A 144,179-nucleotide genomic window follows, 5' to 3' on the forward strand; every position below is an offset into this window, starting at 1 on the left:
GGTCAAAAAATTAAAGCTATGAATATCATCTTGCACATTTAATGAAGATTAGGCAACCCCTTCCAAGCGTTCGTTTTATTCCTCCAAATCTGGGCAACCACAAATAAATACTATCCTTCTTGAAACTGTATCTCTCCCAGAGACCACCCTGATGTTTGTCAAGGTCAGGACAGCAAATGGTTTAACGTGGTTCAGGTGCAAATTAACCCCATGTGATTGGTGGGAAACCTTTGTAAAACTGTCATTAAGCAGGTGTCCCACTATTAGAGCTCAAAGGATCTCCCTTCCGGCAGATATGGAAGAGATTCTGGCTTGCTAACTAAATGTCACCCTGGTGTTATATGTGTGTGGCAACGAAAACACGCAGAACTCTCTGGAATCAGCAACTCTGAGTGTGATCACTCTGAAGACAGAGAATGCCATCCTGGACAAAAAGCAACTGCCACAAGGTCACTCACATCATCATAGCCCAGAGAAAGCTTCAGATCTCTAACATCTGACTCCGTGTTGCATTAGGTCATCAACTGTGTTTCGGGTATGCATCTTTTATATTTCCTTAATGGCACATATTATACATGAATACAAACTGGAAAAATATACAGACGTTAACTACTGCCCCTTGCTTTTATAGATAAGAAAGCACTTTCAGGAATTTTCTCTGTAAAGTTTTGGCAAAGTCATATTCCCTTGATTTGGGGGATCACCAACTCCTCAGAGAAGAAAATGGATGTGTTTTGGTTATTTTCCCTGGAAAATGCTTACTGAAAAATTCATGGGAAGCACATAGCTTGCCTATTGGCTGATGTTGCAAAATTTAATTCACAAGTCAAAAAAATGAAGAGAACATATCTTAAATCTCAATTAACCCAGCCTCCTCCATAAGTCCCCTCCCTCTAGTTAGTGAAGAGAAGTAATTGACCAGTTTGTATCATCAATCAGAGTGAGTTTTAGCCAGTCCCAAGGATAGTCTTCAGCTCCACCTTACAGTAATATATCATCTCTCAGAGCACCCTCATCCATCCACCTCCAGCCTAGTTTCTCCCTAGGAGAGTACCAGGTGTAGGGTTAGGAAGACCACCCATGTTCTTCTTTTTTTCTAAGGGGGCATTCAGTGAACTGGAGAAGCCGTGTCACTTTCTACCTGTCACAGGGTGGGTGAGTCAGGCTCCTTGGGGACCATGTCCTGGTCTATTTGGCTACTTCTAGCCCTATTGATGTGCAGGGATAGCTTCATCCATTTGTGTCCCCTCAGGTTCTTACTCCCTCACCTTGGCTCCCTCAGAGGTCTAGCTGGGCTGCCACTGGGCCTGGGACTAGTCTTCTTGGCAGCCCTCTACCCCTTCATGCCAGCGATCCCCTATGGCAAGTTCTCAGCCACCATCTCACCTACTTCCGTGGGTGCATCTCTCAGGAAATCTCAGCCTTACAGGTGTGCACCCAGCTGTGGGCAGCCTGGGAGGTGCTGTTCTCCACCATCCTCTGCAGGTGAGCAGGTAGAAGTTTGTCTTTAATTCTTCTCCACTTGCCTATTCTAGAAAGTTCAACGGCTTTGGTCTCCATTTCTCATAGGCCAGAAAAAGGTTAGACTTTTCTTTAGTACCCCTGAGTCTGTTCGTTTAGCCTTTTTTCACTATTAATGCCAATGTTTAGCCATAGGTTCATTAGAATAAACAATATGCTTACAGGAATGGAGTGGGTAATATTTACTGTTTGCCATAGGCTGAGAAATGCATATAAATACTTAAAATAGTATCTCATAATACCCACAACTCACCTATAAGGGAGCTGTTGTTATTCCTCACTGGGGAGATGGAAGAACTGAAACACAACCAGACTGAGTGCCTTGCCCAAGGCTGCTCAGCCAGTAAATGGACAGACATGATTCAAGTGCAGGAATTCTGAGCTCCAGAACCCATGGTGTTAACTGGTACCCACCATATACCACCTCTAGCATGACTGAAACAGAGTCTCACTTTGAGAAGGATCTAAATGAAAGCTAGAAAGACGAGCAGATAGAAACTTCAAAGTCACAGTTACATGCAATATCACTGAAAATTAAAATTTCCAGTCCTTGGTAGGATGACATTTTTACATTCAGGACTTCATTTGCTTAAAATCCAATTTCATGTGCTATATTGGACACAACTTTGCAGACAGACTGAAATGTACTGAGCTTTTCCACGTGCATGTTAACCTGGGTGCTACTTTACTCACAAGGGTGAAGCCGTAGTTCACTGAGCCTGCTGAAGGGCATCCATCCAAAAACACTCCTTATTAGCCCCATTTTACAGATGAAGAAATAGAAGTTTAGCAAGTTCAGTCCTTCGTCCAAGGTCACGCAGCTGGTAAGTGAACCCTCACTGAACTGCATCTGTCAGACTCTGGAGGCTCCATCACCATCAAGCAGTACTGCACATGCCGTAGAAAAAACACCCACACAAACAACTGCCCGCCAGGAAAAGACAGAACAGAGACCCCTCTCTTTGGGATCTGGTGTAAGGCCAGATATTTCTCAGATCTCTGTGTTTTTCTGTTCAGCCAAGTTTTTCTACATCCTCTGGGGCCCCACATTTCAAGGCTACAGTCATTCAGAAAGATGGAAAAATCCCATTTCTCCACGGGGCTGCCCACGAAACACCAGCCCAGATCCTCAGAGAGCCTGAGACACGATCAGCGTGAAAGTGGGTCCCGAGGTTCCCAGAGCTCCCCTCCGGTAACTGGGAGAGACCAAGCTAAGGAACTGCAACACCAGCCGCGGCCAGGGGCTCGACAGGTGAGAAACACGCAGGGCGAGGCCCAGTATCAGCTGGGAGGAGAGAAGGGTCATCACAGCTTGCCTGGGACGGCCACGGTCAGCACCAGAGAGGCAGCTGCCAAGGACCAGCGCTGTGAGACTGCAGAGGAAGTATAACCGCTAAGGAATGAACAGTGTGCATCCATATGAAGACAAACAGAAGTAAACCCTAATTACTCCTAAGTTGCCTGAATTCTTTGCTATTTTCATCTAGTAACGCAGAGCTGTTATAAATGTAATTACTGTGCACTGCTGATCTCATGATAATACTGAAGGTGCTACACAAACATTTATTATTAAGTTCTCTTTCATGGCAATCCAGGAAGCTCTTTTGAGTTCAGATTCCTCTTTTTTTTTTTTTTTTTAATTTACATTCTTACTTGTGGTCTGAAGGTAATTTCTTTGAACAATCTGCCAAAATTCTCAACAATCCTCTTAATAACATGAAATGTTGGGAGGGAGGGTATAGCTCAAGTGGTAGAGCGTGTGCTTAGCATGCACAAGGTCCTGGGTTCAATCCCCAGTATCTCCTCTAAAAATAAATCAATAAAATAAATTACGTCCCCCCACCCCAGAAAAAATAAAGAAAAAAATAATATGAAACTTTTCTTATTTCAAGATCTCTTTTTATATCTTGGACCACATATTAAAAAATTAAACCCTCTAAAAATTAGAAGTTGTATCCTTATTCAAAATATGTGTATGTACACACATGTGCATATACATATATATAATAAGAGGTAACTAACTAAATACATTTGGAGAGGGGAGAAAGGGAGAGACACTACCCAAACACTAGTAGTAGATACAGAAAAAAATAAAATATTCTAAGCAAATGTTTCCTATGAAGATTTGAGAAGCACCAAAATTGTAAACTTGTACCATTGAACTTCATCAACATAAAAATTTCTTTGGAAATAGTCAAATTATGATTTGCTCCTGTTATTTCCTGATCTGATTTTCACCTCTTTAACAAACCTAAGATAATAAAAAAATGTAAGCATGGCAATCATCAGAGGTTGAAAAAAACATGGATTTTCCAAAAATCTTGATCTTTCTCTCCTGTTTTAATCCACCAATGAAAAACCAAGACTTTTTAAAATTCTCTTTTTAAAAAATATTATTTACTTATTTTAGCGGAGGTGCTGGGGATTGAACCCAGGATCTGGTGCATGCTACGCGTGTGTTCTACCACTGAGCTATTTCCCTCTCCACTCCACCAACACACACACACAAAAAAAACAGATTTGAATGCATGAAGTTAACTCTCTTTTAGTGAATTTCGACTGCCCCAGGAAGAATTAGTCAAAGGAAGCAAAACTACTAAAAAACGATGGTTTGTGTGATAGCACTCCCACCAGCAGTGAGCAGAAAGGAAGTAAAAACCAAGGAAAGAGAGGGAAGCTCCCAGGCTCCTGATGGGTGGGTTGGACTGTCTGCTCTCCCTCCTTGCCCTCAGCTGATCATCCCCTCTTCTATTTGCAAAATTCTCTGTAATTCTATTATCCAATTAGAGAAGGAAATACACAATCTTATCGAGAGGAAATCAGTCTGACAGTTGCTGTTTTCCCATTAAATAAGATCCAGGACTGTCAACTGTAAAGTGGGGTGAGCTTGCTAAAAATGTGCTAAAGAAGAAGGAAGCTGAACCAGAGGCCTGAGGCGAGGCTTCTGACCACACTCCTGCCATGGGATCCCTACGAGGCAGATTAAACCACATCTGCTGAAACAAGAATTCTGGCACCTGTCAGCTCTCCCAATCTACAATCCTGCTGTCATCTGTGCCCATGACCTACAAAATACCAGACCATTTTCTACCCTTCAATCAATAACCTTTCATTTCCATCATTATAAATAATACTACACTAGTATCAACTGAGCACTTAATATACACCAGGGATATCACAACTCCCAAATAATGTTCAGGTTGGATTCTATTACTTACTACCCTCATTGTACAGATAAAACACACACACACACACAGACGAGTGTTAAGCATTAGATTGCCAGCAGTAAAGTCCAACGTGGGCCGATCACAGAGCCTTAGCTTTTAACCCCTATGAGGATTGTTTATGTCTTTTTTTGTTAAAAGAAAAAAAAAAAAGGCTTGGGATTGCCTGGATTCACATTCCAGCCCCACCAATACCTGTGTAAGTTACTTTCCCTTTCTGGCCTCGTTTCTCACAGGGTTGTGGTGCGTGTTTGTCAAACCAAAACATAAGAAATACTCGCTTAGCATGTACCCTAGACTACCCAAGTGTTTGCTGTTACCCTTATCCTTGTTATTACTACCATGCTTTGAAAAAGAATTTCTTATCCTTATCTTTCAGGTTTCAGGATCTGTGGAAAGGGTCATATCTGACTATTCCAGTATTTCCACCCAACCAGGTGGAAACAGTTCTTATCTCCAAAATGAAGACCCACGGTAGGTTAGTCACTGAGTGTGATGGAATCATAACAGTATCCAACAAGTGCCTGTATACCACGGGCACTCAAACAATGCTGATGTGCCGGCCGATGACACAGTACCTCGGGGCCAAACTCCAGATAAAACCTGTTGGAGGTACCCTGCCTCACTCTCAACTGTTCTGCACCCACCCCAAGGTGGTCAACTTGCTCTTTCGGGGAAAGAGGGCTAGTAATGCTACAGTCAGTCCATTGCTGGCAGGGCCCAACCATGCCCGGCTGTACAAGTCAGTGATGTCCTCACAAGTGGCCAGCAGCAGGGGTCTGTCCCAGGGCAAAGACTGGAAAAAAAAAAAACATGTTGCCAACCCCAAGATTCACAATATAGAGTCAGTCCTTACCCTGAGCAGCGCTGCTAGAAGTAGCAGTGGTGCGAGTTGCTAGATTATTCCAGGATTATCCCACGATTATTCCAAGCAAGATTACGCCTTGCCTATCATATTCTTTCATTCCAGTAAGTGAAAATAATCTACTGTTCGGTTGCTGCAGTGTCTCCTAGTTAAGTGCCTACCAGCCATTTAAATAAATATTATACAGAAGCATAACCAAGACATCCCCTCCTAAAACAGTGCTAAACTTCAAAGAAGGTGCAGTTACTAATCTAACACTAAGGATGGAGGGAACTTAAAAGAAGTGAGCTCCAGCAGGCACGGTCATGAAGCACTGCTCAGCTAGTACACTACGGAGATGCTCTACAAGAGGTTGACCTCAGCCAAAACTTACTTTCCAATACATTACATGTATAAACCTTACTCTGAGATGACAGCCTGTAAGGAGATTTTTTTCATTGTATTAGAAGTGTACTTTTGTCTCTTTTTCCTTCCCTTAAAGTTTTTCCCCTACCTCATCTTCCCCTCATGCATACCAGTTCACAAATGGAATCCGACTCTAAATCCTTTTGCAATCCCTTTATGCACAGACTATTTTGTAATTGATGGTCCTTACCCAGGAAACCAGAACATGTAGGTGTTCACAATACACCAATTTTCATGCCTTGATGGTGTTAATCTGAAAAAGCAGGAATTAGAGAAACAGAGGTCTATGGTTCTTAGGTGAGGAAGACTGGAATACTTTTCAAGCTATTAATACTATATTTTATGTAAAATCTGAATCTCAAATATGAATGCATAACTATGAAATCAACTAGCTTATATGCAAAATTCCCAAAGGGAGAGAGAACATGTAAGAAGTAATTAGAAATCTCTTGTGAGTACACAGTCTATATATGATGTACATACACACAGGATAGCAGCCTAAAATAAATTTAACAAACAGGGTGTCTCCTTTCCGTTACTGCCTTTTACAGACATCTTTAACCTTTCTACATGGATCAGGCTGCCCTAATAGTAGCGGATTTCAGCTACAGATACTTTCACCTGGGAAGTCAAACATCATGAGGCTCCTGCAAGCCCCTCGTCTCAATTAAGGATCAGGTGAGCCCAGCTCAACTGAATTATGGTCCACAGTGTGTACCACGCTGACTGCAATGAGATGAGTGACTCAGTCCCTCCAGCAAGGGGTGTGCAGTCTAAATAGAGAAGCCAGATCTACACAAGTGACAAATGGAGGACAGTAAAGCCAGGGATATTTTGATGCTAAAATCTGCCTTGCAGAGAAGAAGTGACACCAGAGCTAAGACAGGGTTGCCCAGGCTTAGCCATGGCTCAAAGAGGCTTGAGCTGGAAGAAAAGGAGTTGTTGGCTAGATAACAGTCAGGTGTGCCCTAGCCTAGGGGTTCGAATCGAGGTCAGTAAATGAGGCTAAAATCACAAAACTAAGATCACCCTTGAAAATCCCCTAACTCTATAAAGTACAGTTTGGCATTTAAAATACAAATACAGAGGACAGTTCTATAGTACTACTTAATACATATCTATATAGCTCACATTGCTTAGATTAAATGCACAGATGATACTTCATTGAAGAGAAGTTCAGATGGGTTATTCGAAACAGCAGTCTGGCTTCTCAAAAGTCCAAGTGGAAGAGCTTCCTAGGGATTGCAGACCTTGCTTCAGAGAGAATGTTGCTTCATGTCCCAAGGTCTCCAATCTATGCCTTAATTCCGTGTCCTACCCAATTCTAGTTTAGTGGTCCTAATGCCAGGTCCTGCTACCCAAAATTACAATCCTGAGATTTCTGCCCAGCTCATTTTTGACCCAAACTGAGGTCCATTCTGATGTTGTGATTTAGACCTACCCTAAGCCATGCTAGCCTGTACTCATTCCAGAATTCAGTTCTATGCCTGGATCTTAAAACAACTTGCATTAGAATGCACAGCTCTCCATGGGACTTCATTTACAATTTAGAGCCACAGATGCTCAAGGTTTGCAACAACATCAAGTTCATACAGTCCAACCATAATTCTGATCTTCAAATCCCCACTAAAGTGAACTTGTTACATGGCCTCACAAATCTCATTTGAGCAACTTCAGTTGATCAACTGTCAATTCCCAAAGGCAGGCATTCATATCATACTCAGTGTGACACACACACACACCAGTTCCTTACAAATGCCTTCCTCACCTAGCAATCCAATGTCTGCCTGTCTCTCTCTTATGTAGCTACTTGAATCCTTTGAGGCCAGCAGTCAAACTCTTCTTTTTTAAAATTAAGGTGATGGGGGGTAGTGTATAGCTCAGTGGTAGAGCACGTGCTTGGCATTTAAAGGTCATGGGTTCAATCCCCAGTGTCTCTGTTAAGGGGGAAAAAGAGGGTAAATAAATAAATAAATAAAATTAGGATGACCACACAACCTGTTTTCCCAGTGCAGTCCTTGTGCATGAAGGCTTCCACCTAATCATTAATACTACCTCTCTTTTATTCTCAAAGTTGCCCCCTTTGGAAAATTAATTATATGGTCATCCTAATATAATAGATCTTAACCAGCTGGTAGATTCCCTGAGTCTGAGCCATCTCTACTCCCAGCTAAACTTTCCTGTATCCTTCAAACAGTCCACCTGGTATAATTTAAATCCTGTAACCATTCCATTTTCCTCTTTTGAATACAGAGCAGCCGGTCTCTGTGTGGGTCTGGGGAAAAGAAGACAGATCCTAAGTTCCCCTTACTCTGTAAGTCTGCTGTTTACATTGACAGTCGCTTCACATCTTGTATTCAGCTTGTAATATTTTCTTTCTTGTGAGTAATAGCTTCTATTTCTAATTTTGCAGTGGCCCTTGGGATTTCATCTGCTCTTCAAAATGGGGTTCCTACAAAGAGTTAGTTAGCCCGTCACTGAGGTCAAAGACTACATTAGATCCCACTCAGTTGTGTTTAACCACTGACATCAGTCCAAACTATGTGAATAACTTGACAAGGGAGTTTTGTAAAGAAACACAGAAATAAAAATGCAAACACAAAAGACTAAGAGTCAGAATGCAAGCAGCCATACCATGTGAGGAAACAGCACTGAAACAGGAAAATCAAGCCCAAATCTACTGTCACTATGTTGCTGCTATTTTAGCTTTAGAGACCAGCACTAGAAAAAAAAAAATTGTGCTCTTTAACTCTGAGAATTTGGGGGATGCTCTTTTGAAAGTTGTGCCCTCGGTATTTCTACCCTTGTCCCATGTATGACTTAAAAAAATTTACGTACTTTCCCTCAAACTAGCCCTTCACAAAATATACAATGAGTAGAGCCCCTGACGGCTTCCATATTTCAGTCTGATGGAGAGCATGGCTTCGCCCTTCCAACCTCCTTTCCTGGAGAATCAACACAGTCTCACAGACACATTTTCCTTTCAAACAGACCCCTTATGTGACATTCACAGGACACTGGTATTAACATTTAATAGAGTTTGTGGGCATAAAGCACTTTTATGGACACCTGCTAGAGAGCTTTATTTTCCTTAAAAGTTTTATTGGAGCTGTTACATTTTTCTGCAGTGTTTTATGTGACTTGCTGTAAATGATTATTGTACTGCATTAAACACAACAAAATCACTGGTGGCAGGCAACTAAAAAACGACATGACCAGATGCTTGTCACCTATTTAGAAGAAGGGAGAAACAAATCTAATGTCACATAAAACTACCCGGTTTTGCTGGTGAGGAAAATAAAAATTAAATAACCACATAGGGCCTTAAATGAGAAATTTGATAAAAAGATACATAGATACAAACGAAATGTAAAAATACTAGCAACTTACACAAAAATCATTGATTTTTCCCCCTCTGATTACTATTTCAGTGATCAGAGTATATTAGGTACTCGCTTGCCTGTGATGTGTTTTATTAATGCTCTGTATCTGACACCCAATTTGGAAATCAATGCTTATTTCATCATTTTTCTCTGAGGGGTTCTATTATTTACAATTGATTTAACAGGAATGAAAGGCTTACCATTAACAAGACCCAGTGGCTGACACTTCGCAGATGAAATATTGGAATTCAAAAACTGAATTAACTTAACCATCGCCAAGACTGATGGTTTGATAATTTTTTTGCACCAGGTTTAATGTATTTATAATTAGATGTCAAAACAATGGTGCTCTTGCTTTGCTATCCTTCAGGATTTCTCCACTTTATAATATTTAAAAATGTGTCTGCATCATAGACCATCATTCCTTTGAGTCTAAAAATATTCCTTTAGTGGCCTAAAATACTGCCACATTATGACTGTTGAAAGTTTGGCTCCAAACATGTCCAAGTAAACAGGTATCTTTCACCCCAAGTTGATATCAAAGGAATAAAGCACATAAAAGCATATAATTACTAGAGGTCAACATCACTATCAAATGAAACTTACTTTTGGAAAAATAGCAATTAAAATGACTTCATTTGCAAGTTTTTAAAAATTTAGATTAAATTGACTAACTTACAGAGACTTATAAAATCTAAGTTAAAAAAAATGGGGTTAATTCCCAGGGTTGGTTAATTTAGTTCCATGTGTCATAAGGACCCATATTTTACTCTGCATCCTCAAATTCAGGTCCCCTCAGTGCTGCATGCAGTTCCAAGAAACACAGCTTCCATCAACACCATCCATCAGATGAGAACCATCCTGTGTCTTTATAAGGCAACCTCTTCCAGATACTATCACTGGTGAAGTCTCTCCCCCAGGTCTAATTGGTCAGAATTCTGTCCATATGCGTTTGCCAGCTCAACACTGGTCAGAAGAATGGAATTGCCAATGCTGGTTAAACAGAAATCCATGGGGAGGAAGGTGGAGTTCTAAACACAGTGGGCATTCTGCCAGAGAGGATGTGGAGAATGAGAAACAAAATATTTTCAACCAGGTCTTTATCTTACAGGCAGAAGATAGTAAGTTTCCCCCTGTCCCAGGGAAATCTTATCAGTTCAAGAGGAACCACAAGAATTCTGACACCAGAGGCTCCTCAATATATGGTACATACAGATCATTATTTACAGTAGTGGTTCTCAACCAGATTGATATGAACCCTGCCTCCATTCCAGGGAACACTTGGCAATGTCTGGAGGTATTTTAGGCTGTCACTATTAGGGAGTGCTAATGGCATTTGATGGGCAGGGTCAAGGATGCTGCTCAACATCCTACAAAACACAGGATAGCTCCTGACAACAAAGAATTATATGGCCCCAAATGTTAACAGTGCTGGCATTGAGAATTTCTGACTTAAAGCAATCCTCACCATTGATATGCCCCAGCTACCCTTTCAGATCCTCCAGTCAGCTTGTTTCCCATTCTAAACCATAGTCAAGCAAGGCTTCTATCATGTATCTGAGGACAGCATTTAAAGTGGAAGATAGAGGACTATGCAAAGGGAGAGATGAAACAAAAAAAGCAACATGAAGGAAATATGTCAAGTAGGAAGAAGAAAATTAAAACTCAACTGTGTGCTATTTATGAGGGACACACATAAAGCACAGAAACATTTTTTAACTGATGGGAAATGACATACCAGGAAACTATCAACAAAAAGAAAATTAGTATAGCTATATTAATACAGACAAAGGAGACTTTAGGACAAAAGTTTGACTTGAGGAGTTATTATGTAATGATAAGACTTCATTCACCAGGACAGAATAACAGTTCTAAACAGGTATGCAGCTAACAACATAGCCTCAAAACACTCATTCTGTGCTTTTCTTTACTGTTCTCATTTTGAAACCTTACACATACACTACTTTTATTTTTCCTTTATGTCAGTAGGGGGCCATCTGGGTGGTAAATGGGCCATTTTTCCTCTCTTTCTGAATGCATGCCTGTGTTGTAAAAATACCTAGTATTCAATATATTTTGAAAATTAAACAAATAAAAAGAAAATCTGATAATATCTTTCAAAGCTGATTAGAGAGTTCACAAGCATCTTGGAGGCTGGTAGACAGGATGATTTCCCCTCAATCATCACTACCTCTAAGTTGTTTTTTGTTGTTGTTGTTTTCAGCCCTAGCTGTACTCAGTATCTTGGCTGCAGTATTGTGGTTTTGTTGGATCAACATCTTTACAAGTGAAATTTTAGGATTTTGCAGAGGAGGTTAAAGTCATTGTAATTGTTTCTATTACAGACTTTCAACAAATCCTCCTATTTTCAGCCAAACGTGCACTCCACTTTTTAAAGTTTCCTGGGACTTGCTATTCCTAAGTCTCTAAAGAATTTTAGAAAGATTATATGAATTTATATATTAAAAAAACGAAGTTACTTTCTTTGAAAAAACTGACTAAATCATATAAAATTTAGTATGACTAATTTCAGATGTTGCAAGGAAATGCATCAAACCTTTTCAGGTTAATGTATTTATATCCTTTTTGACATAAACGATGAAAAGGGGGTGCTTAAGAATCACTGTGCAGCTAAGAAATGTTTCCATTTAAATTGAAACAAACAGCTTTCAAAAAAATTGTACAGGTGTTACTTTTACATAGTACATCCAACCATTAAATTAAATATTTTTCCAATGCAGGGCACTGCTAATAAAAATTTGAGAAAATGCACAGGATAGAACAAACGCGTTTGCATTTAGTAGAGACATATATTGCCATTCCAATTTGTACTAGTAGCTCTCAGTCCTAAATATTCTTATTAATATTCTAAGGTAGCCTCAGGGTTAATAAAATTATATTTCTCTTGCTACTTATTCCTTTATGATAAATTTATGTAAATTCTGCTTCTGAATATGCTTATGCCTGGGAATGAGATTATATATTGTAATTCTTACATCAATCCATAGTAATAAATACTTGATAAATAAAATACCACTATCTAAATTTCATTTTCCTAATTGGCACTAGGTTTTAGTATAATATAACACAGCTAGTTTTTGTTTCCCAGAGCTAAACATTTCCAGCAATGAATATATTGTGGGATTCTTAAAGATACACATTTTAAAAATGCAATAGAATTAAGAAATTAAGACTTTGGTTTACACTACATGAAATTAATGAGAAATAAGACTTGGGTAGTTCATAAGATTTACAGTTCCTTTGTATTATGGGTTAAAAAAATAAATATTAAATTTATTTGCTTGCTAAATAATATGTTCACATACATTTCACATTTCAGATTTAATTAATCCTGGATATACTTATGATTCTGAGCTACCTGTATGTGGTTCTCTCCTTCACACCCTTTCACATTATTACTATAATTTATTTTTATTATAATATTACCCATAATAATTGAATTAAATAATAGAAAAAGGGACAGGTCTCCCATATAGGAAAACATCTGAGTTACTAAACACAGAATAGATGTGGGAAATAGAAAATCTCCATTAAGCAAACACTCTAATAATGAGAGTTGCAGTCAAGATCCATCAACGGATGCTAAAATTAGTGGTTGAAAGTTTGAGAAGAAACAGGATATTTGCATCGTCCCAACGTTATCTTCTCTAAGATATTCATTAATCACAAATGGAAAAGTGTAACCTTATAGTGAAGAAACACAGCAGGCACCACCTAACTAAGTGACCCAAGTTAACATCATCATCATCAGTAATAAGACATGTTGACATCATGTACCCCTGATATGATGCACTGAAAAGGGCTCATCACTTCTGTGATATTCTCGTCAAAGCGTGTAACCTCCATCCAAGCTTATGTCATCAGAGAGCTCTGAATCAAAGGATGTTCTAAAAAATAACTGACAAATACTCTTGAAAAGTGTCAAGGGAAGACTGAAGAACTGTCACAGACAGGAGGAGACAAGAACATGGGCCAGCTGAACTGCAGTGTGGGATCCTGAGTTGTGCTCTGGAATAGGAAAAGGACAACTGGGGAACTCTGAGCAAGGTCTGGAATTTAGTTAATACTATTGTATTAGTGTTACTTCCTTGGTTTTGGTAATTGTACTATGGTTATATAAGATATTAATATCAGGACAAGTTTTGTAAAGATATATGAGTACTCCCTGAAATACCTTTGTAACCTTCCTGAAAACAAACACTTCCAAGGTTTTGGTCTGATTGTTTCAAGGAACAAAGTCACCAATAGCAGAAATTGAGAAGCCTTGCATGAAACAGGTCTGGTGAATGCAGGGAAGAGAATCAAAATTTAGTTTTAGACCTGTTAGATTTGAGATGTCTGCTGGGCATCCAAGTAGAGGTGCTAAGTTGCAGTTGGATATCTAAGTCTGGTCTTTTGGAGAGGGGACTAGGCAGAAAATATACAGTTGAAAACATAGCCATAAACACCTAGAGATTACTAAGAAAATAAATGTTGAAAAGAACTGTGTCCTGGGACACTCAGACATGTAGAGATCAAAGAGAAGAACCAGAAAGGTACCTGAAAAGGAGCAAGGAAGAAACCAAGGAGACAGGCGATAGTGGTTGGAGGTTCCTAAAAGCCCAATGAGAGAAGTGTATCAAGAAAGAGGGCCTAGAGGTCAACAGGTAAAATAAGATGAAGGGTGAAAATTGACCATTCAGTTCAACATCAAAAGACTTAAAAAGAAAACTGTATTACTGTCTTAATAAATGTTAAAAAAAGAGAAACATTAAATAAAAATTAGCTAACATAATAAGAAGTCCTAGAAAATTAAGAATACAAGCAAATTTCCTTAACCTAGTAAGGGGTTGCTATACAAAAACTTTTAACTCATTGATTAAAAATATTCCCCTAAAAATTAGGAACAAGACAAGGTTGGCCACTTTCACAAGTTCTATTAAAAATGGTACTAGAGGTCTTAATCTGTGCAATAAGATGCATTCATCCACCCTTCTCCACCTCCTCCAACATCCAGAGCAAAATGATTGAAGAAAAACAAGAATCACATATAATACAATTCCAAAGAAGCTACAAATTATTAAAATTAACATGAGTTTGTAAACTTCTCTGGATATAAAAATCAATTATATTTATATGCTATGAACAAGCAGAAAATATTATTTTTAAAAAGTTATCATTAAAATACTAACAAAAATAATGTATCTACAATAAGCTAAGCAGAATTTATGCCACTTCCATGAGGAAGAATATAGAAGTCTTTTGGTTTTTTTTTTATTTTTTTCCCTTTATTTTCTTAAATTTTTTTTAATTCAAGTATAGCTGATTTATAATGTTGTATTAGTTTTAGGCATACAGCAAAGTGATTCAGATAGATAGAAAGATAGATAGATATTCTTTTTCAGATTCTTTTCCACTATAGGTTATTACAAGATATTGAATATAGTTCCATGTGATACACAGTAAATCCTTGTTTGTCTATTTTATATATAGTAGTGTGTATATGTTTTGAAATACATCAAGAAGTCAAATAAATGAGAGTAATACCCATATTTAAGAATTGTGTCTGCCTAATTTGCATATAGGCAAAACTATTTCAATCAAAATCTCTACGGTTTTTTTTTACAAAACTTGATGAGTGATTTCAGAAAATTATTAGGAAAAGCAAAGAAAGAGAAAGCAAAATATTCCTAAAGACGTACAAGGTAGGAAAAGAAAAGAAAAAAAGTATAAGGCTTAACCTTTCAGAAATCAAGACTCAGTGTACATACACATTATATTGCCTGTAAATACATATAAACAGTATACTGCACTTTTTTTAGCTTTCATATATGTACCAACTATTGTTCCTAAGATAATTCTACATAATAAAACTGGAAAAAATAATAAAATTAAAAAAAAAATTTTTAAAAAGCAAATTCATTACAAAAACAAACAAAAAGACTCAGTGAAAAAAAAGTAATTAAAGCAGTATTGATATAGAGTAAACCTATGAACAATGAGTCAGAAGTAAGGGGTCAGAAATACACACACACACATGAATTTTATTTATATCAGGAAAGATATTTATCATTGAGATAAGGATGGACTATAAAACAGAGTTTTGGAGCAAGAAGTTTCCACATTAGGAAAAAAACAGATCCCTACCTCACACCAGTTACAGAAATCAATTCCAAATGAATGATGTAAAAGGCAAAATAAGATGTTTAAAAGAAAAAAATACTTTTATTTTCTTGAGATAGAGCATAAAAGAAAAGAAAATTGGAATGCATTAAAATTAATAAGCTGTGCTTATCAAAAGACACCACAAAGATAGTAAGATATGCTTCAAGCTGGGAGTGTCTATTTACAAAGCATATCATTAACAAGGAATTACTCTACAGGACATATAAAGAACTTTGAGAAATCAATAGAAAATATCACAGGCATTTCATAAAAGGTAAAGCACATATGTTTATTGAACATGAAAAGACACACAGCCTCATTAGTAAATTAGGTAAATGCTAACTAAAACTATGATATATTTTTCTATACCAAGCAAGTGCAGTAAAATAAAGAAGTTTAGCAACACAAAGTGCTGGTGAATATATAAAACAACTGGAATACTCATATACACAATATATTATTTTGACATACACACAAATGACAGACCCATAAATAGGGAAATTATTAACACAAAACTCAGGGAGCACTAAGGCTCTGTTCGAAAGATGCAGAGATAGTAAAAAGGTACACCAGTGGGTAATGACAACATTCTGTTTCTTAAACTAGGTGTGGAATAATGGGGTTTTATTTTGCATATTATTACATATTTTGCTTCTTGTTTATTATTGATTATTTTATTTTAGAATTTTATTTTCATTTTATTGCTCTTATTTCACTATATTATTTATTTCATTATTTTGTCATTGATTATATTTATTTATATTTCTACAGTAAAGAAATATTTGCATTTGTTATTTTGTCTATTATTTTCAAGTATTTTAGTCATTATTTTATTATCTTTTATACACATTCTTCCATGTATATTAAGTTTCATGACTATAAATTACCCTGAAAAAACAAACAATGGAAATTAAGCCACAAAGCCAAATGAAAATCTCAGACAAAACTCATTATCTCAAAGCAATTCAGGAACAAGTGACCTCTGAAACAAGAATACAGAGATGGGATGGAAGATTTAAAAAAAAAATAAGGTAACAGAAAGAGATGAAGAGTTAGCTAGCCTAGCTCAGAAAAAATTGGAAATGAAAGACAAAACTATTACTGAAACAAAATCACACTAAATCAATCAGACAGGCATAGTAAAAAATAGTCAGCAACTTGAAAAACAGGCTGGGAGAAACTGAGCAAAATGAAATTAAGGCATTAAAATGGAGAAAAAGATTATTGATGTCTAAGTCAGACCAAGGTTATACAAGGAATGCATGAATTATATCCTTACTAAAATGAGGAATATTCAAAGGATCTTTTTTTCTAAAATAAAGGAAGTTCTGCACCAACGAATGAGAAGTGTATAGAGAATGGGGAGAGGGGAATAAATAATCAACACTAAGGCATATCTTGGTAAAGCCGCCATGTATTAAACACAAAACAAAAATTAGAGAGTCAACCACAGGGATGAATAAAAAGACAAATATATTCTGGGTTGGAAATTAAAGAATGCAATGATGACTTCTCTCTGAACTGTAACTGTAATTCAAATTTGATTCACATCTTCAAATGAGGAGAAAGTAGGCAAGTGTGAATAGCCAGGAAAAGGCTAAAATCAGCAAAAAGAGTAATAAGAGAGACTGACACTCTCAATTATTAAAGTTTGTCATAAAGTTGTAGTAATTAACAAATCAACAGCTACATCTATGGAACCAAACAGAGAAACCAGAAATGGACACAGATGAGAGTATCTCACAGCAGTAGGCAAAAGATGGCTTGGCAAATGAAGAGTTTTAAAAATAAGATTTTATACTGGTAAAGAAGAAGTAAAATAAGTACTTCCAGACACCACTGATAGCAATGTAAGTTTTTCTACCTTATCTGAAAAATATTTTGTCAATATGAAGAAAGCTCCACTTTTGACTTGGTGATCCAGTAGTTCCATTTCTAGGAAGCCATCCTAAAGTCATCACCAGTATAAACACAGCTATGAAGATGTCTGTTGTTTATTTATAAAATATAAAAGTTAGCAATACTTTTAGGTCTGCATAAAGGAATGCTTAATATGGGCCACCATACTTCTATATGATGGAATATTATGCAGGTATTTAAAGAACATTCAATGATAGGAAATGTTCTTGCTTAGAGAACAGTCAACTTACAGTAAGATTCTAATTCTGAGGAAGGAATACATTGACAACTGTGTTGTACATTTTAGGAAACCGGAATATATTGTGAGTGATTCATCTTCTCCTTTATACTTTTTTCTCTATCCTCCAATTTTTTAACATTGGACACGTTATAATTACTTAATCAAAAGAAGATAAGTATTAAACTCAATGTTCTAAGCATGATTTTAGTCAGTTTAAGTAAATTTCTTAGAATGTACAGCAAAAGCCATATATTCTAAACTCTAAATGTGTACTTTGAACCTCCTAATAAGATCTTTTATCAACATATCAAAATGTTGCACACAAATGACAGTTGATCAGATTTATAAAATAACCTAGGAAACAATATTGTTAAAAACCTCACATATGCAAATAATTGCAAATAATTATACTTTTAATTGTACACTTTCTGTAAGATATTGAAAACATCATCTATGTAAGTGAATAAGGAGCCATACCTTACTAAGAATCATTCAGTTTCTTGGACAAAAAGGAAATATAACATGAAGTGTTGATGTCTTGCTTCACAGAAATAGAAATGGAAAAGTAGCCACACAAGGAGTTAACACAGGAAGTATTTTGACAGTGATTCACTTTCAGAAGTCTTATCAGTCTTCAAAATGGATTGAACTAAATTTAGCATCGTTTGTTATAGATGTGTTTCTGAACTGTCTTCTGTCCTTGTTGTGTATTAAATTAATTCTTTTGATCTCAAAAACATCGATTTTCTACCACTAAACAGTATCATCGGGATATATCTTAAAAGATGCTAACACCCAGGTGTAACACATGCATTTTACAGCGTTTTAGTGGATCAGTGTTGAAGAGATTGGAATTTGAGTGCTAACACGGCCCAGCAAAATTATAATTTGATAGTTCTTACAATACAGATCACTAGCCTCACTTCCTCTATAACCCATCCTGAGACATGGAACTGTATTTTCCTCAGGAGGGATGATTTGTCTCAAACACTGATCCCTTTAATAGGCACTTGTATATAATCTCACAGTGAATACTTTTATCTCAGTGAGGTTCCTTACGTGACACTTGACTTGGAAATCCGCCCAGTGGTAGAGGTGACCGCAATGGCAGTCAATGGAAATGTCCCAAGCCTCTACTCATTTCCTTGTTATGTTTGTAGATTATTCTTGAGAGAATTTCCAAGGTTGATTTTTCAACTTAGTGAACCACTAAAAACATGGTATGACCTGAACACAGTGAGTGTGGAGGAACAAGCAACACATCTGAAAAAGACCCCAAGGTCCAGTTCTGAGTTGCCTGGACATGAGTCACCTCCTCTCTTGTGCTAGGAAGGGCACTGCACCCCAAATCAGCTTCCAAGGGGACTTCTGTCCTCACTTCATCAGGCTCCCTTCCCCACATGGAAGGAATAACCCTCTTCCCCTGGGATTTAAGGTTTCGGGGTGCTGGGCAGCTGGCTCTCCAAGACAATGCTGAATAGTTGATAGTCCCAAATCCTGTCTGCCTAGAGCTCAGCTCATCCAATTATTTCCCACCCAGAAGGCTGCTCCTCATGCTTCCCCCAGAAAAGGAAGCAGAATGTGGGAGAACATTCTGCATTTGGAACAGAACTGTGACCCACCACGCATCTTGGTGGGTGAGGGAGCTGGGGATCCCACGCACCCCCTTCTCTTGCTGATCCTAACTGTAACTTCTCCCTTTCCCCACAAAGTCTATTTCTGAAGCCATGCCGGGGAACAATATGGAATTCACCTGGAAGCAACGGTGCAGAAGAGGACGCAGCACAAGAGGGCCTTGTCCTGTATTACAGTCAGCCATGAGCTAGCTTCCCTATGCACACATCAGTTTGATGGTTTACCAGATGGCTGTGCTGATGCAGGTCTCAAAAGGTGAACAGGAGTTGGGAGTTGAGTGGATGTGAGGGGTGGACCTGAGGATCAAAAAAGTGAGTCGTGCAGAGGAAAATTTCATACAAAGGCCTAAGGAACAAAATAGTTCACTGAGTACCTGGACTTACAGGCAGTTTAGTATGGATGACATGGGAAGTGTGAGAAAGTAGCAGGAGAGGAAAAGAGGAGAGGAGGGAAACAAGCGGGTGTGATGGCCTTGACCACCAGCACAGAAGTCAGACTTCACCCTGGAGGACTGGTCCCCAGATTGGCAACTGCTAGCCACCTGAAAATTCCGAGTCCCTGTGGAATTCAGGACCACTGTTTTTCTTTTCTTTCTCTTTTTTTTTAATTGAAGTATAGTTGATTTACAATGTTAGTTTCAGGTGTACAGCAAAGTGATTCAGTTATACACATACATACACATTTTTTTTTCTTTTCAGATTCTTTTCTGTTATATGTTATTACAAGAAATTGAGTATAATTCCTTGTGCTATACAGTAGGACCTTGTTGTTTATCTCTTTTATATGTAGTAATGTGTGTACAAACTACTACATGTAAAACAGACAAACAACAAGATCCTACTGTATAGCACATGAACTATATTTAATATCCTGTAATGAACCATAATGGAGAAGAATCTGAAAAAGAATATATATGTAAAACTCTTCAAAAGGACAGCAGTCAAAGGAGAAGGGAGCAGAAGCAGATGAAACGTTTCTCCCTAAGAGAGGGCAAAAAATCCAAGAGCAGAGACAGATGGGAGAGGACAGGGGAGGAGTACTTGAAGGATCCAGGGGTCCCTGAAGAAGGAGAATGAAAGCAAAAGGGTAGCACCAAGAGCCCCAGGGAAGGGACCTGCCCGACACAGGAGGACGCACGCCCCTCCTGCACACACCTGCAGGAAGGACAGAGATAGAAGTTCCAGGATGTGCAAGAAGTTCAGCTTCTTTATTTTCGATAACTTCAATTTTATCAACCAAATAGAAAGTAAGGCTACCAAGTAAGGTTAGAAAGGTGTTCGACTGGGGACAGGCAGGAAGTGGGGAAGATAACAGAGCTGCAGTTCTTTAAAAAGAAATCAAACTTTTCACCAGTTCAGAATATATTTCCCCTGATCGGTGGGAATTAGTGGTCTTCTCTAATTACACTGGATTTATGAACAGGCTCGGCACACAGGAGATTCCATTCCCTACTCTATTTCAGCTTTCACTGCTTGACGCTTTCTTTCCGCTAACCCAAGTTACACTGACATGATCTTTGCCTTCCCACCAAGAAGTGTTCATTTTAACTGGCAGGCAAATGATATTACACTCGGAAGGCCCATCACGCTCAATGACCATTAAACCATTACACTTAAGAACTGCCTCGCAAGACAGAGACTCCAAGTGCTTCACACAGTATCACTGTTTAACGCTCAGCATTTTATAAACAGGGAAATGTCATCACCAAACTCACGTGAATTCCTTCAGTTTTACACAGAACATCTGTGGCTGGTTAGCTGGGTTGGTTCATCCGTGAAGTTAAATGACCAAAGTCTTGGGTGGAACCCTTGTAGAGCTCTGTTAGCACGGCTCTATTTATAAGCCACTTATCCGCAGCCCGTTAGATGAGACATCTCACAGAGGGGGCTCAGATTTAAAGAGGGGGGTGGCCATCACCTCATCAACCAGCCTCCTGTCTCCTTATTCAGCATGGACCCTTCATATTTACAAGGCTCTTCTCCTTTCTGGCCACGGTGTCTCTGTGCCTTTCCCCAAATTCTTCCTCCCACTGATTTATTCTGTTCCCGGACGATCCCTCTCTGCGCTTCAAAGTGTGCCTCAATTTTACTCCAGTCCCACTTTTTTTCTCAGCGGATTCCAGCTATGCTAAGTCTCCCCTAAGCTGAACTACAGGAATCTATACTCTATAATTTAGTTCACAATTATACTCAGTTTGAGACTGTAAGCTGCCAAGGGCAGGTAACACAGGTATAGCACAATATAATATTAAGAGGAGATTTTTTTTTTCTATTTCAAGGGCAGTACTTCCTATATAGGTAACCCTGGGTAATGCATCTAATCTCTCTGCACGTTCACTTTCTCATTTGAAAGATGAAACCCCCACGATTATCATTTTCTGCCTCACACTTTTTAATCACTTCGGTCTTCAGTAGCACTCAGGCAACACCTGATGACTGCAGAAGTCTGGTCTGTGAATAGATAAAGAAAACTCAGTTCATACTTATGATGATATTTGGGATAGCAAATATCTTCATTTAGCAGTCCAGAGCAGCACAGGGCAGAAAAAGAAATGAAATGTGATTATTCAGAGTTTTTCCCTGCTTCTTCACAACACGTCCTTTCCATGATGTGGATGTTTATCCTTCTCACTAGGAAGAGGAACCAACAAACTCCTTTGCTAAACCTTAAACCAACCTGAAACCCCTCCACTGAAGCTGTGACCATCAAGAGGAAGGAAACAGAGTGATGGGGTCAGGCCTTTTGTGCTAAGCTTTCTATGAACTGGGCTTTAAAAGATCAACAAGATATGAGCTGCACAAAAGATCTACCACTAGGACGGACCTTGGACCCAAGAGCAAAGTGAAAGGAGACTGGATAGAAGTTCTGCTAAAATCCAGAACCATAAAGATTTAAAGGAAGAAAAGGATACATGTTGCCATCTTTTTGGTTTCCTCATATGATCAAAAAATCCTAGAGTCTACAGAGAAATACCTGTAATTACCTCCTCGCTATCTTGGGGAAACATGACAGTGGCTTCTAATTCTAGCTTTTCCTCAAAAAAAAAAAAAAAAAAAAAAAAAAAGAAAGAAAAAGAAAAAGGTCCTAGGTTCTAGATTGTCTTTTATACAAAGAATATAATTCAGTTTTCTTAATTTTCTTCTGGTTAAAAAAAGCCAACAACTTTGAGATACTTTTTTTTTTAAACATGCGTTTTTTTTTTTTTTTTTTTCAGATTCTTTTCCATTACAGCTCATTACAAGAAATTGAATATAGTTCCCTGTGCTATACAGCAGGTCCTTGTTGTTTATCTATTTTATATATAGTAATGTGTATCTATTAATCCCAAATTCCTAATCTATCCCTCCCACCCCCTAAAAAAATACAAATTGTATTTACAAACCAGAGATACTCTTAGACTGAAGTTTAATGACCACAACTGGACATTCTGGAAGTCCAATGGCATTAGTCCAAAGAGAACCAACTGCCAGATTTAACAAATAAAAACACAGGTCACCTAATTAAATTTCAATTTCTGATAAACAACAAATATATTTTTAGCCTAAATATGTCCCAAGTATAAATATACCCCAAATGATGCCTGGAATATACAGACACTAAAAATGTTATTTGTTGATTATCTGAAATTCAAATTTAACTGGGCAGTCCATATTTTTTCTGACAATCCTAGAAGTAACTTTAATTCAAAGTGCTTCTTGGTGGACAAGTAGTGGGGAAAGCTTGGTGACTATGTTGTGTCTACTCCTGAAGGTGACCGGCTTTGGTTTGGAACAGACCTAGACACTTTTATCCTCATTTCCTCATTTCTCCAATCTGTGAAGTGTGAGGTAGGATATTGCAATGTTTCCTGGGCCTGCCCTGGGAAGTAAATGTAATGATAGTCCCGTTATAAGATAAACGTCCTTCATTTTTTGACTCCCTTAAATTGCTTATGTATGTATCTTATTGATCAGAGTAATTAATTTATAAGACTTACATGTAAGTGAAATAAGAACAAAACTATTTGGGTTTCAATTCCACTCTTGGGCATCACCATGAACTTGCAGGCATAGCTCAGTCACTCAGTGATGGGAAGGCATTTTCTCCTCAGCTTTGATGCATTCTCTCAACCAAATAAATCAATTTAAAACTCATCTTGACACTCACTCACCCCATCATTTCAATGTAGGGAAAAGAAAAAAAAGGAAAGAGATTGAAACCAACTAACCCAATTACTTTCTCGAGATACAGTCTCCTTAAGTGTTGCCTCAGACCATGTCTGACCTCTTGAACTCACAGCGGGGAAATTAAGGCAGAAAAATCTAGCAGTTTAAACCACTACAGCTTCAAGACTTGGTAAGATTTAATCTCTGAGGCTCCCTAAGGCAAGTAAAGTTGAGCAAAATAACCAAAGAGTAACATGTTGAAGAATGGTTTATTTTTTTATATTTACTTTTTTTATTAATAGACTTTATTTTTTAGAGCAGTTTCAGGTTCACAGCAGAATTGAACAGAAAATACAGAGAGTTCGCACACAGCCCTCCCCAATCATACATATATAATCCCCTCCCCTCAACATCCCTCATCAGTGTGGCATATTTGGTACAATCGATGAACCAACATGGCCACATTATTATCAACCAAAGTCCACAGTTTACATTAGGATTCACACTTGATGTTGTACATTCTATGGGTTTTGACAAATGCATAATGACATGTAGCCACCACTATAGTATCATACAGAACAACTGCTTTGCCCTAAAAATCCCTCTTTGAATGGTTTCTTTTTAAGGACCAAAAATGACCCTAAACGCTGAACATTTAGGAGGGAAGAAGTTACAGAAGTTCAAGGTTATCATATTAAGTTACCAAAGCACAATGACACAGGTAATGCATCAGGGAGAGGTGGGTTGAATGCAAAAACAAATAAAAACACAAACAAGCCTTAGATAACTGGGTACAAGAAATCAAGGAATATTTTGCCTTGGATGACTTTAACCAACTTCAAGGACATCATGGCAGACATAATACCTTATTTACCTCAGAGTTCCTTTCATCACAGAGTGGACCAAGAAGCATTTCTATTTCTTAATATTATTGATTGGCTTGAGCAAACCAAAAAAGGAAAAGAACTAGTTCCCCCTAAGTAGTCTCCTGAATGTTCAACCCAGGAAACCTCACCAGGATGTTAAAAACCCCTCAGGATGACTCCCTGAGCATGCCATAGTAGGTCTACAACCTGGCCTCTCCTTGGGAAGGCCTTTGGAACCTCATGTGTTAATTTTCACACCTGGAAAATTCCACTACTAGGGCATTTCAAATAATTAAATGGGGACCAAGATACAAACATATGAGAAGAATAAAGATTATCAAAATATTGTACCTATTCAAGAATCATTTTGGGGAAACTTGCTATAAATGCAGATTACCAGTCTCCAGCACAGGGATTCTGACACGGTAGGTCTAAATTTTCCTGTTTTTTGTTTATTTGCTTGTTTTATTTACAGTGTGTGTGATATATATTGATCATGTACTTTGAGCAATGTAACGTGCCAAGCACTGGAATTTCAGAAATATGAATGTACACAATCTCTTCTCAAAAGTTTACCTTCATTCAAAGATTTTATTTTTCAGAGCAGACCTACAGAGGGCAAGTATTAGTCCTGCTTTACAGAAGAGAAAGCAGAAATCCAAAAAGACCACAGAATATACTCAAAAAAATATAGCTAGTATGGGCAGAAGCCAAATCCAGAAACAGGTAAGTTCATTCATTCATTCATTCATTTATTATTACTCACACCTTTTCCCTAACAACTTTCCTCACTGTCCCCTCTAAAGTGAAGAGGACTTTCCTCAATGTCCCCTCACTCTGGGTACTTACTGTCCTCTGAACCTACTAGACACATGGCTGCCGCAGGACCTTTGTTTTTCTTCTCTATGCCTGAAGGGTTCTTCCCCATCACCCTTCACTTCCTTCAGTCTTTGATGAAGTTTCACCTCCTCAGTGAGAACTTCCATGAACATATTATTTAAAATTATAACCTTCGCCTCCCCTAGAACACCCTGTTCTCCTTCCCTATCTCCCCTATCCTTCCAAAGCATGGCATTTAATGGATGAAGTGAAGACACTCCATCTTACAAATTTTACATGTAGCACACCAATCACTCCAAGTGATTTATGCATGTGTACGTATTTGTTTCTTGCCTGTCCTTCCAGGTGTTTCTCAAACCCGGGCTGCATAAGAATCACCAGAAAGACTTACTAAAACACAGATTTCTCATTCCTGCCCCAGAAATTTGATTGAAGTGATGGTAATGGTGGTCAGCAAGCCATTTGAATAGCCATGTCCTAAGGCACTAGTTCTCATCCGGGATGCTCCTGCCCCCCCCCCCCCCCCGGAAACCACTTCTATTATCTGGATACATTGTTTTATTGTCAGAACTGAGGCAAGGGAGCTACTTGGCATTTCATGTTTTCAAGATCCTGCCATGCACTCCTAGGATGGCCCACCATAACACACAATTATCCAGCCACAAATGTCAGTATTGCCGAGGTTGTGAAACCCTGCCTGAGAAGAATGCATCTCAAACTCTAGCATGCATCAACACCTGCAGGGATTGTTAAAAATTATATTGTCGGACTGTACCCCCCAAACTTTCTGACTTGTTAAGTAGGTGCAGTGTGGGGCATGACAATTTACATGCTACTGGGTACTCAAGTAACGGAGACGCTGTTGGCCCATCACCCACTCTTAGAGAACAGGTTAGTAGAAGGAACACTCCACAAGGCAGGGATCTTGGTCCCTTTCACTCACTGTTGTTTCCCCAGCAACAGAGTGTGGCACACATAGTCACTTAAGTGTCTAATTTTTCAGTAAGAGTCCCCCTATCCTAGCCCCAACAAGGTGATTCTTATATACCAATGATCCTTGTAACAGGCACTGAGAAACAAGAATTTTTTTTGTTTGTTGAACGTTGTTCTGGAAGCAACTGTGAGACCTCTTCTCTTCCCACTGACTCCTCAGCTCTTAAGGAGGTCTGGTGGGAACCATGAGTGGGCCCAGGCACACGTCACTGTCTGCCCGCAGGTGCTCAAGTTACGCCTCCACAGCGAGATCCTCCCAAAAAACCAGCCAAATGCAAGTCCCTGCATTTTTCATTTATTTATTTATGATGCAACTGCATGGTCTGACAAGCACCTGTCAAGCAATTCCCATTGTGAAAAAGTAAGGCCAGAGAATTCACACACACACCTACAGACACACATAAACACATATACACTTAGTTCTTAAATCTGATGCTTCAGTGAGTTCCCTGGCATTTTTAACACCTGGGACTTGGGGTATCTTCTCGAATACACCTGTGCTTCTATAACCTCATCTGTGGCAGTGGTTCCTTCTCTTTAAGATGGTATCCAATTACCTCTCCTTCTATCATTTTCCAGGGGAATATTAAATTCAGTTCCTTTTAACCTGTGCCCAAGGCCAGCAATGGGCAGTTGATCTCCATAATTCAAACCTGCCTGATATCTCAGATTCAATTGCCCTGCTTAAGACAGGTGCTTAATGAAGAACTGGTGAGTGAGAAGTTTAATGGCTAAAGTGAAGATACTCCATCTTACAAATCCCATTCTACTCGTGTAGTATCATCAGCCAGTGTTATTGATTTGCATTTACTGACTGGACTTTCTATCGTTTTCAGATATTAGTATCCTCGGCCAGTGCCTGCGGGCTATTAGTTTCAGGGTTAAGCTTGCCTACTGAATTGAGAAAGCTGAAGCATTCACGATCTCTGGGAGACTCCAACACATTTCAGGAAGTGAAAAGGTATTTCACTGATTGTCTTCATCTTACAACAATGAGAACATATGTGGAAATCATCAAAATCTTAAAAAGCAGCATTACTGAGTTACAATTTACATGCTGTGAAATTCATGGTCAAACCCAAGTTCATGTGCCTGACGCATGGTGAAGCCAAACTGATACTTCTGAGTTTGGTGCAGAGAAGGGTTTATTGCAGGGTCAAGCAAGGAGGACAGGTGGCTCATGTTCAAAAGACCCAAACTCCCTGATGGTATTCAGGGAAGAGTTTTTAAGGCAAATTTTGGGGGAAGGGTGGCAGGGTGTGTGAGCATCCTCTGACTGGTTGGTGGGGAGGTAACCGGGTGGTGTTTCAGGAATCTCAACCATCAGCCTTCTGGTTTTAACCAGTCTGGAGTCTATGTGCTTGTGCTCAGCCTGAAGTTACCACCCTCCACCTGGGTGGAAGCTTACGTCCTGCAGAAGAACTCGAAGATATGTATTATATTGTTATTTATCTCCCATGAGTTGGAACCAGGATTCTGCTTTATCGCCGCACTATTGTTTCTTGACTGCTCTCCCTTTGTTTTCATATTCCTTCACTTCTCTAATTAGTAACTGTTTGAATCTGCCCTTTGGAACTCAGGGAAGGCGTACAAACAAGAAATGGGGGACACAGAAACACTTTTTTACCCAGCAGGGCTCCACAGGGTCCTGCACCATTTCAGTCCCCTCTTTGTCTGATACTCCTCAATCTTGATAGGGAATAGGTGAAGGACAAGAAAGGGGAAAAGGGTTTGGATAGAGAGTTTCATCATAAACTCAGCAGAGAAACTCAGCTGCAGGGAGACTTGGTTTCAAATTCACCCATTTGAGTGTACAATGTAATGATGTTTGGTAAATTTGCAGAGCCGTGTAGCTATCACCACTGTTGAATTTTAGACCATTTCCATCATCCCAAAGAGAAACCTCAAGCCCATCTGCAGTTACCTGCCACCAGCCCCAGTCAACTCCTAATTCACTTGCTGTCTCTAGATTTGCCTTCTACAGAAATTCCATATAAATGGAATCACACAATGTGCGGTCTTTTGTGCCTGGCCCTCTTCACCTAGCATACTGTTTTTGAGGTTCATGCATGCTGTAGCCTTTATCAGAATTTCATTCCTTTTTATTGCCAAATGGTATTCATTGTCTAGAGGCATGGCAATTTGTTTATCCACTCACCAGTTGATGGACTTTTGTTTTGTTTTGGTTATCAGGAAGAATGCTGCTGTGAACATCTGTGTACCAGCCTTTATGGGGCCACATTTTCATTTCCCTCGGGTAGATTCCTAGAAGTAGAATTTCTGGGTCATATGGTAAATCTATCTTTTACATTTTAAGAAAACACTAAACTGTTTTCCAAAGTGGCTGTGTCATATTACAGTCCCACCAGCAACGTAAGGGGGTCCCAGCTTCTCCACATCCTCTCCGACACTTGTAATTGCCGGTCTTTGGTTCACTCTAAATGTTCAAATAAGAGTGATTTCAAATTTATACCACAAATATAAAAATACACCTTACATAAGAGTAGTCCCTCAATAAATGTTATGTTCTTTAAATATATAACTGTTAACCAATCATTAACACAATGAGATATTATCTATAGGGAATATAGATATTATCAATATTTACAAATGAAGAAATAAGGCTCAGAAAAATTAAACCGTTGCCCGTGGAACCCCAGCAAGCAGATGGCAGGATCTGAATTCAATGCCAGATGTGCATAACAGAGAACTCAAAGAGTTATTCATGCAGAAGTTAAGACATATTTGAAATATAAGCACAGGTTTCTTCTTACAAGTATGGCCAAGACACTTCTGCTAATGTCATTAAAGAGAGGAGTTCAGAAACAATAAATTCAACTCTTTCTAATAACTACAGATTTCCTTTTGAAGAAATTAAACTGAAGTTCTAGAGAACAATTTCATCTCGAAATCTTCTCTTCAGATGTTAAATCCCATAGTTGCAGTTTTGATTCAGGATTTAACTAGCAAGATATTTATGACAATCAAAACTCAAATGGAACATACTTCATAGCAATGAAATTGCTGAATGGTTTTTATTAACTGTACTGAATCACTTGCTACCGTCTACAGATGTGAATTCTGACAACTGCTGTTCATGTCTGAGTGCTCAAAACACATTTATTGCAGTTTCTGAAGTCCTGTCTATGATCAAAGAGTACTGACGTTTCATCCGGCACACCTGCCATTACAAACTGGCTGCTGGCAGAAGGTGATGGCCGAAGTCCTTGGTTGGAACTGCTCCAGCTCAAAATCATTAACTCACTTTTCTCTGGCTTACACTTCTTGATCTACCCACTCTCCTACCACCAATCATGAATCCATCTGCTCTGTTCACTGTCATTTAAAAGGTCATTCTACTGTCTCAAAGCCTAGTTTTCCTCTGTCTTGGAGATGCTCTGAACACTGATTAGAAATCCCCAACATTTCAGAATAGACAGCTTTATTCCTTTCAGAGTCATTTTTGGCCTATTGGACCCACGTGGTTAGCTAATGAACACTTGTTTCCCTCTTCTGTTTTAGAATACCTGGTGATATAGATCGTTGCTACTCAAAGTATAAATATCCCATGGAAATTTGTCAAGCAGAGTTTGCAAAACTGATCTAAGTAAGGCACAGCTCAAATACTTCCATGTCTATTCAAAAGATACTTTTTCAGTCCCCATTATATGCTAGCCACTGGGACACCATGGTAAAAAGACAAACGTGGAATTTGCAGTCTATTGGGAAAGAAAACCTAATCAACCCTGGGTGGGCCTGAAATTCTCTAACACCTATTGTCTGTACTGCCTGTTAGGCACTTAATGTTTACCATGTTGTATCCGAGCCTCCTTTCGCATGGAGACTGCAAGCTCCTTAAAATACAGGGATTCGTGTATTGGCCTTAGGGCCTTGAATATGGTACCCAACGAAAGCCTGCTGCCATGTTTGTTCATAAATGAGGGCTCTGGATACTGGTATATGAGAAGGTGTTGTCAGAGTGATGGTGTATCTTCATTCACATGAAAGGCAGACCTCAACCACCACATTTCCAGCAGTTGTTCAACAGCTGAAGCAAAGGTCTTTACCCTGCCACGGGACAGCAGAGTCAATGAGTTCTTGTCCTTTCATAGACTAACCAGACCCAGCAACCCAGAATATGGTCATATAACAATATCTAGGTAGTCTTCATTATTTGTAGAGTCCCTATTTGTGAAATTTGTCTACTCAGTAAAATTTATCTGTAATCCTAAAATCAGTACCTATGGTATGTTCACTGTCATTTGTGAATATGCCCAAAGCCATAAAAAATTTGAGTCATACTATGGACACATCAGCAGAGGTGGACAAGGCAACATTCTGCCTTCTCCTTTCCCTTCTCACACAGTGAATAAGTGTCCTTTTCCAGGTCTTTTTAATGTCACAATTTTCACATTTTTTTAGTGCTTTTTGTTGATGTTGCTATTTAAACTGGCCCCTAAGCATAGTGTCACAGTGCGATCTAGTGGTCCTAAAGGCAGGAAGGCTGCAATGAGCCTCATAGAGCAAATGGACGTATTAGATAAGCTACATTCAGGCAGGAGTTGCAGTTGAGGCCAGTCTTAATGAGTCAACAATGTATATTAAAAAAGGTGTCTTGACCTAAATAGACATTTCTTCAAAGGAGACATCCAGAAGGCCAACAGGCACATGAAAGGACACTCAATATTGCTAATTATTAGAGGAATGTAAATCCAAACTACAATGAGGTATCACCTCACACCAGTCAGGCCATCATTAAAAAGTCTACAAAAAATAAATGCTGGAGAGGGTGTGGAGAAAAAGGAACCCTCCTACACTGTTGGTGGGAATGTAGCCACTATGGAGGACAGTATGCATGTTCCTCAGAAAACTAAAAATAAGACTTACCATATGATCCAGCAATCCCACTTCTGGGCATATATCCGGAGAAAACTATAATTTGAAAAGACACATGCTACTCAGTGTTCACAGCAGCACTATTTACAATATAATTTGAAAAGACACATGCTACTCAGTGTTCACAGCAGCACTATTTACAATACTATTTACAAGAGATGTCTGGATAAAGAATATGTGGTATATTTATACAATGGAATATTGCTCCACCATAAAAAAGAATGAAATTATTCCATTTACAACATGGATGGACCTAGAGATCATCATATTGAGTGAAATAAAGTCAGACAAAGAAAGAAAAATATCATATGATATCACTTATATATGGAAACCAAAAAAAAAAATGATACAAATTCTATTTACAAACCAAAAACAGACTCACAGACATAGAAAACAAACTATGGTTACCACAGAGGAAAGGGTGGGGAGGGATAAATTAGGGGTTGGGGATTAACAGACACACATCTCTATATATAAAATAGATAAACAACAAGGACTTACTGTATAGCACAGGGAACTATATTCAATTTCTTGTAATAACATATAATGAAAAAGAATCTGAAAAGAAAATATATATATGTATGTATATGTATAACTGAATCACTTTGCTGTACACCTGAAACTACTACTGTAAATCAACTTCACTTTAATAAAAAATTTTAAATAAACAAGGTGTCTTAAAACAGAAACACACATAACACAAGGTTATACATGGATCAGTTGACAAAAAATGTCGTGACTATATGACCAGGAACCCAACCCCGTCTATCCCCTAGGGACAATTGTCGAGTATTCATTAACTTAGGGTTTGTGGTCCTTTAGAGACAATAACTACAGTGAATAATGAGGATTAACCAAGAAACTGAGCAGGACCCTGTGTGGCCTTCCCGGGATAGACCCCTCCCCTGTATCTTCTCCTGTAGCTCCTCTCTGAAGCACTCAGATAATAGTATCACGCATATTTCCTCAGTTTTCCAGATGCTAAAAGCCACGACCAAATGGAAGAAATTAACTACTTGATTGAGAGCACGTGGCCCCCAGATCCACTGGCACCTAGAGGTTGGTAGTGTTGATGACCCCGTTACCTCAACATCAACCAGAGAATTGTGCACAAGCTGATCACGTACCTGTGAGCCCCACCCCAACCTGCTCACCTGGCCTTTAAATATGCTTTGCTGAAACCCTTCAAGGAGTTCAGGGTTTTCTTGGGCACGAGCCACCCCATCCTCCTTGCTCAGCCTTGCAATAAACCTTTCTCTACTCCAAACTCTGTTTCAGTTTGGCTTCATGGACTTGCATTTGGTAACAACTCTCCATCCAGACAACTTGATACATCATCAGAAATTCCTATGACCAGCAGCTTCTTGAAAGCGATTACCAAGCTCTGCCACAGGCATAGCCACATCGCCCTCTGTCCATGAGCAGGTAAGGTACAGAGACAAGAAGACTGACCATGGGTATGTAAGCAGAATGCAGTAGGCATCACAAGGCAATAAATTCAATGCATGCCCCTCCCAAGTGGGGAGTAAGGAGAAATCACATAATCAACATCAAATAAATTATTTCTTGTGCTTTGGGTGGTCACAACGTGTAAACACAATTTATGATGATCTTAAAGGTCACACTAAAGCTGGATTTTTTTTTTTAAAGTAACTCTCTAGGACATCCTGAAGTAAAATTTGGACAATCAATCATGGAAACAGATGGGATACAGAATGCTGCTGTGTTGCAATTAGTAAAGGAGGTTATGGATAAAGCAAAACTCATTATGCTGAAAAGCAGAAACGCTGCAGAAAGCAAAGGGCCCCGTGGTCGACCACAGCTGTAAACCCAAGGACAAATGTGCCATTTGTGAGGCAAAGACAAGACCAAAAATGAGACATACACCATCCCAGGGCATTTTCAGATGCTCAGCCCAAACAAGGAAAAATATTACATCATACTCAAAACACAAACTGAGAAATCAATAGGCTTCAGAACGTTCTATTCATGGGTCAACAGCAGTCACCTGCCCTTGTAGAGAACAATTCTTTTTAAAGAGTATTTGGATTTGATGAGTGAAAGGTCTACAACCCAGAAGGGTAGAGACTTGTTAATACTCTATATTTGTAGGCAAAACCCACAATCCTAAAGCCTTAGAGATGGCCCTGAAATTCTCTCTGAATTTGGTAGGGCCAAGTAGCCCATCTGCAGCGTAAGTGGCTCTGGGGAATCCTAACTTACCTCCACACAGGCCAGCTCAAGGGTGACAAACAGAATGGCTGGCTACCCGAGCATGGTCCACAGATCAGCAGAGGGATGTCACCTGCGGACTTGATGGAAATGCAGACTCTCCAGCTCCAACCTAGGAGCACTAAATCAGAGCTTGCATTTTAACAAGATCTCCAATGATTCCCACCTTACAGCTGGACAAGCAATAGCCACAATTAGGGTGACCGACTGTCCAGGGCCTGGGGGAAGCACTGCAAGTCCTGTGCTGTGGAAAACCTCTCAGGTGTAGGCACATCTGGACAGCTGATCAGCCTATTTATCCCAACATCACAACCAAAGGAAGTTCCCGACAGGAAGGCCTGACTCTCACAGCCACTTAAGAATCACTGCACCCTGAAACAATTTCCTAGGCTTTATTTGGAGATGCATTTGGTTTTGTAGTCCCCACATAAGGAAAGCAGTCTAAGCCTTTGAAGAACCATCTTTCTCCACACCCAAGCCTGACACACCAGGACATAACAGCCCAAGAAATCTAGTTTGAAACTGAGCAGAGAGACCAGGAGACGAGCTCCAGGAGCCCAGAGCCATCCTATGGGGTTGGCTGCATCATCACCAGAACTTTCAAAACCAGAGGTGGCTACTCAGAGTGCAACGGTTCTCAAACCTTCACTGCATGAGAATCACCTGCAGGGCTTGTGAACACAGACTTCAGGCCCCACCCTCCAAATCTGAGGTCGTCTCAGAAGGGACCCCTCTTGCACTCCTAACACATTCCCGGGTGATGCAGATGCTGACTCGCTGGGATCACACATGTTAAACCCCCTTTTGTTTGGGTTTTTTAACTTTTTTTTAAATTAAGCTTTTGGGGGGATTGGATTTATTTTTTATTTTATTTATTTATTTTTAATGGAAGTACTGGGGACTGAACCCAGGGCCTCGTGCATGCTAAGCACATGCTAAGCATGTGCTCTACCACTGAGCTATACCCTCCCCACTGAACCAGTGTTTTAAAGGGTCCCAGCTTCTCCATTCTGGGAGAACTGGCTGCCTTTATTCCATGACCTTGCCTCTTAAAAAAAACCAAAACAATAACAAACCCGAACAAAACAAAATCGCAGCAACGAAACAGTGCAGTACTTTGCTTCTCAAAGTGGGATCCCAGATCAGTAGCATCCAAATCACAGGGCAGCGTGTGAGAAATCCAGACTCTCGGGCTCCACCTCAGACCCGCTGAGCCAGGACCGCACTTTCCCAGGATCCCCTAGCGATTCACTTGCACAGCGAAGTCTGAGGCACACTGATACTGGGGCTGTTAAGTCTGCGTCCTGCGTGCACCTACAACCGCTTTATCTCCTCAGAACCAGCATTCTATGCCTTTCTCTTCCTTTTATTTATTTATTTCATTTTTACTGTAACCATAAACGAAGAAGAAAGTTTATTTTCTCACAGCTTCAGAGTCAGAATGGAGAAAACAACTTACCTCCAAACCCAAGGACATGAAGCTCTGTCGCTGCCGGTGAAGGAGCATTTGCACTGGCTCTGAGAACTTAAGGCCTCCTGGTCCCTCCGGGGAGGCAGTCGCGCAGGGGAAGCCCCCACAGCCCACGAAGGCCACCTGGACACAGCCACCGGCCGCCGCCAGACCTCGGAGTCCCTGCCCTTTGCCGACAGTTTCCGCACCTTCTGAACACAGGACAGCATTTATTGGCTGCAGCTGCTGGAAAAGTTTGACTCCTACCTATTTAACAGCTTAGGTAGTTAGGTAAGTGGGGGCACCAGGCAGATAAGGTGGAGGAGAGGGAGAAAGTTCTGGAAAATGGCGGTGTGCCCGCCTCCAGCATAAATGGGCGTTCCTTTCTCTAAATGAGCTCCGGCAAGAAACCGGTTAGAACCAGATGGCCGCACCTGCGCAGTAGCGAGGACCTAACCGGATATGACCCAGTGCTCATTATAATATAATTAGCATTTTGGCTTAGTCCACCCACCCACCCGCCGCCCCGCCCCACCCCACCCCACCTCGGGGTTTTCTGTATGCATCATGGGTAAGGACATGCGCAAAAGGAGACGAGCGTGACAGCCCTCCAGGGGCAAGAGCTGTCAGTCAGTCAAGAGTCCACCCCTAAGGGAGAGTATAAGAGTAGGGGCAAAGACCAAAGACCACTGCTTTTCCTCCCTTGGGTCAGCCTGTACCCCGATCTTGAAGCTGTACTTTCCCTTTGCTAAATAAATCCTCTAAAATATTTTGCTACACGACGCTTCCTCTCCCATCTGAATGTTACCAAAGGCAAGTCTGTGTGCTCGCCACGCCATGAGGCCAAATAAACTGAAACGTCGGAGTTTGGAGCAGAGCAAGGTTTACTGCAGGGCTGAGCAAGGAGGACAGGGTGGATCGTGCCCAAGAAAACCCCGAACTCCTCGGAGGGTTTCAGCAATGCTTATTTAAAGGCCAGGTGAGAGAGGGGGTTTGCAGGGTACGTGATCAGCTCATGCACAATTCTCTGACTGGTTGATGTGGAGGTAACAGGGTGGCCAACACTGTCAACCCCTAGGCACCAGAAGGTCTGGGGGCCACGTGCTCTCGATCGTCAAGTAGTTAATTTCTTCTGTTTGGTGGTTATTGGTTGTCTGGTGGTGGAAGACCACTTAATGATCAAGAGCACATGTCCCCCAGACTCACTGGCACCCAGGGGTTGACAATGTTGACCGCCCTGTTACCTCAACATTAACCAGAGAACTGCACATGAGCTGATCATGTACCTGTGACCTCTCTCCCTTTAAATAAGCTTTGCTGAAACCCTTCGAGGAGTTTGGGGTTTTTTTTGGGTGTGAGCCACCCCGTCCTCCTTGCTTGGCCCTCCAATAAACCTTTCTCTGCTCCAAACTCCAAAGTTTCAGTTTTTTTGGCTTCATGGTGCATCAGGCATGTAGATTTGCCTTCGGTAACCAGCCTAGGAAGTAGCTATTATGATTAGTCCCAATTTTAGGGAATTGAAGACACAGAGTGGCTAATTAACTTGCCCGAAGTCATTCAGCAGGTAGATTCCAGAGCCTGCACATTAATTTTTTTAAAATTATTGTATCATATCTTTTCATTCTAGCTTTTTAAAAATTGTAATAAAGGAAAGGGTGTTGCAAGCGGGACCCTGTTGTATTGGACAGAAAATGTCTTTTAACCTGTGTGTATCTCAGCTTCTTCTCATGATGGGTCAGATAATAAAAAGCACTCTGCCTCTCACCCAGCTGTATTAGTCTGTGCCTACACCATGTAAACTGTAAAGGCACAGGACAAAGACAATGATCAGAGGGATGATAATCACCTAAAATCATTTATCAATTCTCGAAACGTGCTTGTGAAATACAGGAAATCGAGACTGGCTTAATTGTTGGCGACCATCAAAATGAGGCATGTCAAGATTCTATTTTTGCTCTTCAGGTGGGTGGAGGAGAGCTTTTTGCTGCGCAGTTGACTCTCAAGAGAGGGAGGGAACGCTGAACCTCTCTGAGAAGTTGCAGAAGAAAGAGGAAAAAGGAACAGGGCAGTTTCTATGTGGATGGCAGCAATGATGAATCACCAAACCTGGCACCCAGCTAGGCTGCATTTCCCAGCTCCTTTGCAGTTAAGCTTGGCCACGTGTTGCAGCTTTTGACAGTGGAAGGTAAGCATAAAACATGCATACCTCCTCCAGCTTTACCCCATAAATACATCCCAGCCATGATCCTCTCTCTCTTCCAAACTGCCAACTGGTTGCCAATACCCAGGGCAGCCTAGGAAAGCACACATGGAAGACAGCAGACCTTTGTCCGCTTGGATCCCTGAATGCCTGGAGCCACCCTTCTCACCACGGTTTCTCCCAGCTGAGGTGTGTCATCATTACACTGTTACCTACATGTAACATAAAGTTTAACTTATTAAGCCATTGAAATGTGGGGATTTGTCTGCTATTGTAGCTGGTATTAGCCAAATTATTATACTGATCAATGTCCTCTTTACCCGAAAATTTGCTGTCTGCTACTTTAAATGTCACTCAGGTTGTTGCAAGTTCCCATGAATAAATATTCCATCCAGGTTAGAAAGAAAAAAAATAACCTTCAAATAATTAAGGGAGAGTCTACTCTTTTATGTGCATGAATCTGGTTGTTTCCCTCCTAACTCCCACCTGAGATCGGCCACACTGGGTAAATGAGAGCTTTGATTGTTGGAGAGAGGAACAGGAAGAGATTGTGTGGCAAGGTTGGAGCAGGAGTTTGCTGAAGATGAAGACGGTCATTACGAGCTCACCAGATTTCTAAGGTTAGAGCAGAGTCAGAAAGGGAGGTGGGGTGGTACCCAAAAGAAGTCTCCTGACTTGACAGTGTGGCCAAGACTGGCCTTGGGAGGAGGGGAAAGAGGAGCATTAGAGAATTAACCCTCTGGGAGCTGGGGAGAGGGGTTCCGGACCTCTAGGGTCCAGGGACCTTGGGGTGAACTTCACGGAACTATACCCTGGGTATAGCTGATAAAGTGATATTTATCACAATGTTACAGGAACATGACACATTTGATTTGCCCAAGATTATGCAATACAATCAATTTCCCAAACCTTTAGGAGCCTAGTTCCCTGTTCCTGCCTGCACACAAGACAGCAATCTCTCTCCTCAACTCCACCGCTGTCTGGGCAAAACCAGCTCCCCAGTTACCCTACTGCAACCATACCCTATGCCAGCCGGTGAACCAGCAACTTTGAAATTTGGAACCAATAGAGAAGTGTTGAGACCCAGGCCAGTCGGTCACAGACGGGGAACTGTAAGATGCCAGCGTATACTCCTCTGTCCCTTCTGAGCAAGAAAGACTATCATCAGAAGAAAACTGCTCCCAAAGCACAGAGGCGCCCCCCCCACCCCCGGTCGTGCAGGGCACTGGAAGAAGAACAGGCGCTCCCTTTGTTCCCACCACACACATCCAACAGATTCTCCCAAGCTCTGCAGATCTCCTGGCAGGAGCGGCAGTGAGCCAAGCCCTCCTCCCTGCCGGGCTTGGGTAATGCTCCTGGCAAGGACCGCAAGCACATCTGTCTCTCTCCAGGCCCTCCGAGGGCTGCTGTGCGTCTGCAGAACAGATGGGAGACTCTGCTTGTCTGCCTATTGGTGGCTTGATTTCACCCAATAAACATTTATTGAGGTTCTCCTTGTGCCAGACCCGATGCTGAGGGCTGTCCCCTGGATGTGTAGGGACCGGGAGCTCATCTGCCCCCCACGGACAGGTGCTGGGGGAATGCCTTGCATGTGCCTGTCCCCCCAGCATCACCAGACAACAGGTGAGTGGTGAGGAGACACGAATGACATAGATCACAACAGCTCAACATTGTTAGGAGGGAAATGCCAGCACTCCTCAAACTTGGCCACGTGCACAACCACCTGGGGACCTTGTTAAAACACAGCTTCTGACTCAGCAGGTCTGGGGTCAGGCCCGAGACTCTGCATTTCTCACCAGCTCTCAGGTGATGCTGATGCTGCTTCTCTAAGGACCAAACTCCAAGTGGTGAAAGGTTTACCTGGTCTTCATGCCGACTGGAAACATGAGTCTGCTGTTGTGCGGGCAGGTAGGAGGTAGGTCTGCAAGTCTACGTGTGCCTATAAGCCAATGAGCATATGCGATTCACCTTGTGTGATGAGTCTATGACACGCCAGGTACTTTGCCTATGTAAATTCCAGAAATCCACAAGGTAGGAGCTACGACATCTCTTTCCCAGGTGAGAAGGCTTAAATTCAGAGTAATGTGACTTGTCTGCAGCCCCAGAGCTAGTAAAGCTAAGATTTGAAATGAAGTCTCTAAATCTTTTAAAATCCACATTTTGCCTACCCCCCCACCACTGTTCCCTCATCCATTTAGACTGACTTCTGCCTGGAAATAGATTGTTTAAAAGTCCACAGATTTTAAAATGAGTTGCCTTTCACTTGGCCCCTGAAACCCAGTACAATCTAATATACGACTCTCTGCTCAGCAGCACTGCTCAATTAATCCAATTGTTGAAAACATAGCTATCATTAAAACCTCTAGACAGATGTTTAAAAACAGCAACCCAACACCGTATTAGTGGGTTTTCACCTTCTGGCAATGACCCGACAGCAATGAACAGGTATCAGTATCTGGAACGTGATGGATTTTTATTGTGCCAGAGCGAAACAGTAACAATAAAGGCCAAGGGTGAAACTCCTTCCAGCATAAAAAGAAATACTGTGAGGACAGTTTACCAGGAGGCCTCGGCCCCAGCCCAGCAGTCTCCAGAGAACCAGCGTATGACGATTGCCAGGGTAGCCCAGCCAAGTTTTCACAATATATTGGGTTTCACGCTTAAAGAATTATGTTTATTGTTTCCTCTAATCAATTTTATTTCACAAAATAAAGAGTGATATATCACTCGTGGAAGAAAGGAGTGTCAAAAACCTTGCAAATAAAGTATGTGTAAAGAAAATGGGTACAGAGTGGGTTCTTAACAGGAGAGGACGCAAATGGCCCGCTCTTTAAGCTCCCGGGGAATCATGACCTCAGAAAGCACCCACGATTTCTCAGGAGAACTATTACTTAGCAAAATCTCCACAATAACAATGAATTACGGCCTGCCAAAGAATATAAATAGAAAAGGATTTAATATATATCCCATAGTCATGAGATTATTAGCCAAGGGAGTCTGGTGCTAATGAGATCACTCTCTCAGCCTCCAAATCAAATTCCTCACAAAATAATATTCATATTACTAATGCTTATAAGGTAAGAAGATAATCCTCTATAATTTGCAGCCCAATTGGCACTTCTTCCATATGGGAAATAACTCAAAATGATAAAATAACTCCATTTTGAAGTTTGTTTTAATATGCAGATCTAACTATAGTGTTGAATTTATAATGGAATAGTTTCAGTGTTTTATATCTAAATACAATGAATCTCTGATAAGAACTAAAAATGAAAATGACCTGAATTATTTCTCATCATTTGCTTATTTCCATAACTGTAGCCAGACTTGGGCAGTTCTCAGTCTTTCCTCCCCCTGCTTCATCCTATTACTCTCAGGACTGTTGCTCAATAGAAAATCGAACCAACAAAAATGGGGCATTCTTAATGCATCATTAGGCCTTTGGAGCACGAAAATAGACCACATCAATTAAAAACAAAGGTCCGGGAATATATTTTCTGTCTTCTGATTATTAAAACTCGAAAAAAAAGCCATTTTCCAATAGGTTCATTTATGTTTAGCTTCATGTAATAATATAAAAGACAATAAATATAAAACTCACAAAATGTATACATTAATAAATACATTTTAAATAACAATTTATAAAATTTCTCTACTTTAATTGTTTCTAAACCTATTACAATCCATTAAAAACTCCTATTTATAGTTATAAAATACTTGCTAATGATTTTACTAATAGTAAGTTATTTTATTAGTTGTTATTTGTTAAATTATAAAGGATTATTAGTATTAGAATTATGTAATTCACTTGCATGCTGTCAGTCTACTTTTTCTACTCATCTAAAATGTGAGGACACAATAGCATTTAATTTTGATTTAAGGGGTTACTATAAATTTGGTTTAATTTTTTTTCTTTGAAATCTGGTTCTAAGCTTGACCTTGCTAAAATACTTTATGGTATTTCACAGTCATCAAAACTACAACACACCTTCTGGAACAGCCTTTCTGACTCATGACAGCATTTTGAGAAAGTTACCATAACTGTCATCTAGGCGGTAATTCTGACCAATTACAAGTTCATGGCCATGTGCCACGGCCAAAGAACAGGGTTTGCATATGTCTTTTTGTGTACAATCAATGTTGATGTTACCACTAGGGCTATGGCAGGTAAATTTCTTTTTGTCTAATTCTATTTTGAAATCTCATATAATATGACCTTAGAAATATATGACCTGAGGTGGAAGGACTGGGAAAATATCAATGAACTTGCTCAACTGAATAACTAAAGTTCAAGAAAGCAAGTTGGCAAACATTTCGTTTTGTTTGGTTGATTTTTTTTTTTTTTTTTTTTTGTCTTTTAGAGCATCTCCTGGATACCAATCTCCAGCTAGAAAATATTATCATGATATTTTACTTAAAATGTTTTCCTAGAGTCTCTCCCCACACTGCTGCCCCCACTGCTCTCCAAAACCCTTTGCAAGAGCCTGAGTCAGCATGTGTACTACAGTGCATTACGATGTTTATCTTCCCAGCTAGAACACATCCTCCAGGAGCACAGGCACCACGTCACTGGCTTGTGTGTGTCATTTTGTTTTTATCCCCAACACCCAGCATAGCTGAAACAGGATAGATGCTCAATAAATGTTTATTAAATGATTCTGTAGTGGCTGTGCTGGGTGTCATCTTCACACTTGTGCTCCATTTTCACATTTTTCTTTTCCTCTTACTCATGCCAGACCAAAGAAAATGGCCCAGTAGGTAAAGCAGCAAATGCTAGCCATTTAGACTTCAAATCCATATATAGTATTTATGTACATTGCCTCCAGCAATCCTTTTCAGCCCATCGTGAATAAGAAACCTTGGTTTTTCTATTTGATACAAAAGGAGTCTAAAGCCCAGATGATGTGTGTCTTTCCCATATTCCTCCAGCTGGGCTGGAATGCTGTAAAGGCAGTGCCTGGATCCAGGTCCTTGGACACAGAATCCAAAAGTGTTGCTACGAAACCACAGCAACACTCCATGCTGGGAATTTCTGGGAAAAAGGAAACCCTCCATCCACCTCAACAAAGGCAGCAAGTGGCCAAGAAGAGATGAAACTTCAACCCAGTGTTGGAATTCTAACTCTACCATGCCTTTACATGCTCACTTCATTTGCTACAGGGCAGGTAAACACTGCTGCTATGTGGGCAGTTACACATTCTGTCATTTTTAAATCCACAGCATGAATTGATGGTGGTGGATAAAATACTGGCTGCCCCAATCTAGAATCATGTAATAAGAACCCAAGTGCTTTAAATGCATCAGTCCATTTAATCTTTACCACCACCTCTGAGCTCCGTGTTGATGATCCCATTTTGCAGGTGAGGAAACCGAGTCTGAATTCAAAGTCTACTTAGTTTGACTCATATTGCTGTTTTCTCAACAATTACACCATCCTATCGCCTCTGTTCCTACCCAGCTGGAGATATTTATAAAAACCTTGTGAACCTCAAACTCAATCTGTAGAATAAAATGTCTGGGCCTCCTTTCGCCCTTTGATACATTGTAAATATAAATTTTTCTTTTAAATCAGTGTTTTAAAAGGATATTCTCCCTATCCCTGAAGACAAATGTAATTTTCTACAGAGTGGGATCTGTGCATGGATTATCCAAACTGTCCCTTCACACTCCTTCAAATTCAGGGAATAATTCATCACATTTTTCCTGATCCCTTTTGTTTGTGCAAACCTGAGGAGTATCAACTAAGAAAAAGTGGTATTCTAGACACTTGGGTAGGGTTAATCACTCTGGAAACACAATTATGGCATTAATTATCTCCCTGGGTTTTTTGGGGGGGAGGTAGGGGGTTTTTGTTTTGTTTTTTACTGTAGGTTAATAAAAGTAGATCATTAAGTCACACTGTCACATCTGGAAGCCCAAAATTTCCTAGCCTTAGTACCCTGGAACACTTTAACATCTTTCTCAATGCCAGTTCCTACGCGAGTATTTTCCACCATATTAAATACCTTTTTCACTCGCGCATGGACTTCACCCAGTATGAGTAAAACCGTAAATTGCTAACTGGCAGCCCATGTGCCAAATTTAGTCCCCCAATATATTAAGTTTGGGTGCTAAGATTATTTTTAAGTTTGCTTTAGTTGGCATTAAAAAAAAAAAATAACAACAACCCTGGAGATTTTACACAGATTTCCAGACCCACACAAAATTCCAGATTTCTAAACCATCATTTCAAGTCAGACATTTGTCAACAGGAGGCTGAAACTGCTTCGGAGCGAAGCCAGTACCTGGAACTGGGCCGCCTCTCTTCTTGACCCTGACCCCTGCAGGCCTTTGAATGTTCTACCACAGGACAAGAACATTTCCTTGTTTTCTCGAGCTTGCTTTTTGGAGGCCATGTCTCACAAAATTACATAATCGGGTTTTGTTTTGTTTTGTTTTAGTACTGTCTGTAATCTGCAGTGGCTCTTATACAAGACGTACTAAAACAACAGCACGTTCTCCTTCCCCAAAAGTGGAGAGGGTTCAAGCCAACCTCCTTGCCAGCTCATCTGGTCTGTCTCAGTTGACAAGGATATTCCCAAGGTAGACAAAGTTCTGGCCCCTGCTGTCTAATGTCACTCCTGTGAACATATTACCTGACTTGGGAAAGGGGACGTTGCAGATGTAATTAAGGTCACTCATCAGCTGACCCTGAAATGGGAGAATATCCTGGATTATCTGCGTGGGCTCAGTCTAAGCACATGAACCCTTATGAAGCAGAGAACTTTCTCTGGCTGGAGGCCGGAGAGATATGGGGAAAGAGAGTCAGAGAGATTAGATGCGTGAGGAGGACTGAGCCCACTCTTGCTGGTTTTGAAGATGGAAGGGTCCATGAGCCAAGAAATGCCTCCAGAAGTTGAGCCTGATTCCCAGTTGACAGCCCACAAGGAAGTGAGGACCTCAGTTCCACAACCACATGGAACTGAATTCTCCCAACCACATGAGTGAGCCTGGAAGCAAATTCTTTCCAGATAAAAGCCAGGCTGGCCACCCCTGGATTTTGGGCCTTGTGAGACCCTAAGCAGAATATCCAGCCAGGCCTGCCTGGACTTCTCACCTACAGAGGCTATACGATAATAAACTTGGGATGTTTTCAGCCACTAAGTTTGTGTTAATTTATTCAGGCAGTGATGGAAAACTAATAAAGGCCCCTTAGTCACCAGTGACCCTAGCAGGTGGCATTAGAAAGGCTCTGAATGCTTCGTCCATAGCGATCACCATTTCTCTGTTGTCAATCATTAACCTCATCCTTAATCATCTATGTTTCTAAGCCAAACTTATTGATTTGGAGCCTGCATTTGTTTTCTATCACTGCCGTAATGAATTCACACAAACCAGAAAATAAAGAGGCCAAAATTGGTACTGAGAAAATTAAGTAATGATAAATCACATGGAAATTGAGCCTCTTCAATTTAAGTTTTGTCAGAATGATCTCTTTTAACTATAACATTGAATGTACTGCTGTGTGAGGAATGCTCTCTACTCCATGTATGGCGTCTTCATTATGTCTTTTATCAAAAGAATCCTAGAATTATCATTGTATCAGTGAAACATTTGCTACAGGTTTAAAATGAAATGCAAAGTAGATTCACAGAAGCCACCAATCTGGGACCTTCTTTTGTTAAATCGTTTGTTTTTCAAAGAATATTTTAAAAGTAACCCTTATGCTAATAGTGAAAAAAATCTCCAGGAAGACAAGATCATGTATTCACACTATACACAACTATTTAAACTGTATGCTTCCTTGAGTATCATTTTCGGCACAGGAGAGGGGAGACAGAGGACCACATCACTCGGGGTTAAAAATCCAGAGGGTGTGGGATCTGTAATTAAACCTCCCCTCCCTCCAACTCTATGCTACATGTTTCTTTATAGAACGTTCTGTTATCTGAAATTATCGCTTCATTTGTCTACTTTACTGTAATCTATGTCTCCTAGTAGAATGTCAGCCACAAGAGGCCAGCAACTTTGCCTTCTTGTTCACTGATGGACAGCCAGCCTTTACATCAGTGCCTGGTACACAGTAGAGTCTCAATAAATACTTTATTAAATGAAGAATAAATAAATGATGGAAACTCTAGGTTAGCATCCAGCAGTTCTGATATACTACTTTTATTCTCATTCATCCACTCACTAAAATGTCCCTATGCCTTTCCTTTCAAACCTTAACTTTTCTAGTGTCTCCATTTAAACAGCAAGGGTTTCCTTCTTTATTTGTTCAAAAGACACCATTAAGCATCTTGAATCGTCCCTGGTTCGCTCAAGAGTCATTCATTTATTCAACAAAATAGGCCAGAGGATGAGGTCAGAAGGATAACAGGGGGCAGATCATGAAAAGCCTCCTGGGCCCCTGCAAGGTCTTGGGTTTTTAATAAGAGAGACAATTAGGATGCTATGGGAGGACCCTCACAAGGGAAGTGTGTTATTCTGATTAACATTTTGAATAAGGCCAATCTAGCAACTATGTGAGGCGAGGATAGAAACAAGGTCACCAGTCAGGAAGCTGTTGGAAGAATCCTGTTTTTGGACTGCCCTCTTTCTCATACAGTTCAAACTAGGTTGTGGAATGAGCTGCATCAGAATCCAGGCTTCAACTTGGAAGCCCGTGTAAGACACTCAACATCGATTGCCTCCTTCGTACTCAGTCCCTCCGCATGCATAGCATCCATAGCATCTGCAAAGAATCAGAGAGACCACCTCCGCTTTCAGAAGAGAAGGTCCTGTTGTGCTCATTCCTTGGTCAAGGCTCATTTCACCTCCACAATGCCATCATGTTTCTCTGCTGCTCAAACCTGGTGTTTTGTACCATTCAGTCTCCCTAAAGACAAATTATAGCATGTTTATTCCAAAATTTAAAAGTGAGTTGCCTTGGAAAGAAAGAAGAGGAAGAAGTCACTTATATCTCTTAAGGTTCTTCCAAAGCTATGACGCATAGGTCATCCCACCCTGAAAATCTCTCTGGTTTTCAGGCTTCCCCAGGAGCCACACTAGAGAGAGAGAGGAACATGGTCTGCTGTTACAATGCTTTCCTATGAAGGTCCTCACCCTAAGATTTACTCAGCTGACCTCCCATTACAGCTTGAGCCCACAGGACCAACAAATGCCATTCTTCCCACCCATATTTTCTTTGTGGTGTGTCCGTGTTAGAGCAGACACTATACTATGGCTTCCGGGAATTCCAGCTGCTACCTGTCACTATGAAGGTATTCACAGATGTAGCACCTGAGCATTGCTGCAGCACAGAGCACAGCAGCTAAGAAGAACTGAGTTGCTGCCCCCGTATTTTGAGCCCTGCAACCTTTGATCAAGTAACTTAACCTTATTTAGTCTGTTTCCTCATTTGTAATGTGGGCCTACTAGGAGCGAGGAATGCACAAAACAATATGTAACAAGCATTTAGCACAGTCTGGCACAGAGCAATCACCTCTGTACATATTAGTTACCATCATTTAAACCATTATTCTATTGTCATCATCACTGTGAAGATGGACATAAACACTACCCAAGCCCAGGAAGTAGGGATGCCACCTTTATATCACCTGGTGGTAAAGGCTCCTTCCTGGAAAGAGATCATTCTAGAGTACGGTACTATGGATCCACAAATCATTTCATTAATCCCTTTCTTCCACCTCTTATATGTCTATTTGTTGACAGAGGGAAAACTGAGGCAAGAATGTTAAGGTTCTTGAGATAAGTTCCAAAGGATGAATGCAAAGAGTACTAAATACAAAAGGCAGGGGGCATGTGGTAGATTAAATCCTCTAATGGTTGTAATGGCCAGGGCAAAAGCTCATGTAGATCTCTCTGTGTTGTCTGTTTTTGCTTATCTAAGGATGGTGAAGAAATGCAATAAAAAAGATGAGGGACAGGAGAAAAGGAGAAGGAAAGGAAAGAACTAAGAGAAACTGAAGAAGTAAAAAGGAAACCCTGAAGGGGGAGGAAGGAACAGTGGAAGAGAAGAAAGAGGATGAGAGAAGAAGACAAAGAGAAAGGAGAATTACTAACAGGCTTAGTTTACAGCCCACTGTAATCCAAAAAGAAAAGCCAAGGTCAGCAACATCAGACTTACAGAGAATATAATGAACACTTGCAATTGAACCTTCCTTGCATTCCTGTGCTACTTTTGGAAATGAAAATGCCTCTATCTTTAGAAAATGCTACCCTGTTGAAGTAAAACCTTATTACTCATAAATGCAGTGACTCCAAAGAGAAGTAGACTCAAGGATGCCCATTTTGCTAAGAATGTGGCCTTCTAGCCAAAAGAGGGGGAGACTAGAAAACAAACAGTTCTAGAGCTGGCACCAATGGTACACCTCACTCCAGTTATTTTGCTTTCATTTTCTGTTTTTTGTCAAAAAAAAAAAAATCTGTGTACCAACACTTAATATGCTTGATGCTCAGTCTCTTAATTGTATTTCTAGATTAACCTTTGATTAACTGCACTCTGTTGGCCAAAAGAAAGAATAGATTGTTCAAAATTATGATTACTTAAACTTACTTTTTAAACTTTCTTTATCGATAGAACTTCCTCTGGGTGTGGGACGGAGATATAAGAAGAGGGCCCAGGCTGGAGCCACAAGGTTGGACAAATGTCCAACCTCCATTCAGAGACAAGTAATGAAGGAGGAGCCGACTGAGAAATAATTAAAGCTTAATAAGGGAAACTGCAAATATATAGTGTCATAGAAGCCACCAAAGGCACTGGTGCCAAGAGAAACTAGCTTATGAACTAAAAGGGATGAATCAACTCTTTCAAATGCTCCAAGGCATTGAGGAAAAATGTAGTTCACAGGGTCTGACCACACAGGGGTCACTGCTGATCTCAACAGATGTTTCCATAAGTGGTAGAGGGGGAAGCCATGTGGGTGTGGGATGGACGGTAAAGGGGAGAGGAAGTGAAGTAAGCTCACATAGACTAGCATCACCAGAAACTTGATGGCAGCAAGGAGCAGAGAAACGATGTAAGGGATGCTGAGAAGTATCAGATCCAGGGTTTGTTTTGAAAACGGAAAGCATTAAAGCATGTTAACATGTCATCTTCACAACTCTGTAATCTAGAGAGTATGATTTCCCCCACTTACCCGATAAGAAAACTGAGGCTCAGAGAGATTTAAAACTTTAGCACAAGTTCTCACAGTGAGAGGCAGAGCTGAAAGCTGAACCCAATCTATTTCATCCCTAGGGCAGACTGCCACTGGTTACATTTTACCTCATTTGTTTATCTACAGAACTGTCACCCTCACTTTCTAAGCACAGGGACTGAGTCTAACTCATCTTTGAATCCTTGGCACCTAGTACAATATATCTGGTAGCTAATAATGGATACTTAGTAAATGCATGTCACAGAAATGAATGAAATAACCAGCAGTCATATTTCACCCTTTACAACAAAGAAAAATTGAGAACTGCCCTAAAGAACAATGGTATAAAGAACAATAGAAATACAGAGAAATTGGGTGGCCTTTGAACTATTGGGAATATAAAAGTGATAACAGAGAAACAGAGACTTTCTTTAAGGAAGAATATAATAATTTAACCCATATTCAAAACCTGCTTTGTTCACAGGATTGCAAAACTGTAAGAACTTGCCCTGATCTTTCACAATCACCAGTCTCCACGATAATGAACAGTTTGCTTGTCATTTACTCTTTCTTCCCCCTCTACACTTAAAATACATATGAGTTTCTTATTCCCACATGGAATCCATTCTCAGGTAATACCAATTTCATTGTGCTGTTCCACATAAGAACAGCATATTTGTATGGAAAGGAAAAGGTGCATTCAATCATTGTGATATTTTGTGTGCATGGCAAGAATAAATGGATTTTTTTTAAACATTCATATGATGGACTGATTCCTCCCAACCACTACACGTTTGCTCAGCTGTTTTGCTGGCATGTTACTCCACAGCCCTTTATCATATGAGTAAAGCAGTTTCAGCAAGGATTCTAAGGTTAAAATAATTAATAATAGCTTTAAAATGTATGAACTCTGATGTTTGTCTCAAAATGTTAATAACTTAAATTTCTGGGGAAAAAATTTTGTTTTGCACTTCCTTCAATAAACCTCTCCCTTCATTTCAGAAATTTTACCCTTTTAAAGTTTGAATAGAAAAAAAAAAAAAAGACTTTTCCAGATTAACAAAAATTGCTTCATGATGCAAGGTAGAGTACTTTGGTTGGGTTAACATTAGCTAGGAAAGAAATTTAGTGTCTGCCCATTAACTAATTACATATATATTGTTAAAAGTACTTGACCAAGTTAAATAAAATAAAGATGCCTAAAATAGGTTGAATTTGCATTCTGATTATTTCCAGCCAGTTTCTAATCCCACAAAGTTTCTTAAAAATCCTTATCATGCTTAATGTAAGGATTGCCTACTAGTATTCTCCCCCCCTCAGTAATTCTATAAGCATCAAGTATTTTTTTTCCTAAAAGGGATGTACTATACAATTTAGCAATTCATTTATGCAAATGATGGTAAACAGAATTATAAAGACAGATAATAAACAGCAAATGAGGTTATTTTGTTTCACGCTTTATGTTGTCAGAGTTCTGAGCATGGTTTAGTGTTTTCTATTCATGACTTTATATTACCAAATTACTCCCTGATGGTGTCTCAGATGTGCTTTTGTCTGCAAATGAGAAGGAATAAAATACCAGGACATTAACGTTAAATTACAATCGTTAATGGCGTAAATACGAAAATAATTACTGCATCATACCATCAATTGTTATGTGTTCATTACCGAAGTTCTTGTAAAGCCTTCATTTTCTTGTTACAATTATTTTTTCCTTTATTTTTGTCTGGCTATTTTATAGTCCTGACAGTACTTTAGCAACATGCAGCAGTTACACAAGCCATTTAATCCTACTCAAAGCTTCATTTAAACTTCATTTTAACTGCATTTTATTTGTGTATATATGCCTTTTACTTCTTTCTGACAGTCAAAAGGTACTTCCAGAGTAGGTGCTGGAAAGATGTGTCAAAGGAGATTATCTAAAACAAGCAATAAACTTGGGCGAAGGTTTCAGACTTACTTTAACATCGCTCACTAAAATACCTTTATTAGCCAAACTTACTAAGTCCCCATCCTCTAAAATTTTAGCTTCCGCATCCCGCATCTCTTTTGAAAACTAATTTATAATTTTACAGCTAATAGGGCAAGGTGGTTTTAAAGCTCTGCTCTCTTCTTCCTCCCGCACGGTTTTTTTCTCCTGGGCCCCGCCTCGCTTTTCTCTGGCGTGTACCTCATCCTCCATTTACCAGTGTTTTCTCCCTAGCTGGCAGGAAAGAAACGACCCCCCCCCCCCCCACCAATACACACACACATATACACACACACCAGCCGCCTCGCCCTCGGAGGGTCGTCCAAGTGCACCCTTTGTCTGCTCTGCTCCGCTACCATCACTTCGCCTCTCGCCTGCCAGCTTTAGGCGGGGAGTGGCAGGAAAACTCACACCGCTGTCGCGAGCTGGAAGGGGGACCGGGGAGGCGGGGATGAGGCTCGGCGGGCGGTCCAGCATCCCTCGCCGCTGCGCGCGCAGGCAAACACACACACACACACACACACACACACACACACACGCACGCACGCACGCACACACACGCAGTCTCCTGTCACCTGTTCGCTTTCAAAACCAGCTCTAGCACTGGAGAAAACTTATCCCCCCACCCACCTCCACCACTACCCTGGGAGTTCGCGTCCAAGAAGACAATCCCGTGCATAGTTCTCCCAAAATATCCGGAGGGGGAAAAGTGTGCACTGGGTTCGCTGCAATTATATATCTATACCCCAAGTATCTCCCTCTTCCTCTCTCTTTTTCGCGCATCTTCTCTGCAATTACACAGCCTTTTCCTGCTAATGAGCGTACACAACAAGCATCTCATCTCTGCTGACAGTCCAGGCTTGGAGCCTCAGCCCTGGAGGTACAGTCTCTCGGTACCGAGTCCCTCTGCCTGGCGCCAAGCCCTTAGCGCTCTCTCCAACTCGTGCCATGTGCTGCCGAGAGCTGCCGGCTCCCTAGCCCTAACCGAGGCTCCAAACTTTTTCTCGCCCTCTCTCCAGCCCCAAATCACGCGCATCCGGGAGGTCTGACAACCAAGCCCCGATCCCAGACCACACAGGGGAATGAGCGAAAAGCGTTGGCCGCGTGGGCGCCGGGTCTCGAGGTGCCCAGCCCTAGTGTGCACTGGGTCTGGCAGGGATGAGAAGGGAGCCTGGGTAGATCCGGCTGGCAGGTGCAACTTGCCAGGGACTCCCGGGTTCACGCCCTTAGGGGATCGAGGGTTTGGCCTGGTGAGAACAAAGCTGGAGTCCGGGGAGACTGTCAGACGCGAGGCGCTAAGACAATAGCAATAAAGGGAACTTAGAGTAGGACCGCTGCGCAAAGTTGTCTACGAGTCCGCATGTCCTGGGATGACCGCAGGCTCCCGCTGCAGACCCAAAACCTCCCGCCCCGGCCCCGGCCCGGTGCACGCAAAACCCTGGCTCAGCAGCCAGGTTGCAATGCAAATGCCCTGGGCGCCCAGACCCAGTTTGGGGGCCGGACGCCCCGGGGCTTAGACAGCAGCTGCCGGGCAGGAAGACCCGCCAGCGCGCTCTCCTGGCTTTACCTTTCGGCGGGCTGCCTCGGAGTCCGCGGCGGGCTGCCTCGGAGTCCGCGGCGCGCCGCCCGCTGGCTGTGCCCTCAGCCCCTGCCGCGGCGGCGGAGAGCAGACAGTGGGAGCCCGGCTCTCTGCGCCCCGCCCCCGGCACCAGGCCCCGCCCCTCCACGCTGCCCGACCACCGCGCGGAGCCGCACGGGCCCAGTGGAGTTTGCGCGCGAGCTGTGGCTACCGCGGCAGCTACTGCCGCCGCTCCCGCTGCTGCCACTGCTGCGTAGCCGCCGCCGCTGCTGCTGCTGCTGCAGCTGCATCCCATAGGCCAGGATGCCTCTGAATTGTCCAGGGGTACCCCCTCCCCAACAAGCAAGCAAGATGATTGTAGGTGACCTCTAGAACAAGTGAGTATGGGCTGTGCATTTGTAGCATCACCTGAGAGCTTACTAGAAATGCAAATTTCTGGGCCCCACCCCGGATCAACTGATTCAGAATCGCTAGGGGAGGCCTAGCAGTGAGTGTTTTAACAAGCTCTTGGGTCGATTCCAAGAATCATCACGCCAGTTTAACACTGGAGAAGCACTGCTCTCTTGCTCAAGAACTAAGGGACTGATCAGACCAGGAGCCCACCCGGACGGAGGATTTAACTTGGCAGCGTTTGCGCAGCCAAAGAGTACCTCTGTGCCCTGGATGTCATTCATCTTGCTTTATTGACTGGGAAGTCTTTAGAGATAAACAGAGAGGGGAACGCATTTACTTCTGATCTGACAGCTCTAATGAGCTCAAGGAAGAATTATGTAAACATTATTAACTGTAATAAACACGTGTCGGCACCAGGCAATCTTCTCTGGAGAAGAGTTGGCAAAAGCCTGCCAGAGCCAACGTTTTATCCATAATGTCTTTTTAACTTTATGTTGCCTGTGTAATAGGCCTTTGGCTTTGCTGTTGCCCAGACGGAAAATCATTACCCCAGTAATGGATGAGCAAGTTCCAAAGGAGAGCCACCGGGAAGCTGAGCACTTCCATTCATGAATGCTGTGTATCAGAGACAGGGGGAGCCCTCTCCTGCCAATGTAGCTATTTTAATTACACGACTGTTGTCCAGGCGTCTTGTTTCAACTTCCCAAGGCATCACTTGGCTCAAACTCTAAGTACCCAACAGAAGTCATATCACTATTGTGCTGGTAGTGAGTTCCCTGATCTTTTTCTCTCCTCTGCTTTCCAGAGCTTCAGGTATCATAAAACACCAGAGGAACTGATGACGGCTCACCAGGGGAGAACCCAAGGAGCTCCCTTGACTTCCACTGCTAGCTCCAGGAATCAGTTCTGGCTTTGCACCCTTATTTTGGGTAGATTTGGAAGCTGGAAGTCTGATTCCACAAGGAAGACCCGTCAGTGATATCCAGAGCCAGTGGACCTTCAAGAGCCCTCTTCTCTGCCCTCCTCGTATTCCCTTTTCATAAAAGATGACAACCTGCGCTCAGCAGTAATAGCATTTCCATTTTAAGTAATGAAAGTGTGGGAGGGGAGCATTATTATCAAGAGGATTAGTCCATGAAAGAATCTAAAACAATTCAGCCTCCCCCCAAAATTCCATGAGTGCTGTGAGAGAAAGGACTTGAAATCTGGCATCACAGGGCTTATTCTAGATGGGAGATCAAAGAAGAAGGGGGGAAAAAAAGACAAAGAAAGAATGGAGGGAGAAAGGAAGGGAGGAAAGGAGACCAGGCAGGGAGGGAGAAAATGAACATAAACTGCTACTCAGGCCTTAGAAAGTAATCAAAAGGAAAACTGGGGAGAGATGGCAGAGTAAAGAGGGGATGAGCCTAAGTGCAGGTTCTCCAGAGAAAAAGAACCAACAGGGGGTGTAGGAGGTACAGACACAGATGTAGATGTGCAGACCAAGATGTACGCTAAGGAACTGGCTCACATGCTTACGGAGGCTGAGAAGGCCCACCATCTCCTGTCTGCAAGCTGGAGGCCCAGGAGAGCCCGTGGTGGAGTTCTAAGGCCTGAGAGGTGGAGAACTGAAGATGTAGGTTCCAGTTAGAGTGTGAAGGCCTGAGAACTAGGAGCCTGATGGCAGGAGATGTTGGAAGTAAGTCCCAACTCCAGCACTCAGGCGGAGAGAGGACAGATTCTTTATTCCTCCACCCTTTTGTTCTATTCACTCACATTGAGGAGGGCCTTCTGCTTTGCTCAGTCCCCCAGTTCAAATGCCAATCTCTTCCAGAAACACCTTCACAGACACACGTACAAGTCGTGTTTAATCAGAAATCTGGGCATCTAGGGAACCGGTGGAGTTGACACCTTAAACTATCCCAAGGGCAGCAATGGGCTGAGCTACATTCTCACCCAACGTGTCAGGTTCCCAAAGAGCAGGCCCCGAATGGGGAGTTATGTGCCATTTACTAAGAAAGCGCTCCCAGGGGAAACCACTAAGGGAATGGCTAGCAGAACAAGGAAGAGGAGAAAGCCAAACAAGTGTTCAGAAGTCCCCCAGCGAGCTACACTTGGACTCATTCTGTAGCGAAGCTCTGGAGTTTAAGTTAAGCCTCTCAGTTTTCCCAAACTGACTCAAGAGAGCTGGACATTCATAGTACTTTGCTGGACAGTTTATTGGTTAACAGCCTCCCAGGGGGAATAAATCCCTTGGCACTTGGGTAAGCTCCAGTAACTTGAGGGCCATCCTTCAAAGAAAAGTCAAGTGTACTAGCTGTTGAAAGCAATGAACTCAGAAATTTGGAGGAGGTGGGATGTCACACAAAAATAGTGGAAAGGATTTGAGAGTATCTGAGCCGAGCACTGACTATGTCTGTTTCAGTGTGTGGATTTTCCCAGCTCAAGCACCACTCAAACTGCACTGAGTGGCTGATACCCAACCCAAAAAGGGGCCACACTGAGACTGGGAAGCTCACCAGCAAGTCCCTATGGGGTCAGGTAGTAGGGACATTGAGGGCATTGAGTCACATCTGAGAGTGAGATCTTGGCTGGCATGGCAGTGTCCTTATAACATTGTCATCTGTGAGAGCCCACATTTGGATGCCTGGGACGAGAGCGCACAGATGACCAGCTCCCATGAGCCAGAGAAGCTGTGACAGCCTGTGACGAGGGCAGTTAGACATTGGGAATTTGCCCTTCCTCCTTTCGTCCCCTCCCTCAGCCCCTAAGAACAGAGGAGAAGGGAGTTTTGCCTTGAAGATGGAAGGAAAAGAGATATCCCCAAACCAAACACTGATTGCCCTCGAATTTTGAGTGCTGCTTCAAGAAAAGAAATAAGCACAGGCCACAGCCCCTTCCAACTAAGGCTCCTTAGACCCGGGACAGGACTCTGATCAGGGCGGGAGCTCTGGATGGGAGAGAACCCTGGAAATTTAAACTCAGTGGGTTTTTAAGAAGTGAAAGTGAATAACAGAAAATGACCCAGAAAACTTAGGGAATCTGCCAAGGGTCTTATTAAGGGGTCTTCTACCTGGGAGAAGATTTGACATGTACATTTAGGGCCAGTGATTTGAGGAAAAAATATAATAATTTCCTGTTTACACTTCAGTTTGTACAGTAAGTTGGTTATATTTGGAATTGTTGACCTCTCCTGGCTGCCTCCTGTGACATGTCCTCAAGTAACTTCCTCTACCTTAGGGGACCCTCCACGCCAGTGTTTACTGGGATGGCTGTGGCCTGGCAAGGCCTGTGCACTGCCTGAGGACATGTCCTGCCTGATTACCATACGCCCTGAAATGCTGGGAACGTTTGCAAGGCAAGCCACAAAGGGAAAGCTATAATAGAACTACACGTGGTTCAATACTATGTATACGTCTAATTTTTTTGCTTTCTTTTAAGGAAAAGCACTAGCTAGAAATATGCACAGGATGGTTTCATCTCCTTACTTTTCACTTATAATTTTCTTTAAAATATCTATATAAATACTTTGGTTTTATTTCGGTTAGAATTCTGGGCTCTGGTTATACACACCTGGGTTCAGTACTTGGGGAAATAGTCCTGACCAGCAATTGGAAATTGATTCAGATGAGAATCTGAAGCTGCGAGGGTCTGTTTTGTTTTTGGCCTTGGGTTTTTTTGCTTGTTTGTTGTTTGTTTTTTAATGGAGGTACTGGGGATTGAACCCAGGACCTCATGCATGCTAAGCAGGCGCTCTACCCACCAAGCTGTAACCTCTGCCTAGGAGGATCTGGTTTTGCTGATGTTGCAATTTTGCCACCAGGCTGGTGGCAGGAGCCCACTGATGGTTTTCATCTGTGTTTGGAATGCTCTACACTGTCCCAGTGGAGAGTTCATCTCACGTTTTCTCTCCTATCCCTTCCTGTCCGGAGCTCCCTGACCTGCCTTCTAGTCCAATTCTATTCCCACGCGTTGCTTGCTCCATTTCCCACTTGGACCATGCCTCTAAGATAAGATCCACCACATGTCCTGGGCTGTAACAGAGTGTGATAAATATGATTCATTAAGCACAGCGTACATCAATATCAGGTCAGGGTAGAAAATATCGAGCATAATGAATGGTCTACAGCTTGAGACTGAAGAGTGTGCGGTCGTCCCACGGAGGTTTTTAGTGGTGTCATCAATCATGGAAGTAAAAGTGCAGTGGTTTGAGGTATTACTAGAATGCGAACAGGTAGGCTGTTCTCCACTCCCTCTCACACCCCCACTAACCCTCACTTGCTTTCCTTAATGATGGTAAGATCGATGCACTACCTGTAACATACAATTACCCTTTTCCCCCTATTGATATAAGTTTTTAGGGAGTCAATTAGTGTCATCTTCCTATCCAAGTAAAGCTTTCCAAGAACAAATTAATAAGTTGCCACATTTTATTCACTGACCACAGCCTTAGACTTTGACATCTCAGAAAGGAGTTGAGTTACTAATCTCCCGAAGGTTAGAATTATTTTGGAAAAAAGTCATAAGATCTAGCTCATGCTGCCCACTTGAAAAAAAGGTTGTTTCCTGATATTTCAAATTATTTCTTAAAGGCTCAATTTTTCAGGGAACTAATAGTAGTGATGGAAGAAATGTGAATCTATTGAGAAAAATATGTATTTATGAAAGTAGTCATAATGTGTGTTTCTAAAGCAATTGACTCAAGGGTATTTGTATGCATAAATTTTCTTTTCTTGTTGAATTTAGCTGGATTGAATAGTTGTTTTCTAAGAGTTACTTTGAGCTGCATGCGATACAGATGAACTCACTTTTTTCATCTGCAAATGAGCAATACAAAATTCACTCCAAGAATTATTTACTGAGTGCCTACTATGTGTGATGCAATATGACAAATGCTTTAAGGAGTTTAAAAAATAGATCCTTCCCTCAAAAACTTAATGCATATTTTCCTTATTATAAAATAGTATTAAAACAAAAAATTATGAAAGAAAAGAAAGACAATGCATGATTCCATTTTTCTAAAAACCATCACCTTACTTTAACTTTTAATTCATACCTATGCATACCAGAGTATAATAAAATCTCATATTCATGGACCACAGTCACATTGTAGGCATGTTTCCGTAGTACTAAGTAATCTTCAATAACGGTTCAGCAGTTTAGACTGCAGACTCTCCCAGCTGCCTTTTTTTTTTTTTTTTTGCCAAAAATGACAAGCTGATCCTAAAACAATATGAAAATGCAAAGGACCCAGAATGATGAATACAGTCTTGAACAAAACAAGTTAGGGGGCTTCCACTTTCCTATTTCAAAACTTAACTAAAAATCTACAGTAATTACGACCATGTAGTACTAGCATAAGGATAGACATACAGATTAATGGTTTAGAAAAAAAGAGCCCAGTAATAAATTCATACATTTATGTTCAGCTGACTTTTGACAAGAGTGCCAAGACTATTCAACAGGGAAAGAATAATTTTTTTTAACGAATGTTGTATCCTGACAACTAGACAGTCATACACAAAAGAATGCAGTTGGACTCCTACCACATACTGTATACAAAAATTAACTCAAAAATGGATCAAAGATCTACATACCAATGCTAAAACCATAGAACCATTAGAAGAAATCCCAGGAGTGAATGTGTTTGAATTTGGATCAGGCAATGGTTTCCTAAATATGAGAATAAAAGTGCAACTGACAGAAGAATAAATAGAGAAATTGGACTTCATCAAAATTGAATACTTTCAAGCATCAAAAAACACTATTAAAAATTGAAGACAACCATAGAATGGGAAAAATTTTGCAAATAATCCACCTGATAAGGTCTTTTTATCAAGAAGATATAAGTAACTCTTACAATTTCAACAGAAAAAAGACAAATAACCAAATTTTTTTAAATTGGCAGGTCTGAGTAGACATTTTTTTTCCAAAGAAGACATGCAAATATCCAGTAAGCACATGAAAAGATGCTCAACATCATTAGTTATCAGGGAAATTCAAATCAAAAGGACAATGTGATGACATTACATCTACTAAGATAGATACAATAGATACAATAATAAATACAATATAGATACAATAATAAATTTTAAAAAGACAGACAATAGCAGGTGTTGGTGAGGATGTGGAGAAGTTAGAATCCTTTATACATTGCTGATGAGGTTATAGAATGGTATAGCCACTGAGAAAAACAATCTGGAAGTTCCTCAGAATGTTGACATTGAGTTATTAAATGACCCAGCAATTTTATTTTATATTTTTTTTTTCCCAAGAGAATAGAAGGCACATACTCACACACAAAAAAATGTGTACCTGTTTTTGGAAGCATTATTCACACTCGCCAAAAGGTGGAGACATTCTAAATGTCCATAAACTGTGGAATGGAAAACAAAATGTGGTATTTCCATACAATGGAACAACATTCAGCCATAAAAAGAAATAAACTACTGCTATGTACTACAACGTGGGTGAACTTTCAAAACCTTCTGCTAAGTTAAAGAAAGAAGACACAAACGGCTCATATTGTATGGTATCAATTATATGAAAAGCTCAGAACAGGAAAATTCATGGACACAGAAAGTAAATTAGTGGTTACCAAGGCCTGGTGGTAGCGGGGAGTGAAGGGTGAGTAATTGCTAATAGGTATGGGAGATTCTCTGTCTTCTTCTGTCTTTCCCTTCCTTTCTCTTTCTCTCTTCTTTCTTGTTTGCTTTTAAACAGATGATTTTTAGAGTAGCTTTAGGTTCACAGCAAAATTGACCAAAAGGCACAGAGATTTCGCATCTCTCTCTTGCCCCCACATATGCATGGCCTCCCCCATTATGGAAATCCCCCAGCAGGGTGGGACACTTGTTACAACTGATGGCCCTACACTGACACATCATAATTACCCCAAATCCGTGCTTCATGTTGGAATTTAAGCTGGCTGTTGTGCATTCTGTGGATTAGGACAAATGTTTAATAACATGTATCCATCATTACTGTATCATACAGAATAGTTTCACTGCCCTCAAAATCTGTGTGCTCCCTTATACCCCTCTAACTCCTGGCAATCACTAATCCTTTCACGGTCTTCATAGTTTTGCTTTTTCCAGGATGTCATATTGTCTGAATTGTACAGTATGTAGCCTTTTCAGGTTGGCTTCTTTCATTCAGTAATATACATTTGAGGTTCTACTATATCTTCTTATGACTTGATAGTTCTTTCTTTTCAGCACTGAATACTATTCCAGTGTCTGAATGAACCACAGTTTGTTTATCCATGCACCTTGCTTGCTTCCAAGTTTTGGCAATTATGAAAAAAGCTGATGTAGATGTTCCATGTGTAAGTTTTTGTGTGGACTAAGTTTTCAATTCCTTTGGGTAACTAGCAAGGAGCAAGATTACTGGATCATATTTTAAGAGTATGTTTAGTTTTGTAAGAAACTGTCAAACTGTCCTAAAGTGGCTGTACCACCTTGCATTCCCACCAGCAATGAAGGAGAGTTTCTTTTGCTCCATGTCCTCTTAGGATTTGGTGTTGTCAGTGTTTCAGATTTGGGACATTCTAATAGGTGTGTAGTGGTATCTCATTGTTGTGTTAATTTGCATTTCCCTGATGACATAAGATGGGGAACGTCTTTTCACATGCTCATTTGCCATCTGGTATATGTTCTTTGGTGAGATATCTGTTCAGATGTTTTGCTTATTTTTAAAATTAGGTTGTTCATTTTCTTGTTGAGTTTTAAGAGTTCTTGTAGATATTGAATATCAGATGTGTCTTTTGCAAATGTTTCTTTCAGTCTGTGACTTGTCTTTTTACTCTCTTGACAGTGTCTTCTACAGAGCAAAAGTTTTTCAGGGTTTTTTTTTTTTTTTTTTTTGGAGGAGGTGATGAAAAGTTTCTAAAATTAGATCGTGATGATAGTTGGTGTGCAATATGTCACCTCCATGACTAGGTTTCTGTCTTGGGCTCTCTTTGGGTTAGAAGTAGGCTGCCCTGTGATAAGCAGCCCTCTGGAGAGTCCATGTGCTAAGGAGCTGAGGTCTGTCTACACCACCTGAGTAAACTTGGGAGTGAACTTTCTGGCTTGGACCCTCTTCAGATCACTGTGGCTTTGGCTACAACCTGAGCCAGAATTATGCATCTTCCCTGGATTCTTGGCCCTCAGAAATGCTGAGAGATAATAAATATTTGTTAGTTTCAGCTGCTAAGTTTTGGAGTAATTTATTATGCAATAAATAATATAGTCTACTTATTAAATTAAATTTGATCACTTTTGTATATGTTCATTTTTTTAAGTGACTTTAAAGGACCAGACTAATTTCAAACCCTGATAAATATTTAAGACAGAGTTTTAAAATGCAAAAAAAATAATCTTTGGAATTTGGTATTTTTCTTTTTTCCTGTGGTATGAATTTACCACAATTTTGGGTTATTTATTTATTGATTTATTGCTATTCTCTTTTTTTGGAGGGGGAGGTAACTAGGTTTATTTATTTATTTTTTAAATGGAGGTGCTGGGGATTGAATCCATGACCTTGTGCATGCTAAGCGTGCACTCTACCACTGAGCTATACCCTCCCGCCCAGTATTTTTTTAACTTAAAGAACAATGAGAATATACAGAATCTTGGATATTTTATTATTTGCCATATTTTTAATTGTTATATTTAATATATTATTATTTGTTATATTTGTTTCTATTTGCATTGGAGATGGCTCACAATAGAGTTAGAAGAGATAAATGGATAGATAATTTCTGTTAAAATAGATATATAATATTAAATCTATGAAAGAGCAGGGACAGCTAATATTGTTACAGTTATTAAGACACAGAGTTCGTTTTGGGCTTTCTTACAGGGCCAAGAGGGAAACTTCCCCACACTCTGTTTTAAGAAAAACAAATATTTTCCTGGTAGTAAGCTGTAAAGGCAACTTATCACAAGATTCTTAGTGAGGAAATATTAAAAACTTAGTGGACTGTGTCTTTCACATAGCTTTATAGCTAAAAAAGAAACAGTTTTTCTCGGCTATCCTTGTATTAACTATCAAGGCTATCGAAGTACATATTATTGATTTGGGACCAGCCTTTTGCATTTTGCTTTACAGGATATTAAACAAGCGATGAAGTAATTAGACCTACTGATTAAATAGTAGTTTCATTGTTGCTTTCTTGGTTTTTATAATTGTACTGCAGTTAAGAAAGAGATTATCCTTGTTTTTAGGAAATACATGCTGAGTATTTGAGGAAAGAAGAGGAGATAGGGGTGCACCTTACTCTCAGATGTTTATATAGGTATGTGTGAATATGTGTGTGTGTATAAAATGATAAAGCAAAAATAGTGAAATATTAGCTGTCAGAGAATCTGAGTACACATAGGAAACTATATACTCTTGTGGATTTTCTGTAAATCTAAAATTATTTCTAAATTTTAAAATTACCAAATAAAAAAGAGAAATGATTGAGATGGCTTTACTTTAGATTAGATAAGACTTCTCTAAGGAGGTGACATTTATGCTGGGACATGACATCTGAGAAAGAGCCAGACATACAAAAAGCCAGTGCATCTCAAACTTTCAACATACATCATAATTGCCTGGAAAGCCTGTTAAAACAGAAGCACCTGGACCCCACCCCAAAGTTTCTGATGCAGCGGGTATAAGGTAGGTCCTAATGATTTGCATTTTTCACAAGTACCATATGGTGCTGAGGCTGCCCGTCCAAGGCTCACACTTTTGAGTAGCACTATAATTTTTCAGAAATGAGTGTTTAGAATTCAATCAGATACACTTTCATGGAATCATTTACATTGATAAGATCTGACTGGCTTTAAAGTATATAATAATACTGTTAATGAAATTTCTAGATACATTGAAAATAAATATTTCATAATATGATAAACAGTATACAAGATATAACACAACTTTACAAAGATAAAATATGCTATACAAGTGTTCAAATGTAAACTCACATTACACTTATACATACATTATTCAGTTCAATTAAAAATATATAGATAATATCCCAATTGGAGGTATTTCTGCTTATTAAAATTAAGTGTGTGTGTGTGTGTGTGTGTGTGTGTGTGTATGTGTGTGTAAAACAGCCACAAATTTAATTGGAACAAAAAGAACTTATTCTATTTTATTTTTAGCTTTTACAAAGAGGGTAGAATTAAGTCAATTTCGATTAAATGAAAAGATGTATCTGAAAATATTCTTCTGTCAAATTTCTATAAATTATATACCAGTCATGTTAACAGATTTCTATTACAATACAGGGGTGATTTAATTTTAGTTTTAGAAGACCATATTCAAATCTTGATGCTTCAACTTTAAGTATATTTTTCCTTTTCTGCTTTTCAGACATCTACCTACAACCAAATCAAGTCTCTCTGTGAAGCATTTAATAATCTGTAAAACATAAACACATAAATGCCTTGTGATATTCACTAATTTAAAGGGTCCTGGGAGTCAATTATGTTTTAATGTTAATAATCACTTCTGAATTGTAAACACTTTTCTATTTTAAAATAGAATAAGATTTCATCACAAATCTCCAGTGATTCTAAACTACGTATGTAGTTATATGTATACAATATATTTGCAACATGAATATCTGGAAGGACAATTACCTTAGCTTTACATCAAGCTATGATTAAATCATGTACTTTTGCTGACATTGGAGTGAAGGTCATCTTCAATATAACATTCACTGAGTACTCTGTACCAAAGCTGTTTTCACAAAGATGAACAAGGCACAGATCTTCCTGCTTCTGTGGATTTAGGAGTACGATTCCAAAATGTATAAACTCTTACACAGATGAAGGTAATAATTCTTCACAACTGGCTTTTCCAAAATGATATGTATTTTTTCTTTAAATTCACAGTTATAAGTTTTTCTTTTATGTGAACTTTACAATTATAGCTATAATTTGCCTAGAAAATCCTTAGAAAATTTTAAATAAATTGTTATTTATTAATTTACTACAAAGAAACTTTCAGAATTCAAGGCTTGTTTTAATTTTTAAAATTCCTATCCTTCAGCAGAAGGATGGACTATCTCCTCCCTCTTTTTCTTCAGGGATTCAGAAATAATATTGACCAATTTTACCCTACACTATTAAATGCCATTTTAACCTATATTTCATTACCTTATCAGGAATTGAACATCTCCATTAAAGAAAGAGATGCTAATTCTGAGAGGTAATAATGTTGTACACCTTTACTATCTTCTTCCCCCCAAAGTCTCCCAAGTAAAAACAAAAATACAGGAATATGAGATCCAGATATATATTTATATATATATAATAATATATAATAATGTGTGTGTGTATATATATATATATAAAATTATTATTACTTTTTGAATTCTGCACATGTTTTTCCACAAAGTACATTTAATATTTGTATCAAGTTCAAAATCACATTAACAGTGGCAGATGAACAGTTCTGGCAATGCTACACATGCACACGGGAATTAAACAGTTAAGTAAATGGACGGTAGGTCATGGGAGCCAGCTTTCTCACTGCTGGAGTGGGAGGCTACAGATCAGCAAGGAAAGGAGATTGGATGATTCATGAGGCAATGAATTAGAGTTGGAGGCATTAGTACAAACTCGTGTTTCGCTTAAAATATATGGTTACAGATAGAAATATTTATAAAAATATTAATGTACAGTGGTTGTTATATACATGTATATTTCCTTGCTCTGTCAGCTGAGGGTGCCTGACAGTAAAGACACCCCAGAAGCAATGAGCACACTTAACACCAAGATCTTGGTTTCTAATACTATTCTCTAATAAACAGTACCAGCAGTTCTTGGAGAAGTTGATGATTGTAGGCTAAGGGCAGAAAAGACAGATGAGGCTGAAGCACCAGAAAGGAAAGAAGTACCGGGGCTGGGGGGTGGAGGGGATAGCTCACTATATTGGGAGTATGTCAAAGGGACACAGGAACCATCTGAAAGGGAAATGGAACAAAGCTAGAACAATTTGAACAACAAAGTAATAATCATTGAATTATGACAAAAATAAATATACAAAATATATTTAAATAAATGATTGAATAAATAAATAAATGGAAGAAGAGACAAGTCTTTCACATAGAATAATTCTAAATAACTTTTGTACTCTGTCCTCCAGAAGGAAGAGCTGTAAGTCCCCACTCTAAAGGGTGGGCTACTCATAGTGAGTTCCTTCCAACGAGTACATTATGGAAAAGGGTTTTAAAAAGATTGGCTGTACAATAGAGAAGCCTAACAAACACGACCTCAGCCAGGTGGTCAAGGTCAACATCAACAGTCATAAGTCATGCTGAGAATATGGAAGCTTGATATGATGTGGTGAGTTGCACTTGGCCTCTGTGGTTTTTCTCCCCAAATCTCCAGCCCCAGCCTAATTGTGAGAAAAACCTCAGACAAATTTCAGTTGAGGATTGGACTGGCATACCTCAAAGCTGTCAAAGCCATCAAAAACAAAGAAAGTCTGAGCAGCTGTCACAGTCATCAGGAGCTAAAGAGAATGACAATGCAACATGGTGTCTTGGATGGAACCCTGGAACAACAACCCAAAAAAAGGGAAATCGGCTAAAATCGAGTGAAATCTGAATAAACTACGGACTTAATAATAATATATCAGTATTGGATTGTTAATGGTAACAAATGTACCATACTAGTGTAAGATGTTAATGGTAGGAGACACGACATACAGTGAGCGGTGTATGGCATTTATATCTCAGGAAAACTGGAAGAAAAAATTTTTAAGATATCAATAATAAGGAGAAATCGGGAACCATGTTTATGAGAACTCCCTGTATTATCTGTATAATTTTTCTGTAAACCTAAAACTGTTCTGAAAAATAAGGTTTATTTTTTAAAAATCACATTAACAACAATTATTAAAACAACAAATATTTATGGAGTTAACTCCTGGCCCCTGGAAGATACTGAGTCAATTTTAAACTTTACTACTCAGTGCCATTTTGAATACTCCTCCTTCCCAGTTCTTGAGTTTTTGACTTATTACTTCATGATTAGAAAATGAAGAAAATCCTTTTTATGCATTTTTCTTTTCCAGCAGATTTCTTGGGGTGGTAAGATTTATTAGTCCATTCTTGCCTGACAATATCTTTTTCTTGTCCCTTACCGTAAACAGTGGCCTAACCAGGAATAGACATGATTAGAAACAAAGAGTATTTCTCCTAGAAAGTCTACATGTTCCTCCTTTTCTAGCATTTGAATTTGAATTAACCTCTTTGGGTAGTATTATATCCACCTACTGGTAATTTAACTCTTTAAATCAAAAAGGTACTTTAGAAAATGCTTGGGTATGGATCATTTTCAATAAGTGTTAATTAGTACTCTAGAAGTGTTTTCATCCAAGGCTCAAGATTTTCAGGGAAACTTTCTATATTTTTAAAATTTGTAGCAGGCAACATTCATACTTCTTCCTGTCTAACAGAACCTTGCTTTTTTTCAGTTATTTGCACTCCTTCCCACAACTGTGTTTAAGGGAGGTGAGGAGGTAACACCTAATTGGTCTTAGTCAATCATGGGGACCCTTTTCTTGCATTGGGGGCATGAGTATCAGATGCAGTTTCAGACGATGATGAGTCAAGAGGAAAAGTCTGTGTGTGTGTGTGTGTGTGTGTGTGTGTGTGTGTGTGTGTGTGTTTGTGTTTGAGCACATGATAAAAGGTTCTCTTCACTAATAAAAAGAAGGATGCACAGTTTGTTCTGTATTTAGGACAACCATCCTAACAATCAGATAGCATAATATGATGAAAAATGCAGAGCAAAAAGATGAAAGAAACTTTGAAGACATTGTTGGGCCCCTGTATTAATCTAACCTAGAACCATCCTATTTTAAGACGTCTTGTTTTATAAAATAATTGAAGTTTTATAAAATGATTATTTCAATTATTTTGAGTTGTTTTATTCTACTTTTAGACAAAAGCATTATAACACATTTTAATGCTATCTTATCTATTCTCTTTTTTCCCTGTTTCCAATCATTTGTATAGAATTTTCTGGTTGTATTTAATTTTTTTTCTGAAAGAGAACATGTGTTCAGAAAATAATACAAAATATGAAATGTAGACTACAATGAATTGCTGTAAAGCAAATACTACTCTAAATACCACTTGGGTCAAGAAATAAAACAGGAACTTATGTGATTCAATATCATAAAAAAAATTGTATTGAAAAATGGGCAGAGGATCTGAATAGACATTTTTTTAAAGAAGACATGCAGAATGCCAACAGGCACGTGAAAAGGTGATGAACATCATTAATCATCAGGGAAATGCAAATCAAAACCACAATCAGATAGTGCCTTACACCTGTCAGAATGGCTTTTATCAAAAGGCAAGAAATAACAGATGTTAGTGAAGATTTCAAGAAAAAGCAACCCTATGCACTGTTGGTGGGAATGTAAATTGCTGCAGCCACCATAGAAAACAGTATGGAAGTTCCTCAAAAAATTAAAAGTAGTACTACCATATGACACAGCAATTCCACTTCTGGATATTTACCCAAGGAAAACAAAACACTAATTCAAAAATATAACCACCCCTATGTTCCTTGCAGCATGATTTACAATAGCTAAGATGTGGAAGCAACCTGATAGATGAATGACAAAGAAAATGTGAGATATATATATATATATATATATATATATATATATATATATATATATATATATATATATATATATATATATACACACACACACACACACACACACACATACACACATACACATACATAAACACTCAATGGAATATTACTCAGTCATAAAAACAATGAAACCCTGCCATTTGCAACAACATCGATGGACGTGGAGGATCTTATGCTATGTAAAATAAGTCAGATAGAAAAAGACAAATACCATATGATTTCACCTATGTTTAGAATCTAAATGACAAAACAATGAACAAACAAAACAAAACAGAAACAGACTCAGATACAGAGAAGAAATGGGTGGTTACCAGAGGGGAGGGTGGAAGACTAGGCTAAACAGGTGAAGAAGATTAAGAGGTACAGACTTGCAGTTATAAAATAAATTAGTCAGAGGGATATAATATACAGCATAAGGAATATAGTCAATAATACTGTAATAACTTTGTATGGTGACAGATGGTTACTAGACTTATCATAGTGATCATTTCATAATGTATTTAAAGGTCTAATCACTATGTTGTATACCTGAAACTAACATAATATTGTACATCGACTATACTTCAATTAAAAAAAAGAAAGAAAACATGACCAGCTACCTAGCAGCCTCAGCATGCCTGTCTCCAGCAACAACCCTTGTCTTTCCTCTTGGCAATAACCACTCTCCTAACTTAGACAACAGTCACTTTTTTGCTTTTCTCTATAGTTTTTGCACTTACTCTTGCATCCTTCAACAATGTAGTTCAACTCTTTTGAATTTTACATGATTATAAAAATACATGTATCATTTTAAGACTGCTTTTCTCACTCGATATTATGTTTGTGAGATTTTTCCATGTTATTTTGAATAGTTGCAGTTAATTTTTTCTTGCTTTTCACTACAGTATTCCAATGTCTTAAAGTAACACAATTTCCTTATCCATGATGCTGTGGATGGATAATGAATTGTTCCTAGGTTCTGCCGATTTCAAGCAATGCGGCTATGACTGTTCTCATATATCTATCCTAATGTTAATATCCACCACTTTTCCCAAGGGCAAGTACTTTAAGTGGATTTGCAAAGTTGTAGGATAAACTGTATACAATTAATTTAACTAGAAAAATGCCCAATTATTTTCCATAGCGGTTATACCAATTTACACTCTTCAGTGAAGTGTACGGGAGTTTTCTGTCACTTCACATCTTTGCCAACATTTGGTATGGTCAAACTTTAAAAAATATTTGCCAGCCAGCTGGGCAGGCAATGCTACCTGATTGTAGTTTCACTTTGCATTTCCCTGGTTATTGATGGGGATACTTAAAACATTGAACTTTTCATAAATTTATTGGTCTAATGTATTTCCTTGTTTGCTAAATGCCTATCCTAGTCTTTTCTGTGTTTCAGTAAGGCATTTATCAAAGGAAATTCTGATTTAAAAACCTTAACATTGACAACATAGAGCCTTTAAAAGGACTTGGTGATGTTAAAATGAATATAACTCATCATTCCCAATGCACTTAAAAATCATTTCACTTGGACCTTGGACCCCTTTTAACATCTCACTGCTAAACCAAGCCAATAATAAATTGTAGATGCTAGAGGAAAATTAATACACTTAAATTCATTAATGTGTCTACATCTGGAAGATGAACTGTGCAAAGCTCTTAGCTCTAATCTGTAAAATATATTGTAAATACTTTCAAAACCTCTTCAACTGATGCTTTGACAAATTTTAGTTTAAATATCTTAAGATAACACGTTCTATCTTTTGGTATAGGTTTTAAATTTTTAGTAAATTTTTACTATATTATAGAAATAAAAAAACTTAATGACAGGATCATTTATTGAGTTTTTCTCCACTGAGAATAAAGGTCCTGGTAGAAACTGGTTTGGTAACTTGAACCCTGTCTTTAAGAGACAAAGGTCTCTACCTGAATTAGGCATAATTTTTAGAGGTGATTTACTGAAATATCAAAATAATTGAGTTCTTCTTCCATAAAGAAAGATAATATTTTTAAATGGTTAATTAGGGACATAAGTATAAATAAATAGTTTTCCCAGGACATTGTTCTATCTTTGTATATGTATACACATAAAATATTGATATTAATCAAATTGTGAAGCAATTTATAGATTAACCTATTTCTATTAAAATATACTCAACATGTGTTATATAAAACGTCTGAAGGGCTTCACTGTTTTGATAAAGTATATGGTATGTATATGTGTACTAGAGTTTATTAGGTTTTGTTTGTTTCTTTGGAGGGTTATTTAAAACATCTCAACATGCTATCTGATTTTACTGTTAAGTCTATTTGAAAGCAACTTCAGCTTTTAACCATAACCAAGTAACTGGTAACAGACATATCCTCTTTCTGAAAAGAACTATAAAATTGGAAAAATATGTGAAGTCATTGTTTTAGAAATTAAACAATAGTCTGGACAAGACTGTGATCCCTGAAAGAAGAGAGATCTAAGGCATAACATGATCATGATCACCCCACAATCACCTCAACTTTCCCAACAGCAGAAAAGTAGAACTAACAGGATTAGCTCTCACCGAAGAAGAGATTGGTGATCCAGGCTGCTGAGACATCTGGAATTTATAAAGCATCTTACCTGAGAAAAGGATCTATTTTGATGGAGGCTCCAGCAGTGTATGTAGGCTTTACAAGGCCTAGCAAAGATTGTTTTTTTCAAGGCTGAGAGCTAAACAGCAATACTAGAGGGCTTAGAGTGCTGGATTTTATTGATGTCCCAGCCCAGCCAAAGTGAAATGACCTACCTTGTCATTCACTTGAGACTTCAGTAAAATGATACCCTAAGTGTAAGGACCATGCCTTAGAAAGAAGTTTAAAATTAAATGTAAATAAAGCTTTAATAAAGAATAAATCCAGGCCTGAGAAGAACAGAATTATCCACTAGTGATTTATCTGTCATTCACATAAAAGTCAATATTGTTTAAGGGAGACAGCATAATCCAAATTCCCTTTAATTTATAATTCATAACGTCCAGCATATAACTAAAAGTTACTACAAATAAGAAAACAGAAAAAAAAATGTGAATCGTATTTGAGAGAAAAAGCGTTCTATATAAATCAATGCAAAATGTCCAGATGTTGGAATTAGCAGCCAGGGACTTTAAAGCAGCTTTTATAAATATTTTAAAGGACAACATAATCATGATGAATGTACAGATAGTGTATCTCAGACTAGGAATGGAAACTATAAATATCAACCAAATAAAAGTTATAGAATTAAAGAGTATAATATTTGGGGAAAAATCACTTGATAGCTTTAATTATAGATTGACAACCTGAAAAAGATCATTGAACTCAATGAAAGATCCACATGCAATTATGCACTTTGAAGAACAGTGAGAAAATTAGATAGAAGAAAATGAATAGCATAGGACCTATGGAACAATATCAAAAGTTATAACATAAGCATAATTGGAATTTTAGAAGAGGCGGAGAGGAGAAGGTAGACAAGGAAAGGAGAAGGTAAAAGAGGAGAGGAGGAGGAGAGAGAATAATGCAGTAAAAAAGAACATTTAAAGAATATTGGCCACAATGTTTCTGAGTTTGGTGAAAAGCACCATTCATACTGTTTTTAAAACATACTAAACGAAATCATTTTATTTAAAATAAAATGTATGCATTTTAATTTATGCAGATTTCTTTTTTCCCTTGAATTTTTCATCAATTTATACAAATAGGTGACCAAAAAAAATATCATCACAGTCTCATAGGTTAACATGCTAAAGTTCAAGATATCCAAAGTTGTAAATAATTATATTTTAAAAAACAAAATAAACTTTATAGTAGACCAAGATGTTGAATTAAAATGTCTCAGATCAAAAAAGAGAAAAGAAAAAATATTTTTCTTATTGTAGTTTAGGATAATAGTAATCTATACTGTTTTAAAGCTGTGTTCTTTGAAAACAAGCAATAAAAAGAAATAACTGACTTTAGCAGAATGGAGTTGGAAGGAGCTTATAGAATCACAGGCATAATGAAAGGAGATTAAAAAAGTGAAAAGAAGCAAAGAAGCTTCAGAAAGTCTTGGTAGCATGTGTAGGTTCACACCTTTATTCATTATCCATTGCTGTTAAATATACTACCCACAAATGTCATGGCTCAAATGACAGTAAACATTCTTGTATCTCACAGTTTCAATGGTGAAAAATTTGGGAGTACCTCAGCTAACAATTTGCGGCTTAGGGTCTCTCATGAGGTTGCCACCAAGATGTTGGTGACAGCTTTGGTCATTTGAAGGTTAATTAAGAGCTAAAGTTTCCACTTCCTCAGTGTCACTCACACAACTATCAAGCCTCTGATGGCTCTTAAAATAAGCCTCAATTCTTCATGAGGGACACTTCCAGGTCTACTTGAGTGTCCTCACATCATGGTGGCTGATTTCCCCTAGAAGGGAAAGAGAAGAGAAGAGAAGGGAAAACTAGGTGAAAGCTGATTCCTTTTCATGCCTAGCTTTGGGAGTTTCTTAGAAATTATACATTCTATTTACTAGAAGCAAGTCATGAAGTTTGGCCCAATTCATAAAGAAAGGAATGAGATTCCACCTTTTGAAGAGAGGAATGTCAAAGGATTTGAAGATGCATTGAAACCACCACCACAACCTTGACAGAGCTGCTACTGTAATGAATATTTACAGCTCTAAATATTTTATTCTGGTTTTACACCACTCTGGTGAAAATGAAAGTTGAAGACAATCATATTGTCATATTTTGGTTTACATTCCAACTAAAACTGCACATAATAGAAATAGACAATTTCCTAAAAAGAATTAATCATTTTATTGCTTTGATATGTATAATACCAGTGGTTTGGATATTAGGCATCACCCAAACAGTAAGTCTGCAATATGTGGCATAGGGAAATTTGACAGTTATTCATTTAAATGAAAATTAAATGTATCAAATACTTACCTACCAAAAATACTTCCACATTATACTGCATGTTCTTTGGCTAGCACAGTACTAACAACAGTGTTCACAAGATTTAAGACCTCCTGTATTGCTTTTCAACCCAATATTTCAAGCACAGTTAGACTTTCCATCTCACACCACTATGGTTTTCTATTCCTCAGTACTTTCTCTAAGCATATGGTGTAACTATTCATTAAATTGCTTCCTTTTCTCACCATATTTCAATTAGGAGTAACAGTTTCCTATTAGAAACTCTTGAATGAATTCTATTACCAATAAAACAGTTTTTATTTTAAAGATGAATAGAATCTTCCTAAAATTCTTTCTGAACTGATACTGTTAACGTCTCAGATTATGAGAAGTTTTTATTGCTTTCCTTGTATGTGCAACCCAGAACCAACTTCAGTGTGGTTCCCTCTCCTTTCCTCTCCTCTCTTTAGATAACATTTTCATAAACAGACAGTTCAAGGTTCTTAAAGGAGTAACATTATAGTTGCTTCTTTACTGGACTCAAGTGACCATGATGTATTTTCTATTTTTATAAAACAGTGTTTTTTTAATTTATGCATTTATTTTATAATATCATATTTTTAAAATTAAAGTATAGTTGATGTACAATATTATATGTTACAGGTGTACAATATAGTGGTTCACAAATTTTTAAAGGTTATACTCCATTTATAGTTATTATAAATATTGCCTATATTCCCCATGTTGTATAATACATCCTTATAGCTTATTTTATACCTGACGGTTTATACCTCTTAATCCTCCACCTCCATCTTGCCCCCTCACCTCCCTCTTTCTACTGGTAACCACTAGTTCCTTCTCTACCTCTGTGAGTCTGTTTCTTTTCTGTTATATTCACTAGTTTGTTGTATTTTTTTTAGATTCCACACATAAGTGATATCTTACAGTATTTGTCTTTCTCTGTCTGACTTACTTCAGTTAGTATAATGCCCTCCAAGTCCGTCCATGCTGCACACCAGAAAGTAATACAACATTTTAAATCAATTGTACTTCAATTAAAAAGCAAATAAACAACAGACCAACCCATTTAAAATATGGGCAGGAGAACTGAACATTTTTCCAAAAGAAGAAATGCAGGTAGCCAACAGAAGCAAGAAAAGTTGCTCAACATCACTAAAATCAAGGAAATGCAAATCAAAATCACAATGAGATATCATCTCACACCTGTCAGAATGGCCATCATCAAAAAGAGCACAAATAACAAATGTTGGCAAGGATGTAGAAAAAAGGGAACCTCTGTACACTCTTGGTGGGAATGTAAATTGGTGCTGCCACTATGGAAAACAATGTGGAGATTTCTCAAAAAACTAAAATTAGAACCACATATGGCCCAGCAGTTCCCTCCCAGGCATATATCTCAGAACAATAAAAAAGTCAATTCAAAAGGATATATACACTCCACTATTAACAGCAATGTTATTTATAATTGCCAAGATACAGATGCATCCCAAGTGCACATCAATAGATGAATAGATAAAGAAGATGTAGCATACATATGCAATGGAATACAACTCACCCACAAAAAGAAGGATATTTTGCCACTTGCAGATGTCACAAGACAGTCCACCCAAAATCTCTGGATAGGCTGACTGCTGAAGGGCTTTGCCTACTGAAGCTCGTCTGTAAAGACTGGATGAGGTCCCTATTCTTCAAATGTGCAGATACCAACATAAGGCCACAAAGATCATGAATAATTCAGAACATGACACCACCAAAAAAAATTAATGAAGCTCCAATGACTGAACCAAAAGGAATGGAGATCTGTGAATGTTTGACAAAGAATTCAGGATAATTTTCTTAAAAAATTCAGTTAACTACAAGAAAACACAGATAGACAACTAAATAAATTAAGAAAACAATCCATGAACAAAGTGAGAAGTTCAAAAAAGAAAAAGAGACCATTTAAAAAAAGGAAATTCTACAGTTGAAGAGTTCAATGAATGAACAGAAGAATTACAGAAAGCTTCAAGAGTGGAGTCTACCAAGCAAAAGAAAGAATTAGGGAACTAGAAGGCAGGCAATTTGAAATCATTGAGTTAGAGGGGCAAAAATAAAAAAGAATGAAAAAATCCTATGTGAATTATGACATACAATTAAAAGAAAAAAAATCTATGCAGTATGGGAATCTAAGAAGGAAAGGTGAGGGAGAAGGAAGAGTAAACTTACTGAGAACTTCTCAAACCTGGGAGGTAGTTTTGATGTCCAAGTTTATGAGGCTAATAGGTCACCTTAAAATTTCAACCCCAAAAGTTATCTCTAAGATATCTTTTGGAAATAAAAAAGAGAAAAGACTTTCCCAAACAAACAAAAGCTAGAAACATTCATCACCACTAGACCTGCCTTATAAGAAATGCTGAAAGGAATTCTTCAAGCTGAAGTGAAAGAATGCTAATGAGTAACATGAAAATATAGAACACACGGATGAAGGTACTTACATAGTCAAACAATATACTTACAAGGACAAACAAGTAGGACTACATCAAACTAAAAAGCTTCTGCATAGGAAAAGTAGCAGTCACTAAAATGAAAGGCAGCCTATGACAGGAAAAATATTTGCAAACCATCTATCTTATAAAGAATTCATAACCAAAATATATTAAAAAACAACTCATTAGTAATAATAATAATAATAATAATAATAATCCAAATGAAAAATGAGCAGAGGACTTGAATAGATGATTTTCTAGTTGAAGATATAAGAAATGGCCATCAGGTACATAAAAAGATGCTCTCATCATCAGGGAGATACAAATCAAAACCACATGAGACAACACCTCATACCTTTTAGAATGGCTATTATCAAAAATACAAGAAAAAACAAATATTGGTGAGGATGTGGAGAAAAGGCAACCCTCATGCACTGTTGATGGGAATGTAAACTGGTGCAGTCACTATGGAAGCCAGTACGGAGGGTCCTCAAATAATTAAAAATAGAGCTACCATATCATCCAGTAATCCCACTTCTGGATACATATCCAAAGGAAATGAAATTATTAACTCAAACAAATATTTGTACCTCCATGTTCATTGCAGCACTATTCACAGTAGCCAAGACATGGGAACCACCTAAGTGTCCACCAAAGGATGGATGGATAAAAAAGATGTAATATACATATACACTGCCTGCACACACACAATGAAATATTATTCAGCCATAAAAAAGAAAAGAGAAAAAATTGACTTTTGTGACAACATGGATGGACCTTGGGGGTGTTATGCTAACTGAAAAAGTCAGGCAGAGAAAGAGAAATCTTTAATGTTTTAACTCTATGTGGAATCTAAAAAAACCAGATTCATATAAACAGAGAATTAAAATGTGGCTGCCAAGCCCTATGGGTTGGGAAAAAACAGGGAAATGTTTGTCAAAGAGTAGCAACTTTCAGTTATAAGATGAGTAAGTGCTGAGGTTGTAATGTATAGCGTGGTGACTACAATGAAAAAATACTGTATTATATACCTGAAAGTTGCTGAGAGTATAGCTCTTAAATGTTACTATCATACATACACACACACACAAAATTGGAAATTTTGTGAGATAATGAATGTGTTAACTAACCTTATTGTGTTAAAGATTTTGCAATATATAGATGGATCAAATCATCATGCTGTCCATCTTAAACTTACATATATTATATGTCAATTATATCTCCATAATGCCAAAGGTAAAAAGATTATGGAATCAACCTAAGAATCTCTGTTTTGGTCATACTATACATTATTACCTTTCAGATTTATTCAGGGGTTAAATTTACATTCTATTTGTCAAATTCAAGATGATTTCAAGATCAAAGGCATTTTGATGGTCGTGTCCCCCTGTGCTGATTTCACAGCTTCACCTGTGAAGTGTTGAAATGTTGAAAATGTTGCAAATAGAAGCAGAAGAGTGAACAATTCTAGCTAGGCTTTTCTAAAGGAAAGCTTGTTTTGCCATTTAGTGACAGTTCAATGATTTAAATATGAATGCAAGTAAGCAGGAGACAGAAGGAAAGCAACAGAGAAAGCAGGAAGGGAAATGAAGTGAAGCTAAAAGAAAATTAAGACAATGTCTGATTTAAACACTACATTGCAACTCAGGTCTCCTGAACAAAATATGTCGAGAAGTTTTGGGACTGTCAGGATGTAGCAAATGATGTCAGTAATAAAATGAAGCTGATACATTTTTACCAAACCAGATTTTCATGGAATAACAGACAGTCTTTTGAATCATAATGCTGTATATTTAATGGTGTTTCTTGGCATATAAGAAAAATCAATATTCATGTATTCCCTTCAAAAAACACTCAAAGAGCAATTCCTAAAACTACTTACTAGGTGTGGTAGATAAGGAGAAGGAAGCTAGCTACTACAGAACTCTTACAGCATTTCAGGCATTGTACTAAACCTACCTGATGCCCTCTGTAATTTTATTTTTCCCCAATGAAATGATATGATCAGTATAAATATAGATCCCTGTCCTCAGGAGCTTTCAAAATACTCAAGAGTCAGGACTGAAGAAGCTAAAAAAAAAAAAAATCTTCAATAGCGAATGCACATAAAGTAATTTTATTTGTCAGGGGTTTGCATTCTTTTTACTTTTTAATTCATTTAATCCTCAAGACAGATCTACGGGTGGATCACTATTATAGGCATCCTAAAGGAAGAGAGGTGAAGTAAGCCAAAGGGCACACAGCTGGAAAGAGTCAAGCTAGGATTCTAATCTAGATAGTGGGTCCAGAGGGTATGCCCCTAACATGACTTTTACTGCCTCTCTTTCTTTTCACGGACAAGCAGAGCTCATCATTGGAAGTGCTGTCACTACGGGGTATGAGCGACTGTTGCCTTTGCAATAGCAGCAGCAGCCACAGAAATATTTATAGAGCACTTCCTCTGTGTCAAGTCTTGTCTGAAGCACTTTACATGATTTTTGCCATTTAAAGAGGCCAAGATTTGTCTTAAATTAAAGGAAATGAATGTACCTGAACAGAAGTGCCTTAATGCAACGTAGGTGGAGAAATTAACATGCTCTCAAGTGAAGGTGGGAAGTAGGAAGTGATTTTTACAGCTAAGGTGGAATTTATTCTCAATTCAAAGGAATATACAGAGAAGACAAATTAGGATTCATTAAGCACTTATGCCAGACTTTATAAGCATGATCTCATTCTGTGTTATTAATCATTATTATCTTCATCTTACAGGTGAAAAATTTGAGGTCCAGCCAAGTTAAGAAACTTGTCTAAGGTCTGATGGCTGGGGTGGTAATCAGGTTTAGGCTAGCTCTTTTTGACTACAAGGTCCCGGCAGTCTGAGGCTCAGAGATGTGGACCGGCTGAAAATAATGAAGAAGTCATAGATGGGGCTCACGGACAGAAATGGGTGCGATGTGACCAGATGAGACTTCATGGGCCATCTGATCAAAGGCAAATGTTCATGGAGGGATCCTAAAGGGAAGTACATACAGAAAGGCAAACTGAGGCACTTTGTGGCTGGCCACGTTTTAAGAGTTTAAATATTTTATTCTAGATCTTACAAGGGCCTCTGAAATTCTTGAGCAGCAATATAGTATGATGAATATGATACTTTAGAATGATAGAAGAAAGCAAATAAGAACCTAAAAAATACACATGTTTAATAATTCTTAATGACAATATTAAGCTAGTCCATTGCATGTCTCTTTTGTTAGTGTACATAAATATTCTGCCACTTTTAAATGCCGTGTTCTTACTGCAGTTCCCTTATCAAAAGAGAGAAACAATATAAAAATCCATCTTTCAGTTGCCTTCAGGCTTTTGAGAATGACAGCATCATTTTCTTTCTTGTCATACTGCCAGATCCAGGTCTTTAACTGGACAGGCATTCCTAAGAGCCTTTAATTTGAGTCAGGATCCTTAAAACCAATTTTGAAACATGCCTTTAATAATCTTTGTGTGTGTGCATGCATGTAGATGTAGCATTTTTGTATTTACATTTTATGTGCAGAAGTTTCAGAAGTTCTGATTTTTTAATCTTTTAATATATTTTTATTTAAGTATAGTCAGTTTACAAGGTTGTGTCAATATCTGGTGTATAACATAAAGCTTCAGTCATATAGGAATATACATATATTTGTTTTCATATTCTTTTTCACTGTAAGTTACTACAAGATATTGAATACATTTCCCTGTGCTATACAGTATGAACTTGTTGTTTACCTATTTGCAGACACTATATAGTAGTTAGTGTCTGAAAATCTTGAACTCTCAATTAATCCCTTCCCACCCCTTTCCTCCTTCTCAGTAACCATAAGTTTGTTTTTTGTGTCTGTGAGTCTGTTTCTGTTTTGTAAATAAGTTTGTCTTTTTTTAGATTCTATATATAAGTGATATCATATGGTATTTTTCTTCCTCTTTCTGGCTTACTTCACTTAGAATGACATTCTCCAGGTTCAACCATGTTTCTACAAATGGCATTATTTTATTCTTTTTATTATGGCTGAGTAGTATTCCATTGTATAAATATACCACAACTTCTTTATCCTGCCATCTGTTGATGGACATTTAAGTTGTTTCCATGTCTTGGCTATTGCAAACAGTGTTGCTGTGAACATTGGAGTGCATGTATCTTTTTGAATTAAGGTTCCCTCTGGATATATGTCCAGGAGTGGGATTGTTGGATCATACGGTAAATCTATTTTTAATCTTTTGAGGAATCTCCATACTGTTTTCCATAATGACTGCACCAAACTACATTCCCACCAACAGCGTAGAAGTCTTAATTAATCTTTATTTTGTTACTTCACTATTTGTCTCTGGATCCCTGACCTAACTATTAAAACCCGCTATGTAATTCTCACTTTGGCAGTATATTAAAGCTAATGGCTCTCAGTAGCAGAATCAGAGGCAGTTTTATTTAACACAGAGGCATGGTTAGAGCAGCCATTAAGCCATAAGCAGCCATAAGATGCAGTGGCAGGGTTCTGAGGATGCCAAGGCAGGACCAGTTTTTCAGACCCCCAGTTCTCTCATGGCATGGGAGTGAGTGCAAGACACAGAGTGAAACCTTCCATTTCACCATTGTTAGGATACCTTTCTGGCAGGATGGACAGGAATCAACCATGGATGCTAGGTGGTGAGGGAAGTGCAGAAGACTCAGCATGGTGAGAGGTGATCTGGCTGTGGACTGACCCTGGTTTCCATCACATAAGTAAAGAACAGTTTAAGCAGCTGCCAAGAAGATGTGGCTAAAACCAATTCTTTTACTGCCACAACATGCTATTTTGAAAGTGAGAAACCTCTTTTTCTGTTATTGATAATAGATACTATGTCTTTCATACAATAACTTGCACACACCTCTTAGAGCAGGAACATACGGGCACATCACTTGTTCCTCTTCCACCCAGCAGCTGCTGACCACCCCTTCCTCTTGAATCTTCATCCCAGAATCTCATCCAGGGCCACCAGTGGACAAGGAGCCAGGCTTCAGTCAGTTCTTTGTCTATGGCGTCAGGCAGACAGACGTCTGTAGACGACGCACTTGCTGGGAAAGATGGATGTGGCTTACCCTATTACACATTTTAAAAATAGAATTATGCAAATACTCCTTGAAGAGGTCTTCAAAAGTGTGAACAGCATGTGAATTGTGGCAGTCTGTGTGGTTATCAGATCCCTGTGTGAAAGATACAAAGAGGTCCATTCCCTGATGGAACACCCTTTCCTCACTCAAACTAATCCAGAACATGGACAAATCGCATGAAGCAAAGTCACGCATCAGCATTTTGAGAGTGAAAAAAAGCTCTAGTGGATTTATCACATGCATGCTCTCCAACTGAAGATGCGTAAGTCACTCCCCATGCGCCCTTGTTCAGTATCTCCACCACAAGGGCACAAAGAGGACTGGGAACTCTGTCTGCCGAGTGTCTAGATTTAAGAGGCAGCAGCATCCCCTCCTTACACAGAGGCAGTGCTGCTAAAACACAATGAGCACCTAGAAGGTGGTGAGCGCTTATGAAACCCACTGTCTTGAATGGATTGATGTGATATATTCCCACAGGCACACCTGATAAATGACGTCTTTAATGGCCTCAGTTGCTAAAATAACTGAATTTCCACCCCTTCCCACCCTTATACTTGTCTCCAAAAAAAAAAAATCTTCCAGACTCTTCCTCGGTTTGAAATCTTCCATGCAAGAGGATCACAATTAAAAATATATATATAAGCAGTTGGTTCATTAGTCTCCAGTTCCTAAGAATGATGCAATTATTACATGCTTTCCTGACACCACTGAGAGAACAGGGGCCTGAGGAAATGTAATCACAAAGACTAGCAATGACTGATTTCAATAAAATAGTGTCATCTGTGGCTTCATCCTGGATGAAATCCACAAAGTCCATTGTGCTAAATAAGATACCAAGGGGAAAAAGTCATTTTTGAGAGATTTCCCATTTGCAAATTTGTTAGTACTTAATTTTGAAACTAAGCATAAGCTATTAGCAACTCTTCTTTAACCTTCGTTAAAATCTCTGAGTAACACAGATGCTGTCCTCTCAGGAAAAGTCTGGTGAGGTCTTGGAGAAGAGACTCACTAGTCATTGTGGTCAGCAATAAAACACCCACCAGAAGGTGGCGCTGTAACTCAGACAGTTCTGATACTCTAGCACTTTGGAGAGAAATGAGATTATCTACTCAGCAGTTCTTTACCAGAATATGTTAGGTCAGCTTGGTGGTGGTGCTGCTTTATATTAGCAGAGAGAGAGTTTGGGTGTGAGAGTCACACACACATGTATTGCAACCAGCCTCCATATTTTATTCTTTGGATGACTTTAGCCAAGCAAGTTAATCAGGAGAGTAAGCCCCAGGCAACCTTCCAAGAGATTGATCCTCTACAAACTCTGAAGAAAATTTGAGTCAATTACCTTCAGCTTTTGGAGAGAAAGAAAAGTAAGCAGATTTTGGAGGGGAAATGAAACTTGGAAGAAGTGACTGGCACAGGATAAATTTCCCATTCTTACAGACTTCACCTGAGAGCAGGCATGAGTTAAGGTCTGGTCAGGGCAACTAAAACTCTCATAGGAAACCTGCTGTCTTTCTGTCCCAAGAATCAAACAGAATCAGAGGCAATAATAGTCATTGGAAGCTGAGGAGGAAATTCTATAAGAGGAGAGCGTCAAAGAAAAGAACGCCCAAATTCTGAACATAAAGTTTGTCTGGGTCTCTGACTGACCCTTAAACCATGTATTTGTAGGAGTGACTCAGTGCAGATTGCAGCTTAGGCTACAAGGTCTGAGCTGAGATTTGATCTGCTACCCACCATAAGCAAGACAGTTCTCAGTTTGAGTCTGACGAAATTAATTAATCTCTAAGACAAAAACATCAACACTCTTTGGAAGAATATAACAAAATTTAGACTCTTTCCAACACAATATTCACAATGTTCAGGATATAATCCAAAAACATACAAAGTATACAAAACCGAGAAAGTGTAATACATTCTCAAGAGACAGTACAATCAAAAGAGAAAAATTCTAATATAACCCAAATGTAGGAATTATTGGGTAATGAGTTGTAATTATAAGTAAAGGACTAAGATGTAAAGGAAACTAGAATGATTGAAAAGATAGGACATTTACCACAGAAAAAGAAAATTTAACAAAAAATCAAATAGGAATTCTAGAACTGAAAAGCACATCTGAATTGGAAAACTAATTAGCAGAATTGAAATGACTTCCTCACAGAATTAAGATGACTTAAGGATTAAATAGACTTGGATTTTGCTTTTCAAAATACACTAATTAGAAAATAAAAGGACAAGGCATAGAGTGGAAAATTTCAGATATAAAACACATAAATATAATATCATAAATATTACATATTTGCAATCTGACAAAAGTTTTGTATTCTGAATACATAAAGAACTCTTAAAACTCAAAAACAAAAAGAGAAACATAAAAATTGGCTAAAGATTTGAATGGGAACTTTACAAGAAAAAGACATAAATAGCTACTAAGCACATAAAACAATGTTCAACATTTAATCAAGGAAATGCTAATTAAAGCCACAATGAGATACACAACCCTAAAATTAAAAAGACTGATAATACCAAGTATTGGCAAATGATGAGGCAGCTAGACCTCTGATGTATTGCTGGTGGGAATGGAAAAAGGTGCAAACGCTTTGGAAAGTTGTTTGGCAGTTTCTTCTAAAGTTAAACATGAACTTACAATATTCAATGATACAGCCTACATTGTACATTCTACAGCTATGCCATTCCTAGATATTCACCCGAAAGAAAGAAAATCATATAACCACACAGTACTTACACACAAATGTTCACAGTGTATCTATTCACAATTACCAAAAACTAGAAATGGAGAAACCAAATATGTAAATACATATTCTGGGACACAACTCAGTATTAAAAGGATTTCATTGTTTTAACTCAACAAAATGTCTATATATCAAAATAATTATACTGAGAGAAAGAGATCAGGACACATTCTGTTATACACAATTCTAGAAAACAAAAACTAATCTATATTGAAAAAAGATTAGTGGTTGCCTGGGATTGGGGGTGAAGGATGGGGAGTCCCCAAAGAGGTACAAGGACATTTTTGATGATGAAAATATTCTATATCTTGATTATGGCTGTGGTTTTGAGTAGTTTTTTAAAACTCATCAAATTGGACACTTTAAATGGGTACAATTTATTGGATATTAATGATTCCTTAATGTGGATAACAAAGACAAAAGACAACCTATAAGAAATATTTATCACAATATAGCACAGTGTTTTATTTCTTAATTTTTTAAGAGTTTCCACAAGTGAATAAGAAAAATAAGTGACTCAAAAAACAAATGGGCAAAATACATGCAGAGTGGTTTATGGAAAACACAATATAAATGACATTTAAAGTGTTCTTTTTCACTCATAAATTTAAAAATGCAACTCAAAACTATGAGATACCACATTATATCCACTGAACTGGAAAAAAAAATAGAGTTTGATGATGATCCAGAAAGTAGGGGAACCAGTCTCATACACAGCATATCACAAATTGGTGCAGACTTTCTGAATGGCAATTTGATAGTAGCTGTACAAATTGAAAATGCACAGAGACCTTAAGCCAGCATTTCTACAGCTGAGAATATACCTTTAAAATTTACCATGAAACATTTACAAAGATGTTCATTAAAGAGTTGTCCATAACGCTACAAATTGGAAATAACAGAAGTGTGAGTCACATAAATGTGACACACTAAATGATGGAATACTATTTAGTCATTGAAAAGAATCAAGTTCATCAATATGCAGTGACATGAAAAATTATTAAATCATGATTTTAAGTAAAAAAACAAAACAAAACCAAACAAAAAGGCAAGGCCCGCATCATGCATCTAGTGTGCTATAGTTTGAATGAAGTGAATGATATATACACCTATATGAGGGAAGTGTGGGTGCAAATATGAATATATACACACAAATATACTGCATGGATAGGAAAATCTAGAAACACACACACACACACACACGAACTGTTCACTGCGGTTACTTTGGCGTAGAGATATTGAGAATGGAAATGGGGAGGGTGGTTATAGTTTAAGAAATCCACCTCATTTCCAAGTCACAAAGATTCTCTCCTAAATTGTCTTCAAACAATTGAAGTATTTTTTAAATTATACTTTTAAGTCTTTAACTCATACCTGATTTATTATCATAGATGCTAGCCAGTAGGAATTCAGTTTTATATGGATAACTATATTCAGAGATGTCACAGGTTTTTTTTGACGTTCAAAACCTCTACTGAATTTCAACTTTAAAAAAAACTCTTAAATCTTTCAGAAAAATTTCTAGAAGCTCTCTCTTGACTTTTACAGGTAATTCTAGTCTTGTTTTACAGATATGCTACCTTATTAAATCTTTTTTGAGAATATTAATAAAATTGTAAAACTGTGTTCAGGGGTCAGGTTGTCAGTCTCTTGATTCTGGTCTTCTCTCTTCCACGATCCAGGCTTTCCTCAAACACCCCGTGGTCCTGGGAGTCCAATCTCAGGTGTGAGTGTGGACAGAAGCCTGGTGGGCAGCTGTGTGGCCTGGATGGAGCTGGTCAATGGCAGGCTTCTTAGTGGGGTCAGGTAGGGTGGCATCTATTATGACCAGAGCCCCTCCCATATGCCAAAGTAGGAAGGGCTTCCATCTAAGGTACTTCTGCCCATGTTTAGGATTCATCCTGATTTTCTTTAAATATTCCCCTGACCTTTTGACCTAGGGCCAGTTGCTAGGATAACTGTGCCCCACCTCTGCAGGTTGTAGAGGGAGGTGGGAGCTGCCCATTCAGACCTTTAATTATTTCCCCTCATTTAGCTACAGATCTCATTTCTGCTCTACACAGTGAATCTCCTCTGGGACCGATCTAGTGCCTTGGTCTGCATTCTAGGCTGTGGCTTCCTCTGCTCAGTTTCATTGCTCGTTGTTCTTGTGCCCATTTTTGAATCACAGAAATACGAAGACATTGTGTCTGCTATGTTATTCCTCCCATCCTCTTTGCTCCTGTGAGTTTATCTTAGTTTTACACCTTTACTGTAACCTTAATATGAAGGGATGAGAGGTAAATGCACTTTCTCAGTAATCACCTTTACCTGGAAGCCCAAGAACTAATTTTTTTTTTTAATATTTTACTATTGTTTTTGGTCTTTTTTTATTGAAGTATAGTCAGTTACTATGTGTCAATTTCTGGTGTACCGCTTAATGTCCCAGTCATACATACATATACATAATGCATTTTCATATTTTTTCATTAAAGATTATTATCAGATATTGAATATAGTTTCCTGTGCTATACAGGAGAAATTTTTTTTTAAATCTATTTTTATATATAATGGCTAACATTTGTAAATCTCAAACTCCTAAATTTATCCCTTCCCACCCCTTTCCCTTGGTAACCATAAGATTGTTCACTATGTCTACCAGTCTATTTCTGTTTTGTAGATGAGTTCATAGTGTCCTTTTTTTAGATTCCAAATATGAGTGATAGCATATGGTATTTTTCTTTCTTTTTCTGGCTTACTTCACTTAAAATGATGGTCCATCCATGTTGTTGCAAATGGCATTATTTTATTCTTTTTTATGGCTGAGTAGCATTCCATTGTATAAATATACCACAGCTTCTTTATCCAGTCATCTGTTGGACATTTAGGTTGTTTCCATGTCTTGGCTATTGCATATAGTGCTGCTATGAACACTGAGGTGCATGTGTCTTTTCAAATTAGAGTTCCTTCTGAATATATGCCCAGGAGTGGGATTGCTGTATCGTATGGTAAGTATATTTTTAGTTTTTTGAGAATCTCCATACTGTTTTCCATAATGGCTGCACCAAACTACATTCCTGCCAGCATTGTGGGAGGGTTCCCTTTTCTCCACACTCTCTCCAGCATTTATCGTTTGTGGCCTCCTTAGCGCAGTAGGCAGTTCGTCAGTCTTAATTTTTAAGCAAAGAAAAGTTGGGTGTCATCTTAGGATCTTTATGTGTTGGTAGGAGGCATTTAGGAGGAAGTATTTTAAAGGTTTTTTTGAACAGGGACTGGAACAAAAGAGAACCTCTCATTACATTGAGAATGTCATTGGAAACCTATGGGAGAAGAGACTGTATTGATGGGTGAAGAACCCAAATTGTAAGTGTGCGAGCAGTTAATAGTGTCCACCCAGGAGTGGCAACTTTAAGCTCTCACTCTTGTCCTTAAGTATCAGCTGATGCCCTCTTTGAAAACCTTACTTCTGACCACTGTCTTTGGACCATTTCCTGTGATCGCCTCTGCCCTGTCTTGAGACCTCCCAGATATTGATCTTAGGCTTATCATCTTATTTCGTTTTTGCTCGGTATACAGACACACCGTGTTTCCAGATTCTACTCTGTCCACTGCACCACTACTACAGTAGGTAAGCCTGTCTGACACGGCCCGGGCCTCGCTACCTTTGCCTCCTCCTGCGATTCCCTACCACACAGGAGCTAGTCAAGCTGGCACTCCTGCCCATCTTGCTCTGGCCCCACAAGAGAGAACTGAGGAAAGAGTGAAGCAGTAGGGAAAGAGTGAGGACAGGGCTCCATACATCAGCGCAGTAATGTGCTGATAAAGGGCTTGCATTTCTTCATACACCTAACACCTTAGCAAACACAATGAGCACTGATTAAGCAGAATTCAGTTGAATGGAGCATTTTCTAACTCTGCAGTACTAACAGCACCACCTGAATGGGGCTCTCAGCACACCTAGGAGGCAGGCAATTATAAATGCTCCTCACCCTGGATACTAAAAAAGGCAGAAGCTAAACTTTCCAATTTTCCTGCAGTTACCTCACACCTCCTGACCCTATCTCTTCGCCAACATTGTTAAATAGAGCCATTGCTCCATTTTTTATTCATTTTTTTTTTGTCGCAGATGTTTATGAGATACCCATGATGGGCCAATCATCCTCTCATCACTGAGGACACTGCAGTGTAATAAAACACTGCCCTTCTGGAACTTACGTTGTGTGATTCACATAACACTCAAATGGAAGCTTATTAAAAATTATTTAGTTTCATCTACTTTGGAGGGAAAGGGATTCACTGATCCCTGGACAGAGAAGAATCTATCAAGGCATAAGTGCCTCTTGTTCATGATCATAAATTGTGGGGCTTTCCGCACAAATGCCATGGCTGTCGACTTGCGCCAAACAGAGATAGCAACTCTGCTTACGTGGACATCAGACTAGAAGCCCAGAGAAAGACAAAATGCCCAAGAGGCCAACTGTGTCTACAAGCTTTGTCCTTCAGGGCTGCTCATAGTGTTTGTTAGTGTATCAACTCATTCACATACGTGTTGTTGGTGTCACATGGTGTTTGTTAGTCAGTCAACTCATTCATACACATGTTGCGGGTGTCTCCGTGCTGGGACAGAGGGAAGGTCATGACAAACAGTGCAGCTGAGCTGATGACCTGGTTCTCCACGTGGCCCAATGTGCACCTTAACCTTGAAGTCCCCTGATTCAAAGTGACCATAAGACCACAAAGAACAGCCAGAAATTTTTCTCTTATTCCACAACAAGTTATTTGACTTTTCTCTTCCTTGAAGCCTTGCAAAGATGATCCATGATCCAGTAATAGGCACAAAGTAGGCACATGTACTATTCTGTGCAAGTTAAATAAAAATTGCTCAACAGACCAGCTGCTCTCATGATGCCTGTTGTATACACTTCCTATTCCCTGGAAGTGTCTGTATTAAAAGAGAACCAGTTAAATGTAACCAGAATAGACTTTTAAGATACCTTATATTTTCCTCCATATTTTTAGTTTGTGCCAGTCATAATGTACCCCAAAACAATTAATTCATAAAATGTAGTGACTGTACAAATTATACCAGGTTACTTTTATCTTCACTGTTACTGTATTTGCTTTCAGAAATATAAAACCTTAAATCAAAAATAATATAGTTATCTTACTAAAACTGAATGTCACTCTGTTCATTTGGTTCCCAATCATGGCAAAAATAAATAAGGAGACAGGAGGAAAGATGAATCAGATCTATATAGTGCAGCACATTTGCTTTTTCCATTTGTCTTACTCTGTCAGCTCACGCTCTGCAAAAAAATGTTGCTATTAAATTGTAAGGAGGAATATCTGTCAATATAATCTCAGAGGCAACTACAAACAAATTTAATCAACTGAGAACAAGGGTGACTAATAAACTACAACGAGAATTAAGGGGCTGTTCAAGAAGCAGAATAAACGTTGATGTATCACTTGAAAATATGACTATGGTTTCCCTGAAAAGTCTATTCATATCATGCTCTTTAGATGTCTGAATCTTGGCAGCAGCCCCCAGCAACTGAGCGAAGGTAATCACTCACACAAGTATAATATATTAATTGCATCACGCATGATTTGGGGGGCAGGCAGGGCTTGGGGGACCGGCATTATGTGTAGAGCAGACAAAAGAACAAGACACAGGAGAGAATACGAGCTGTTGAGGACGTGATCTCTCCTTTCTCTCTGCTTGCTGGTGCACAGCCATCTGTTTTAGATCTATGGGGAATGAATAGTGCAATCAGAGTGAGAATTAGGGTGTGTTCAAACACGATCATGGTAAGACCAGCTTCCTGCTTAGAATGTGGGAAGGTGGGATTCTTTTCCGTCATGGTGTGTCCAGAAGCACTGAATCGTATCTCTGGACACCTGGGTAGGTCTATGTGAGGTTCAGGGAGATATAAAAGAGAACTTGGACTATGGCACATTTGGGATCGGACCATCTGACGGAGTGGGATTCCTCAATCATGCCAGGTCAACAAGTGAGACATCGTGGTAACTGGAAAAGAATCAGCAAAATGAAGAAAAAAAATTGGCAGAGAGGATCAATATAAAAGCCAAGGCAGAATTTACGAGGGAGCAATGGTTTCAAGTACAGTGTGATACTGAGTCCCATCCCCATCATCTCTCCCCGACTCCCAGAAAGTATGGGTATGCTCTGGGCAGGAGGGAGATGAGGTGTAACGCGCCCTTTCTCAAACTCTAGGGGACATAAGAATCAACTGACACTCTTATGAGTCAACAGTTCACAGTGGGCGGATGGGGACCAAGACTCAGCACTGTAACATCTCCCAGGCAATGTCTGTGCTGCTGCTGCATAGACTCCACCTTGAGTACAAGGGCCAAGGAGGTTGCGGGGTCACTTAGGATAAAGCTTTACTGTGTGAAAGGCTGTTCAGAAAAAGCAGAAGGGACTGTCCTTGGTCTGGAGGGCAGGAGACCGACAGTGGTCACCAATGCAGAGGACGACTTCACTGCTCAGAGCAGCCAGGGGCGTGAAGGGTGGTTCACTGAAGATATGTAGGAAGCAAGATGATTAAGCGCTCTGGACTTGGTATAAGATGACCTGAGTTTGAACCCTGAATATGCTGTCTTCCCAGCTACATAATCTTAGCTCAGCATCTCTGAGTCAGTTTCCTCGTCTATACCATGTGGATAGTAACTGTAGCTACTTTCAACGGTTGCTGTGAGGATAAAATGAGATGATGTAGATATCGCCCTGGTACCTATGGAGTGCATAAGAAATGTAGATGATGGTCATTTGCCTTTTGACTCTCGGCTCCATTTCCAACCTTCCTACTTCAAAGCAATAGTACCCAGACTCCCTCTCCAGGTAGTTTCTGATTAATCTCCTCTAACCATTGGGAGGCACTGGTGGAGTTCAAGGCAGTAGAAAAGATAACCCACTGTCTTCCCTTTGCTTCTGTCCCTGGAAGTGGCAGGGGCAGAATGCCCCAGAGCTTCAGAAACGTGGGATCGTTGACTCTGACTGCAGCGGCTGCAGCAGCGCTGACAATGACGAGCAGATGTAGGTGACTGCCAGGTGCTGCATCAGTGGCATGGCACTAATCGCAGCAGCAGCAGCAACGACTGTGGGCTCTGGAAGTGTCGGCAGCGATTCCAGCAGCTCCAGCAGGACTGGGCTGCCGGGCTCCTCAGAGTCGGCGGCACACAGGCTCCCAGCTTCCTGCAAAGCGGTCGCGGCGGGGATTTGACGATGGCGGTGTTACTAGTGACACTGAGCACCCTCCGCAGCACAGCCCGTGTGAGTCCCACAAAACTCCATTGCCCCTTTCGTCCCTGCAGCAATAGGGGTGCACGAATCTAGATGTTAGCAACTTTCAGGCACTGATCTCTGAGTAACAGCTCATCCTTCTCTTTCTTGATTCCCTGGTCCTTCCAATACTTTTATACTCAATTCCTCTGTTAAATTCTGTTCAAAATTACTGGAACTATTTCCATCTTCATAACTAGACTGACAAGTACCATTATCATTATTATTGACAGTAACAGTTGTTCTCAGGCTGGGGGCGAGGTGAGCTAGAGGAGTAGCAGTGACCACTGAATCTTCGTCCATCGCAGGTGTACACCTGCAACCGTATTTCTATTCTTTCCCCTTTAGTGACCCTCCTCTAAAAACTACACATATTTAGATATAATTCCCAGACTTCTCGTTATAATGGCAGATTTTTGGAATCAAACATATAATATCATATTTAAAAGAAAATATTAGAAAGATTGGCCGATAGAGTTGAGGAGTTGTTTCATAAAATTTAATAAAAGAATCATGATTTTTTTTAAATAAAGGAAATTTGAGAATTATTCAGGAGTTCAAACATTCAAATAATGAGAGTTTCAGGAAAAGAGATCAAGAAAATGAAGGGGAGGGAATTATACAGAAACAATATAAGACACATTTGCAGATCTGAGGGACAGGAGTTTCCACTTTGTAAGAATTCCTTCAGACCCCAGATCAATGAATGGAAAAACAATCATATAAACACCACCAACGCACAAAATCATTAAACTGTAGGAAATCCGGTTAAAGAGAAGAATCTGAAGTCCTCCAGAGAGAAAATACATCACATACGAAAGATAAGGGATTATAATGGTATTAGACTTCTCAAGAACAACACTGGACTCTGAAAACCAATGGGGTAATACATCCTAAAGTTGAAGGGAAATCATTTTTTTAATTACTATAATTTTATATAATAATTATTATATGTAATGTATTATAATATTTATCATTTAATGCCTAGAACTAAATTATAAATCCAGTGTGAAGGTTGCTTTTTGCACACAAGATCAAACCCAAAAGTTGTTCCCTGTATTGATCCTTTCTAGAAAGCTACTGGATGTTGTACTCCAGAAAGTCAGAAGAGCAAAGCAAGAGAAAGAAACACGGAATCTAGGAGAAAATGTGTTACCTTGGTTTGCATTGTGCAGAATCTTACTCTGAGATGTGGGTTTAAATGCTGGTAGGGCAATGAAGGAATTGAGACCAGGAGGGAAAGGTAACAGATAAGGGGTTTACTATCAAGCAAGGTGCTGCCACGGGCAGTCAGAGGTTGATCTTGTTGGGGAAATTCAGGAACACAATGTAAATCACATGGCTTAGAGTTTTCTCACTTGAAGGATGAGGAAGACGGGTTTATATCCGTGTTGTCAATCATTTGTTGGAGCTGTTTCCAGGGGATGGGAATTCCCAGGTACTTCCAACCTGCTTGTGTGGGTGGGCAAAGCAGGCTCTGGAGGACAAAGTCTTCAGGGAAAGAAAGGCAGGTGCTGGCAGTTGGACAGCATGCACTTGAGCGCGAAGCACCAGCAGTGACACACAACAGTTCCAGTCACATCCTCTTAGTGAGAAGTAGCCATATGGCCCCACCTGGATGCAAAGGAGGCTGGGATATGTAGTTCCTGGCTGGGGATATTTTTTGTGACAACTTTACATTACAGGCAATGGGGAAGGTAGTGAGAATGTAAATCATTGGTAAACGTCTACCTCCTGCCACAGCGAGTTCTTCTCTTATATTCTGAGAGTCACTAAAAAGAACGAGAGCCTTTGGGAGGTTTGTGATGGCATCCTTGCTTTTAGTTTTTTCCTTCTAAATTGATTCTGTTCCATCAGAAGATATAACCAATGACAGAGCACACATTCTCACTCTGAGTTCTAGTTAGCCCCAATAATGGTGTATATGAATCTCAGAAATCCATTCAGTTCAGTGTAATTCGATTCTATAGATATTTATTGAGTCCCTTCTATGCTGCAGACCCTGGAAATCATAAATAGAACATTCTGTCATCTCCTAAATCCTAACTGCTGGGAACTAATTGCCATGTGGTGTCTGACACTGTGGCTACACTATATTTATCTTCTCGTGTCTCAGTACATTTTGGCTGATATGGGTGATTATTAGTGATCTAAATGACACCTCAATTTTCAGCGAAGCACCTAAAGTCTTCTATGCAGAAAGTCTATTCACCTGCCAACATCCAGATCAAGTGTCATCTCTTGGGTCAACCTGCTCCCAGAAATTACAAATGCAAATGCAATTACTGACTCCTTTCTGAGTGTTTTCATGGTACCCTGTAAAGACCTGAAAGAAAAGAAGTTCTGGATTGTACTTTAGTTACAGTTTGGCTTCAAATTTACTCTAGAAAAATGTAAGCCTTCTCCAGGGCAGGGGCTTAATTGTTCTTCATTGTATCCTGGACATCTAGCATAAAATGTGCACAAAGTGTACTCTCATACGGATTTATGAATGACTGAAGAAGGGTTCACCAGTGGTTCCAATTTTTATAACATCTGGAACCAACCAGTAACCACTGTTAGAAATGCATTTAGATCTCAGTGCTGGGCATTTTCTAAGAAAGTGTTATATATTTAGGTGTCTTCTGTAGGTACCTGTAAAGAATGCCCTTTGTAAGCCATTTTACTCGGTTGCTAACATCATTCATCTATGGATATTTTTTGATAATTGTTGATGCATGATAGATGATGGGGCACTTTTGGTTTAGCTTTCTAGTAGGTGTGCACAGAAAAACCACTCAATCAAAGTCAGTGATGTTCTAGAAAAAGCACAGGATCTCATGCTGGTGATTCTGGGTCCTTATCCAGCTCTACCACCTAGTGGTTATTTGACCTTGGCAAGCCATTTAACTCCCTTCAGCTTCTATTTCCTCTTCCATAGAATGCAGAGGATAATGGTCGATACAGCAATGATAAGAATTGCAAAACTATAAATATTTCTAGTTATGCAAAAACTGCTCAAATGTGTTTAGCTCCCATACTGAGAAATATCTGCTGAGATCGCTCTTAAGCAGCTTATAGTTCTGATATAAATCAACGTAAGAAAGACAAATAGCTCTTTAGAGAAGTCTGCAAAGGACATGAGCATTCAGGTTGTAGAAAAACAAAAATAAATGGTCAAAATCATACCAAAAGACACAGGTAATAAATTAAAGCCATGTTCAACCCATGAAAAGTGCTTCTAAAATGTTGAATGAATGAAAGAATGAATTAATGAAAAGACTATGTAAGTGATGTGGAGGCTATAAAAATTCAACTAAGGGAAGAAACAGTAGGTGTAGTCATAGTGCCTTCATGAGGATACAGAATATTGGGTCTTGAAGTATGCCTTAATCTGTAACAATTAACTTTTATATGATTACCAGAGTAGAGTAGTGGACAGCAAAAATATTCAAATCTTAATTAGGGGTTAGGGATTAACAGACACACGTCACTATATATAAAATACATAAACAACAAGGACTTACTGTCTAGCTCAGAGAACTATATTCAATTTCTTGTAATAACATATAATGGGAAAGAATCTGAAAATAATATATGTACATGTATAACTGAAAACTTTGCTGTACCCCTGAAACTAATATTGTAAATCACCTATACTTCAACAAAAAATTTTTTAAAAAGGAATATTCAGATTTTAGAAGATTAAAAAAAGAAAAAGGCATAAGCATCCTCCTGTTTGCTAGAACCATTTTGTGTTCACCAAGCTTGAATTGGCCATTACTTGGTTTCCTCTTTCACGGATTTTAGAACATTATATCCTTCTATGTTTTATTTTTTTAGTCCTCAATATGACTAAGATTTTTCACTCTTGCTCTGTTTTCTGGGTACCTGCTCATTTGCTATTTCTCAGCATCCCCTGGGTCTCCACTTCCTCTTATAAGAGACCCCCTGCCTTTATGGGCGTCATCTTTTTGCAGCCGGTTACCAGGAAAGGGCTTCACCGGACTTTACCTTCGCTGCTTTCTCTTACCTTTGACTCTCTGCTTGTAATCATGGGAGTAATGCAATTTTGCTGATGGAGGTATATTTTCCTTCTCTCTAGAAAACTTTGTTTTGTGTACCATAGTTTTAAAAATATGTACAGAGTTATGACTATTGTATTTTATCAGCCAGAAGTAAGACCATTATACGGGGAGGAATGGGTGGCTTATAAAAGATATTATACTGCTTTCTGCTTTGGCTCTATATCCTGCAGGTAAACTGACTGATATTTTAATTTCCTCAGACTCTTTTGAAAGCTCTCTAAATGAATGTTCTGAAGAAAATATATAACTTTGGTTATCATACTTTATGGTTATTACTGTGTACACATTAAATGTGAATTAATGCAATAAAACAGTGCATTTCACATAAAAATACTATGAATTTCACTGCTGCCACTGACATAGCACATGTATCAATGTAATTATGGGTTACAAATCTTTGCCAAGAGAAGAAGTAACATTTATTTGATACTCACTTATTGTGAGAATTCAAAACAAATTTTAATTTTGATACCACTTTGATACCATACTCATACCTGACCTATCCCCCTTAGCTGAGGTTTCTTTTAGGAAACTGGCATTTGCTTTGGCGTTAGCTTTAAATCAATAACAGATGGTGGCATCAGAGATATTTAGCAAAGACTGTTGCCAATGAAAATCCACCTGCCACTAAACATGGATGAGTAATTCTCGCCACTGAAATTTAAAGATATTCTGTTGTCTTCTTCAAATATCACCCATTTTAACAAGGTATTTTGCAGCCTCAATATTATACTAGAGAGGCAAAATAACATGCATATGGAGAAAATAACATAGCATGTGGTTAGATGTTAGCTACTCCCCACGATAGGCATTAACAGTTAGTAAATACATTCAGGGAAGTTCTATTTGGAACTTTTTTGTTTTACTGGAATTACTGGGCATTGAACCCAGGCACTTCTGCATATACAACTACTAGTTGTACTCTAGTGAACTAGCCAAACTTTATTAAACATCCGTAGTATTTATCTGCCAACGAATGTCATACATGCTTAAGCAATATTTATAAACTATAAGATCCCATTGAAAGGTGATTCTCCAGAGTCAAATCCTAACTATGAAAGAACGTCTCCTTCATCTCCTGTGGCAACTAGAATAAAAAGTTGGTGCTGATAAAAAATGACTGGGATTCACGATGCCCCAGGATCCCTCATTCTGACTCCCGGTTATAGCTATTATGCAGCACCCAAATTCAACCACCGTGGGTCTGAATGTGAGAGCGCATGTGTGTGTGTCCCACGTGAAAGGACAACAGCATATTTACACCAGAAGCTGTTGCCTGTTCACATGTTCCTCCACCTAAGCCATATGCCCATACACTTCATCTTCACTAACAGAACATGTGCTTTACGTTCGGGAATTGGGCAGAAAGGACTTGATTTCAGGGAAGGCGGACCCAGCCCCTGATCTAGGGATGGACATGAGCCCAGTTCTGGACAATGTATTGTAAGGGGGCATCTTCTGAGAAAGAATTTTGCTCTCTAATAAGAGAAGGGTTATGTGAGGAGAGGGGCTCTTTGCAACACAACCTCCCGTGGCTGGTCTGTGAATCTGTGTCAAGTGGACTGTGGTGTTTGAAACTGCTGCCGCCATCTTAAAACTGTGTTGGAAAGGCCAAATGACATCAGCTGAGCACCTTGACATTTTTGAGTCCAGAACTAGCCTGCAGCTGCCTGCCCTTGGATGTCTTAGTATATAGAAACGTGTGATTCTTTCTATACATTATTGATGGTTTCTTCTGTTATTTTTTGTTATTTGAGTGTCTGAAGAGTATAATCATTTCCATAAACTGAAACCAGTCATGTGGGTTGGGATATTTTTTTTATCAGTGTTCCAGTGAGTCAGTTTAGGTGTGACAAATTGGGAAGTTTGGGTTCAGCAAAGGCTGGGATTTTACCAGGTACGCACAAAGCAAAGTGAAGGGGAAAGTGAACATTGGAGGGAGGTCATGTGAGATCTTACTGGGTCTTTATGAAGTCAGAGGACTCTTGCAGTGGGCATATTAGAATAAACAGATTGGAAATATAGGAGAGGGTGGTTAAACTTTGGAATGTATGAAACTGTAATAAGAAATGGGAGCATTACTGATGATCATAAATCCTTGAATATGACTCTGGGAGTGGTGGCTAAGTGTAACAGAGCAAGGACTGGAAATGTGGAGGTCAAAGTCCAGAGAGACCAAGTTGACAAGGAGAGAATGACTACATACAGTCATAAGAACACACAGATAGGAGATCTCATTCATATTTGGATAATCTAGATATCCATTGCCATCCTCCTTCATGTCTATTTTCCACCATCCTCTGCCCTGTGGAGGTTGATCTCTATGGATGACATTACTCAAGTTCCCTAGTTCTTTGGTTTTTGGTTGAGTTTGACCAAGGGAAAGTAGCAGGGAAATCAAGTTGCGGTAATCATCCCCTTTTCCCATCTCTTCCATACGGTGGTTCTGGCTGTGGCTGAGTGCCGGGATTACAGTTCCTCATGGAAGGGGATGTCCCTGTTCCACAGCTCCAACCTCTCTCCAGGTCCCTACAATACTCCTCCTTCATTGTTGTGCCTTCTAGCCTAGAGGTGGCAATGGCTTAGCACAAGGTTCTCAGTCATTCTGCATTTATTTAACTCTGCTCACATCCCTTCAAGTAGTTCCTTCCTTTAACTTTCTTCAATTAAACTTTTTTAGTGTGTTACACAGAATCTAGACTATTTCAGTCAGTTTCACAAACTTTATTTACAAAATAGTGACTAATAGAAAAAATATATTAAGGATAGTTTGATACCTAATATAGAATAATGAGATATTAAACAATATTTTGTATTCCATTAACTGCAAAGATTTCAAGACTAGTGCTGCCCCTAACAACCAAAACCTAACCTAAATGATTCACATTGCAAATTGTTTTCAATATGCAGAGGTTAAATGACTTACCTATTGGAAATTTTGCATCACGGAGACAAAACTATATTGTAAGTTGGCCCTGTCTGATGGTCCTTGTGGAATGTGAAGTCTCACAACCTTCCATTCCAATTCAATTTCATCTGGAGAAATAAACTATATTATATGTAAAGGAGAATATATGAAATGAAAAATTTTGCTTGGGGAAGGTGCACTGAAACTGTTTACTTTTCAACTTATCCTAATTTCTGTAGCAATTGCCCCTTTCCTTTCATATATTTCTGACTTCTTAGATTCATATTGTAAAATCACCTATAATTGTTTTATCATTTATCATTTCATAAAAACAAAACTGCTAACAGATGATTTTATAAAGTCAATGACATATCTAGAGACCCATGGGAAGACATAATTTTATATGATCCCATGCAACTACTTTTTTTTTGTTTAATAAATTTTTGTCACTCTACTGCCAGGCATATATTTCATTATTATTTCTGATGTTCGTCACAAACACTAAAATTTACCTTTCTAGTGGTTCAAAACTCCACTCAAGGTTATTATATCTCTACTGGAGATGCCTCTATAAAGATAAAACTCTGATAGGGATGTTCACATATACTAGGAGACAGAAAAATAAATACTGTGAACCTTATCTTTTCTATTTGTACAAGCAGCAGAAAATATTTGACGACAAACATTCTTATTTCCATTTGTCACACAAAGCTTTCAACAACATATTATCATCAGCTCATATACCAAGAGGTTGCCATTGATGTTATGTGTCAGGAAGATGTTTTTCTGATGACCTTTAAATATCACAATCCCAAGTGATGATGCAGAATGATTTTCTTTTATCCTAAGACCTTCTTTAAAAAATTCAAATGCTTTGGGGTGTGTCATCAGGCCAGTGATGCAGTGTTGTATCTTTTGCAAGATGTTAGAGGAAGGAAAGGCTGTTAAACCTTGAATGTCAACTGTTACCTTTACCATGCTATTTTTACCTTGTGTATTTGTAACATTTTTCATCTAAAGAACACAAAAGACTTTATACAGAAGCATATAAAGACTGCTAATACTCCAAATTGTTGAGAGAAGATGGAATGCGGGTGGCGGGAGGCAGCTGGGCATTATATAAAAGTTTTATTTTTTTTAAGCTGTCAGTATACGTATACCATGTTAGAGGGGATATTTCCTCTGCTTCATTTTTGTAAGCCAGATCCCACGGGATGATAAAAGGGCAATTTTCTTTCTTCCAGAATTCTTATTTTTGGCATATATCTGTAGTAATATGGATAAAATTATTACCCAGAATTATTCTCAGGAAAAATACTGTGTATATTTGAAAAAGATTCTTTATCAAATTACTTAAGGTTGAAGGAGTATCCAAAAGGCATACTGAAGACAATATTTGATCAATAAAATATCTTCTAAGAAGTGGGGAGGAGACAATTATAACTAAGGGACATTTTAATCCTTGAACACAATGGTCACTGGGGCTTATACATATAGGAGCAGAGCAAACTTGTTCCACCTAATAGGGAAGATCCTAAGCATTGTATAAAGAAAATCCAGGAAATAAGAGGGGCCATAAAGAAAGTTGTCTAATGGGATTACATGCTGAGCAATATAATGTAAATATAATTGTGATGTGCAGTGAAAACCCTCTCTTTCTTCCCTATGATATCAACATAAAATTTTACATTACCCAATAATAATTTTAATGTGATTGGCTCATCCAAGAAGAATGCAAATAACACTGGCTGGAAGGGAAATTCATTTGACATCATTTCAGATAAGGACTTCTCTGCTTTCTTGTGCTAAGCAAAATTGTTGACTAGTCTTACCTCGTCTTGTCACGGTGCAGTGGAATACGTCTCATAACCTTTTATATTTGAAGGACAAAAGAAGAACACTTGACTGTGGAAAAATCTTATCTTTTTTTTTTTTTAATACTAGTAACACTAGGTTCTAGTTGTGTAGAACCTAATTCTCCAATAGTCGAAAATGTATTTTCCCAGTCTGAATCTAATTTTAGAAATTACCTTGAAAGAATCAAGAAACTTCCAGTTTCCACTTAGGATATAGAAATCTGGGGAAACCCATATATCCAATCTTACAAACACAATAACTTTAAAAAGCCAGACAAACTGAAAGTTTATGACTTCTTCAACACGTCAGAAAACTGATGTTGCCAGAAACCAATCAGCTAAAATCTAATGAGATAAATGCATGTAGGAAGAAATGGAACCTGAGAACTTGCTTACCTGGAGCAGATGCAGCTGGACACTGGTAAGAATAATTCAGCTAGAATGTTAATAAATTGGTGGAGTTTGAGCAGGGGCTGGTGAGAGATTGTGGAGTCTCAGAAGATGAAGATACAGAGTTTCTAACCTTTTCAACCCTTCCTCTGCAGACTCCATCATGCTCTCACAAAAATGACCAGTAAAATTTCCAAGAAAGTGTTCCTCACGGTGCAGGCCTAGGAGAGGCAAATGGCAGTCACTGTATAAGAAGCTCATATCCAACCTTCTCCCTTGTCTCTCTTATGGGTAAAAAAATTATAATCTCTGTAGTGAAGGACAGTCAGCACCCTCACCCTAAATGCAATGGTGCAAACCTATTGCAGCCTGAGAGAGAGAGAGAGAGAAAGAATGAAAACCAAAAACCTCTATCCTGGCGAAAGATCAGGAATGTGTTGGTCTAAGATAGAAGTACACTTCAGGGATGGAGAGGAGTATCTGGGAAGGTTATACCTGAGACCAACAGACACAGTACCTGTCTATGACTGAGACCGAATCAGAACCACAGGCTAATAAGCATAAATTGAAAAAGTAGCAATAGAATGTGTCTAGAGTAACTGAAAGAGTATAGAAACAGACAGTATCTGAGGTACAGTGCAAAGGAAAGACCTAAAGCTGAGGATGAAGCAGATATTAAGTAAAGCCTCCTGGCAAGCCAGCCCCCACCAGAAACATAAATTATCATCAGAGGAATTTAAAGCCTGCAGAGCACTGAGGGTAACCATAGTAACAACAAACCTGAAATACATTTCAACTCTTGGCTGGATTAATTTAAACCTGCACATTAAAGGATTAGTAAGGGGTAAAAGAGGCCTAGCAGAAGGAAAGGCATCATGCCTTTTTGCAGCCATAAAAGCTACTTAACTCAGTCTCTGTTGTCCAACACGAGATGTCTCATTTTTGACAAAAAATCATGAGACATACAAAAAGGCAAGACAAAACAACAAAGTGCCAAGAGACAAAGCAATCAGACAAATATGACATTGATGTTGGAAATTAGTGGTAATTTAAATGTTATGATTAGTATGTTAAATAATATGACTGATATTAATTATGATTGACTTTGATTAGCATGCTAAGGGATCTAACAGGACAGGAGTAAAGCCTTCATGATCACTTGGTAAATTACAGCATGGACTCAAAAACTGTGAGAAACAACTAAATGGAAATACTAGAAGTGAAAAACACAATAATAGAGATGAAGAATGACATCAATGGACTCATAAGTAGAGTTGACATAGACTAAGATAGAATCAGTAAAGTGGAAGACAAGTCATTAGAAATTATCCAAACAGAAGCTAAAAAAAAAAAAAAAAAAAATAGTGTGAAGATAAAAACAGGACAGAGCATCCAAGAACTATGGAATGATATCAAACAGTCCCATAGTCCAATAAGGAAAAGACAGAGACAATGAATCAAAAGAAATATTGTTCAAAATAATGGCTTAGAAGTTTCTAAAATAATTGATGCTAAGCCACAGATTAAAGAGGATCAGAGAATATCAAGTAAAATAAATATTTGAAAATCACATGTAAGGATATTAGTCAAAGTTCTGAAGACAAACAATAAAGAGAAGATCTTGATACAGCCATAGAGGGGGAAAACACAACACATATAGAACACAGGTGAGAATTAGAGCCATTTTCTTGCCAGAAACCATGCAAGCCAAAATATTATAGAGTGAAATTTTTAGAGTACTGAAAAAATGGTTTACTTCTTTAAAAATAATGTTTATATAGGACATATATCCAGTGACAGTATATTTTTAATAAAGTAGAAAAAAATGAAAGAGAAATACTTTCTCAAACTAATGCTGAAAGAATTCATTGCTAGCAACCCTACACCAAGAGAAATGATAAAAGAAGTTCTTTAGTCAGAAGAAATAGGATATTAAATAGAAACTTGGATCTACACAAAGAAATGAATAAGACTAGGAATAAATGAAAGTAAAATAAAATTCTATTTTTTTTTATTTTTTGATAGCTCTAAAAGAGGACTCATTGCTTAGAACAAAAAATGGTAGCAATGTATCGTGTGTTTATAGCAAAGATAAACCTAAAATGTGTGACATAAAAAACTCAAAGTTTGAGAGGCAGGAAGTGGGAATCTACTGTTTAAGTTTCTTAAAGTCCTTAACTGAACTGAACATTAAGTAGTATAGTAATATTTGTTGGTAGACTCTGATTAAAATTATATCTTGTAAACCCTACAGCAACCAGTAAAAATTTTAACAAGAGGAATAAATTATAAGTCAAGATTTGGTATAAAATAGAATAATAATAAATGTTCAACTAACCCAAATAAGACAAAAAAAAAAAAAAAAGGGAAAGAAAAAAGCAGATGGAATAAATTGATAACAGATATCAAGAAGATATATTTTAAACCAATCATGTCAATGATTATGTAAAATACGACTGGTTTAGACATATAAATTAAGTAAGAGATTGTGAGACTGGGTAAAAAGGAAAGTTTAAACTGCCTGCCATCTACAAGAAATCCACTTTAAACATAAAAATACAGATAGGTTAAAAGTAAAATGAGGGGGAAAGATAAATCATGTGAGTATTAATCAAATGAAAGCTAAAGTGGCTATATTAATATCAGACAAAGGGTACTCCAAAACAAGGAAGATTATCCAGTACAAACATTACAGAGATGATAAGAAGGTCAGTTTTCCATGAAATATAATTCCATCCTAGTGCATGCACATAACAACAGAATTTCAAAATTCATGAAGCAAAAACTTCTGTATTTGAAAGTAAAAATACACAAACTCACAATAATAATTAGAAGCTGTGACACTTCTTTTAGTAATTGATGAACAAATAGACAGAAAATCAGTAAGATACAGAAAAGCTGAATAAGTCTAGAAAATCAATTTGATTTAATTGATATTTATAGAACACTATAACCAGCAAAAGAAGAATGTACATTATTTTCAAGTATGCATGAAACAATCATCAAGATAGACCATATTCTATGTTATAAACAATGTGTTATTAAAAAAGTTAAAAGAATAGAAATAGAAAATTAAGTTCTTGGACAATATGCAATTATATTATGAATCAGTAACAGAAAGATATCTGGAAAATCCCTAAATATTTGTAAAAATTGAACAAAGACATTTCTTCATAACCCTTAAGTCAAAGATGGTATTTTATGAAAATTGTAAACATTTTTAATTCACAGAAAAGAAATATTAAACATATCAAAGTTTACTGGATAAAACTAAAGTAGTGCTTAGAGAGAAATTTATAGCATAAATATATTAAAAAATAAAAGTCACACATGAGTAATCTTCCTCTTCAAAAGACTAGGAAATAAAGATTAAATTAAACCCAAGGCAAGAAAACAGAAATAATGAAAGTAGAAATCAGTGAAATTGGGAGGTAGAAAAGCAATAGAGAAGGTCAATGAAACTAAAAGCTGTTTCTTTTTTAAAAAAAATCAATACAATTAATAAACCTCTAGCCAGACTAACCGAGAAATTGAGAGAAGAAACAAAATTACTAATGTCAAAAATGAGAGATGAAAAGACTATTATACAGATCCCACAGTGTTATTAAAAGAGTGATAAGGAACTACTGTAAACAATTCTATGCCCATAAAGTAAAAAACTTAGATGAAATGAACCAACTCCTTGAAAGAAACAAAATGTCAATACTTGCTAAAGAAATAAGTAGGTAACTGGAATAGTCCATATCCATAAAAATATTAAATTTATAGTGTTTAACTTTCCAACAAAGAAAATCTTTGTCCCAGATGAGTTCTACCAAAACTTTAAGAAAAATAATATACTAATTCTACAAAACCTCTTCTAGAAAATGGTAGGGGAGGCAACACTTTCAAACTCACCTTACGAGGTTAGCATTACCCTAATGCTAAAACTAGATAAAGCCATCATAAGAAGTGAAAACTAAGAAAAGAAACAACATTCTTCATGAACAAAGATAGAAATACCTCCTATAAAATATTAGCTGATCAAACTCATATAAAACATATATAAAGGACATATAAAAGGACACATATATTTAACAAGTGAGTTTATCCCAAGAATGCAAGGCTACTTCCTCATTCAAAAATCAAAGTAATTCACCATGTTAACAGACTAAAGAAAAAAATACAAATGATTATCTCAGTTGGTGTAGAAACAGCATTTGGTAAGTTTCAACATTAATTCAGGATAAAAACTTTCAGCAAACTTGCAGTAGAAGGGACCATTCTTAATCTGACAAAAGTTATCTACACAAAACCTGTAGCTAACATCATTTAGTTAAAAGGTGAATATTTTCTCCCTAAGACGGTTCAGAACACGTGGATATTCTCTCTCAGAACTTTATTCGACATCTAGCTGGAACACCTAGCCAGTACAGTAAGACAAGAAAAAGAAAACTAAAAGGCATAATAACAGGAAAAGAAATAGCAAAAATGTCTGTTTAGAGGCAACATGATTGGCAACATAGAAAATTCCAACAAAGTTACAAAACTAGAATTAATAATTAAGTATGATACAGATGCCGTATACAAAAGTCAATAATAAAAATCAATTGTACTTTTGTTAATTTGCTATTATTGTGGCAATTAACAATGAAATTAGAAATAATTGAAAAAAATACATTAGCAACCAAAAGTGATAAATTATCAACTGAAAGTGATAAATCTTAAAAAATTATGCATGATCAGTGTGCTGAAAATGACAAAAAAAAACCTTACAAAATAAGGAAGACAAAAACACATAGAGAGATATTTGTGGATTTGAAGACTCAATAGTATAAAAACGTCAACTCCACCCAAAGTGATCTATAGATTAAATAGAATCCTAACCTAAACTTAGCAGGTTTTTGTAAATATTGAAAAGCCAACTCTAAAATTTGTGTGGAAAGGTGGCAAAAGAACTAGAATAGTCAAAACAATTCTGAAAAAGAAAAATAAGTTTGGAGGACTCACACTACCTGATTGCAAGATTTACTATTAATTAAGACAGTGTGGTATTGGCAGGGAGATAGATACAAGATCACTAGAACAGGAAGCCCAGAAACAGATACACACAAATATTGTCTCATAAAGTCAACCTTAGTTTCTTAAAACTGATTGATCATATTTGACTTGGGGTACATTCTCCAGTATGACATTCTAGTCAAAGACTTAGTAATACAACTCGTGTTTCCAACTGTGTTCTGTTACAAAGAGAATAAATTCTTATTAAACTTATGAAATAATTTTAGTGGTTTTAGTTACATATGTCAATTAGAATTCTTTTTTTTTAACATTTTTTATTGATTTATAATCATTTTACAATGTTGTGTCAAATTCCAGTGTTCAGAGAAAGAAAAATACCATATGAGATCTCTCATATGTGGAATCTAAAAAACAAAAACAAAAACAAACAAACAAAAACAAAGCGTAAATAAAGGACAGAAATAGACTCACAGACAGAGAATACAGACTTGTGGTTACCAAGGGGGTGGAGGGTGGGAAGGGATAGACTGGGATTTCAAAATTGTAGAATAGACTACACTGTATAGCACAGGGAAATATACACAAAATGTTATGATAACTCACAGAGAAAAAAATGTGACAATGAGTGTGTATATGTCCATGAATAACTGAAAAATTGTCAAGTAGAATTCTTTATCCTTAGAAACCTTAATTTCTAGTGAAAGCCAGGAAGCAGTTGTGAACTGTTTTTATGCCAGTATTTTTGGATAGACAAACTTAAGAATACAGTTATAATTTCTAGAAATACGTATTTCCTCATAACCTAAATTTTTCCCATGAGGTATAAGACATGTTTCTAACAGACCCAAATATCTTTAGATTTTTTTGTAATAAGAAGACAAAAGTAGCAAAATTTAGACTTGCTTAGTAATTAATGTTTCAGTATTTTATCTTACTTGGAAATGATCTAGACATTCAACGAATTCCCTTAATTTAACCTAAGTTAGCAAAACTCTAAAGTTTCAACTTACCTTTAAGATTTGGAAACTATTTTTAAGCATCCATACCATAAAACATAATTATTCTTTAAAAGTTTACCTAAAGTCTCTTATCGCATTTACATTTATTTAATTTACTCATGAAAATGTCTTCATATCAAGTAATTTTTTCTTGCTGAGAAACTTTACAACAGAGATAACATAAACTTATTTAATTTTCAGTGAACCTAGATACAATAAAAATATTATACTTAATGCTGATTACTCTAAAGGCTTGTCTGTATTAGTTAAACCAATAAATTAAACCACGTTTAATACAGAATATTTTCCCAAACCATGTGAACCTGAAATTTATTTGGGTTAGTTTCTACTAAATTTCTGAGAATTTATATAAGCACTTAGTTTTCTTTAATCCGATTAAACATACCCCTTTGTACAAATTAATTTTGGTAGTACCATCCAGAAGAAGGAAATATGACAAATTTACAACACATACATTGGCACACATGAACATAAACAGATGTACACAGAGACCCCTATAGCTCCTGTTCCAAAATTTCAGCCATGAATCAGGTGCCCACCAGTTACAAAAGATTCAAATTGGTTTTCTAGCCAATGGAAGAGATCAAGGTCACCTGTTGAGATCAGTAATAAATTATTGATCTATGAAACAACCTAGATGAGTCTTGAGTCATTTTCCAAGAAGCTAGACTAGATGGTATAAGGTAAAATACAAAAAGAACTCTACACACTTAGTGTATCTGAGGTAGAATTTTTTTTCTGCTTTCTGACAAGGGTTGAAACAAGGGTTGAAACTACTTTATAAATATACCAGAGTTGAACAAATAACTATATACTGTAGGTTTCTCACAGTTAGAGAATAAAGTTAAAATTAGGAATGAGGCAAACCTAAAATGAACCCAATGCTGTTGGATTGGAATAGGTAGTATCGATATGAGTTTGTTTGTTATTGCGGTTATATATGCAAATACGTCTTGAAATTGATAAAGGTGTGTGTATTCAGGGATTAGCACACACACACACACACACACACACACGTATTCCAATTCTATCCACTATGAGAATCTAGAAGCAGCTACACCTCAGGAGTAATGAACATATCTCATTCCCACATCTTAATTTCTAAATTAAACTTTCTAAGACACCTCAGGATGTAGTTGATTCCAGGTATCGGGCTCAGAATGCACTAGGTAAGCCTGGTACGTCTTGTGGTGTCGGAAATTAAGAAAGTGCCCACAAAAGGTAAGACATGTAGAAAGGGCACGGGAACAGCTGGGAAGCAACCACAAAGGCACAAGCTGGAACAATGTGAACAACAAAAAAATAATGAATATATTGGAATATAACATATAAAATAAATATCTGTGAGGCCATACTGACTGATGCAAGTAACTAAGCTAGCAAATAAATAGACAGAACAGCTCTTCTTTACAGAAAGATTCTAATCAAAACATTTAGAAGGAATGTGGAAAACAGAAAATCATAAAACAGGTAAGATCCACTGATGAATGCTAAAACAAGTGTATACACATTTGAGTAGGAACAGGACATTTCTGTCATCTCAGTGTCTCTCCCACAGGATAGTTATGAATGACAAAGGGAAACATAGTAACTTTAGGGTGCAGAAACCCAGCAGATACTGCTTGAATCCCAGGGATGCAGGGTCACATCACTGGTAATAAAATACACTGATATCAGCATTTATTTATATGAGGCTCTGGGAAGAGCATGTCATCTCTGCCATATCCTCATCCAAGACGTCTCTCCACTTTCTGTCTTTTACATCTTTCATTGATTTTCAGTCTTCTTACCCATAATTTTATGCCATATTATTGCCATTTTCTCATAATTTTCCTTTTTTCACTTGAACACTTATTTTTCAACTTTCACCTTTGAGTTGCTAACATCTGAACCTAAGTTTGTCCAAGATTTCTGTCCTTAATAATAAATAAAAGGCAAGGATTAAGAAATGCTCTGTTTTTAATGACCGTCTATGGCTAGGGTCAATTTGGTTATGCTAGGATCAATAACCTCTAAACACAGCTATTGCATGGACCCTCAGCCTCAGGGTGTCTCCATCTCTCTCTTACCTGTTTTCTCTGTCAGTATTCATCTCTGGCTTTCTGTATCTCTGTCCTCTCACTTTCTCTTTTCCCCCCATTTCTGTTAGGAGAAGCAGTAAATCATAGTGGTTAAGAGAAAGGTCTAGTGCCCCCTGCCTTGGGGGTCACACACAGCTCAGCCACAAGGCCTTGAGATCTTTCATGTATTGACCCAAAATAAACATATGTTGATTAGGGTCTGCAACTATAGTGAGCCAACTGCAAGTTCTGAGGGCAAGGGAAGGAGAAAGCTTTTATAGAGAGGAAAAGGAAGCTGGAGGGGCTGTAGTAAACAAAGCCGTGGTGCTTCATTGGCTGAGTCCTTGCCAGGAAAAGAGGAGTCTTTCCTCTTCCTGCTGGGCTCTGCTCTTGTCACAAGGCATGAGAACGCCCTCTTCTGGTCTCCCAGCTCTCTGTCTATATATGTGTTCTTGATTTATATATACCCTGTTTGTTATATATTTTTTAAGAATGTAAAATATATAAGATGTATTTTCATTTCTAACATACGTATGTGTATTACTGTATGCCCATCTTACTCAATGATTTTCAACCCTGAAATCACCTGGAGAGTATTTACATGGTAACAGTCCCCACCCAAGGCTAATTAATTCAAGTACAGGGCATCAGGAATCTTTAAAAGGTGCTCAGGTGAGTAGCCAAGGTGAGAACAACTGAGCTGGTTCATTGCTTCTAATTGCTCCACAGCATCTCTCATGCTACAGATGATAGCTTGCTGTCATTCAGTCACTCATTCACTCATTCCTTGGGGGTTAATGCCTCCCTTCCTGTTCACTGATATACGTTCAGTGTTCCAATAAGCATCCTCATACATGTCCTTTTGTGGGCCTGGAGAAGACGTTTCCTGGTTATATATGCAAGGTGGAATTACTGGGTTGTTGAACATCTCCGTCTGACTAAGTAACACCAGGTCCTCTCCAGGATGGGCGCACTAATTGATTCTTCCACAAGAGTGCACGATGAATCTATTTTCCTCACATCACAACATCCAGGATGGCCTCGTGGGCATACACCTCCTGTAACAGAGAAGGGCAGCACACTCGGTTTAATGCTCTCCTATCACCATCTTGAAGTACTCTATTTTTTTTGCACTTGTGTTGTGTAGGTGAAGTCAGATGGGACAATGAAGCATGCAGGTGAGCAGAAGAGAGACACCCAACAGTAGCAGAAGCATCATCAGTGGTCTGGCCACACAAGGGTGCATTCAGGCCCATGTCTATGGTGCACACACAGCTGTGTGCTTGGGGCGGTTTGGGGTGTTGCAGGGGCCCAAGGGTCAGCTGGGCCCAGACTGGTGATAGTAACAGCAGCAACAGAAGTGGCAGTGGTTGCGTTATGCCTTTAGTACAGACCCAGAAGAGAGAAGAGACACTGCATGGGAGGCCTTCCCTGTAGCCAGACAATCACTGATTTGTTTTCTGTCACTAGAGATTAGTTTATATTTTCTAGAATTTTACACAAATGAGATCATTCAATATGTTCTCTCTTTTTTGTGACTTTTTCACTCTGCATAATTATTTTGTGGTTCATCCATATTGTTATGTTTCAGTAGTGTATTCTTTTTCAATTGCTGAGTAATATTCCATCATAGAAATAAACTATAATTTGCTTATCTATTTGCTTCCTGGTAGACATTTGAGTTGCTTCCAGTTTTTGGCTCATATAAATAAAACTGCTATGAACATTCATGCAGTAGTCTTTGTATGCAAATATGTTGTCATTTCTCTTGGGTAAATAATTGGGAGTGGAATGCCTGGGTCAAATAGTGTAACTTTTTAAGAAACTGTCAAAGTATTTTCCAGAATGGTTGTGCCCTTTTGCACCCCCACCAGAATTCCAGGTGTTCCACATCCTTGTTGCACTAAGGATGGCACCCAGATTCTAATGGGTGTTGAGTAGTATCACATTACAAGTTTAAATCTTATTTCTTTTTTAATTGAGGTATAGTTGATTTACAGTGTTGTGTTAGTTTCTGATGTACAGCGTAGTCATTCAGTTGAAATGTTGCAGAAAAATGTGTTACAGCTCAGTTGTGACAGCAACCTGGATCCCCACAGCACTCAGAGAGTTGGAGAACTCAGGTTTATTATGCCAGTGGGCCCAGCGGAGTTAACACTCTGAGCTCTGTACTCCATGGGTAGGTTTACACCAGCTTTTATAGACTGCCAGTTTACACTTTGCAACATCACATGTAAATGAGGTATAAGGAAAGTTAACTAATTAAGAACAAGCTTTGTAGAAATGGACCAATCAGGAGTGAGAGAAATAACCAATCAGGAGTGAGCTCCATGCAAAGTACTACAAGTGGACCAATCAGAAGTTAGGGAAATGAACCAATCAGGAGTGAGCTCAGGGAACCAATAGAATTTTAGGTGTAAGTAAGCTGTTTCAAAGGCAAAAAGTGAGATACAGCCTCTGGGCCAGGGAACCGGATGGTGCCGGCAGGAGAGTAGTGGCCCTGCTTGGGGGTCCTGCCAGTATTTTTATGGGGCTTCCCGCCTCACTACATATATACATATATTCTTTTTCATTATAGGTTACTACAAGCTATTGAATATAGTTCCCCAAATTCTCATTTCTGTAGTGACTGATGAGTTTGGGCATCTTTTCATTTGCTGTTTGCTATTTGTATATCCTCTTTGGTGAGGTGTCTGTCCAAGCCTTTTGCCTCTTCTTTACTGGATTGTTTGTTTTCTTGTGGTAGAATTCTAAGAATCCTTTATATATGTTTTGGATACAAGTCCTTTATCTGATATTTGATTTGAACTGTTTTCTCCTCGTTTGTGGCTTGTCTTTTCATTGGGCTTTACTCTGGATGAGATGCAATGCCGTTTGAGGGTTTCAGTAGAGGGATGACTGATCTAACTTCCATTTAGAAAATCACTTCAGCTGCTGTGTTCAGAAGAGACGAGGGAGAAGGAAAAGGCTTAAGCAATGAGTCCACTTATAAAGCTCTGAGGCAGTTCCAATAATTCAGGTAAGAATGATGGCTTCCTGGACTGAACTGGCAGTATTAGAGGTGGAGAAAGGTGGGAGCCTAGGTATCTATAAATTGTGTAATTTGTACCAGCAGCATTCCAAGTGGTAAGGGGAAGCCATCTGCTCCAGGTACAGGCAATAAGGTAGGGAACTGTCTGTAGAAAATTTTTAAATGATTTTGAAATTGACTAAAAGTTGGTCTGCTTTCTGTTGTGGCTGTGAGCCTGCAATTATAAACCATGCCAGTGATAAGATACTCCTCCGGAAAGAAGACATTCTATTGTTCTAAATTCTAACCAATTACCGTAGATCCTGTGGAGTTTTAATAATAGGCACATGAGCTTCATTTGAGTGTATTTTTTTTTCTTATCCTTTAATAAACACTATGTGCCAGATAGAAGTTATTTGAGAGAACCCTCACACAGTCGACCTTCGACACACACAGATGAACTCAGATGCCTAGACTGGTTTTGAGAAAGCATTTGTACAGTGTTTGGGAGTCACCTCTGGTCACTCAGGCTCAGTTCCTGGCTCCAACTCAGAAGGGGCTGTGTGGGGAAACGCGTGGTGGGGGGAGTGGTGAATGCGTGGAGGTGCGGGAGGGGGCATTCAGATGATCCCTGCAGTTCAACTGCAGATTGAAAATAAACAATAGCTCAGTGATTGTGAAAATGAAGAAACAGAACGTGAATGACTTCAATTCAGTCATTCAGTATGGCCACTTAAGTTTTTGTGTTTAAAATGTCTGCATTTTATTGTGAGATGAGATTTTATCTTTAAGAATTTTGTGACCATTTCTGCATTTATTAATTCATGTAATTTACATTTATAAAGTATTCTTTGATCAACTATGAAGGGAGATCGACATATCTGAATATCTGAAGAAAATTAATTTTGTTGAAGTCATTGACAATTTTGCAGAAGTTGAAACTCAAAAAATTCCTTCATGCAAAAAACAAATATAAAGGCATAAGTTCTTTGCATTTTTTTCTATAAAAATAGTAAATCAAGTAGTAGTAATGCATTACTTTTTGTATTGTAATTTTTTTTAATTCTTTATTTTTTGACATAATATTTACTTTTTCTGGAATAATTTTACACATAAAGTTTAATGAAATAATCACTGTGTTTCTTTTCTGGCCATGATTATTTTTTTAAATTTATGATTATTATTACCTTTTTACTTCATGGCCATTACTGAAAACAATTTTGTTACATAGATGAAGGGAAGTTAAAAAAGAAAAAAAATCCACTTTGGTGTTAAACCCCAGCATGCCATTGATAATTTGAAGTTAGGGCCTACAGCATTGCACAGTACATGGAAGGTAAAGGGGTTTCCATTTGTTTCTTTTATGTTTTATTTTGTTGTCCTTTTTGCCTGAACAGTTGGAAGGGTGGTGTTGTCATTTACTGGCAGTGGGGAAAAGGAGATGTTTGGTCTGGGGACATGCCATGTTTACAAATGTCTATTAGAAAAATCAGTGTAGATATTAAATCGGCTGCAGGTATACAGATCCGGGGTTTAGGAGAGACCCCCCCTCACCTGCACAGCATCAGCACATATTTAAAGAAAACCGGAAGTAGATGAAGTCACGCAGGGATGGAGAACACACAAGGAGGAGGTGGTTTGAAGGTGCCAGCATTTAGAGAATGACCCCTTGTGGCCCAGCACAAGACCACATTTTTACAAATACTCAGTGTGTGCTCATTAAAGAATGCACATTCTCTTTTTATTCTGCATATTTTTGTTGGTTAGTGTCTGTTGATCTGATCTATCAGTTCCTTCAGTGTTTTAATATTCTCAGAATAAATTTTTTACCTCTTTGCGTGTCTGTTATCCTGTTATTTGTTGCTTTCTCCAATAGACTTTATGTTTTAGAAACAGCTTTAGATTTACAGAAAACTTAATAAGACAGTACAGAGAGCTCCCATATACTCTTGCACATGGGTTCCCCTGTAATTAACATCTTAACATCAGTATGGTATATTTGTTATAATTAATGAACCAATACAATATTGCTACATTATCATTAACCAAATAGTGTATTCAGCTTCCCTTAGTTTTTACTTAATGTTTTGTTCTGTTTTTCCTGTTTCAGGATCCCATCCAGGACACCACATTACATTTATTCTCAAGTCTCCTTAGCCTCCTCTGGGCTGTAACTGTTTCTCAGATTTACCTTATTTTTTTATGACTTTGACGGTTTTGAGATGTAACTGGCCAGGTGCCATTTGTAGGGCGTTCCTCTCTTGGAACTTGCCTCATTAGTCAGGGGTTGGTTATGGGTGTTTTGGAGTAAAGTGACATTTTCATCACATCATGTCAACATGATTCATGACTATTGATAGTGACCTTGATCACCTTGCTGAAGCGGTGTTTGTTGGGTTTCTCCACCCTAGAGTTATTCTTCCTCCTCTCTTTCCATACGGTGCTCTTTGGAAGAAAGTTACTATGTGCATCTCACACTTAAGGAGTGGGGAGTTATATTCCATCTCCTTTGAGACAGAATTTCTACAGAAATTAATTGGAATTGTTCTCCATGGAAGAGGTATTCCTTCTCCTCCTTTTATTAACTTAGTCATTCATTTGTTTATATCAGTATTGACTCATGGATATTTATTTCATACGTTGGATAATAATCCAGTATTGCTCCATTTGCTTTTGCTGTTTGAGTTGTTCCCTCTTTGGCCATTGGAGGCTCTTTTCACATCAACATGGGTGGCTTTTTGTTTCTTCATTTGGGGTATTTTTTTTTTTAGCACTTTCTGGTACTGCAAGATGCTCTAAGCTCATCTTGTGTATTTCCTGCCCCAGTCCTAGAATAAGTCATTCCCGCAAGGGCCCTAGTTGCTCTCATTGGGAATAACGTTAAAAATCAAGATCTGGGTGTTAGGTGTGGTTATTACTGAAGTGTTATTATTTGTTGCTTTTTGTATTTCAAAGCCACAGTATGTACTTTCATTATGATTCTTGTAACTTTATTCGCATTTTATTTCAGTTAGAAGAGTTAAGGTGAGTTCTACCCTCCTAACAGATTTTTAAGTGTATAATACAATATTTTACAATATAGGTACAACGTTGTACAGAAGATCTCTAGAACTGACTCATCTTACATCACTGAAACCTTATACCCACTGATTAGAAACTCCCTGATTCCCCCTCCTCAGGCCGACCACTGTTCTGGTCTCTGCTTCTATTAGTCTGACTATTACAGATAGCTCCTTTGAGGGGAGTGACACAGTTTGTCTGTGACTGCCTTCCTTCCCTTAGCATAGTGTCCTCAAAGCTCATGTATGTTGCAGAACTTCTTTCTTTTTTAAGGCTGAATTATATGCCATTGTATCACATTTTCTTTATCCATTCATCTGTCCTTGGACATTTAGGTTGTTTCCACATCTTGGCTATGATGAACAGTGCTGCAAAGAACTTGGGAGTGCAAGTATCTCTTCAAGATCGTAATTTCAATTCTTTTGGATAAATACCCAGGAGTGGAATTGCTGAATCATATGGCACTTCTATTTTTAAATTTTTGAGGGACTTCTATACTGTTATCCATACCAGCTGTATCATTTGACATTCCCACCAAGAGAGTACGCTGTTGCCTTTTCTTCACATCCTCAGAAACACTTGCCTTTTTTTTTTTTTTTTTTTTTGGATAATAGCCAAAAAGAGGTGTAGGGTGATATTTCATCATGGTTGTGATTTGCATTTCCCTGATTATTAGTGGCATTGAATATCTTTTTCATTAACCTGTTGGCCATTTGTATATCTTCTTTAGGGAAATGTATATACAAGTTCTTTGCCCATTTGAAAACTCAGGTTGTTAGTTTTTTTTTTTTTTTTTTTTGAGTTGTAGGAGTTCCTATATATTTTGGAAATTAGCCCCCTTTCAGATATGACTTGCCAATATTTTCTCCCATTCTGCAGGTTCCCCTTTCACTCTGTTGATTGCTGTCTTTGCTGAGTAGCAGTTTTTTTGTCTGTTGGAGTCCCACTTGTCTTTTTTTTTTTTTTTTTTTTTTTACTTTTGTTGCCTGTGCTTCTGATGTTATAGCCCTTAACTTATTGCCAAGACCAATATCATGAAGTTTTCCCCGTGTTTTCTTCTAGGAGTTTTAGCTCGGGTCTTTATTTTAAGTCTTAAACCATTTTGAGTTGATTCTGTGTATGGTTCAAGATAAGTGTCCAGTTTCATTCTTTTGCTTGTGGATATCTGGTTTTCCCAGCACTATTTGTTGAAGAGACTGTCCTTTCCCCATTCTGATTATTGACAACAGTTGTAACTTCTTGATCTGTGATTTTTTCTCTTAATATCCCTCTTCCACTTACATGATTTTAATATTAAATTCTATATTTTCTAATATTAAAATTACTACGCCAGGTTACTTTAGATTTATACTTGTCCATCTACATTCTCTATCACTTTGTTTTTAAACCTTCTTAATATTATTGTTTAAATATGCCTCTTATGGGCAGCATATTGGTGATTTTTTTAATGTAGTCAGAATATTTCTCTCTAAATGGTGGGTTGAACTTTTATATTCATAATATTCATAATAATTTGTAATTGTGGGGCTTTTTTGACAGTCTATTTAATTTTTCTATTTACCATGCATTCTTGTTTCTTCATCTTCTTTTTTAAAATTTTCTATATAAATTGATTGAACTTCTATCTGTTGGTTTAAAAGTTGTCATTCTGCTTTTAGTTCTCACCTATTTACCCTTAACTATTAAGATACACACTTACATTTTATTCTTCCCTATCAATTTTTAATCCTATCAGATTCTAATATTCTTTTCTAAACCAAGTACATTCATTTGTGCCAACTCCCTCTGGTCTCTCATACCCATGACGCTCTCTGTTCGTCCCAACCTCACCATGGAACTGCCCTGTCTACTATGGTAGCCCTTAACCACATGTGGTTATTTAACTTTAAATTTAAGTTAATCAAAATGAAATATATAAAATAATCAGTTTTCCAGTCACACTGATCACTTTGCAAGGGTCCAGTAGCTGCAAATGGCACCCATAGGGAACACTTCAATCATCTCAAAGATTTCTATGGGACAGTGTGGTCTAGATTTTTATTCCACATTGTTTTGAATATATTTTTGCTTGGTTTCTTACTCTTCAGAAAATAGTAAATTTTACTAATTATTTTCTTATCCTTACTTTGCATATATTGTATAGCAGCTGCCTGGGAAATCTTCCTCCAGCGGAGGTCTTTGGGTGGAGACCGTTATGAGACATTTTACAAACGAGCATGTTTCTGTTTTGACTTTGCATTTAAATGATAAATCATCTGGTCATAAACTCCAAGATAAAATATTCCTCCTTTGTCATTCTGGTCCTTTTATTCTTCTTTTTTTTTTTTTCATCTAGTCGTTGCCACAAAGATCTTGGTACTAGTCTGAAACATGTTCCTTATGGCTGTTGTGCACATGTCCTTGGCCTCACTCGCCCTCTCTCTCGCCCTCTCTCTCTTGCTCTCGCTCTTGCGCGCGCTCTCTCTCTCTCTCTCTCTCTCTCTCTCTCTCTCTCTCTCTCTCGGTTATGTTGTAACATTATATCAGGGCTCATCATTTTGTTTGCTTGTTTTTCAGTTGTTCCTGTGAGTTCTGTTAACATCTGCCCAATATCTTTCTTCACCTTTTGGAAATTTTCAATAATTGTTTTTCATGTATTTCTCCCTCTTTATTTTTTCTCTGTTTTGGGGATTTCTGTTATACTTAATTTGGCATTTTATTGTTCTCTTTTTTCACTTTGCTCTGACTGACTTTTTGGCCTGATCTTTCAGTTCAGTGATGCTTTCTTTGTACTGTTACTATTTACCTCATCTACTGGGGTCAATTATTTCATGCCTTCTGTTGCTTCTTCTCTGCTGGCTAATTTCTATTTTATATTTCCAATATCCTCTCATATTTTTGAGGTTAATTGTTATATTTGTTTTAAGCTCTTGCTTTGTCTGTTTCCTGTTTTATCTTTTATCAAATGTCTCAATCACTCTTGTGAGCTCCAATTCCATTTAGTATTTACTAATTTGACTGGAAATGCATACCTGTGGGGCAACTGAAGTCCAGGCTTTGAGTTTCAGCTTTGAGGGTCTGGTCCTGACCATCTTTGTTGAGAACATTAGGAGAACGTTTCTTGGGTCTGGGAGGAACTTTTTGGTGGAGGGTGGGAAGGCAGATACATTTTCTGTCTGGGATATATTAAACCCACTCCTCCTACTGATAGATTTTCTATGCAATAATTGCCTTGATACTTTTTATAAATATTTCATGGTGTGTCAGTTTTCTTTTGTTGCCTTACAAACCACCACAACACATAGTGGGTTAAAACATTTATTATTAACTATTACAAGTCTATGTGTTGAATTGTTGCAACCAGGAAGCTCTTGTGAATTTGCAGTTGGATGCAGGCTGATCAGGAGCATAAGGCTGAACTAGACTGGACTTCCGTACGGTTCCCTCCCATGGCTGGCAATTGATGTTGGCTGTTGGTTGAGGTTATCAACCAGGAGCTGACATGTGACTTATCTGTGAGGCTTGGATTTCTCATAGAATAACGAGTAGGTTCTGAGAGGCAGTATCTCTAGGATCAACTTCCCAAGGGACCCAGAGGAAGCTAACAGACTTACTATGACATAGCATGGGAAGTCCCAGAAAGTCACTCCTATTGCACTTCATCTGGTCCAGCCCAGATTCAAGGGGAAGAGCAGCATGCACAGACAGAGAAGGAAGGAACTGGTGGTGGCCACCATGGGAAACTAAATTCCACATGCACTTTCCTTTGGAATTGTATCCCTGTTCTCTGGCAACGTGGAATAATTCTCTCTGTGACCTCCATCAAAGAAAACTACTGACTGTTGTTTTTGCCTAGCAAAGAAAATGAGCTTCGCCTTCACCCATCAGTTTTACTTTGGGTTATTAAAAATAAAAATCACCATTACGTCAGGAGAGTATCTGTATGCATTTGTATCTTGGAGCAGTGCATTCTATATTATGTGTGTGTATGTGTGTGTGTGTGTGTGTGTGTTTACTTACATGGTCCTTTCCTTCTCCCATGAAACACACCACACAGACAAACACACACACACACACACACTTTCTTTCTCTCTCTTTCCCTTTCTCTTCTCTCTTTCTCTCTTACTATGCAAATGTTCTAGAATTGCTAGATATTTTACTCTTGGTCTTTTTCTCAGAATTGTCTAGCTATAAAGCTGCTTATGCTAACAAGCCATTCATCTTCATAAGTCAGTTACAATTTAAAGAAAGCACCTTCTTCTCAATCATAAGCATCCATCATCTGGAAGTGAGTGCCTCATTCAATTACACTGCATAGTGCCAAATAAAAATCAAACGAACCCTAAAGTATGGTGAGCTTAAGAAAAAAGAAAAAAGTTCAAACCGTAAGAAATATTATAAGTAACTTTAAATTCTTTGTTTGAGAGTCAATACAATTTGTTATCGTTTCAGTGAAGTAGAAACATCTGCCTCTGTTTTAAGACATAAAATTCTAATTGTTAATATATGTTTTTCTCTCCTAAATGTATTTACTTGCTCTTTGTTTTGTGATTTCCACTGGCGTAGGTGCTTCATTATATTTTAAATCGTAAGGTACCCAGAAGGTGCTATACTGTGTGCTCAGGGCATGTCCTCTTATATGAGAGGCTACACTGGTGGGAATACGAATTCTAATTGGAATATTCACACTGGAATAATAAATAAAGGGTATAACCAGTCTAGTCAAGAATTTCAGCAAAAGCCTATTTTGAAAAATAAATGATGTGAAGAGAATTCGCAAAGTATTAAGTACCAGTAACCAATGAACATAGGAAAAAATGTTCAGTCTCACAATTTATCCAAAAAAAAAATACAGATTAAAACAAAAACAGACTACATTTTCCTAGACAAATTGGCGTATTTTAATTAAATAACATTAAATGCTCAGTTTATACCAGAACAATTAGGCAAAAACTGAGGAACTAGGATTGTCTCCAAAAGTTAAAATATACATATGATAAAATTTCATATTTTGTCATTTGGAGATACTGTATTTAAATAGGAGAAAAAAAATAACAGCTACAGGATTGCCTGAAAGCAAAGGGCCAACAATCCAAAGTGAAGTTAGAAATTATCTCCCTCTGCTTTTTCCTAACATTTGCTAGTATTTTTCTCAACAATTGGGTCTTCTAGTTTGAGAAGAGCCCAGTAAATAAAAGTATTAGCGTTGTTTATTCAGTAAATAGGATAAGGTTTGAACAGCTACAGCTTAGAACAGCAGACTTTTCCTGGAAAGGACCAGAGAGTAAATGTTTTAGTCTTTGAGGGATATTCTATTTGCAACGACTCAAATGTTGCCATAGAATGAAAGCAGCGTAGACAATACATAAATGAATGGGTGTGCCTTGTTGCCAATAAAACTTTATTTACATAGTCAGCAGCCACATTTGGCCTGGGGGTTGCAGTTTTCTGACCCCTGCTTTGGAATGTACTTATATGTTGTCCTCTAATCTTAGTATAGAGTGTATTTGCATTTATTCATTTAAGGGAGAAATGAAACTTGGAGATAACGGAGGATATGGAGGGCAAACTTAACCAAACATAAGCAGGGAAAGAGTAACAATCTCCCAGAATAATCTACACGTTAATGCACTGGTTTGTAACTTAAAAGTATCTAAATGCTTAGTATAAACCAAGAGAAAAAACTTATTTCCGGTGGTAATTATACTTATTTCTTTCAGAAGATTTTTTCAGTCAGTACCGAGACCTTCAAATCTCTATTATTTGAACACAGTGTTTGAACTGAGAAAAAATACCCAGGTTGAGGTAGGCATAGCAAAGATGAGAAATCAGAGAACGTAACCTCATAAAATCTCTTGGAAAAGAAAATATGGTTGGGAGTTTAAAATAGTCTTAGAGAAGACTGCATTCAAATACTGTTGATGATCGTCTCTGAAGTTCACCTGCTATGAAAATCACCTTCATGGAAGCAGGGGGAATAAAAACCCACCCTCTGATACAATAGTTATGGTCTGGGTTAGCATTTTTCCTCCCCTGTCTCTCTCTTTTCCTTTTTCCCTCCTGAAGTTGCACTGACCTCCCATCTCTCACTTTGGGGATGCTGATTAAACCGACTGGAGCACCCCAATCAGAAGTCCCTGACCGCTGAGTCCCGTCCTTGGTTACTTAACCGTGATGGGTATTTCTGAGAAGGTCACCATTTCTTTCCATCGCGATGAGTGATCGACTCAACAAGGAGTTCATATTGCACCAAACACTTTTCAAAAATGATTCATGTTAATGGCATGTCTCTGGGGATTGATGCTAAATAGAATACAACTAAAGCTTAAACAATGATTTAGCAATCTGAAATCCCACAGACCACGGGGCATGTAGGCACAGTTGATGGTAAACATCAAAGAATAAATACAACTAAAAGTCATAAAATTGGATAGACAATAAATCTGACAGTTCAAGACCTTTTGGGGCTTGAATCGTAAAAAATAAAATGACTTACTCGGGCATTCCTGGCTTTCTTTCTTTATTTATTTGCCACACATCTTTTACAGGGCAGGGAACTGAAGGCAGTGTCGTATTTCTGACATGTTAGTGTGGTTTACAAAGGTGGTTGCCTCACAAAATAAAATCAAATGGACATATTGAAGAAATACCCCCCTCTTTTGTCCATAATATCGATCACTCCTTGAGGGAGGAGGTTGTTGGGAATTTATCCACCAAAATCAGGTGTGAAGCTTTTATAATCTTCCCACGGTAGCCACAAAAATGTAGCAGAAAACAGAACTGATATCTGCAACTCACTTTAGTTTTATTTTAAAATCTCCCTATAGTCTTTTTATTTTTTGAGGGGGTTGTAACTAGGTTTTTAGGAAGAGAAGAAATTTTATTATTTTATTAGAATTAGACTTTTTATTTAGAATTTTTTATTAGAATTTTATTTAGAATATTTAGAATTAATTTATTATTTAATAGAAGTTTTACTATTTTATTTTTAAAAGGAAAAAACTGTAGTGTTTTAGATGACCTGATGGGAGAAAAGAAAGATACAAACCTAACATTAAATTGAAGAAAATATTAATGTCAAAAATTATTTTTCTTCAAATATAAAATGTTTCTTTAGCAATAAGTTTTTTTTTTAAATTGAAGTATGGTTGATTTACAATGTTGCATTAGTTTCTGGTATTGGAAAAGCTTCTTTTAATAGATATAGATAATTCTAAATATGTATTTAAATAAATGAGAAAGAAAAATGCAAGTAGACTTATACCTCTCTTTACTCATAAGACTTGCTTTCTATCTTAATTATTAATTCATAATTCAAACAATATTCACGCATCTTTTAGAAGGCATTGCATCAAGACCTCTACGGCATTTAACCACAAACAAGACAAGGTTTCATCTTCAAGCTCTTGCCTAGAAAGCTCTTCAAGTGAAGGAACGTCTCTACTGAGTAAGGAAAAGTGACCTTGACTGTCTCAATTCCTCCTGCCTCTTGTGACTCAACTCTGAATAAGCTCGTGCGTACTCTCGTGGTCACATGTCTTGTCCCCATTTCCTTATTTCCCTTTTAGACATTAAAATCCTTATTAATATATTTCATTGCCTATTTTGTGTCAGAATCTGTTCAAAAATAAGTAGGACAGACATGCTTCTGCCCAAAACAGTGTTTGCAATTCAGAAAGGTATTAGATGGTAATTATTAATGAATTGGTTAATTAATTTTATTTGTAGTAATGACAACACTGAGCATTGCCTGGCAGGTTCCTCTTACCTACACTCCTCCTACTTACATTGAGATATTATTCTATAAATCCAGTGAACAAAGTTGATGGTCATTTGACAAAATGAATTTTAGGAGTTTTCTTAGGTTGCGTATTCTAGACCATGTACTTTCAGTGGAGGCAATATTGTCCCCATGGGAGTGAAAATCAGTTTCTAAGGAGATGAACAAATCTTATTATTTTTAAGTAAAAAATACATATATTTATACAACATATAATCAGACACATAGTGTATCTGAGAGATTAAAATTTCATGGGGGAGCAATTAGAAAAAAATATCAAAAAGGGTTTTTTTAGGTAGGGACCCACAAAAAATTATCAAAACATATATGTTTATAATTTAGGATGGCTGATCATTCTTGGTAGCTTTGGTGAATTAAAAATAGCCACAAATTCTTAGTTTGTATACCTGCCAAGAGTTGGAGTCCATTTTTCCAACCTCTGTTGACAGTTCTGCTTGTGATACAGTGAAACTGATGCTATGTCTGTTCCAGGTCTAGACTTTGAGAGGACTGGAAGCTTCTGCTGCTTTCTTCCTCTTGAAATCCAGCTGCCATACAGGGAGGAAGCTTTAGCAGCTACGTGAAGAAGCTCACGTGGAGAAGAATCAAGGTCACCAAACAGCCTTCGCTGAACCCTCCACTGACGACCAAGAACTGGGCGTTCCAGACCCAGGTGGTCTGCCCCAGCTCCACCGTGTTATGCAGGGGTAACCTGTCCAGGTCAAGCCTTACTCAAATAGCAAAACCCCGAGCAGATAATTAGTGTTGCTTTAGACCACTGAGATTTGGGCAGTGCATAATGAAAACGGTCCCCCAATACAAAGCGGGATGATTAACAAAATGAACAATGACTCTCACAGGTAGAACTGGGCAAATTCTCCTGATACCACATCATGACGTTTAATAATTTCCAAAGACTCGCAGATGTCCCTCTGCAGTTGCCTAATGCTTGATCACTATGAGTCTTATTCTTCTTAAATTTCTTTCTGCATCTTTTTCTCTTTGTCTGTCTCTACTATCTCTGCTGCATTTTTCTTTTTGTGCCTTTTTCATTCCAAAATGTATGCTTTTTATTATACGTGCATATCCCCTGCTCTTACAGGGCACTCGTATTTTGTATTAGACATTAAATTTTATTAGGCCAAAAATATCCAAACATTGATCTTTACTACTATCAACTGCCTTCACTGTTTCTAGAAGCAAGATTTTGAGTAGAGTAACTTCATCTGTAACTGCAGACACATACCATTGTTTGTAAGAACAGAAGAGAAGCCTTGTGCGTGTGCAGTCCTAAGTAGAAACCAAAACATTGTGTTTTCTCTCGGCTCATTTTTGTACCACAACCAAAATTATTAGGGTGCAGTTACAAACTTCCTGATCCTTTATCCCCTTGGGTGTCTGAGGTTTTAAAAAAAGAAAGTCACTTCTTCTAACAGGGACATATTTTCTACTTTGTACAAGACTAGAATTGACCTTAACCATTGGATACAAATCCCTCCTTGAACTTAAGACAGGAAAAGATTGCTGACAAATGGTTGTTCTTTCTCTTAAACAATGCAGAATGTATAATTCAACATATTTTCTATTTTCCCCTATTACCAGGAAGTTTAAAACTGCTCAAAGCTTCTCTCCTAGCTAAGCATCTCGGTCTCCAGGTAGTAGCTACTCCCTTTCACTTAGTTTTATTCTTTATGTAAAACATTATTGCCTCATTGCACACCATGTTTGGTATTGCTGGTCTAGTCCGTTACACTTTGGAGGGGCTGGGATCTACATCAGTTGTCAAAATGGCAACATGAAGTGTCTCTCAGGTGACCGACAGAGATAGGTCATTTCAGTAGCAGCCTTCAACTTTCCTTGAGTCTCACAAAGGAGGGCCAAACCAGAATGGCTGAGAAGAGTGCAAAGGAAGACAGAAGACTGTCCACCTAGATATGCTTTTTGGGCACCGCCGCAGGGCTCGCCTTCAAGGCTTTCTACCTCCAGAGGCGACGTTTCTCAAAACACAGTTCATAGGTTGCTTTTTTAAAATGTAGATTCTTTGATCCCATCCCAGATCCACTGAATCAGAATGCCAAAGAGTGGGACCCAGTCGTCTGCATTTTCACCAGCTCTCCAGGTGACGTGAATGTCAGCCAAAGTAGGAGGCCATTAGCTTTATATTAAAGCCAGATCCCTTCCTGCGCAGGACGCCCAGACCCCAGCACTATCTTCTGCTCTGCCACCCCACGAACATTGGTCCCGACCCTACAGGATGCCTTGGGTTCTGGGGACTTTACTGCTTCCTCAAGCAGCAAAGCTCCCGACACACTTTGCTGGGAAGTTCTTCCCTGGTCTCGCCCTTCTGAGACACCACAACTTGTCCTGTAAGGAATGGCTCCTACACCCCTTCCTCTGACAAATTCTTCCCTGGTTTTGCCTGAGACACACTCCCTAGGCCCACAGGCAGGACCTTTCCCTCTCTGTTCCTTGGTTCTTGCCCATCCTGCCACAAAGCACTAGACTAGCACATACTGTTATGATTCTGTGTTTTCAGGCCTTCCTTATGAAACTAGAAATTCCTTAAAGATCTGCCTTTTTATTTACTTATTTTTCCCCTTGTATGTAGTTGGAGGCTAGAAAGAATATTTTGAGAGAATGAATGAATAAACAAATAGCATGAAGTGTTGTGTTCTATGTCTGATGGTGGAGGGCCTCAAATTACTCTCTAACATCAAATTAAAAGTCAGATTCTGCCTGTATGGTCCCCCACTTCTACACAGTCATGAGAATAACAATAACTTAGTAAACTAGTCCATCCAACTCTTTGCTTGGCGTTTATGCCCTCTCCTTGAAACAAGAGCACCTTTAATTTATGAACTGCCACTTTGAGCTAACTCCTATTTCAGTTCAAATGGCTCAACGGTTATTTGAATAGCTCTAAAAGGGTTCAACCCTTTTTAAAAAATGATGCGGTATCTCATAAAACTATGGTTGATACGGTTATAAATTTCAGGAATGAGACCTAGGCTCTTTGAGCAACCACATTTAAGGAACATACCAGCCAGGGCATCTCATTCCTTGGAGAGGGTGGAGGCCTCCGTCTCTACACTAATTATCAGGCCACATTAGAGTCTCCTCCCTGATCATGAAAGCTTTGGCTGCCTTTGAATAAGGCACTTCAAAGTCTCCCTTTCATAAGACTGTTGAGATCTCAGCCCATTGAGACTGTCACAGGCTGACATGCTTGTGTGCTTGTCAAACTTTCTGGAAGCCTGCCTCTGATCCTAGCCCTGGGAGAGCGGAAAGTCCTACTGATAACCCTTTCTTAAGGGGGATAAAAAAGACAGCACATAAAGTAAGGGGGAAAATCACTCAAGAATTTTAAATGTGGAGGGATTTCCATACTATCAGAAGGAAAGAACTGTGTCCCTCTGAGACGTTTTTCTGGGCAACACACCGTCTAGCTCCAAATAGCAAGTGGGTAAGTGCACGTATGTCAGTGTCCTGGCAGGAAACACTAACCTACTGGAGATGAATTTAGTTAAGATTTACAATTTGTAAAGGTGAAATCGGATCTAGGGAAAGCAAGCTGGGACGGTGTAGTTCCCTGGGACTGCCTATAGTGAAGGAGTCATGAGCACCTCAGACCTGGAGAGGTAAGGAAAGAGAGTGGTTACAGAAACCACGGCAGAGACGGGGTTAAATGGCGCTGTCCATTCATCAGGAGCTATGGCCTCCCACTGACGGACATCAGCGTCTCCACTGGCCACTCATCAAGGAGGCAGTTAGGGAGGCAAGTGCTCCAGCCTCACACCCTCCCCTTCTTATAAAATCCCTCCCACGCTTCCCATCGACTGAACCTGCAGCCAGAAAACAAGGGGATGCTTGGTGCTGCATGTAGGGCAGCCTCACGGGACACCACACAGGATGGGAGGCGCAGAGATGGGCTTCATGGGATACACAGGGGGTTCCTTGGCGGACTGAAGTGAGTGCAGAACAGTGGAATTCGCTGTGCTCCCGTTGAAGGCAGAAACACCAGCTCTCTCGGGTACATGCACAGTCTAATAAAGATTCTCTGACCCGTAAGAACTTCAGTGACCGACACCTTCTCTGCCTTAGGGTCTACTAAGGTTTTGAGAATCTGGACCAAACACAGTATGTAGATGCTGTGAATAAAATTTTTAGAAGTGACATGCTGAAAGGTAGCAATAATAAAGGCTTAACTCAGCAACTCTCTGGGAATGGACGGGATCAATCTATATGCCAGTTACACAAATACAAATTTTAAACATATGCAAAACAACAACGGCATCTCTAACTCACAAACGCCTAGATGTGGTTATGGTGAGGATGGCTGATCTCAGAACCGACTCCAGCACAAACAGAATCAATGACCACCTGCATGGAGTGACTCAAGCAGGAAGTGAGAATCTCTAGTGCCACTCTCGTGCCAAAACCAGGCACTCTTGCCTGGGATTCTGCCATTACAGAACCACCTTTGTACTTCAGATGCCCTGGACTTGCTGGTATCCCCTCTTCAAATTCATACCCTCCAAAGCAGCATCGGATTAGTCATTGACAGGCTGAGTCAATGAGTAATAGTCGTAGTAGTAGGAGTTAGGCTATTAGCCTCACTAAACTCAAGTGTCTATAGTTTAAAGGGAGCAAAGCAGGCTTGCTGCCACTGTCTGAGGAAATGGGCTTAGATGAGATGTCACCAGATGGTAAGACAGTAAGATCATCTCTGGGCAGTAAAGGGATCCCAGGCGGTAGTTGGAAGCCAGGGTCAGAGGAACAGGAGAGAAAGAAATCAAAAGGGGCAGAAGGGTATTGGATTTATTCAACAGATCGCATTTGTTACCTGACACTTACTTTGTGCAGGACATCGTGCTAAGCTGTTTACATGTGTTGTCTCTGTAATTTTTACATCAACTGTGAGGTAGGCCCTGTTAGCCCCCATTTCTCCAGATGAGGAAAATGGCTTAAGGAGGCTTAAGGAGGCTCATTAATCTGCCCAAGGCCACCGAGATAGAAAATGATGAGACAGTGAGGATTCCAAATCCTCTGCTTCATTTTCTCTGGCATATGTTCACATCCTCCCTTGCCCTCTCTGCCAGGGACTTGAAGAAGGGTGAATTGGAACTGGCAGTGGATTAAAAAAAGGACTAAAAAAGACCTGAGCACAAAACACATGCACACTGTCCCCCAAGGAGATACTCTGATTAATTCATTGTTCCACAATTTTTAATGAACACTTACTCTAGCCTGGGCTTATACCAAGATCAAGAGTTTCAAAGGTGAAGAAATATTCCCCAACTTCATAAACTAGCAGTGTGACAAAGACTTTAATCCAAGAGTGTACTGAGAACACAACCCAAAGTTTGTTGGGCTGTTACAGACCAGAGGGAAAGAGTTTAGGAATTTGCAGACCCCTTAGGTAAGTATTCAGTGCTGGGGAAAGATAAGGCAGATGAGGAAGCATCTCTATTAGTTAGCATAAGTGAAGTTCTGCTGCAGTAACAACAAACCTCAGTGGCTTTATAAGACAAAGATTTATTTTTTGCTAATTCAAAGTCCTGTGGGTCTGGATGACTCTCAGGGAAAGCCATCCTCTGAATGATGACTCAAAGATCAGGGCAGCTGCTGCTTTTGAGGCAGTGTGAGGCAGGGTTCATTATCCCAACACAAGGCCTCCTTCTCCATCGCCAGAACAGAGAACATGCGAGATGAGAACCATGTATGGGATTTTTCACTGACCTGGCCTGGAAGTGAGAGGCACCATTTCTACTAATATTTTATTGGCCAGAAATCAGTACATAGTCCCATCCACCCATAAGGAACCTGAGAAGAAGAAAGCCATGTGTTGGGGAAACCTAGCACTGTCTCCTGCGGTGCACAGCAGCAAATGACTGCCTGGGATGATCCAGCCTTTTGTAATGCAGATCATGATTTGTGATATCTCTGATTCTCATGTGGAGGAACCCTTCTTCAGAGTCCCAGAGGGAATCCGGTGGGAAAGCAGACCAGACACTGGTAAGAGAGGCATGAATGAATATGGCCTAGTCCAGTCGTCCCTGCTGGACAGCAGGACTCTTCTTGGGAACCAATCCTGAGATCAAAAAGAACAGGGAGGTTGAAGCATCCGTTTTGCTTCTTGGCTGCCATCAGAAATCTGCAGGACCTCTCTTGGCAGCAAAACACTTTATCTGCAAGGAGAGCATATGAAAGATGCTTTAGCTTTCGTGCAATTGCAGAGAAAAAGAAAAACTCCAAAAGTTGCAATTCACAAATCAGACACATTAAAGGCTTAAACACACTAATTAGTTCTTACTCAATACATTGTAAAGCTACCCTGAAATTATGGCTAAATTGCATAGAAAAAAAATACGCTTGGAATGGAGGGTGGGAATTGAGAGTTTGGGAAATTAAACTCATTACTCCATGTACTTCTGTTATGACTCAATTTTTTTTAGTTGCCCCTTTTTGAACCTTTTCTGTATCTGTGTTGCTCCTGAGATGAGTCATGGAATTTAATTTTAGGTTCTTTTTTTCCCCAATTGCAGGTGTAATTTGGCCTTGCTCAAGAGTAGCAGGACATTTACCAATCCACACGAAGAGGCTTAGATAATATTCAAAGAAATGTTCCTTGCTAGAAGGCTGAGGTAGAGTTGTTCCAAAGGAAACGGGCTTTGAAATGGTGACACTGGAATGAAATGGACTAGGAGTGATGGACAAAGACGTAGAGTGAGAACAGAAAGAGCACAGAACCAGGAGCCTGGGGATTGGGTCACTTCATGTGGCGGATGCTGTGATGTGGTAACCCAGGCTCTCCCTTCCGGATTAAAGGACTCATCTTCCCTGCTGCTGGGAGTAATCCCAGCAGAGCACCCCAGGGTCGACCCTCTGAAGGATGGCCTCCGTTGAAGGGCAAACTTCACCCAGGGAAGTCCACATTTGATGACAGGTCAATGAGGAAGCCTGGCTGGCCCTCCTGCCCTGACCTGGGGTGACTCAGAAAGGCCATCCTACCTCCAAAGAGCCCCATGAGGTCAGCTGAGGCCTTTGTTAAAAATGCATCTCCACTTAACTTCTCCCTTTGCCCAGTTCTGCTTTCTTGCTCCTCCGCGTGTAGGTGTTGATCCCAAGAGCAGCCCTGAAGAAACCTGTTCACTAGTCTCCACCTCAGATCTCCTTCTGGGAAATCCAGTCTGCAGTTATACATCCAGCTGAAGTCTGTGAATCCAGGACTCGGGTCCCTGTCCTGATCAGGAGGGAGAAAATGAAGGAATGAATCAATGAACCTATCAAAACAGCCCTGAAAGTTGTAGGCTTTTGACGTGAGGCCCACACAGGGAGATGAGGACTGTGGACACCCTGAATTGTACATGAAGTTTCACGTGCAAGGGGACAGGAGCACACTCCCGAGGTGACGTGCTGATCTTGACAGACGGTCTCAAGAGCTTTTGCCCCTGACTGGTTAGGGAGGCACTGGTAAGAAAGAGCCACCTGCAGGTGCTTTAACTGCAATATTCCAGGACTTCACAAGACACAAGGTGGGGTCTTCAGAAGGCTGCCCTGGGGCTCCTGACGTGCCACTCTGCAAGTCCATTCATACTTATGAGGCCATGACAGAGGTCCACCCTCGGAAAACATGTGTTCATTCAACAGTGTCTGGAAGTAACTCCCTGGCCTTAATTGTTAAACCTTTGAGACGGCTCTAAGGAGGGACATTTTAAGGATGGAAAAGTGAATCCAAACAGGCTGCTGAGAAACACACTTTAGAGCAGGCTTGTAGCCCTTGTCCCCACACTTCTCGACCAGATCTAGGACCAATTCTAACAAAACAGTGCCCTCTCACCCCCCTCCTAGCCCTCTACTATGAGAAATAGATTTGTTCCCAAAAAAGAATAGCAGAGCTATAAATTATTGTGTTTACTATAAGCCAGGTGCTCCATATTCTGATTTTATCTAAGCTTCAGGTCAACAGGTGACTAAGCACCATTACCTATGAGCAAATTGAGACTCAAGAAGTTTCAAGATTTTGTCCACGAGGTCAACAAAACTAGTAAAACCGATTTGGATTTAAACTCAAGTTCAACTTGGGTTTCAAGTTCGTCCCTTCCAGCTCTAAATTCTGGACACCGTCGGCTTCCCCATCTTGCCTTCTGAGATGAAGTCAGACCTACATCCTAAGCTTCAGGCAGGAAACAGCTTCTCAGGGAAAAGCTGGCAGTGTAGGGAGACAGCAGTCATGACACTGATTCCTCTGCTGGAGTCCCTGCCCTTGTTTACCTGATGCCAAAGGAGTTGCAGAAGACATCTATTGCACCAGCTGTTGGCCACCAGCAGAATAACAACACAGGTGACCCGATGAATGTCTTCCTGAATGTTCAGAGTTTAGGGACAGAGGTTTTTTAATTTTTCTGGGTGTATTTGGACTATGCCAACAAAATCCAAGCAGGGCATCTGTGAGTTAATGTGATACCAGCAGCGCCATTCATTCCTATCAGATAAGGAGTTACTACCATTCAATGAGCAGTGGTCATTCTTTTCAGCCAAACGGGGTACACAGTGAACTGAACATGGTCCTTTCGTGTCAGATTTATCATTTTGGCTGTTGTGATCATTAGTGCTCTGATCTTAGTAATTACCTCTTACACGTGTGTCATCTATGCTCGCTTCCGTTTACACTGTCTCATTCAATCCTCCCAACAACATGGTACAGAAGGCTCGGCAGGTCGTATTACCTCCACGCAACAGGTGCGGAAACTGAAATTAGGGTAGCTTAAAGGGTTGACCCAAGACTTCATGTTAGTGTTCTGGGCTTCTAGTCTTTCCCCAAATTTACTGACAGGTAAAGAAAAAGTGAACCCATATGAACAAGTCCAAACTGTGCAAAGAACTCCACGGTGGCCCCTCCACCATATTGCCACATGGCAACCAGAGAGATCATCTCAGATGCATGTCAGGTCTTGCTACTTCCCTCCACCCTCCGGTGCCTCACCCTCTCATTGGAACAAAAGTCCTAAATCCTTCCTGAGCCATGAGGCTCTCAGGGCCTAGCCCTGACCCCTCCTCTGACTTCCTCTCCCACCCCTATTTCTGGCCCGTTCTCCTCTTTCCTCACTTGCCTCCATCTCCCTGGTTCTTGAACCAAGACCCATGCTCCTTCTTATACTTTGGTATTTGCACTTCTCCTTCTCTGGAACTTTCTTTGCTCTGATACTCAAAAGATGTTCCTTTCCATCCTAGCTGAAAAAGCGCCCCGTCATTTCTCTACCCTTTGACCTTACATTATTCATAGCTCTTATAAGGGCTTAAAATTATATTACACATGCATCAGTTTTAATATTTGTTTCCCATTCATTGTTCATATTTGTTTATTCTTTCTCTCCTGGAATGTGAACTCCATGCAGGCAGGAACTTTCTCTGTCATGTTCACTGCTAGATTCCCAGTGCCTAGAAAGGCCCCAGTATGTGCTCAAAAATATTTGCTAAACTCTGAGTGAATGAGTGAGTCTTCCTGAAAATGTCAGTTAGGTAGTTGAGTTTATAAAAAGAGGATTGTAATTCTCACATGTGCGGCAGTCAGTATTTCCCGTCTCATTAACTGGAAAAGTCTTTATGAAATGCATGATGTCTCATAGGGCTTTTATGAGAAACAGTCTCCTCCTGGCTTCACCACTTACAAGTTGTGGGAACTGCAATGAGTGATTTAACCTGTCTCTTATCTGAAGACTAGATTCCCTCATCTGTGAGATGGTCAGACGTGTCATTGCTGTGGGAATTAATAAATTACGTGTAAAAAGCAAGCACAGTGTCTGGCATATGGTAAGTGCTAAATGAATACTTGTCAATGGAATTATGATAATTATAAAGGAGAATAATAAACCTGCAGTCATTCCATTTATTTATTTTCTCATCCGTCGTCCATGTGCCAATGAGCGAGGATTGGGAGAAGCAGAAAAGAATGAGGTTCAACCATGTTTTAGGAAGACCTGGAGCTGGTAGGGCAGAGAAAGAATGTTATATTGTCGCTTTTCTCCCTTCTACCATGAGAAACTTCCCTTGGATGCATATGTATAAAGCAGTCAACGAGATAAATTGCAAGAATAAATCATTAATTCATGTATTCCTTATTACATTGAAATTTTTTCTCATTTAATCTTCAAACACCATTGAGGACTTAGCCCTGGGGAAACAGATAAAGATTTTGACCTCAAGAAATGGACAGGGTGAAGGTCACTAGGATGCTAACCCTGCCTGAGGACCCGATTTTGTGGGGCCTCCATTGTGTCATTAAGATGTCGGAGTCTTAAACTGCACATTTTCAATACAATCTTACCTGAAAAATCTTAATTCTCAGTTGCCCTTGAGAGATCTGATGTCCCAATAGCAATGGGCCCATATTTTCTTCTGATAACCAAACTCTAAAGCTGAGTAGTGATTGCTTCCTTTAAATTAACTCTTAAAATGTTTAAAGTCTCTAGTTTGTCTCTATCCTCACAATGTTTTTCTATCCAGTTTCCAGTAGGCAAGTGTTAAAAATCTCCTACAATGATTGCAATTTTTTTTTTATTTTCTCCATATAACCATGTCAGTGTTGGTTTTATATATATTTAAGGCTCTGTTTTTAGGTTCATATACCTGACTGTAATACATTCTTGGTGAGTTGCTCTTTTTATTATGATTTAGTGTCCTTTTTTGTTCCTAGAAATTGTTTTGCTTAAAAATCTATTTTTGTCTGAGTTTGTACTGCCACACTGGTGTTCCTTCCATTATTACTTGCCTGCTAGATTTCTCTTCCATTCTCTCATTCTCCTTACCCTCTCCCCTCCATTTTAGCCTTTACTTCTCCCTGATTAAGAGTTTCAAAAATCTCTTCACCTGCCCCCTCAGTCCCAAAGAACCAGGTCTTACCTCGGCCTCTGGGGTTCCCATGGAACAGGTTACCAGCAATTCTGAAGCCCCAGATACACAGCTGTCAAATGGCATAACAAGACCCCAGGGGAAAGGGTAGGTCTGGGTCCCAGCTTTCCAAGTTACTTGTCTTGATTTGTACCTGGCTTTGGTTTCCTCTATGTTTGAATTTTCTCCTTAAAAAATATTATCTGGCATTACGATGCATAGAATTTGAAGGTGGTCGTGGCTATTTGTCAAGGCGTGAATCTACAAAACAAACTCAACATCGAGAATATGAGATCAAAATCAGGACACGTAAATACAGACCGTTCCTAGAGGAACTGTGAGATCTAAGACCCTTCCTCAGCAAAACCAGCGAGGCTAGGTTCCTAGCATGCAGATTCCTTGATCGGCCCCTTCTTCCATCCTTCATTGCTGGAGAGCGGGTACTGGATTGCAAATATCATTCCCAGGGTCACAATAAAATTCAAGGACAAATGTCTTTAAATATGTTGGATATTATCACGTTAGGGGCTGTCTAAGCACATGGCTTGATTATATGCTTAATCTCCACAGTGTGTCTCAGTTCATCTATATCATTAATATATTATTTTTTGATTAATAATGCAATGATATTAGAGAAAGAGAGAGATAGACAGAAAGCAGAGACTAAGGTAAAAAAAAAAAAAGAGCTGGTTGATAGGAAAAAATAATTACCAGGAAGTTGAAAAATGTGCTTGGAGTTTGAGAGCTTAAGTTTAAACAACACAACCCTTCTACACACTGAAAATCAGCTGGTCCTGCTCTGTCCATGCAAATTTCCCTAATCTCCCCACTTCAATTTATTGTTCACTAATTAGATAGAAGTACTATTCGGAAGAGAGAAATCGCCACCTAGTAATTACTTCATTGTAAAACGTAGTGCTCATCCAAACACTGACACATACTGTAAAAACCACAGCACAATAAATAGAATGCTGTTTTCCAACAATAACCCGGCAGTGAATTCTGCTAGTGTATTTCTTCGTGAAACATGTTTATGTGATAGTCTTCCAATTTTATGGCGGAAGTTTATCACCATAAGGTGCATTTCATGACAGTCGAATAACTACATTCAGTTAGGCTTGTCACCATGTGCCTTCTGTATCAAGACACATGCTGATTGTATCAAATACTGTTGACTGTCTTAGCGCCACAAATAGAAAAGATGATTACACTGCTCTGTGTAGATATGATGCAATATTATTCACATTGCAAGAAATTGAAGGTCAAAGTTGTCTAACAACATTAGAAAGATTGGGTATTGAAAGCTTCTTAATGCAGTGATGATTCACTAATGGGCCAATGACAGGTTTACCTTAGTGTGTGGATGATTCTTTATGTAAACAGGGTGGATGGCGGTATATGGCCGTCAAATCACTGCATGTTGTTGGGTGGGGATGTGGGTTACTAATTCATCTTTTTTTCCAAATAAATCAAAGCAATGCTTTAAGCGCCTCCTTTAGAAATGCATTTATTTGTCTCAAAGAATTGTACTAGAGGACAAGAAATCTAAAATTTTGCTTCTGTCTTGAACAGAAGCATTCTGTGATGACATTGGCGAATGAGTTTGCCCTACACCTTGGCGTTCACCTGCATTTCTGGTGTTAGCATAGGTACCATTGGCTTTTACTCTCATCTGGTATATGCTGCAAAGCGTATCTTCACCAGGCTATACAATCAGATCAGTGTCTCTAAAATAGCAAGGATTATTAGCAAATTAATCAAAATTTGAAATTTAATTACCCATCATTGTCAAATAGCTGTAATGGTCTGATCCCAGCTCTGCAGCTGATACAAAGTATATGACCCTAGAAATTTAACTTCTCAAAATATCATTTTGAGACTTGATATGCAGTAACCTGTGATCTTGTTTGGCTTTTATAGTTCTTTTATAATCATGTTGTGTGGCTCAAAAAAAAGAAAACGAAAAGAAAGATATTTACTAGGATGATTTTTACAATAGCCTATTTTCTCTACTATCCCTTTACATTCACGTACTCATTAACTAACATAAAGCATCATAACGTTGTGATTTCAGTAATTTACCAGATCAATGCTCCATTAATTTAGGAAACTGAACAGCTATCCAGATTGAATTCTACCACAGGTTAAATGCTCTTGGAATGTCTGTTGCTATAACAGGTACATCATGGGGACTTTATGGGTTTCCAAAGGATAAAAGTTTGGAGAAACAGAGTCACAGATAGAGAGAACAAATTAGTGGTTACCAGTGAGCAGAGGGATGGGGGAGGGGCAAAATAGAGGTAGGTGATTAAGAGGTACAGACTACTATGTATAAAATAAATAAGATAAAAGGATATACCATACAACATAGAGAATACAGCCAATATTTTATAATAACTTTAAATGGAGTATAACTAAAAAAATATTGAATCAATATGTTCTACACTTGAAACTAATGTAATATTGTCAATCAACTATACTTCAAAAAAATAAAAGTTAGTTTGGTGTAATCACCAACACACATGTGTTTACCATTAAATGCTTACCATTCTAGTACTTGAAATGGTATTTGCAATTCTCTAACCCACTGTCTTTTCTAGCATGACCACAAAGTACCCTGAGAAGATCTTGCTGGCAACAGTCGAAGGGGCAAAGTGAGAGGCACCTTGGTCTTAAGTTAGACCAGGAAAGATGCTGGCTGAAGGCCCAACCGAATGATATGGAAGATAATATTCAGCAAGATGAGTCGCAAGGTGTAGGAAATTCGGTATTGTCTATTAGATGGAAATCGGAAAGAGTGTCTTCAAAGAGTTCAGAGAGAAATAACGAACTGTCCCAACAAGTGGGAGGTCCTGGGGAACCTGAGGGATGGAATTGCAGTCCCAGGCGCCTGACTGGTTGCCATGGCTACAGACTCTGTGGGTGTTCCAGGCCCTGGGCAAGGGGACGAAGAAAGCACAGGCAGAGATAAATGTATGTGTGACGATGGCCCTGTGGGTTGAATTGGACAGTGACGTGTGTTACCGCAGGGGACTGGAAACCACTTCTGTTCCACAGAGAGAAAAATGGGTGAACGTAGAAGAAAGAGTGAGGTTAGGCTTCAGCAGGTAAGAACTACGTAGACTGAGCCCAAGGAATGGGTCACGGCCACAGTTCAAAATCAGGGCTCTGTCAGAGAATATTCTCTTTTCCCCCGTGTCTGATCGGGGTGCTCCTGGGGTGGCCTGTTTGGCTGGATGGAATCTGTCAGCTGAACATGTGTAATGAATCAGGCAACTTATTTCAGTTGTTTTAACATCTTAACTATTTCAGCCATTTAGTAGTTTAAGACATCGTTGCCCATGTAACCACCATGCACTTGAGTGTGGGCTCCTAGGGGCTGCTGCCCATTGACACAGGCCTGACAATTTGACCCTCAGTGTTTTTATGAAAACCAAGAATCCATCATGTCTCAGACTGTGTCAGAAGCTCAGAGAGAACTGTTTCTGCCCTGCTCAGTGGCCCCAGTGAATTCAAAGGGGAAGTTGCTGCCCAAAGGGAGGAGCCATCAGGAAAATCAGAGAATACACCTTCCCTTCTTTAGTAGATCAGAACTTATTCTGTCCTTTATCATTGTAGCTTGTAATCAGCGGCAGCTGGATAACAGGCCTAAAGCACAAACTTGAGGGAAGAAATCTACTGTGCCCAACTAGAGTTCCTCTTCTTCCTGTACTGGTCCTTCCCTAAAGTCAATGCAATACGTTTCAGAGCTGGAGCAGAGAACACTGTGACAGCACACTCCGGCCGGCCAGCTGGAGGAGGAACACCCAGAGCAGAGGGGAGTGGCCCTGGCTGTCTCAGCCTCTGCCACCTCTGATAGCTGACTCCCCTCCCTACACGTGAGAGAGCTCAGCCAAGATCAATAAAGCCAAAAGCCACCAGTACCTGCGGTGGGACCAGAGGAACAACCCAAATGACCTGCAGATTTTCCGTCACTGCATATGGTTTGAGCCACTGACTTTTTGTCATTCGTTACTCACTATTACTGCAGCAATAAATAACTGATACACTGTCTAATGCCACCATTGTATTGTCAATCAGTGTTTTTATATAACTCTTGAATTGATTATTGGTACTTTATATAACAGGAGTGGCAATACCTTGTATTTATTGAAGGCTTTCCATGTGCCAGACACAGTACTTTTTATTCATTCATTCATTCATTCATTCATTCAGTAAACGTATGTCTAACACTGCTGCATACATGTGAGGGATGTCGTCATGAACAAAAGAGGCCCAGCCATTACAAAGTTTAGTCTAGTTGGGAAAAGCCCCACTCTGACTGGGAAAGATATGCATCTTACATATGTGTAAAAACTATGCTAAGGGCTATGAAGAAAAATTGTAGGGAGTTAGTAGAGCTTAGAAAGGGGATTTATCTAACCTGGATGGCAGGAAAGGAAGAATTCCTGAAAAAGCAACCTTTGAGGGGGCAGGGGGAAGAGTATTGCAGGCAGATAAATCACGCATGCAGTGGGGAGGGTATAACTCAGTGGTTAGAGTGAGTGCTTAGCATGCATGATGTCCTGGGTTCAATCCCCAATTCCTCCATGAAAAAATAAATAAATAAAACTAACTATCATCACCCCCCCCAAAAAAAAGAATTTTACGAAATCGTGCATGCAAAGGCCCTGGGGCTAGAGGGACCAGGGTTCATTCAGACCCCAGCACAATGGGTCTACATGGAGAGGTGTGGGCAGGAGGTGGCGGAAGCCTGGGTGAGGCATCTTGGTGTTTATTCTGATACAATAGCATCCTCGAAGGGACTCCTCATTCAACACTCCTTGCCCTAGCAAGGAGGTAACTGTACTATGTCCATTTTTCAAATAAGGAAACTGAGGCTTAGGACAGCTAAGGAACTTGGCCAAATTCATCATCGACGAGTCACACTCAGAGCCAGCACTAAGCTGTTCATCTCCTTTCCGGAAGCTTTTGCTACCATCTCGAGGGCAAGCTGTATGTCAGACTCGGTGGCTTCTACCCGCTCTGGTCCTTAACAGAGGCCAGATAAGGCAGATCGGGCCAATCAGACAAAACTCCCAGGCACAGGCCTGAGAGTTGGGCAGGCATGGGTTCAAAGGATGACCTTATCCCCGGATACCTGTGAGCAAATCATTGAAGGTTCCTAAACCTCTGTGATTTCATTTTATCAAGTTTAAAAAGGGGTAATGATGTCTCTTTTCAGGCAGGGGCATGGGGACATGTAACTAAAGGACTTAGGCAAGAGTGGATATTCCATAAATGCTGGCTCTTATGATTACCAGACATTCGGTAATGAATGTGGTTCTAAGGTTTACTCATGACCATTATCCTCCAAAAGCAATCAGCCTTATGACAGTCATAAGTCCAAAAATGACACTGACATTGAACTTCACTGAGTATTAAATGGCTCAATTAGGAAGAAGCCTTGCTAATTTCCCAATCCACATCCAAATCTGCAAAAGGCCTCAGGTCTGGTGCCTCTGGTCTTAACAGTTTGCACATGTGTCCCAATCTGTCTGACCTCTTCAACTTCCTCTGATGGGGACAGTGGCCAGGGGGCCTCTTCAAAGCTCTCCTCCCAGGAGAAGCTTCAGTCTCAAGGTGACTCCAGGAAAATGCAAGCCTCTGGCCTTCTTCTCTCAGCTTCTCCATTTCTCTACACGTCTTCCTTCCTAACCCTGTCTCCCTGGCGCGGGTTGAAAAGCCTAAGTTTACCTGCCTTGTGATGACATTGAGAAAAGCAGATAGTAGGAGACAGAAATCACCCAAGGAGTGTTCACTAACTGATACATAGATTGAAAACCCCACATCAAGTGGCTGAGATCAATATAACAGCCTCCGTCTGGCACCTAATGCAGGGCTCGGTCCACAGGGGGCTCCCTGAGCATTTGAGTGCAGAGTGAACGCTACCTTTGGGTGTCTACGTCATATAACCAGGGAGGGCAGCCTCTGAATTCAGACAGATGCTGCCCTTCTGCTTATGAGCTGTGTGACCTTGGGCCAGTTACTAAACCCCTCTGAGCCTAGTTTCTCTGTAAAATGGGCTTTTGTGGGGCACATGAGATCATATATGAAACATTCTTAGGAGAAGGTCTGGCACTCCATAGGGGCTCTACACACACTGCAGGTGCTGTGACTGTGACTATTCTCCAGGCCCCCAGCAGTCAGTGTATTTATTTACTCAGGTAGGTGAATACAGCATAAAAAGTTATCGATTAATATTAAGAAGGGCTTCCTTCCCTCATCCCCCTGACACCCCTTCCCAGCATTGCTTCATGGTTCCTCTTCTTAATCCATTACTGGCCCTTGAAGACCCATAAATCCCTTCCTATGTCTTCCGAGAGTGGATCAAGAAAGAAAGAAAAACAGAACTTCAGCTCTCTATAATAAAATTCATAGTATGCCAAAAATATTAGAGAGGAGCTATGAAATTGCTATTTTTGTAGGTCAATATTTGACTGTTTCAGAGCTAATAAAATCATCCAAAGAAGCCCCGTGGCTAACCAGACCAGGGCAGTCAGGGTAAGTCAGTAAATGCTTATTTTTTAATTGCTTGTTTGTTTGAATATTCCTCTTTCATAAATTCCTTTTGTATTAGCCACGAACTCTACAGCCTGGATTTCCCTAACACCCACTTCTTTCCACAAGACCAGCCTCCAACCAGATCGCCTAGCTTTCATGTTTCCCCTCTGTCATCACAGTCCCTTCTGAGAATCAGAGCCCAGGGGGAATGAGCCCTCAGCAAGCAAGCCCCTTCCTCCAAACACAAACCATCCCTGGCGGATGTCACCCACTCTGTGTCCCTGGAAGTCCACACCCACAGTCTTGCCTGGCTTGGATGATTCCTTCTGGGGATCCACAAGCCAATCAGATTCCTTCTCCATCACAACCTGGTGTGTCGAGTAATTCTCAAAGCCTCAACCTGGACTCCAGGGACCGACTCCACCATTTTTCATCATGGGGACCCTCAGTCAGTGAAAAGTCCCAGGAAGCCTCAGGTCCCCACCTGGAAAGCTGGAATGGTGAGTGACGTCTGCTGCACTCCAACTTCACAGAGCTGGCCTGAGGCTCAGATCCCGTCTGACGTGCAAAACATTTTGAAAAACTGTCAGCTGCCCTTTAAGTTTATTATTACTCATATCTGGACAAGTAAATAAGATACTAGGAAAACCTGTGCCTTCACTTAAATTAGCTTTGAAACCTAGTTTATTTGGAGCAGGCCAATTTAAAAGTCCTGAACGTGTGAAGCACGTGAGCCCTGGGACAGAACTAGAAGGCAAGGGAACATACTTTTTTTATTGAAGTATAGTCGATTTACAATGTTGTGTTAATTTCTGGTGTACAGCATAGTTAATCAGCTATACATATATATCTTTCTTTTCCTATTCTTTTTCATTATAGGCTATTAGAAGATATTTAATATAGTTCCCTGCACTATACAGTAGGAACTTGTTGCTTATATGTTTATGTATAGTAGTATCTGTAAATCCCGAACTCCCAATTTACCCCTCTACCAACCCCTCCTCCCCCTGGCAACTGTAAGTTTGTTTTCTATGTCTGTCTGTGAGTCTGTTTCTGGTTTGTAAATAAGTTCATTTGTGTCATTTTTAAAAATTCTACATATAAGTGCTATCATATGACATTTGTCTTTGTCTGACTTACTTCACTTAGTATGATCATCTCCAGGTTCATCCATGTTGCTGCAAATGGTATAATTTTATTATTTTTTATGGCTTAGTAGTATTCCATTGTATATATAGACCACAACTTCTTTATCCAGTCATCTGTCAATGGACATTTAGGTTGTTTCTATGTCTTAGCTATTGTAAATAGTGCATTATGAACATTGGGGTGCATGTATACTTTCAAATTAGAGTTCTCTCTGGATATATGCCTGGGAGTGGGATTGCTGTATCATATGAAAGGTCTATTTTTAGTTTTTTAAGGATCTCCATGCTGTTTTCCATAATGGCTGCACCAAACTATATTTCTGCCAACAGTGTAGGAGGGTTCCTTATTCTCCACAGCCTCTCCAGCATTTACTGTTTGGAATTGACTACTTTTAAATTAGAGCAATATTTCTATTTCTGCAATGAGTCATTCCCTCCAAGTCAGGAAGAATAGCATTGATTTATTTTCTTAGTGAATTCAACCAAGCAGCTTAAAATGTAATCTGATAATGTAGTTATGTTGATCAGGGAATTCTTGGGTTAAAAAAAACACACACACAGACACTCAGAGAGTATATTTCTATGATATTCACTGATTTACTCACTCATTCACTTATTCAACAAACACTTACTGGGTATCTGCTGTGAGACAGGCATGTGCTGTAGATGCTAAGGATATAGCTGTAAATAAACAGCCAAAACATGAGCCCTGCATTAATTCAAACCATAAATGATTGGGAGGACAATGACTTCAGTGTGAGATGAACTTCGAGCTAACCCTGTCAGTCTCAAATGCTCTGTGAGGAACCACCGAATTTTGCATCTTTCTGCACTTCTCCAAATAGGATGAATGTGGGATAAAGGACAAAGGAGACAGGTCAGAAGCCTTGTGTTCCACGCCTACCCTTGATATGAGTTCATGGTGGGGCTGATTGGTCCCCTCCCTTCTCTGAGCCTCGGTTTCCTCATCCTTGAAATGAAAGGATTTTCCAGCTCAAACGCGTAAGAGTCTGATTCTGTGGCTGTTTAATTCAGTAGCTAGTGATCTGTGGGGCAGAATCAGATGACTGTATATTCTTTGTTGTTCTCGTTCTGCTTTTTATTTGAATTTATTGGCACGTGTAAACATTGAGGGACTTCACTAGACAATCTGGATGTCCAACTTCCCTTGATGGAGAACAAGATGTGGACACCCAGGGACACATCTCATGGCAACAATGGATCCAGCTGCAGCTGTCACCCTCTTCGGTTGTCACCCGGGATCTCGGGTTTGCGCCATTTCCCCACTGCTTTCTGCTGCCTCCCGAGACAATTGCTGAGGGTCTGTCTTCCTTACTCCCAGCACTCTTCACTCACTTGTTACCTGCCAGGCCCAGGTGTCAGTGCTTCCTATGCAGCACTTCAGACTGACGGATCTCCAAAAGGAGAATTCTAGAATCACAAGCAAAATGTCTTCCTGAGGACCTTGAGCTGATTAGAAACAAAATGAACTGTTTCTCGCTCTGTTGTACATTGGAATCACCTGGGAGAACTCTTAAAAAGCACCAATTTCCTGGACCCTATGCCCAGAGAGAGTACTGGTACAAGGTGGGGTTCATATGGCATCCTGGTATCAGCATTTTTTTTTAATAGAGATACTGGGGATGGAACCCAGGACCTCATGCATGCTAAGCATGTGCTCTACCACTGAGCTGTGTACCCACCCCTTCAGTGGTATTTTTCAAGAGCTCCCCAGGAGGTTCTATTGTGCAGCTGTAAGCATGGCTACTGCTTCCCGTTAATCAAAGTGGTGTCATAATGTTGCCGTCATTGGCTCCGGGAGAAGTCTCTACCTTCAGGATGACTCAGAGTACTAGACTTATGGTGGAGGACTGAGTGTGTGACCTGCACAGGACACAGGGGCCCTTTGCTTGGTTTATCGCTCTGTTGTTACCATCTTGAAATTCTTAATAATTTTGAGCAAGGGGGCCTGCATTTTCATTCTGTTCTGAGCCCCACAAATCCTGGAGCCTGTTCTGCTAGCTGCTGCTTGGGGCTGGATTCCCCCCGCAAAGGCCTTACCTCTTGGCCTCCTAGGTGGAATGTGGCACTGGCTTTTCTTAGTATTCTGAAGAAGGAATGCTGGCCCTGGAGGGTGAGCTATCTCCTCCCTCTTCCCTGTGGTCCTGCGTGGCCCATAAAATACAAACATCCATTCCCTGGGAAGAACTCTCCCACCGACTCACTCATTCCTGCCCAGAGAGGAACAGTGGCTCAGCTGGCCGGTGATGTTAGAGAAGCGTCCGCAGGGCACCTGACAGGCCCCGTGCAGACCTTCACACGCGCGGCATCCCGGACCCGCTTAGTGCCGCGGGTTCTCCGCTTTTCCTGCTCCAGACCAGACGGGGGCGCTGGTGGCCGACGCCAATTCTGCTGCAAGAGCTGTGTGGCCCTGGGCAGCCTACTCAACCTATCTGTGCCTAAGTGTTCTCACCCCTAAAAGAGGATCAGAGCAGTAGTTACCGCAAAGCCTTGCTGTGAGAATTAAGTGAGTTTCTAATCTCTATCGAGGGTTTGGAACACATACGAAGTGCTCAGTGGGAGATACTATTACTTGGGGGAGGGGCCGTCAGGGAAGGGAGGGGGAGGAAGCCCTTTTGAGCCTCAGGTACAAGCCAGGTTTTCCATCCAAGGTTGCCAGCAATTAGGTTGACCTTTGGATTCCCCGGCCCCTGCATCTATGGTTCAGAATCTGTAAGAGGACAGGATATGATTAACAGTCAGTCCCCTTACATCACAACACAGGCCACTCACTTGTAAAGCTTCATTTTTCCTCTTCTCTAATCCCATTCTCGCTGTGCACATGGATTATCACCAATCCTGAGAAGCTCCCTTCCTCCTAGAAATGCCATCCATGAGCCTGGCATCCTAGAGTCAGAAACACTTTTAGAAATGGAAGGGAGCTAGCAGATCGTCTTCTAGACGAGATGCTTGGGCAGAGAAGCCCAAGGTTGCCCAGGTTGTCAGCGGCCAATGACGGATGGGAATCGAGGCCTTGGCCCCGCCCCACGCAGCCATGCCCCCGGGCCTTGTGGGAAATTCTCCCATCTCACGGATGGGGATGGAACACCCCGGTGTGTGGCTAGCCCTCTCCTTCCAGTGATCACTGCGGGATGGTGACTTTCGGGAACAAAATCCTTCTATAGTTTTACATGTATTGAATGTTGAAAGGAACAGAAGACCCCGATTTAGCAATGGGAAACGAGGAGGCGAGAAGGGGCACAGACGGAAAGGGAAAAATACCGGGCATTTCTTCCTTTGTTTGATACAATGCTCGCGAGTCTGGGCTGTGAGGGGCGAACTCGCACAGGCGGCGCGGTGAGGCAGGAGGTCACACAGGGGTCTTCCCTCTAGGAAATAACCTTCAGCAGCACTTTTCTAATATGGAGGATAATGAACAACACAGTTGATCCAATTTGCTCTTTTTCTCAGCATAGAACTTCCCCCCTCCCGGTGCTGTCAGCCCTTTGGATTTATTGATACTATAGGGAGTTTGGAGAAATGTAGACCTTACTTTGGCTTTGGGGGCTCTTTGTTTCAAAAGAAATGTTTAGGTTGTCCTATCTGACAAAAATAAGAGGGAAAAAATTGAAACGCAGCTTGGCAGTCAGAATGGCTATTTCTTACACTGAGAGAAAGAAAAGGAAAGGTGAAGGGGGGAAATAAAATGGGCTTTAATCTATGTTTTTCAATTAATGACATAAAACACCAGCTATTTGGGTGGGAAGAGTATCATATCATAAACAGCAACAAAAACCCACACCTGATAAAGAAGAATCTTTGTCAGTAGCTTGCTAACTTTGTCCTGCAGACATCATTAGAGCAGCTGGCCGGAGTAATACTAGAATCTATTTTATATATGCGTATCTCCCTACCACTGGTAGTGCAGAACAACTACTCAGGTCAGGACCCATTACTGAACACATCTAATATTGTTTTCTAAATTTTCAACACCTATTCAAATAGAAGCCTGAAAAGAAAAATTGCCTCTCACTCCAAAGCTTTAAAACACACAAAAAGGCACCATATTGCCACTTTAGGGACACATTTGTTCCCTGCTGTTGCTATTTTATATGTCATTTCAGTCCTGCAGTTAGCTATAAAGCAAATCTTTGCTTTTTCCGGAGAGGAATAAGAGCTGCCTGAAGGGACACAGGAATGAGAGGCATCCTTAAAATGACTGATTTACAATTGCCGGGGAGATACAATATGAAAATTACAGCTTTCTCATTCTGAATGTGGGAGCCGAGGTTCTTACTAGAAAAGTACCCCCGCGGGACCCCCTACTGGCACAAGAGCCAGGCTATCAGGAGGGGGACATTTGGGTTTTTCAGAAGACCTGGGGAAAGGGTGAGATATGTGTGTGTGTTAAGCATGTCTGAATGTGTTTGTGTGGGCTGCGTTTGAATTCGGGTGGTGGTGCGTGTACTGGTGGTAAGGGGCTGGATTCAGCAATTGTTAGGTAGAGTTAAAAGGAAATTCGGAGAAGTTAGCACACGCTGCAGCTCATGGTGCCCCCGAGGTGGTCCAGTCTAAACAGAAGCCTGGAATTCAGATGCCTTGAGCTGCAATCCGTATCCTGACAGTGACATAGGGTTTACCCTTGGGCAATTCCCCTGACTGTGTTTTGACCCTAACTTATCATCTGTAAAAGGAAAATAACATTCACCAAAGAGGGATGTGGTGGAAATTTATTTGTATTACCAAAGGGCATGGGGGAACACAGGTGAAAGGTTGAAGATAAGTCAAAGATTCCAGGCCTGTCAACAATCCACATGCAGCGCGTGTGCAGTTCCCAGGGGCCTACCCTTCTCTTCATGACCTTCTCAAACACCCCTCTGGGGTCTGGCCAAGTGAAAAGATGCTCTGATCCCTCTCTTAGAGGGGAGACTTCACATAACAGGCCTCCAGAATGGCCCCACTGACCCTCGCTTCCTGGTAATCTGTCCCGTGTTGCTCCCTCCCGCACCGAATCACAGCCACCCGATTTACTCAACAGAATATGGCAAAAGTGTGTGACTTCCAAGATGAGGTTATAGAAGGCTTGGCAGTTTCCAGTTTGGGCTCCTGGACTGCTTACTCTGGGGGACTTCAGAGACTGTGCAGTCAGGACATTCAATAAGCCCCAGGAAAATACCCGAATAGAGAGGAACCACCCTGCCAGCACCAACGTGCCAGCAGCAAGAGTGAACCACCTGGGAAAACAGCTGCGTCAAACCTTCAAATGTCGCAACCACGGTCACCAT

Source organism: Camelus ferus, chromosome 1, assembly GCF_009834535.1.
Source record: "Camelus ferus isolate YT-003-E chromosome 1, BCGSAC_Cfer_1.0, whole genome shotgun sequence".
Taxonomy (NCBI): domain Eukaryota; kingdom Metazoa; phylum Chordata; class Mammalia; order Artiodactyla; family Camelidae; genus Camelus; species Camelus ferus.